Here is a 142,904-nt window from a genome sequence, read left to right on the forward strand (position 1 = left end):
CGTCCATACTTCTCGTAAAGACCGTTTCAGTTTTTGGTATTTCTTTTTACGCTCCAATTTGGTCTACTCTCGGTCTTTCGTTTTTTCCTGTTTTGATTTTTGAGATTTTTTTGATCTGTTTCTGTTTTAACTTTTCGTACTTGTTTTCTTTCCTCTTTCGTTCGTTCCCTTCACACTCTCGAGAATCTTCCTGATATTTGGTCTTTTACACAATCCTCTGCTTTGCAAGCATTAGATAGTGAGTTTTATCTTTTATCCTGGGCATCAGGTTCTCTCTCATTTTGTTTTCTGCTCGTTTTTTCCTATAGCATTCCTGGCCTCTAGGGTGCTGATTGGCAAAATCATAAAACTTGATATCCACTGTTTTCTCCCCACACTCGCTTGAGCTGTCTGAACACTCGTTGTCTGCATCGTTATTTATCTCCAGATGCTCAAAGGAGTTATGAAACTCTTCTTGTTCTGTTGGTTCTACATTCTCATCTCCTCCTCGTATAAGGCTTACCATGTAATAGCGTAGCACATCATAACCATCCTTATCGCAAAATTTTGTCGTTGGGCTATCTGTAATGGTACAGACATCCTATGTTGCTAGTATGTGTTCCCATTCCAGAGGTTCCAAGGCATTTTCAGGAAAAGGTTCCGAAATATAATCCTTGTCCTCATTCGCTCTTTCTAAGACTCATTCCTCTCTTTTTAAGCTCCCACAATGTGAAGCTCCGCACATCCATAGCTCTTTTTGTTGCCCTAACCATGCTAGGAGTTCGGACCCTGCCAATGTAGCTGAATCAAACTCTTCCACTGGTGTTTGGTTTGCATCTTTGTAACTATGGTCTTTTAGGTGTATTTTGGTTGTAGTCTCACCATGTCTGAGGTATATGTGGTCGTAACCCCAATCCTAGACCATCCTTAATTGTCTCATGAATGGTCTTCCCAAGATGATCTTGTAATTGTTCTTTTTGTCGAAATCGACTATTACAAATGTATGCTCATACTTGATCCCGCACGAGGTGACAATTACTTTTTCTATGAGTCCTAGAGGCTTTTCCATGAACCCATCTGCCAATTGCAATTTCATACTGGTAGCTCTCAAAGCCGGTTTTTCCCATTTTTTCTAGATTTCTTTGGTGGCAATAGCGACTCCTGCTCCACTGTCAAGAATAGCTTTGGAAACTACTCCTTGGAATTCTACTAGTAGCGTGGTGTTTCCATCTTCTCCCTCGCAATATTCTCCAACCTTGTTTAAAGGTTCTGGCCTTGTGTTTAGTTGAGGATTGTCCAATTCTCTGATCTCTTCCTGAAGCTTGGAGGTGGGGTTTTTCACTCCAAATTTTTCTAAGCATTTGTCTACGGTGGTCCACATGTTTGGTCGTAACCTCGGGAGTTCGGCTAATGTGATTGTGCATGCCACAGGAATGGACAATAACTCAATCAACCCTTATGAATCCATCACTCTCTTAGAAGAATGTCTTTGAGATGGGATTGCTCTCACCTCAGACTTGGTTTCATACTCTCCTAAGTAAGAGGGTACAGTTTTTAGCGAATCTGGTTGGTTGTGCCCCGAACTAATTGATCCCTGGTCTCTGCCTTGCGAATGTATATCAAAGTTCATTTGTGATCTTGCCTCAAATTCTTCAATAGGAGGTAAGATCTCATTTTTCTCGTGCTATTCATGTGGTAACTCACCCTATTGGCTTCATTGGCATCACGAATTTGCTTCCACAGGTCATCTAGACTGTTACAATCCTTACCCATTTCTACCAATGTTTTAGGCTGGAAACTATCACTTGCCTCATTTGTTGTGTTTGGCACTATGATAGGTTCTCCCCTAGACTCAGAGGCATTCGTGAGTCTCTCTTTCGTTTCTACTTGTTTCTCTAAAGTTGGTTTGATAGGGGTTGGAGATGGTACTTCATGCCAACTTGCATTTTTACCAAGCGGGTTTTCTATCAAAGATTGAGTTGTTTCAATCATCTTTCTACACATTTTCAACCTCTGTTTTTCTATCTCAGCATATGGATAAGTCATCCATCTTTGCTCTTGGGTTTGGTTGTTTTTGAGTCTGGCTTCGTAAGCTTTTAGAAGTGCATCTAACTGCTCATTTAACTTTTTTGCCAGCACTGATCCTGCACTTTTGGGTTCTGCTATTCCCTTGGGTGCTATGGTTGCCGCAGTGTGTGAGCTTAGCCTGGCTAGATCCTCTAACCGCTCTAATCTATCCTTTGTGTGTTTTAACTCCTCGGATAGAGCCGTTTGCTCTCGTTCTTTCCTGGCTTTCATACACGCCTTTCTAGGTTTCCAAGTGCTTCTCTGATGTTTCGTTTCTCTTGGGACATCAATTTTTGGCTCTTCAATTATGGGTTCGTTCGTCATTCTTTGAGCTTGAGCTCGTGTCACTACCTGAATAGGTATTATTGTCTCATTTTCTGACCCTCCACTGGAAGGGACTTCTTTCAGCATGTTCAAGGTAGTTTTTGCTCATTTTCTTGGGTTCTTAGGGCAATCCGGAATCAAATGTGTAACTCCACACTCGGTGCAATATGCGTTGACTCTAATGATTTCATCATGAGGACACTCTCTTAGCCAATGGTCTCCACCACACTTGTAGCAGGGTCCCTTAGGTTGTTGAGGTGCTCCTTGAGCTCCTCTTTGTCCGTATGCATGTCTCTGCCCGCCCATGCCTCCGTTGGCTATGAACAATAATGTTCGTTCATCCAAGCTATATCTTTCTTCTCCTGCTGCCTGTGCAGCTGTTGGTGGTCCTGCACTTCCTATCATGCTCCATGGTTCTGGCGTGGGGGGTTCTTCCGGTGGATAATAGACAGGATTTACAGCATATCCATTGGGATCTTCGTAATATGCGTGCATAGGCACCAAAGCCTTCTCGTCTGGTTCGGTTACTATTGGTGTGTATCTGATGCCAACTGGTCGTAATCCTGGTAGGGGTGGTTGCTGCCGCAACACTGGTTGTGGTCTTTCTACACCTACAGGTCCTGGTAGGATACCTACTTGATATCTAGGCATCGGTGGAAGTTGAGGAGATGCTACCTGAGCTTGGGGAGCATAAGGTCTCTCTCTCACATACCCCTTGTTATAATAACATTCCTCCATCCCATGGTTTGTCCATTTTTGTTCAATAGCACACCACTTTGGCTGTTTAGCCTGAGGTTTGGCATACAAGTTAATCTTTTTTAGCACTTTCTCTACAAGCTGCTCCTGGTTTACAGCTACTTCTCCTTTTGGTGCTGTCTTAGCGGACTTGCTCCCACTTTGTTATAAGGATGAATCATCGTCAGACTCCTTGAACTCACCCTCTTTGTAGACCGCACAATTGTCTACAAGATAAAGAGCCTCTTTAGTTAAATCATTTAACGTCGTGCTCCTCTTCATGTGTAAGTCCTTCTGGAGATCTGCATTCCTTAGTCCTTGGATAAATATAAGCATAAGTGTGGACTGAGTTGGCAGTTCTTCCACAGGGCAGAACTTAACATATCTTTTTAGTCTTAGGGCTGCCTTTCGCACAGATTCCCCGTCTTTGTGTTTGAATTTATGGATTTGTGAGACTGTATTATGAGCTATCCCCCTTTGTGAGAACTCCTCAATAAACTCGTCAAGCACCTCCTCCATAGACTCAAAGTCTCTACGGTCGACAGAGTCAAACCAAGTAGCAGCGTCATCCTCTAGGGTTAGTCCAAACCCTGCAAATTGGGAAGGGAAGTCTAACACCTCTTCAACTCTAATTACACGCACAAAGGCTGCTACATGATGCCTTGGATCTCTGTTTCCCGTATATTTCTTGTTTACCCATTTTTGCACTTGAGAAGGTTTAATTCTACGATGGTCTACAAATCTCATCTTGGATCTCCTAGTCCTAATCGATATACCTCCTCTAGCCTTTGGTAGTAAGCGGGTTCCTCTCCCAGTGGTGCTCCTAAGCCATAATTTCTAACGGTTCTTGCAAGAGCTGGTTCATCTCTTCAAACTCGCTCTATGGGTGGTCTTCGAGGCTCTGTTTACCCTTGAGTTTTTGGCTTACTCTCTCCTTGATACCGTGAATAGAGTGGTGGTTCTTGTAAATCCCTTAACCCTCGTGCGGCTGGATAACCATCTCCGTTTCGGTCTTGTTCTAATATTGCACTCTGTCGAAGCCATGTCTGCAACGATGGTTGGGTTGCTGGTTGGTCTTGGTTGTTGAATGTCTGCTGTCGGGTAGAATATGAGGTCGCGTCATAATCTTCTGAAAAGGGATTTGTCGACTTGCTAGGGGTGTAGGTGGATCTTGGCACTTCTTCGGGGGCATATGTTGATGCTTCTAGAACTGTCGCCTTTTCTACCTCCTCTGGGAGAATACGTTTGTATTCTCGTCCGTGCCTTTCAACAAAAACAATATCCTTCCCCATAGCAATTTCATAAGAGAATAAGTAAAGAACCTTGTCTTTGCTTAATTCGTTTGGGTATGGGTCTTTGCAACGGAAGTAAGAGACTATTCCCTCACTCTCATGCTTGTAAATCCCCACATCTTCATTATAAGTTGAGACCCTGGTTGTTTTCTTATCATACATAAAAAGCGCTCCAGGTCGATCAATGTTTGATGGCGGTTCTTGAGTTTCTAAAACCATTTTTCCTTTCGCCACGTTATCTCCATATCTATTGTAATCCTCAGGGTTACTAACTATCAGATAGTGGTTCCCCTTTTTGTCTCGGAATCTATTTCCATCATCATAGACTCGAATTATCTCCAGTCTCTGAGCCGCCTTTCTTCAATACAAATACACTTGCATCCTCGATAGTCAGAATAAACTAAGGCTCCCCTCGAGTTTGTTCCTTCTAAGAAGATTATAGTGAACTTGGGATCGTTCAAAGGATTTAGGGAGGTGCTTCCTCCTGGCATTGGTCCATCATAGAAGAAACCTCCTGGCTGTTGACTACCCATCATGAAGAAGGACCTATCGGATGAAGTGTTAGTATCACTATCCTCCTCTATAATCGGTGCTAGTGAATCTAGCCTTGCTTGAGTTACACTCTCTTCGGTGGACACTAAGCTACCCTAATCACCTGTTACCTTTTGGTCTCTAAAAATGTGTCTTCCTTATCTTAAATTCATCAAACTTAGCAATGCAACTTAACACAAATCCAACCACTGACCTGCCAAAGGATCAATTTCCGCACACTTCTTGCTTTGCCACTGAATATACCTGTACACAAGCGTTTAATTTCGGCAATCGAATCAAAGCATTTAACCGCTAGAGGTGGTCTTAGTAATGATTGGTATAACTGGAGAGTTAACCTCAACCACTACTGTATTTTATACACTTTTGATGTTCTCGACTAGGTCTACTAATCTGGAACTGTACTTCCCTCGGATGTTGGTCAATTTACATGAAAAGTTTGAATTCAGTCTTTGCTCCATCAAAAGGTCAAACAAGGTCCAAATTCACTTCTGAACGAAGTTCTGGAACTCTCAAGTCAAATGGAACATCACTGTGTGTCCTCAATCAAATTTTCTCTTTCTTAAGCCCCAGTAGACATCCTACGTGTAGGATGTCTCCTGCTCTGTTTTGCCTGGATTTTGCACTATAGACTCCCCTTGGATGTGCTAAGTCCACAGTTGTTTTTACTTTTTCATTTGGACACCTACAAGCTGGTCAATGGATCAGAAATCTGTGCCGACAGCTTGATGTTGGCCTGACCAGTCAAATCAACTTCAATTTGGACCAAAATTGACTACGATGCTTGTCTCATGCTATACAACACCCTACTATGCCTACAGTCAATTTCTGGCTCCAATTTCATGCATTAGACATTCTACGTGTAGCATGTCTAACTGATCAAAATAGCTTCACATGCAAAGCATAGACTCTCCTTAAGGTGCTGATCACTTTGGTATGCTCAAATCTGGATTTGGAGTGCAAAATCACACAGATGACATCCTACGCGTAGGATGTCTTTTTGACCTGTCTAACCCCAGACTTGAGCCACAGCTTCTCCTTGATGTCAGCAACCCAGTGCTATGCTTAGATTTTGGTTTGGATTTCAAAAGACCCCAATTTTAGCTGTTCTAGCCTTTTTCAGTCAAAAATGCTAAAGTCTGCTTAGAACTCAATTTTCTCACCCAATTGAGATGAAAACTTTCTCAGTCACTCAATAAATCATGCAGATCATGCTTATGCAGCCATCCTATGGTTTTGGTCTTAAAATAATGCCTTGGCACAATTTGGGTAGGATGTCTTGCAATTTCTATCTATCTGGCCTTATTTTTTCAAGATATGGTCAAATTTCCACTTTCCAGGTGAAAATAAGGTAAAACCTACCTTCTGAAACTCAAAATTCCAAAATTCCCACCATATTAGCCTGTAGACATCCTACGCGTAGGATGTCTGCTGGCTTAAAATGTGATTTTTTCCTAACAGAAATGCTCCTCATGCTCTGCAGCTCTATCAGAAACACTCACAGCAACTTTTGAACTTCATTTCAGCTTTCAAACACTCTTTTGCGTCTTTTACAACCTTGTGATGAACCTATCAGCAAGTATAACATGCATGAAGTGCTCTAGATCATAAATCGTGATGTCCTACTTACTCTACTCCTACTTATCATGTGAAATGGTGAGAATGGTGTTTTGGTTGCTTCCTGGCCTCTCCGGACTCTCAAGCTCTCCTTTCACCGCTTCTACCACTCCAACTCAACTAATACCTAAAACTACCTAAGTCCACCTAAGTCTACCTAAGTCGAAGGATCTAGGCCAGACACACACTCCCTAGACTCCCTCTAAGACCTAGAGAGTCCTCCACCCTCTGATCCTATCTAAATGTAAAGGAGACTCCGGCAAGCCAAAGAATCCCTATCCTCAAGGACTAGTCTCGGTCACCTACCTAGGGTTTTCGTCCCCGGCAGCAGCGCCAATGTTGGACGGATACACCGTGACGGACGTCAGCACAACGAGAACTCACCTAACAAGATTTGTCAGCTAAGAACGAAGCTCGACCCACAGGCGTGTGGAAGCAAACATAGGGTGTCAATCTACACTCCACCGACTCTCGACTAATTCCTACAGAGTCTCTACCCAATGTCTAAGCTACAGCCTTCAAGAGTGCTTAAGAGGAGATTTCCTACAACGCTTCCAAGAGCCAAATACCCATCAAATGGTCTGGAAATGCCACAGAACTTGAAGGAGACCCTACTAACACCAATAGGTCACTCTCTCTAAGGTCCATGAACCAAAATCTTAACCCTAAACACCCGGTGCAAAATCACATAGGATGTCTGGCCGAAATTTACAGGTCGTCGTTTCCAAAAACTGAAGTGCCTAATGTGTAGATCTACTCAATGTGAACGCGTGGATATGCTGCAATGCAAAAATAGACATCATATGCTCACCGAATCACCAGATGAAGCTCGTAGATCGAGCTCGCAAAACCGGACCGTACATGCGCAATGTAGGTATTGGCACGTAGCTCTCGTAGGGGGCAACACGCTTCACTTCTCCGCACTCAATTCCGACCACCGGTGCGCGCTTAGCGTCAAGATGAAGCTCTCACTTTTTCTCGTACATAGTACGCTCACTCACAGACTTCAAACTTTTTTAAAATGACAAAAGGTTTTTCATTAAGGCCAAAAAGTGGTATAAATACCTTACAATTTCAAACCCTAATGTTCCAATTTAACCATCTACTCAATCCAAATGTCAAAACTGGGATACAATCTAGAAACTTCTGTAAGCCCCAATATTTACAAAGGTGAAATGTCGAGTTTTCTCAATAAATAAATAATTACAAAAAATAATAATCCTTCGAGCAGTCATTTTCCATAGGGTGTGTCCAGCTTCTAACAATTAGCATAGCTCTCCAAGAAGGTTGATCATAGCTTTGGTGGAGTGTTGTAGCTTGAATGCCTTCAGTAAATAGGGATGGAGATAGGGATAGAGATAGAAGTAGATATAGAGATATAGGTAAGGGTGGGTGTAGAATTAGAAGTAGATAATAGTTAGGTTAGGGAATAGATTTGGAAATAGATATAGAGGTAGCAGTTGGGCTGTAGATGAAAAGCAAAACATCAAGAAACCAACAAAATCACAAATCAAAACACACCTTGATAAAACCTTTGAGATTTATTTGCCGATTTGATGGAGAGAGAAGGAGAAGGAAGACTTCCAACCTTGAATGATGTGTCAAATGCAAATCCTTCTTTGATTAGAGTTGATCTTACAAGGATTGCTTACAAGATTGGCTGGTCTTCCTCAAGAAGAAAGTGTAGGCTTAGGCTTATGTTTATGGCTAAGTACAATTAGGCATTAATCCTCTCCCTCTCTAATGAATGAATTTCAAGGAAGAAGAGGTCCCCTTTATAGGTGAAGCGAACCCCCAAGGGTTACACAAGAAAGAGAAGAGCCAGTGTGAACATGAACTGGCAAAGTTTGCAATGGGCTATCCGTGCATGATGTGGGCAGACTGGGGTCCACAATTTTGATCATATCTCCTCAACCGTGGCTCCAAATAAACAAATAAAAATAGGGGCAAAAAATTCAGCTACGATCCCAAGGTTCCAATTGGATTGGAACCTTGTGTAAAAAACATCAAAATAGGGTACATTGTTTGCAACAAAAGTCTTATTGTGGTCCCCTTAGCCTAGACTTTCATTTTATTCCAATGGACATCTCGTGCAATATTAAAGCATCATTTCTCCTTGACAAATTTTTTTAATCATCCTTGCAACAATTTATTAAAATAGGTGTATCTTTGAAAATCATGCAAGCTAGTGTCCCACTAGGATTTGATTCCTTTCTGGTAGCTATTAAAAAAAATATAAGAAAAATACATAAAATATATATATATTGAAAGTTACCCTGGATATATGATCTAGCTAGGGTGTGAGATGATAATGAGATAGTAGAAATTAAGAACCAATGCTTTTTGCCCCCAAGGTAAAGAGGCGGAGCTATTGACTCTTTTTCCCACAGTACTTTCTAACGATAACGTAAGAATATGTTACCCTTGAGATAAATAATAGGATGAGATAGAAAGCTTATTAGTATACTTAGATATGCATATGTACATTATAGGAAATATACTTATGTATCTAAAAAGTTTTGAGATTATAGCATTTGTTCCCACTATGTACATGTCATAGCATGACAACTTCCAACAACTCCTTACATATGATGATAATGTTACTTTTGAAACTAAGGGTTTTGACCCAAAGACTTGGGACCCTTTTCCATGGCCATTGGCCACTTTACAAGGCTTGTAGGTTTTGAGCGGAAAAATAGAGAATAATAGGCTTTGTGAATACACTTCAAGAATCATTACTTTCTAATTACAAGGCTTCTTTGGAAAAAGATAGAATACAATGAAGTGTGACTTGTAGTCGGTGCTTTGGGTGCCGGTTTGTTGCATCCTCCAAACATACCCCCCTTCCTATTTGTTGCACGGCCTTGTGAAAACTTTCTTTGCATCTTTATCAAACTCTTGTATGGATGTAGGCGCCATCTCAAGCTGTACTAGTAATCTAAGGTTCGCTTGTCAAGTGTGCGGGTGAGTTGCCTGAATTTCTGTGCTCTAGCTTCTATCTTGACCTTGGCTGCCATTTCTGTGAAAGCGTTATTACTTAGATATTTTGATATGCAATGTGTCGTGCAGGCAGTTCCTTCTTCATGGGGTTGAATATTGATGAGTCAGTTTCAAACAATCTTATCATGAATGCCTCTTCAAAATTTTGCATGTAGTGTGAAGGAAAAAACATGACTTGTGCATACAACCCCATGATTATGTTTCTACTTGGAACTTTAGTTTCTATATTCCAACACAACCCTCTAGTTCCTTCCACAAATTCTTGCCAGGGGGGTCAGCTGCTTCAATATCTTCAAACACTATGATGCAGGTAACTAGCATTTTGGAAATATTTACAAGCATCTGACATACAAGATTTGGAACCTCCTTCATTTGATTGATGACTCCATTGAGGTGTGTATCATATGTTTTTGTTAGGGAGGGAAATTATTGGCTGGCTTTGTTAGTACATGGTAGTTGAGCATCATTGGCCTTTTGTTTTTCCATGAATAGAAACTATCCCAGGATCACCTTCTGTTGATGGACAATAGGTTGGGTCAAACCTGAGATGTTGTGGGCATTTTGTTAATAGGTTTCATCGGTTGGGCGTCTCTCAAACCCTTTCTTTCTTCAGAGGGTGTGGTTATCAATGATGGTTTGAACTTGTGTAGTAGTTACAGGAAAATTCTTGTTATCCCCTTTGTGATTGGGACCTAGGGTAGGGAGCATTTTCCTTTTCCATAAGAGAGCTTCCTGTCTCATTAGTGGAAGAGAAATAATTTCATGCCCAAGAATCTTCAGAACTTCATTAGGTGCTACCATGAGGAGAGTAGCTGATTCTAACACCTTGAGTTCGTATTGCAAATATTCTTTCTATGAAGGATCATGCACTTTTGAGATCCACCGTTGAAATTCTTCTCTGATAGTTTTGGGAATTTGTCTACAGCTGGATCTTCAAATTAATGCAATGCTTCTTCTATGCTAGTACTGGGCATCTTGGTAGGTGGAAAATCTAGTGCTATATGTCCTTGTCCCGTTCTTTGAGAGACTTCTACAGGAGCTGGCTGGGCTTGTATCGCCTTACTGTCTAGATCTTTCTATTGTAATGCCGCCTGATGTGCTGGGCTTTGAGCGGCCAGGTCCTCCTTTGTCAAGTATATTTTATAGGTTCTACACTTCTAAAATATTTTCCTTAGAGCTCAATGTGGTTCTCTCTTAGAAAATATTGAGCACACAAGTCATCCATATAAGTTTCTAAGAATATCCATAGGTATTCTTTGAATGTGGACTCATTAATCATTAGAAAGTAGATGGAGCATTGGTTAGGCCAAATGGCATATTTTTGTAATTATATACCCTATTCAAAGGAAAAGGCTATTTTGTATTGGTCCTCAAGTTTGATCGCCAAGTGATGATAGCCTGAAAAAAGGTAAATACTGCTATCAATAGAGACAACTATCCTCTCCCGAGTACCCATAATGGATTGTGTGTTAGAAAGACTAGATGGCAAGAAGGCTTATGGGGATCAAACCCAAGGACCAACACAAAATAGTCTTTTCCTTTGAATAGGGTATATACTTACAGAGTTATGCTATTTGAAACCACGTGTCTAGCTGCATGACTGCTAAAGTGTAAATGAACTAAAAATTAAAATCAAAAGTCCATACGTAAAAAGCTACGACCAGGTCACTCACCACCTAAGGATCACTATCCTCACCAATGGTGCTAATGTTAGCTGGTTAACGTGACAAACGTCTATAGCATAGCTATCTGGCACTAACATAATGTCAATACTCAGGGAAGCGACTCAGATGATGGGGCACAGAGACTCTTTGAGGGTGTTAAACTCAAGAAGCAAGCCTACATAAAGATAATATCTCTAGCACTTGCAAATATATCACTCTTGGATTAGACAATCTGCTTATGTCCTATGTCACCACATTCAGTCATCGACACATTTCGGCACTCAAACAAAGTCCAAATGTTATGAAACTTTGGGAGGAGATCCAAGACACTTAGGGACACTAACTTACCAAGTCTGGTCGCAATCCAATAAGGTATCAATATCACGATCCATCATGATCAAGGTCTTAGAACTGTAAAAAAACATACCAAAAAGGTTGCCCTAGGGTCTAGGAACACTCTCCTATGGTTGGAATGTCAAAACATGGTCATTAACGCACTCAAAATAGCAAATTTAACCTATTAACATGTGGTCATAAACCACTACAGAATCAGCAATGAATATACTTGAATGAAAGAGCAATAGACAGGGAACACATTGCAAGTTCTGAAATCAAAATGTGATTATTACCAGAGCTCAAGACAAGGCGCATGAGAGTAGCTACTCTTAGTCGTACGCTTCAAAACTCAAAACTGTGATAATGATTAGAGTCTTTTTCCCACTTTACCAAATGAGCTTTATACATAGGGCTCTCTTGGCCAGAGGCCAGCTTTAAAAGACTCGGACTCAATTACAAACTTTACAACTAACCTTTGGCATGAACAGACTCAGAGATTGTCCAACTACAATCAGAGACTCTTAATTAATTACAAGGCTTTTTGAGAAAATAATGAAGGTACATCAAAATTTTAGGCTCATGAATGAAGGTGTCGACTCGAAGGTCACCTGTCTGGTTTGACTGCCAACTACTCTTATGTCACTCCACTAGCAAAAAGTGACCACTTGTGGGAGAGGTTGGCAAGATTTGTTGGACTACTATGCCGCTTCATTTTGGTAGCCACTTTTTGAATTGTGGCCTTGGATATCCATATTTTCTTGGTTTTGGTCATATTGATTGATTTATTTACCCATACATGTCTTGTTTATTTTTCATAGAAATGGTGTATATGTGTAGGTGTCATCACTTTGTTGTGGATCAAATTGTCACCTTGTTCACTAGTTACATATCTTGGATGAAGCGTAGAGCGCTATTTTTCTTTGGAACTGTGAACCACATGTTTGAGTATGGAGCACAAGAAGTCTCCAAAATCCCCATTTTGATCTTTTCATTCAACAGCTCTACTAACTTTAGCAAATGAGACTTTGAAACCATAATAGGCTACAGATTCCAAGGCACATGAGGTATTGTAAAAATTACCATAGGAGCTACAATAGAAGGATCAACACATCCTATCTCATGTGGCTCAAATGCAAAATCCTCACCATGCTTTGAAAGAATTTCTTTAAAGCACTTTGTCTCCTTCTGTGTTAGAAACTCCACGCAACCAATCTGCAACTTTTGAAAAGACTCCTTTGTGAAAGTGTGCCCAATCTTTTTAGGATTCCTCAAACTTGGTTGCAAAGAAGCCTGCTTAATCTTTTTCTTGTTGTTGGGTGGTAAGGGTAAAGCTACTGGTTTCACCTTCTTTGCTACACTCTTGTATTTAGTCCACAAAAATCCCACCCACGTTGGTGCAGCCAAAGTGTGTCGACCATGGAAGATGGCATGGGCAGGTATGTGTAGGCTAGCAAAAGCATGGCAAAGGGCTAGAGCAGCTAGAGAGATTATGGGCAGACAGGTAGCAGCGGACATGTATGGCTAATGTGGTTTATAGGACAAGAAAGGCTCCAAGAGGGGCTAAGTTGGGGAAGAGGTGAAGGAGGTGCAAGGTGTTGTCTTTGGGTCTAGCAATGTAGAGCTTGAAGTGCTGAAGGAGCAGGTCCAGATGGCTCATCAAACAGAGCTATGGAGCCAAAGATATTTGAGTTTCAAGGTGTGGTGAGTTCAAGATTCTTACCAGAAGGGTAGCTGGGAACAGGTGGTCCAAGTGGTTGTCAATGTACATGCGCATAGTGCTCAATTTATGGAGCCTACCCATCTTTTCAGATTGCAGATCGGAGCTATGGTTTGCTGGATATGGCCATTTGAAGTTTTGCCAGGGGCCGGGTTGGTTCCTACTGACCGCTTGGGGAGTCATTCCATATGGCGTCTTTTGAGCCTCGACAAGGTTCTACAGCGCGGTATGCATTGCACTAACTAGCAAGAATTGACGGCTCGTAAAGAAGCCCGGAGCGGGAAGTTATTGTAGTCTGAAGGTTGAGTGCAATTGCTCAAGGTTGGTTGCAGATGAAATTTAGAATTTCCGCAACTTCACATGGCGAGCTTAGAAATCTCAAAATGTGGCAAGGAGTAGGTGATGTGAAGTCGGAGAAGTGGGGTTTTAACCGGTCTTTATAGCCGGGCAATTGGAACCTCATGCAAGGAATGGTAGGGGAATGGATTGACATTTTTTTAATTAAAAAATTTGTGTTTTTCCTATGCTAAGGAGGATTTTTTTCAACCCACCCAAAGGGAGGGCACCTCATATGCGTCATGTGGCATGAAGACTAAGCCCATATACATTGACAGGGATGCATGTCATAGGGTATATAGGCCCTGTGTGAGACCTAATGCATGTGTGGATGGGAGAGAGGAGCTCCCCCTTGGCGTGGATATGGCGGGCCCGTTTGGGTGCTGCATTGGTGGCTCTACGCGAGCTGCACCCGGCGTGGTTTGGGCGTTTTTGGCCTCTAGCGGTGGTGCAAAGGGCATGTTGATTGCGGGTGGCACTATCACATAGGTGGATGATGACGTGGCCGGTGCCCAGTATGGGCCGATTCTTGTGCCTCAAAAGGCCCTCCTTTTTTTGAAGGAAACTCCCCCCTCCCCCCACTAGCAATATCGCTAATGCTCGGGTAGGGAGGGGTCCAGCGGCAACAATGGAGCCAGGAGAGAGCGAGAGAGAGAGCCCGAAGGGTTATAAAAAACAAGTGGCCATTCCAAGGGCGGGCCAAAAGGGTGAGTTCAAAGGGTGAGTAGAGTTGGTAGGTGTCCCCCCATGAAAGCAAAGAACTACATAAGCATGCCAAGTGTAAGCAATGCAGCAAATACCAAAGTGAGCTCAAAGTTGAATGCACGAGCAGTTTAGGACCCCTTTTTTTGGGTTAATTCATGCCTATAAAAGAGGCTGCAAGAGAGTTTTTTTGAAGACCTGCAAGCCTGTGTATTGGAAGCTTGCCATTGGAGTTGCAGATTTGGTTGTACTATCTCCATATTCAATACTACTAAGCCTTTTTCCCCCTATTTCTTGTCTCGCTTCTCCCCGTTCCCCTCTTTTTCTTGATCTTTGTGTGCTTGTCGATGCTTGCAAAGGTGTGTGCCTGCAGCGTGAAGTGTGTTACAAAGAGGCTAGAATTGGAGTGTTTTGTGAGTCAGGAAGTGTGAGTTGAGCGATATAGGTGCATTTGAGCTGAGTGGTGTTTCTATTGGGTAGGAGATTGTTGTTCTCTATGCAAAGGTGAGTCTATTAGTGCAAATTAGCCAATTTGAAGGTGTCATTTGAGAGGTTAGGGGTGTTGTGGATACCCTGGGCTATAGTGAGGCTTTGTGTTGTGTGTCGGGTGTGTACCTCGTTGCCCCTCTCCATCTTGTGGTGCCCCCACTGAGGAGTTGTCCGATGCTCTGATTTGCGATTGGAAGCGTTGTTTTTCAGCCGACAAAGTTGTTGGCTGATGATCGAAGTGTCCGATGGTCAAGTTTGAAGTTGGCAGAGATGGTGGAGCCAGGTTTTGGCCCCATATTTACGGGCGTTGAAGAATGACATAGGTACTTCAAAAATATGCAAGCAAAGAAAGAGCACGACATTTTCAAGCACTTTTATTTGGAATACATAGCATAGATGAAGCCTCTACAACGTATACCACTGAATAAATAGTTCAATACCCACATCTTTCATAGCATAGTGTTTCCCCATGCATTTCTTCCATTGGCATGATAGGGCCACACTACATGGCCTTGCATCGACACAGTGTTACCGCCCATGTAGAATGCACAACCGTTTGTCCAGAATGACTCAAAATAAGAAGGGGGGGAGTAGTAGCATATGGCTACTGCAAGATCAAGAAAATTCATGTGTACAATGTATAAAGTGCATTTTTTGCTTAGGTTGTGCTTAAATTTTTCTTTTATTTGGTTTTTTTAATTCTTATAAGGTATATTAATGAGCCATACTAACCAAAGCTTGACAATCATGATGCCTGGTGTGAGCGTATGCATATACAAGTGAGATAAACAATTTTAGCTACATAATAATAAATTCCAGTAAATTTCTTCAATTTTTAGTTAAGAAGGATAAAAATTTGATAAAATCACCCAAGATAAACAAAATCTAGTTTTGAAAGAAAACACCCAATCAGCAAAGCAAAAGCTTCAAGCATAGCAAATTTTGAAAGATTTGGTGCAAATCAATTTTTTGGCTAACTTACAACTCGTCAAATTTGCAAAGGCATACAACGATAGGATACCCGAATTATGAGCCGTTAGAACCACAAGTGATATGACATGAAAAATCTAAGTAAAGAAGGTAAATGTACACTTGGGGTTCTAGGTAAGTCAGATACTTATATCCAAAGTAGGTCAATTTGGACCTCATTTGTCATTGTGAGAGTGAGAGAGAGAGAGCTAGAGCTTTGAGTGACCTAGAGCACACTCCACATTTTCACTGACTACATGCCATTGGGGCCACCACTAAACACCAAATTCTACAAGTACCATCTATATACCTTACCCAACATCTCTATATGGTCTGCATAGCATAGAAAACACCAAAATGACCACACAAATAAAAATCAAATCACATTTTTTGCAAGATGTTCAGTGCTAATAGGAGGATCAAAAGTAATTTAAACTCAAATAGTTGGGAAAAATAGCCACCAAGATGTGTACTTCAATACCATATCATCCAAGATGGTGAGTAAACATGGATCGCGATCCAAGCCCCCCCCCCCCCCCCCCCCCCCCCCCCCCCCCCCCAAATTGCTCTACCACAAAAGTAGCAAAAAATGTTGTCCAAATATGGATCGCGACCCATGCCCTCAACTGTGCAAAATTGGATTAGATTTTAGACCACAACTTAGGAAGACTTCTCCTAAAATTTGGTTGCATTTGGATATATTTTGACCTAGAAAACCCAAATTTTCCATAGCTCAGAGTTCAAATGGTCATTTTGACCCAGAGCAGGTGAAATTGGTGCAAACCCAAAAGTTGATGCACGATAACTATAGAAACATGCTAAGGAGATATCCTAAAAATTTCATAACATTTGGTTCAAGAACATGGCTTGCAATCCATGACTCCCAACTGTCATTTTAGACAAGATTTGGTCCACAGATAGCTTAGTGTATCTATAGGCCAAGGACATCAAGAGTGTTAGAGAAATCTATAAGTTTAACTAAGATTCAGGAAATTGTACCTTTAAATTCTCCAAGTAAACAAAATTAGGGTTTTATGAGAAAAAATCTTGAGTTAGAACATTGGAAGTTCTTTATATGACTTAAGGAGTCATAATGTATCTAGAAAATGATTGATAGGAACATAAAACTTAGTATCGTTGGCAGAAGGTCCAGTCAGAGTTGAATTGTGGTGAGAATTGACAAACATGCTTATATACATGTGTTTTCCATCATCAAGGCATCAGATCAAGGAAAACTAACACCTTAGTAACCATAGTATTACAACAAAGAAGACCTTAAAAATTAGCTTTGGTCAAAGTTGAGGAAATATGGCCAAAAAATTTGTGCTAACTCAGTGAATTTTGATCAGAATTTGAAAAGATTTCATCAATGTGCTAGGATTGGCTATTAGGACATACTCCCAAAATATTAGCCCATTCTATGACCAAACATGGATTGCAATCCATTTCCCCCTCCCAGACTTCAGAACTAGCACCTACCCATCTTGACCTTCATGCTATTTATAGACCAACCCCAAATTTTCAAGTCATTTGGATACAAAAATCCTTGTAAAAATTGAAAAAAAAAATGAAGTTTGTGGAAAGAGTGTAAAAATTGACTTAATTGGCAAATCAAAGTCCAAACCCACCAAATTTTCTATCATAGCATCTACTAGCCATCCAGAACCTAAATATTACAACCAAATTTTTGGCACTAAAGTGATGTACTTTGTTAATAGAATGCCTCAAAGACGTTGGAGAGGGGGAATGGGAACACACCCAGCACACACATGAATGCCCCGATATAGCTCAGGGTATTCACAACACCCCTATCCTCTTGAATACACCTTCAACACAAAGCACACCCATCTAATATTGCTAGCATAGTCCACAAACTCACACACCCTATGTAGCACCACACTTAAGCCAGTTCATCATGCAATGCTCATTCCACAACCCGTTGCACACACAACACTTCTCTTTCACCCTCTTTGCAACACAAACACCGTCGGTTTGACATATATCCATACATTCACATGACATCGTGGATTGCATAAGAGAGGTGGAAAAAGAAGCGGGGAAGAGGATATGACACCAAATTGCGACAATGATGGCTTCTATTACTCCGCAAACCAATTACACAGCATGTACGACTGGCACCATGGCCTTTTTCCTCTTTTCCTCGGCTCCACTAGTCTACCAACTATCGAGAAACATCCTCTTGGCTTCGCTTCTTCTCTCCCACACAAAGCTCCAGTAGGCTTATTCCAAAAACCCCTTTAAATTAATTTTTGAGTCTTTTATAGAGTCTCCCCCAATCCTTTGAAAAATCTTTTTCATCGGCTCATTTCAGCACCCACATTTAGAATTTTTTGGATACGATGCCTTTACCTCTATCCCCCTTTAGTACACATGAACCTCATCTCTTACTCATGGGGAAGCAATGACGGTGTTGTCATTCCTCTCGATGAGCACTTGTCTTCAAAAATAATTTTGTGGAGGAGGGGCCTATGCCCTTTGTGTGAATGCATCTGCACGGACAACCCTACCATGTCATCACCCTACTTATGAGCCACCGCCACCAAAATCGACCAACTATCGCCCGTAGGTACCGCCCAGCGCACCACCAAAATAGTGCCCTGCACAGACCACCATAGCTCCACGAGCTCCCAAGAGCCCTCTCCTCATTTGATACCCCCAATAAGGGTGCTCTCCAACTCAAGTACCCCATCCCTTTGGGGTTCGCCATGGCTTATGGGTTTTTGTACACGAGCTGGAAAGAAGACGGGTTGGAAATTCACTTTACCGATTGCAAGCTTCCCGATCCTTTCCTCTTTTTGAGTTTCTTGGGCCCGCAGATCCAAGCCACCAAAATTGGCAAAAAATATATCTGATACCTTATCCCAAGTAGATGCCCCAAATTTCAACCTGGCATAATTTACCACCTAGGACCCTGATTGATGGGCTCCTTATCAACTCCATGTGATGTGCACTACCCTTGGGAATTCTGACGTGGCCCAAAAACCTGTAGATGTCACGCTTTCTAATGCAATCTACTCGGCCCATAATTGGCCCCTGATAAGCTTTTGACTCGCCATATCTTGCCCGCTTGAGCTTCGATTGAGGATTCGGAAAGACTAGAATGACCCACAACATAACCACTTTCACCGAATGGCAAAGCTTAAAGCTCTCTCCCTATGAATCCATTCACAAATATGTAGACAAGTTTTGGGACTTACAACTCAAAGCCATTGTCTTCAAGAAGTTGGATTTTGGAGAGCAAAAGCAACAATTTTGTACAGGCTTAACTGAAGATATGGCGGAGTATGTCAACTCTCAAAGGCCACGCACCATATCGGCGCTTATACACCATACTATGGTGGCTTCTTGAATCAATTTCCAAATGGGGGCTAAAAGAAAATTTAAGCCACGAAAAACAAGGATTCCAATGAGCCTAAGGGGAAGGACAATGTCCACAAGTCTCCTAAGGGCAATTCCAACAAAGCTAAAGAGAAGGGAGTTTATAAAGGCAAAAATAAACTCTCTCTTGAAGAGCTTGAGGGTTATCGCAAGGATAACCGCTGTTTCAAGTGCAGCGAGCAAGGGCATGTGTACCGCGCTTGTCCCTAAAAGAACGCCCGCCATGAGCCTCCAAGAGCTACTTTGGTCGAAATCCAAGAGGAGGAAACTCACCACAAAGGATCTCCTCTATGCCATGCGTGGGGAAAGGTAAGAGAACATGATTCTTTTATTCTCTTTGACCGTGGTTCTACTCACAATTTCATATCCACAGAGTTGGCCACGAAGCTAGGCATACAAGCTTATGAGATCGGAGATGTCCTACCCACACACGGTGCTTTCAAGGGGCAAGAAGCTTCAGTCACTCCCTTAATTGGGAAATTGAGGCTCCATGTCCAAAGCTATGTGGACAAAGAGGGCTTTTTTATCTCTCCTCTCAAGCATGAGGATGTAATCCTAGGGGCACCATGGTTTGATCGCATGGCTGCCAATGTTAAATTCCCTGAAAGAAGAATCTCCTTTAGGTCCAATGAAAAAGCGATGTACATAGATGCTAAGGAAATGGGTAACACCATACCAATTTTACATACACAAGATTTCAATAATTCAATAAAGAGCTCTGTTTTCGTGTACATGATTTTTGTTAAAGATTCTCAAAATGAACCTAATGTTTTAGCAAAAGAAAATATACACAATCGAAAGGAATTAGAGTTATCCAATTTTCTCAACGGTTTTCAACATGTCTTTATTGACGGCATCCCTTGTGAGCTACCTTCTAAACAAGGTAATGGTGACCATGCAATTGAACTTCTTCCAGGAAGTTCACCGCCTAACAAACCTCCTTATAGAGTTTCTCAAGCTCAACAAGAGGAGATTATGCAGCAAGACCACGAGTCAGTTGAGAAGGGCATGGTTAGGCCTAGCTCATCTCCATTTTGTTCTCCTATGCTACTAGTGCAAAAGAAAGACGGCACATATCGTATGTGTGTCTACTATAGAGCACTAAATAGGATCACTATCAAGAATAGGTTTCCCGTTCCACGGGTAGAAGACCTATTTGATAAGCTACAAGGGTCCACCTACTTCAGTAGGATTGACCTAAAAAGTGGCTATCATCAAATAAGGATAGTTGATCAAGACATTGTAAAGACCGCATTTCGCACTACGTTTGGTCTTTACGAATACATTGTCATGCCTTTTGGCTTGACCAATGCACCAGCCACGTTCAATCGCTTGATGGAGAAGATATTCAAGCCTCACCGAACCTTTACTGGAGTGTTCTTTGATGATATCATCATCTACTCTAATTCATTAGACAAACACAAGCAACACCTCCAGGTAATATTTCAAGTTCTAAGAGAGAATAAACTTTATGTTAATCGAAAGAAAAGTGAATTTTTCTTACAAGAGATTCAGTATTTAGGTCACATTATCTCTCAAGATGGCATCCAAATGGATCCATCAAAGTTAGAGGTAATAAAAGGATGGCCTAAACCAAGGAATCTTCATGAGCTAAGAAGCTTTATAGGTATGTGTACATACTATAGACGCTTCATAGAAAAGTTCTCACTAATAGCAAGACCATTACATGATCTAACAAAGAAAAACGTTAGGTACACATGGTCTACCAAGGAGAACAATGCTTTCGAAAAGCTTATCTCTCAACCTATGCTTACACTACCGGATCTCTCAAAGCCATTTGAGGTCCAATGTGATGTTTGTGGTGATTGCCTTGGAGTTGTTTTGCTTTGAGAAGGGCACGCCATAGGCTATGAAAGTCGAAGGCTCGACCCTGTTGAGCAAGCTCTAGGCATATATGAAAAGGAACTCCTCGCAGTTCTACATGCCTTAGACTCATGGAAGCACTATTTACTGGGGACTCCTTTCATTCTGCGAACGGATCACCAAAGTCTTAAGTACTTCATGACGCAAACCAAGCTCTCCGACAAACAAATGAGGTGGGCAAATTTTCTTTTGCAATTTCATTTTCATATTGCTCACATTGCTGGCAAGCATAATCAAGTAGCCGATGCACTCTCAAGACGGCCGAGAGTGAATGCGGGTTCCATAGCAACTCACAATGATCTATCTTCTATGATAGATGAGTATGCTATTGATCTTGATTTTAGAGATGTGATTTCAGCCCTCGCACTAGGGAAGAAAGAGGAACCATTTACTTTACAAGATGGTTGGGCAGGAGGGTCAGATACAAATGCAGTTTTTTCATATGTTGATGTGCAAGATGGAGTTGCGGCTGAAGGCAGCTGGAGAGAGCAAGTTGGCGGTTTGGTGAAGCACTATGGAAAGTTGTTGCAGGTGGATGGATGTGATCAGTGCCAGGTATTTGATCCAGGTGAAAACTATGCTATGAAGCAGGGGATTAGGCAACCCACTTGAGCAAAGATGGAGGGGTAGCATGAGTCAGATTTTGTATATATCATAGCAAGTTTGGTGTGTACGAAGGTTTTGTCTATGATGGGAAGTGTGCTATGCAATGCCATTGGTGGATACAGGTGTAGGGCAAAGGGATAAAGCAGGTGTGCTCAACCAAGAGAACATAAATTGGACTACCCCATTAGATTTTCAAGTCGTCAATTAAATGATGCTGAGAGGAACTACACCACTACTAGAGCGGGAAGGTTTAGCTATGAAAGAAATTTTGCTGCTACCTTCTTGCAAAGTTTGTTTTCTATGTTGATCATCAAGCATTGTTGTATCTAGTAAATAAACCTTGTTCCACGGGAGGAATTACATGATGGTTGTTAATTCTTCTTGAGTTTGATTTTATCGTTGTGGTGAGACCCAGTAAAAGACATGTCATGGGAGATCATTTGTCTCACATACCCAATGGTGAAGCCCCTACTGGAATTCATAATGAGTTGCCCGATACTTCCCTATTCCTAGTCGAGATCGTGCCTGAATAGATTGAGAAGATTGTGAGCTTTTTAATTAACGGATTTCCACCCAAAGAGCTTCATAAGGATATAGCTCGAAAATTGTTAAAGGAATGTGAACCTTATTCTCTAACTGCAAGAACTCTCTACAAACTAGGAAAGGACGATGTTCTTAGATGTGCTCATGAGGATGAGTATTTATACATGGTGCAAGAAGCCCACATAGGTATAGCCGAAGGACATTTTTCAGGGGAACTAACTGCTAGAAAGGTGTTGCAATCAGGCTACTAGTGGCCTACCTTATTCAAGGATGCATCACTTTTTGCAAAAGGGTGTGATGAATGCCAACGTTACAAGATCAAACAACAAAAGAATAAGATGCCCTCACATCCTGGTAAAGTGACTCAACCATTTGAAAGATGGGGTTTAGACTTTGTAGGCCCACTTAGTCCGGCAGCTCGTAACACTCAGTTTCGATATATTATCGTTGCCACTGACTATGTGACAAAGTGGACAGAAGCCAAGGCGACATGCAAGGCTGATGCAAGGTCAACTGCCAAGTTTCTCTTTGAGAACGTTATTACAAGATTTGGTTCCCTTTGAAACTGTGAGTGAAAATGGTACTCATTTTAGAAATGGAGTGATAAAGGAACTCACTACCAACTTCATGATAGCCCACCATAATTCTACACTTATTATCCACAAGGAAATGGCCAAGCTGAGAGCACTAACAAGACTTTAATTTCTATCTTGACCAAAATAGTGGAATCTCATCGCACAGATTGGGATTTGAAGCTGACATCAGCTCTATGGGCTTATCGTACTTCTTACAAAGTGGCTATTAATTGTACACCATTCAAAATGGTATATGGCCAAGAAGCAGTTATTCCATGGGAGTTTGTAATTCCTAGTCTACACGTAGCTTTATAAGAAGGTTGGGACGGTAACCCTTTAGTTGAGCGTTTATATATCCTTCAGAGGTTAGACGAAGAAAGGCAATTGGTTGTGCAAAATGCACTTGTGGAGAAAGATACTTAGATAGGAGAAAGAAATGGTTTGACTGTTATCTAAAGAACAAAGATATCAAGGTTGGGGATAAAGTCCTTATGTATGGAGTGCGAAACGAAAAGAAAAAATTGAAATATGTGGAAAAAGGACCATATAGAGTATGCGAAATCACCCCAAGGTACCACTCGTGTGGAGACTCTTAATGGAGTTGAAACCATTGGATCCCTCAATGGGAGCAAATTTAAAAGATAATATGATCCTTTAAGAGAAGAGGAGCTACGTGCCATCCATCGAAAAAAGGCAGCCAAGGCACAAGTAGAATTGAAGAAGATACAAGCTCAAGCTGAGGCTAAGGAGCGACAACAACGCATGAGACGCCAAAAAGAGGCCAACCTTGGAGTTACACATACATTTCACGTTGAAACAAAGGATGATTGATTGGACTCTGACACACCTTTATGATACCCTATTGAGCTAAATAGCACCTATGGGAAAGTTATATATAACACCTTATTGGACACGGGTGCTAAATATAATATGTTGTCATATGGAGTGTGGTGTCAGTTGGGAAAGCCTCTCTATCTGAGATTACTATCCAAGTCAAGGGTATCAACAAGAAAAAAACTATGGTTTTTGGAATCTGGCACACTTCTGTCAGCTATGACAACAGGGTTGTAGCTCAAGACTCTTTGGTCATGCTTGCTGGAACTATGGAAGGTAATATAAACCTAGGACACACGTGGATGATAGCGACCAAATGCACTATTTATTGGGGGACTCGGAGTGTCACACCGCAAAAACCAACTCTTAGCCCTGCCATTCAAGCCATAGTCCTTGAGATATTACCTCCTGAGGAAATAGAACCCAAACCATTGCATGTCCAGGAGGTTGAACCATATGTACCTATAGCCCAACTCTCTAGAGCTTCAACTTTAGTAGTTGAAACAAAAAATGAGACACACAAGACCCATCGCAATATAACTAAGAAAGCATACAAATGGGTCCCTAAAGCTTCTTTAGCAACAATTTTTTATGCTAAAAAACAGGAGCCTTTTAAGAAACGCCCCACTCGCTCCAAGAAATGTAAGAAAATGTTGCGTTGGATTCTTAAACGACTATTGGAAGCCCAAGGCTACTATCAAGGAAATGATCAAATCTAGGTGTCAAAACGTAAATTGTGTTCTTACCTGTCAGCTAACCCATATGAGTCAAATCCTGTAATGATAAAGTCGATTGGAGATCGTGGGAAAGGAAAGATCACAGAACACTATACACCTAATTCGGAGCTAGTTTGGGTACCCAAGCGAGAAAGGCTTGTTTTGCTCAGCTTAAAAATAGAAAAAACAAATGAAGCTTCTCGCTCTTCGTGTACTTTATATACGGAAATAGAAGCTTCGACAAAACCTCCACCTACCATTGTACACATCCATACAAACAAGAAAGAATTTACACCTACCGTTGTAACTTCACCACCTACAACAGCATTGCAAATAAAATCAGGGGAGAGTACCTTACCACCCTTGCAACTAGATGAAAAGCCTAGGGTGGTAGAAAACTATTGGTCAAAGTCTTCACCCATAACAACTTGGAACAATTGGTTTCAAAAGGTGACGGCATCGATTCAAAAGGTATGATCTACCCAAGGAAGGGGGGAGCTTTTGTTGACATCCATCATTCACTTGCTCCCCTCTTAAACTTCCTCCTAACCTCTCAATCTTTCAATCTTAGGGAATGTATATATATAGCCCTATGCTCAAGAAAACAAAAATTCAAAAAGTAAAGAGCAAGATCCCCCAAACAGAAAGTTGAAAACCTACAAGTTCTAGCACATGACCCAAAATCATAAAAACACATCACACACAAGGACACAACCGTCTAACATGACCCTTATAATATTTGCACACTAACCATCATCTATCAGTATGTACAGAAATGGCTAGTACGCTAGAGTCATCCACTCCTACCTTGGGTGAGAGGTATCCTCTTTACTTTTTGCAAGTGTTTCACATAGTCTACCCGATGCTTGCCTTTGAATGGGATTTGGTAGATAGCTAGCATGTTAGAGGAATTTTGAGGAATTAGAATGGCTGATACGTCTCTTGATCACAACTGATCCATACTTAGTAGAGGAAGTCTCTCCGATTGCACAAGCTTACCCTCTTGACGAAGAGGACTATAGATGTCTAGTGACGTTCTTAGTGAACATTTGTGCCTATAATGATGAGGAAGAGTTACATGATTACACGGATGGCACATATGGCCCCACGGATGATGACTTTGTTTTTCTCGATGATGACGATGATAGGGGTTTAGAACTAGGGCTACTCGCCCATCTATTCAATATCTTGTTCCCTTGACTCTCTAGGGGGTGCAAATAATTAAGCTAGGGTTCCTTATGTTGTTTGATTGTGTTCAATAAAGGTTGGTGCTTCTTCCCACTGATGTGCCTCCTAGAGGTATTCCTTGTGTTTTCTAGTATGTACAGGAACGTGTTGTCGTTGTTAGGATTTTGAACTTCATGGAATCTTTCTCTCATTCACTCTTTGAATTGAGCACAATCAACACGAACAGGTGTTTCTTGTCCATTAGCATTTCCCCTTGTCTTCTTTTTAGCATCAATGTTTGTCTGCTTTAACTAGGATTGGTAGCATGATATTCAATACATTTTCTTAGTATTAAACATTAGATTCAATATAATTTTCTGTCATAATCCCTTGTCTAGGTTTAAGAATCAAGCAATCTGACTAAGCTAGTTTGACCAAGTTAGGTGTTAGAGATATTCTCTTAATACCATGGGGAATGCCTTCCTAATAATCAATGGTTACTTTAGTTTCTTAATCCGATTTAGGCAGCATTGTGTGCAATGTATTAAGGCTTTCTAGTGGGCTTAGTCCCTATTGACCTTTAGCTTAAGTATTAAAGGTAGTTTACTAGTGTGATGAGCCTAGGGAGGGTAACAGTGTCATATGACCCCCCAAAGTTACAAGATTGAAATGGTAAAAACGAACAAACAAAAAAACCGAAAGTGCCACAATGTAAAATCTTAAGCTGGAAGAGAAATCCCAGCTTGATTTGGTACTTCACTCACATGTATTGCCTATGGTACTAGATCCCTAGAGGTTCCCTATTAACCACTGGCGTCCACTTCTAGTAGTCATGGGCCGGGCTTGTCGATCCAATAGGAAAAGGGTAAGAGTGATCGCCGATGAGAGGCGCACTCTAACAAGAACATTCAAGGGTTAGTTGGCTAAGTATGGGCGTCCATTTCTACAGGTGAAGTCATTTCAGACAATTCCCTTGTGCACACTGTTCTTTATGCCTTACCAGATTCTTACAAGACTTTTGCTAGTACTTGGAGACTTATGACCCAAGAAAATCCAGAAGTTGTCAAGTTTGATGTATTATGCACATTGTTGTTGCAAGAGTCACTTTCCAGAAAAAATAGGACTAGACAGCGTGCAGTTGAACAGGCTTTTATTGCTTCTCAAAGAAAGGGTGCTAACAACAATGCAGCCACTTCTTATGGTTCTGCTGCGAGTGGCAAAACTTATGTTCCTAATGCTTCTGCTGGCAACACTTCGTCTGGCAATTCTGGTGATAAGGGCAAAAAGAAGATGCGTTGCCATTATTGTAAAGCTAATGATCACTCAATCAAGTCGTGTCCTAAGTTGAAGGCCAAAGAGGATAAGAAGAAAGAGGGTGGTTCCACTGCAAATGCTGGTTCCACTACAAATGCAGCCATTGTTGAGTCTTCTGTGAAAGGAGACTATAATGCTGAGGTTGATGCAGAATGGGCTTTTAGTGCAGTGCACTTACAATCCTGTTGTCCATGATGCATGCTTGTCAGTTGTTGCTGCAGATTCACATGTGTGGTATTTCGACAGTGATGCTACAAAGCACATTACCTCACATCGTGAATTGTTTACCTCTCTCGAGTCTTTCCCTCATGGGAATTCAGTCACTTGTGCCAACAATGCCTCTTATCCGGTTCAGGGAGTTGGAAAGATTGTGCTTACTGCTGCAAATGGCGGTTCCTTCACACTTGTTGATGCACTTTATATACCTCGGATCAAGAAGAATCTCTTGTCTGTATCCGCACTTGCTAGACTTGGACTTGTAGTCAAATTTGTGGATGACAGATGTACAGTTCATGATCTCAGTTTTGGTGATGAAATTGTTGCATCTTGCCTTTTGTGCCGTGGGCTGTATAAGCTCACTTTGTATGACAAGTGTGGACAAAATTTTGCAAATCTTGTTGTAGATTCAAGGGCTATTTCAGATGCAAAACTTTGGCATGCACGTTTTGGTCCTCTGAATTTTGCCAGATTGCTGCATTTACAGAAATCTAATATGGTTGCTTCTTTGCCGCCTCTTGAAGCACCTGTCAAACATGTTTGTGAAGGCTATATTTTGGGTAAGATGCAGCGTTCTAAGTTTCCAAAGGATGGTTCAGTTCGGGCCACATGTAGGTTGCAGCTTGTACATAGTGATGTTTGTGGGTCCATGCAAACTTCGTCCTTGGGCAATTACCTGTACTTCATGACTTTCATTGATGATTACTCCAGGCATGCATGGGTATTTCCGCTTAAGGTGAAGTCCGAAGTTTTTATGTGCTTCAAACAATTTCTGGCTATGGCTGAAAATGTCTCGAAATGTATATGGGCACCCTCCGCTCCGATCGAGGGGGGGAGTATATGTCTCATGAATTTAATGCATTTCTAGCTAGTCGTGGGATGTAACACCAATGTACAGTGCCTTATACACCTCAGCAAAATGGTATTGCTGAGAGGAAAAATAGGTCACTGACGGAAATGGCACGATGTATGGTTAAAAGTCAAGCTTTGCCGCATTCTTTTTGGCTTGAGGCCATCATGTGTGCCACTTATGTACTTAACATGTGTCCTACGAAAGCTTTGCAGTCTATTACTCCATATGAAGCATGGCATGATAGAAAGCCTTCTATTGAGCACATGCGTGTTTTTGGCTGTTTGGCATATGCTTTGGTGCCACAAACACAACGCAGAAAATTGGATGATAAGGCTGTCAAATGTATTTTTGTTGGTTATAGTGCTGAAAGCAAAGGTTACAGGTTGTATCATTCACAAACAAAGCGTATTCTGGTTTCACGGGATGTAGTGTTTGTGGAAGATTCTGTTCAGCCCTTGCTGTCATGTACTAGAGAGAGTAATGTAAGCTCACAGGACATTTATGACACTTTGTTTCCTCTTTTCAGTGGTGGAAATGGGGTTTCTGAAAATGTTACGGATCAGCCTATTACTGATGCAGATGTACATGATGTACTTGATGAGGAAAGGGCTGAAAATGAGCAGGCTAGAGGTATGCCAAAATGGCTGGTGCACACTTTGCATGACAATAAATTGGATGCACCTTTGTCTAGTCGTACTCGTTCAGGCTCTCGCCATGCATCTTATGCATCAGATTGTTATGTTTGGCTGTGTCTAGCTTACATGATGTTGAGGAACCTCTGTCTTTTGATGAAGCACATAATTCAGAAAATTGGATGGCTGCCATGCAATTAAAATATGATGCACTTATAGAAAATGACACATGGACTTTATGTGATTTGCCTCCTGGCAAAAAGGCCATTGGTACGAAGTGGGTTTACAAGTTGAAACGCAAGCCGGATGGTGCGATCGATCGCCATAAGGCTCAACTTGTTGCAAAGGGTTATGCACAGCAAAAAGGCATAGATTATGAAGAGACTTTTGCTCCCACTTGTCGTATGACTACTGTGCATTTTCTATGTGCATTGGCAGCTCATTTTGGTTGGGATGTACATCCATCAGACATTGTTACTGCTTTCTTGAATGGTGACATATTTGAGGAAGTTTATGTAATGCAGCCTCGCGGTTTTGTCATAAAAGGACAAGAGGACAAAGTGTGCAGATGTAAGAAGGCTTTCTATGGGTTGAAGCAATCTCCTCGTGCTTGGTATGAGAAAGCTGACACTCATTTGGTTAAACGAGGCTTTCGTAACAGCCCAACAGAAATCACATTGTATGTTAAACGTGAAGATGATGTATTTCTCATTGTGGTTCTTTATGTCGATGATTTGCTGATCACTGGACCAAATAAGAGACATATTGCTGAATTTAAGGCTGATTTGAATGCTACTTTCAAGATGAAAGATTTGGGGTTGTTGGATCATTATTTGGGCATACAGTTTAAGCAGTGTGATGGTGGTGTTGCCTTGTGTTAGAAAAGTTACATAGAGACATTGCTATGTAAGTTTGGACTTGAGGATTGCAAACCTATTGCCACTCCCATGGAAACAGGTTTGAAGTTGAGTCTACATGATGCTGGCGATCCTGCTGATGTCACTCTTTACCAAACTGTTGTTGGTTGCCTCATTTATGTATGCAACACGAGGCCGGATATTCAGTTTGCAGTCTCGCAGGTCAGCAGATTTATGCATAGCCCAAGGTCTAAGCATTGGCAGGCTGTCAAGAGGATTTTCCGCTACCTTAGTGGCACTTTACATCTTGGCTTGTTTTATCCCAAGGGGGGATAATTGCCGCCATACTTACATGCTTTTTCGGACTCAGATTGGGCTGGTTGTTTTGACACACGAGTGTCCAGAAGTGGTTTTTGTTTCATGCTTGGAAGTTCATGTATATCATGGTTGAGCAAGAAGCAACCTATGTGGCCACTTCGAGTTGTGAGGCTGAGTACAAGGCATTCTTCACAGCTACGGTTGAGTGTGTATGGCTCAGATGCCTTATGGCTGATTTGGGTGTTGGACAGGACACTGCCAACACTATCTACACTGACAGTCAGAGCGCATTGGCAATTGTGAGGAACCCAGTTTTTCATGCTCGCACAAAGCACATTGAGGTGCATTACCACTATGTCAGGGAGAGGCTCTCAGCAGGAGAGATCAGCTTGGCTTATGTGCCAACACAGGACAACCTTGCAGATATTTTCACAAAGGCATTGTCTCGTGAGAAGCTTGAAGCTTTCCGCAAAGCTTTGGGCTTACTCCCCTTTGTGGACTGATCATGTCCTCAGGGCATGGCACTTCCCTTTACTCATGTGCCAGCTCTCATTCACCGCATCACTCCAGGGGGGATTTGTTACCATATACATGAGGTAGTGATGTGTGGGAACACACTAGGACCGTCGGGGCATTTTTTCCCTCTTTAGGAGGTTTTTTCCCCCGAGCATTGTATATACGCCCATCACTCTAGGGCTATCTATCTTTCCATTGCACACTAAGTAATACACTCTCTATTGTGTGCCTTGAGCTTCCTTCGTCTTCTCCAAGCTGTGTGTGTGTTTCTCTGCAACCCTAATTCCAACACGTCATGTTGCATACTTATAAGATAAGCTACAAGCCAAGCATAAGATGCGTAAAAGCACGCAGATTGGATACACACTCCAACAACTTAAGGAAAGTTCCTCATCCCAGCATGCTCTCTTTCTTCTTTCTCTCGAAGAATAATGAAAACTTTCTAAGAAGCTTTTGATACATGTTTTGCTCGTGAGTCAGCCTGAGCCAAGGTGCTCTAACTCTCAGCTAGATAGTGGCCAAGATGTCACCTTAAGTAGTCTTCATCAGCTTGTCAATTGAACACTAATTTGTTATTGGCATAAGGGTTGAACAGATCTACCAAGTGGAGTTCCCATCAATGTTAATGACCCAGCAAGATTCTTGCCATTACAAATGTTTTGGATGTTCTGTTAGCACTACATGTTTTTTTTAGTGTCAAAATCAAGTTGAGTTTCTGATCCTCTTCAACTCACATCGATTGATCTATACCATAGAGTCTAGAGGCAACAAACAGTTGAGACAGAATGGCTGTTCATAAGAGCTAGACATCTCACTTGTGTGGATCTCTTCCTATAGCACTACGAGTGTCTATGGAAGCACAGTTTTGGGGTAAGACCCAACGGGTGATTACTAAATCCCCCATTGGCATTGAGGATCACAGTTTGATCTATTTCAGTTATACTTTCAAGGAAAGAAGTCCGCAATCTACCACGGGATAGTGGACAAATTCAACTTTGATGTTTAAGCTAGAAGTCTTTCATCTAGCTTGCTCTTTAGCCACGTGACAAGGTCATGTAAGAGCATAGCCTTTTGAGAAAGTGTCACTTTCGCTCTTCACTATTCATCAGGATATCATGATAGGTTTGATTCTTGTTGAAACAGTTACATAACTACATGGTAGGGTTATGTCTGACACATGTTGTCACATGGGATAGAACATGGTCTAGGAACTCAAGGAGTTTGGTTTAGCCAGTGTGGAGCAATTCTATGAGGGTCCCTCTCACTCACGTCACAGAGTGTTTACAATTACCTCCACACACAAGTACATCTTGTACTTGATGGATGTCACTTTTTCCATTTGAGACATATTCCACATGTGGAGAATATGAGTCTCTGGGACTGACACTGGCGCCCAATTCCTAATGATGTGTTGCGATGACGTCCCTAGGTGTTGGTCGCATCCGTTTGTTAGACCATTTGGAGCACACAGTATCAGGAACAATTTCAGTGGCCAGAAATTGTCGGCTACTAAGTACAGACTTGTTGAGATTACAAATGCTATAAAACAACCAAGTAACGGATGGTTGTTTCTACATATAGCCAAGTATGCTATGTTAATGAAAATGTCTCACGGTTGGTACCTAAGCGTGACTGTGTTTTCACATTCTATTATGGCCCAACTTATGTTGCACGGCTTTCATGTCGATACCGTGGAAAGTCTCATCATGAAATTGCGGTTCGAATTTGTTTGTGTTAAATGCATGCACACTAGGTGTTATGGGCCCTAGTGTTTAACACAGATTTTTTCAAGAGGCATGCAAATTCATGGAATTTATTGTTTCTGCAAGTGTTTGCACTTCCAGTGCAACCTCTCTAGCGGATTTAGTATGAGTTCACACCCGGCCATATACGATAATGGTTTAGTATGGGTGTCTGGGATTGGATGATCTAAACTCTATGACTTTACTTCGCTCAAATTCACATCACGTATCCAACTGGAACCTCACTTGGTTAGTCGTAGGTTATCGTCAGTCACGAAAGACTGTCTTTAATTGACAAGAGAAAGCACCTCACTCTTATTCTATGCTATTCATCCCACGTTGGGTGGACAGTTTACAAGAATTCTATTTAGTAGTAAAGGATATGCTAAGCGCATATGTTAGTAAACCACGCTAAAGATATGTTAAGTGCATACGTTAGCACGAAGCGACACAACTGGATCGATTACCTTTCTGGTATGGAGTTTGCTTCATATGATGAAAGGCATATGGAGACTAGTTTTAGTCTCTGCCTGTTATTCTCAAGTTCTCAACCTTCATCATCAGTTTTGATGAGGTTGGCTACTGGCAAGAAACAACAGCAAGTCAAGGACTTGGTTGCCGCCTTTGATGGGTATGTCAACATATTACTTTCATGGAAAGTTGAGCAGAGGTTTTATTGCACGTTCCAATATCTTCAGAAAGTCTGAAACCTGGGTTTGTATTTAGACACCTCTTAGTTGTGATAACTCGTTTAGCATTCTCAAGTGAGTTCTACATGGAGTCTTCACACTATGTTGGTTATAGTCGGTTAACCAAGACGGTTGCACAGGGACAACAATGTGGAAAATCAAGATGTTATTCTTGATTTCATTGAACCTCCTATTGGACCGGGTTCCGCTCCAACACACCGTTGGATCCATGAGGGATGTCACAATGGAAAACATTAGTGTTCTTGTGAAGATATCATCACTTATGTTTTCGAGGACGAAAAAGCTTCTCCAAGGGGGGAGTAATGTCAGGCCAATGGTAGGACCGGGCAGCAGGCCAAGGGCCAGAAGTCTGATCTGGAGGAAAAGTCAGAGGAATACACTATGACCTTGAGTCAATAAAGCATTAATGGAGCATCTAAGAAGCCAGGATGACAATGAGGAAACAGAGCAGGGAAAGGAGGATGGGACTAGAACAAGTAATCACAAAGACGACAATGATGACGATGATCAACCTCCTCCTCTTTCACCATGCTTGACTACTGGTGGAAAACAACCGGTGATACACAAGGAGCAAATGGAACATGTGGACAAGCTGCACATCAGACTCAAGACCAAACGGATCGGGCTCACTCTGATCAGACTTAGTAGGAACAGACACAGCAAGGGTCCAAGGGGTAACAACAAGCTCAAGATGTTCAAAGGATAAGCAAAGGAAAGTCAATCCTAGTAGATCTTGATTCAGACATTGATATGGACTACTCTACCAAACGTCTAAGTCTGAACAACCGGTTAAGGAAGGAGAAGGCTCTTCAGATACAAGAATATTTGAATGATGATGATGCCTATTCAGATTTAAAAAGATTCCATATGTTGTATGTGGGAGCTAGACGTATGGTAGAACAATAGAAGATGGTTAGCTATCATGAGCAGGCCACTTGCCAGCTATCTCCTCATCCTTATACAATTCACCTATTGGAAAGAGTGTTGGAATATATACTCAATTGATGATGTTTTGGCAAATCCTCAAGTGTAACATCTATCTACCATGAACATTTAGATTTTGTGCCTCCAATTGGAAATACTAATGGGAAATCGACCATTGTATACATGTATGAAAGACATCATGTTAGAAATGCAAGCCTTGCTTACCAAGATGCAAATTGGAAGGGGAGTCTTGGATTAGAAAAAAAGATTTTGTTGGACAACAATGCTTGCAACAACAGAGGGCCAAAGATAATAATGAGATTAAGAGAGCAGGAGATGGCTTTGAAGAGTATTTTTCATATGGTTAGGATTTTCAGAAAGATGTTGATGCAAGAGAACCAGGTGGTGATGAACTTTGTAAAAATTGGTTTCCCGATTCTCCAATCCTTATGTATGTGTTACCCATGAAAGATGATGATCAGTTGCCAAGATGTTGATGCAAGAGAACCAGGTGGTGATGAACTTCATAAAAATTGGTTCTTGATTCTCCAATCCTTATGTATGTGTTACCCATGAAAGATGATGATCAATTGCCAAGATTCTATCCAACTCTGTATCCAAAGTATAATGAGCCAGCTGATCAATAGAAGTATCTAAAGATAGTTGATTAGTTGAGAGAATGGTATGAGCACAGTAAAGCAGAGTGGGTAGCTTGGAAGAATGTTTTGAATGTACTGAAAGAAAACCACTATATCAGAGTTGAAGGAGGATTTGCATAGCTTTCAAGGGATGATGAATCAGTGGAGGGATTAGATCCACACATTGATTCTATGTACTAATGAACTTCAATTTTCAGTAGAAACCTTCAAGCTTCCAAATCAGCATTTGGCAAACAAAGTAGCATCAAAGCCATAGTTCTGGGAAATGGTTGAGGTGTTGTTTGAAGCTCATATCAAGGCCAACCAGCCATTACCAAAGGGTTGGTAGATACACACCACATCACTCTGTCACAAGCTAGCCAGAGCCAGACTCACCAAGGAATGACGTACTTTATATGATGCTAAAACAAAGACCTGGAATTCCCTGATGCCATACAAAGTCGAGATGATGACTAGTTGCAAGAAGTAGAGCTGGAGCAAGAAGCCATTTATTAGCTCATCAGTGCTTAAGGAATGGGTCAACCTATGGCAATTCAGGTTCCACCTTAGGCTATTCCAAAGCCCGCAAGGAAGAAGGCTCCAGATAAGAGGAAACTGTGACACCCCAGCAATTGTGTACAGAAAACCCAAGAACCAGAGTGTGACAAGACAGCAGTTTCAGAGAAGTCTGAGACCCGTTGTAGAAGAGAGAGTTGGAAGGAAAATGGGCCGATTCAAACCACCTATCCCTGAGGATATTAGTCATTTTTAGAAGCATACTTGAAATTTTGGAGTACGCCAAAATTCAAAGAAAGGGAAGGAGGAATGTAGATGGTGGGAATAGTCAAATACTACTACAATCATTAGGAACTAGCAGTTACCGGATAGGTTTACTACAATAATTGCACAATGTATAGTTAGTCAGAGCCTAATTCGAGTACATATAAACAAGACCCATTACTTCATTTTGGGACTAGTCATTCCGGAGCCTAGTGCTACCCATTTGTACATATTAAGCATTTTCTATGAGCATAATCTGGCTCTCTTGTGGCTGTATCTGATGCCAATAGTACATTTTTTAGTATCTGAATACATATCAGCTCCAATTTGAGTCTCTTGTCTTTTGTTTCCATTTCAGTCTTTGTCTGGTTATTTGCTATCTGAAGTCTTAACCTGAATTCTGTATGTTTGATCTGATATGACTAACTCTAAGTCTCCAACCTGGAATAGGTGTCAGAAGTGACCAACTCATTCCATTGAACATCTTGCAAGTATAAGCCAATTCTTGCGCAAATGATTCTCTCTATCTCTTATTTTCTCCAATTGATAGATTTGGGTGTGTGCATAAGAGTGTGTTTCTTGTTTTGTGTGTCTTTGTTGTGTCTCCTTTTGGTAAAAAAGGAAACTCTTTTGCATCCTAGTTCGCATCTATAACTAGGTGGTGTCCTTTTTTTCTTGTTGTTTTTGTGTTGTACCCTAGCCCCATTGAGCAGCACAAGAGCCCTGAAGGGTGTTTAGAGGCCGCTCTTCTTGTTGCTCATCTCGGACGTAGGTCCATCAGATTCTAGAACTATATTTTTCTTGGGATCGCGTTCAATTTGGTATAATCGCTCCACAGTGGCTGTTCTTCATTTCATGCAAACAGGAGCGGCTTTGGGACTTACTCCAGATGTGGAGAGTAAATGTGTACGAGGGACTTATACACAATGTGCCACACATTTTAATGTGTCATAGGCAAGTCCAAGTACCAATCGCTTGCTTGACTGATTTGCATACATTTGTAAGCATTCCAAGCATGAGAAGGACTTTCTTTAGAAATAGGAATAATAAGTTTTGCTTTGCTCAAATAGGACACCTTGAACGAGGCTCGACGGTAGGCTCTTTTATTGGTTTGAAATCCCTTTTGGCCAAAGGAACAATCTCTTTAGAGGTTATAATGGTCATTCTGATTACAACTATACAGTTTTACGATGTTCAACTTTGCTATGAGTAAATAGATACACCTGATGTAGGCTAATTAGGAAAAAAATGCTCTTTAAAAGAGATATTTTATTGGTGTTTTCAAGGAAAGAACTGTCATTTAAGGGGGGAGTAAGGCTAGGAGCCTAAGCTAGCTACAAGCCTATTGAAATAGGGACTAGAGAGTTCTCTATCCAGGAGTTGTTTCTAAGTATAGGGATTCTTAATATAGAGGCACACCAATCCATTTAAGGGTGGTCGAGTGGAGATACCAGGTGTGATTCCAAAGGTCAAGGTCATGGACAAGGTCCTTGTGTCTTACATCACCAATAATGTAGTAGCACAAATGAGACCATAAGTTGACTCAAATCAACATAGGCTGGTTGTTTGTGCCACACCTTGAGCGCATAAATTGGTATCAATCCACAATAGTCAGCTCACCAAACACAAGTCACAACCATAAGCCATAAACAAGCACAACTACATCAATTGCCATAGACATGCACAATCACAATAAACTAGCATCAAAAGAGTCATCCAAAGCTTAGTTCTCACATTAAAAGAGTATCCATATTTCTTGTATAATGGCCTACGATCGAATTTTATGTGATGCAAAGGGTACAAGCCCCACGTTCTCTCTCTCTCTCTCTCTCTCTCTCTCTCTCTCTCTCTCTCTCACTCACACACACACACACACACACACACACACACACACACACACACACACACACACACACACACACGCCCGAAGAGACAAACTCCGAAATGGTTAAGCCGGGGGACTAACCTTGAGGCTTTAGAGCTACATAATGACTATCGATGCTTGAATGCAACTCAAAACTTCCAATAACTTGCAGCAAGGTGAGACTCATGTGAGTGCCATTAGTCTAGGTGGCTTTTGGGAGCAATTGCATGAGCCATGGCCCAATGTTGGTTCAAAATTATGGAAGATGATTTGGGTAGCATGCATGGAGCTGTTAAGAAGGAGAATACTCTCTCACATTTGTCAAATCTGTTATAAAAATTAGCTTCTCTGATTTCCACGCCAGTGCTCTTTTTTCAATAGCCTTTTCGTCAATTTCATGAATTTCCTCGTGGAAAAATGTGCCACCGGCATGCTCTATTTATAAAAATCACGGTTAGGGTATGTTGCATGGAGGTGTTATGAGGGAGAATATTCTCTCACATACGGCCAAAAAATAGCCACTCTGAGACCTCTAGCGAGTGAGCCACATTTAATAGCAACTAGTATGGCCGACAACTCTTCCACCTCTCTCTCTTTTTCTCTCTATGTGCGCAGGGCTACAGAGCACACCATCGAAGCTAGCCGGAGCAAGGAAAATATGCCATGTGTTAGGGGGAGAAGGTCGGAATCCCTCCTCCCATTATAGATAGTATGAGGGAGAATATTCTCTCACATACAGCCACAAAATAGCTTCTCTGAGACCTCTAGCTAGTGAGCCGCTTTTAATAGCAACTAGTATGGCCAGCGGCTCCGTCGCCTCTCTCTCTTTTTCTCTCTTTGAGCGCACTGACACCACCGGAGCTGGACGGAGCAAGGAGAATACGCCATGTGTGAGGGGGAGGGAGCCACAATCCCTCCTCCCATTATATATATATAATATAATATAATATATATATATATATATATATATTATAGTTAGATATAGAATATAGAATATAGATATAGATAGATTTCCACGTGGAAATACTTGCTGGCAACATTTCCACGGTGTTTCATGATGCATTTTTGTCATTCCCACCGCGTGCTCTGTAACTGCGAAGAGGTATCTCTCTCTCTCTCAATGTCTCGCACATGCTTTATGCTACACACGCACACGCACGCGTGCACAACATACACGAGCGAGAGAGAGAGAGAGAGAGAGAGAGAGAGAGAGAGAATCTTCCTCTCTCTGCTGCCATGATCTCTTTCTCTTTTTTTTTCTTTCCTCGTGCCCGCTCAATAAAAAAACTCAAGGCTGTTAGGTTGGAATCTGGAGCGTTTGTAGCCATTAGTAAGAGAGACTGTATGTACTACTCTCTTATCTGATGCTGAAGAACAGCCGGACCATCTCCTGTATTTGTGGTTATGAATGGGTTTTGCTTGTAGGGTTGGCCACTTGCTTTTTTTACTCAGATTGTATTCATAAAACTTCAGCCCATGTCTCCATGTTCTTTTTGGTTAAGATGGGTCTGCTTGAGGCTTGAGCACATACTATGATAGCAAGGTCCTCCCTTTTACGGTAAGTAGTTGATTGATTTTGTTATCCGATACTCAGTAAGTCCATTTTATGAGGGTGACTAGCATACTTGTGTCAATTGCCTATGGCTATGCCCTCACATAAGACCTTCAAGGTAACATTCTTGTGTTTGATGTGTCCAATCCCCTAAGAATTGCATACCAAGAAGGTGAAAAACTGTTGGGAGAGTATTACATTTATGTCATAGGTGCACAATTTATCAAGCTTAGCCTTATCCCAATATAAAGATACCATAATCACTTTACCAAAGTGGTAGAGAAAGATGCACTCGATTAACATAAAAACAGTGGTGTAAACCCTACTCAGAAAGAGCAGTTGTAACTTGGGTACTTGCAGACGCAAGTGTAGCAGATTTTCCAAATCCATAAACTTATGTATTTGAAGATACAAGGGGTAGCTTCCGCCATCTCCCTCAAGATAGAGCAACTTACAATTGGGGCATAGGTGGTACACACAAAGAGAGTAGAGGCAGAGAGAGAGAGAGAGAGAGAGAGAGAGAGAGTTATATTAATAATCTATAGAGGCGAATGTTGAATGCTGGCTTTGCAAAAATGGGTGCCCAATACAAAAGTGGGGGGGTCACAAATACATGCCCATAAAAAACTAGTTGACTATCTCTTTGTAAAAAGCCATGAAAAGTTGTACACAGGGTGCACTATTGCTTGGCCATCAAAAGTTGACAATCAGTCTTGTTACGATCTTGCAAGATTTGCAGAAGCCTTTTGAGGTCTATTGTGATCCTTGTGGTAGTTGTCTGGGAGTGGTCTTAATGGAGGAGGGCCATGTTGTAGCTTATGAGAGTCGCACGTTTTTTAGACCTTAGAGGTTGCATAAATTTATGAAAAGGATCTCTTAGACGTTATTCATGCTTTGACTTAGTGGAGGCATTATTTGCGTGGAGCTGATTTTACATTGTTTACGAGCCATTCGAGTTTGAAGTATTTTTTGTCCTAGAAACAACTTCTAGAGAAGGAGATGAGATGAGCAAACATACTGTCGTGGTTTCATTCCTAGATCGTATATCTTACGAAAGAAGAATACAATGGTTGATGCGTTGTCTTGCAAGCCACGGATTTCCGCTGTCATTGCAAGACATTGCAGGAGATGCTCAAGGAATATGCTGTAGATACAGATTTTGCAGACATCTTTCATTGGGTACAGAGTGGTGAGGATATTCTATCAAGATAGGCTACTTTGATGTGAAAAACTATATTGTGTGTGACGTGTGGTTCGAGACAAAGCCTGACTATACCTGGCGTAGACGTACTTTCTCGTCGATGCATTCCACGGTGTTGCACATCCGGTAGGTTGACATGGAGTGGGATCCCTGCTCCTAGGGTTTCCCGGGGTTAGAGTCTGTATTTTGCATTTTGCTTCGTCTAAAAATGTGGGCAGTATGTCACTTTAGTGACTTTGCACATTTATTAGCAACTAGGTATATATTTCTCAGTCGTTGGATTTTCCAGATGTAGGTAGGGTATTTTTTGGCCATTCCCTATGTAGGGACCCCCCGGTTGTATTTGACATATCAGTTGTATGTAGAGTTTCCAGCATTTGGGCACTCTCTCTCTAGCGTTTTTGTGTACAATTCTCTCTCTTTCTACTGTTTTCTCTGGCACCAACGTTTTACTCTCACTTGTAGTTCTCCATTTATCTCTTCTCCCCTTGCTAGCACTAGACTCTCTCTTTTCTTTGACGCTCTACATTGCAGGTTTCATGTGCAGATTGTGTCCTTGTGCCCGTTCGGTGGGAGGTGCGTCCGTACAGTTGCCACATCTTTAGCCCGTTAGCGTGTATTTCGGGTGAGTTGTACAGCAGCCACGTCATGAGCCTGGTTACGCAAAACTTTCAGTGTGTTTGGGTGTAGGTCCTGCTGTATTTTATCCTAGTCACTTGGCCCCATCGGACGGGGTCCCATAAGTTGGTAAAGACTTCTTTTAATGGTTTGACCCCACTCAGCGAGGATCTAAAAGTTGGTGAGAACTTTTGCTGCTGCTTCTTCAACTAGGTTTAGGCCCCTTGGTAGGGATCTGCAAGTTGGCTTTGTGCTCGACGCGTCAGCAGTTTGTGACATCTGTCACAAACCGGTGACGTGGCATGGCCCTGGATACACATTACCAAGTGGGGTAGCAGACCCGGACACACTCACTGGCTGGACAAGCCCGGAAAACGCGGAGGCAATGACACGTAGCAACTGTATGGCAGCCCCGTGATTTGCGGCGGAAAAAGCGGACATGCTGTACGGAATTCTTGCTTTTGCGTGAGAATTGATGACGTGGCAGCGTACAGAAATCTCAGATTTACGTTGGCTGTTTTGGGAGCAGCTTTTGGGCCAATTGCTTTATTTTAGAAGCTTTTGATTACTTGTTTTTGGGGTTTTGCTTTTGGGCATCCCTTGTAACTTATAAATAAGTGGGAAGGGCCCTCACTTCTCAGAGCATCTGGAGGCAGAGTCTGAGAGTGAGAACCCTCCCACTCTCTCTTGTACTTTGAACACAGATTAATACAAAAAGAAATACCGAAAGGGGCGCCAGTCTTTGGGGCCAATATCTCTAGGCACGGAACTCCGTCGGGCCGTGTCGAATCAAGTTTGAATTGTGAACTCTTTTGAAGTGAATCTCTGCTCTGTCGTGGTAGAATCTTGACTTGGGGTGTCCAAGTTTGTTACAGTGTTATCAGAGCGCAGCTGATTTCTCTTCTAACAGGAAATCCGATCGTTTTCTCGCGACACTTATGGATTCCGACAAAGAACAGTCAACTTCCTCTGCACCTGGGGGTGTGAGAAGAGATCACGACGAAGATTCACATGAAGAGTATGGCCCACCTCGACCTACTCAGGCAGAGATTGAAGAGATGGAACGTTGACAATTGGTTGACGACGCGACAAAGATGATAGTCAACATTGCGAAGGATCCGAAATATGCAAAATTTATGACTCAGACATCCTTCTACGAGGTGCACACCCAGTGGCAGAAGGCCACAGAGCCACCCCTCAAACCGGCACTCAAGAAACCTCCTACTGTGAGGATGTTTACAAAGCAAGAATTGGAAGAGGTGCTTGATACACGGATTACTCAGCTTTTTGACGCGAACAACAAAGCCAAAAAGCACGACAAAAACCAGAAGAAAGGAACTGACTTCCCAGGTTATTTGGGTCGTCACTCTACTTTTGCCTCGGCAAGAAAGGCAAAGAAGCGTATGCGATTTGAAGGAGTATCCAATTCTTCTTCTCCTTCTTCTTCTTCTTCTGACAGTTCTTCTAGTTCTTCTGACTCGAGCGACAGGAAAGGGAAAAAGCGAAGCAGAAAGCAAAGCTTCAGAAAGGGAAAGAAAAAGGCAAAGAAGCCTAAGTTTCACACAGTTTCTGACAGTTCTACAGAGGACTCGTCTTCAGATAGTACGCAGTCCGACGATCACAGATTTTACGCAAAGATTTTACGCAAAGAAGAAGCATTTTTATAAAGCCAACCAGTATGACTTCTTCGAAGATAAAAGCAAGAAAGCTCGAGAATTTAAAGAAGGTGGACGGTCAATTAAGTTTGACACTTTTTCTGGATTCCGAGATGCTTCGAGGGCTTTGGCCTTCATACAGCAGTTTGATATAGCTTTCTCTTGAGGGCATTACTCAGAGCACTCCAAGATTCGGAGGGCTACCTCTTTCTTCAAGGGAAATGCTCGAACATGGTGGTCCATCCTTCTATTGAACAAGAAAGCGCCAGTTAAATGGTTGAAATTCAAAAGGATTTTTATTTCTTCTTGGCTGACTCGGGAGTACGAACGAGATATACGCACTGCTTGGAATCATCTTCGGATGACCAAGAGAGATTCTTTGGACACATATTGTGAGAGATTTTGGAGCTCTTTTCTACCAGCTTCTTCATTTAAGAAGATCTCGTTTAAAGAACAGACTGAGCGGTTTTGCTGCGGACTTCCTACAGAGATCCGAGATCACTGTTTAGAACAAAAGTCAGATTATATTCAAGAATTGATGGGTCATGCGAAACGGGGTTTTGCCATACATTCAAGCAACCTAACTTACCCCACAGATGAGATCATGACTCAGAGAACCGAACAAAGTTCTTATAATGAAAGTAGAAGGAAGAAGAGCCCGCAAGAAAAGAAAGATAAGGATTCACGACCCCGGCTCACTCTTCGGGAGAGGGCCAATTACATCAAAGAGGGGAAGTGTTTTGGATGCGGAGAACATGGGCACATCTCCGCGAAGTGCCCTAAAAAGGCACAGAAAGAACAAGATGAAGAAAGGCCAGAGAGTTCGAGAGTAGCTGAGGAACGTGGACGAAAAGGCAAGATGAAAGCAGGACTGGTTCCAGATTGCATGGGTACTGACCCAAACACGATTAATGAAAGTACAGAACTTTGCCGAGTTTGGGGCAAAGTGAAAGATCAAGAAGCCCTGATTTTCTTTGAAGGAGGAGCCAAGGCCAACTTCATTTCACCTGAATTGGCGGCACGGCTCGAGATTACACCCGATCAAATGGGACCACAAGCAGAGGCAGTTCTAGCGGCACCCGACAGGGACGTGGCCATTACACCTGTCATTGGCAAACTTCGGTTGCATTGCCAAGGGTATTGGGGGCACGAGGACTTCTACATAATGCCCTTGGAAGTTTGTGATGTCCTCCTGGGAGTCCCTTGGTACCATAAGAACAATACCGTGTTATCGGGCGAAGAAGGCGACATTGACTACTGAAAAGGTTCGAAACATTGTACTTGATGTGAAACTAAAGGGCGAGTCTGTCCCTATTGTATCGGCTTCGACCGTTTCGAAATTAATGAAATCCAGTATGTTTGTTTACTCGATCTTTATAATATGTCTGAACTTGATAAAGAACGCAAAGATTTTCTCCACACTCATGCCGATTGCTTTTCTGAGGGCTTGCCAAGTGAGTTGCCACTAGCTTGTCCTGAGGATCATACCATTGATCTGATACCTGGAAGCACACCACCGAACCGGCCACCTTACCGTGTGAGCCGAGCCCAGAATGAAGAGATTATGAACCAAGTGAAAGACCTCTTGGAAAAGGGTCTTATCTAGCCGAGTACTTCACCTTACTGCTCTCCGGTGTTGTTGGTTTTGAAGAAAGACGGATCTTGGAGAATGTGCATTGATTATAAAGCTCTCAACAAAATCACCATCAAGAACAAATTTCCGATTCCTAGGATTGATGATATTCTAGGCTGACTACAGGGATCCTCTTGTTTCAGCAGGATCGAATTGAAGAGCGGATATCATCAGATCCGAATCGCACTGGGAGATGTCTACAAGACAACTTTTCGGACGACCTTCGGTTTATTTGAATTTTTGGTGATGCCTTTTGGCCTTACCAATGCTCTAGCGACCTTTAACCGAATGATGGACATGATTTTCAGAGGGTACAGATCTTTTGTTGGCACTTTCTTTGATGACATTATTGTCTTCTGCAAGGATGAGGCAGAACACAGAGAACATCTGCTACATGTCTTTTAGGCATTGCGATATCACGAGTTGGTGATTAATGCAAAGAAGAGTGAATTTTTCCTACCAGAGATACACTTTTTCGGACATCATCTCAGCAGCAGAGTGCAGATGGACCCGACCAAGATTGAGACTATTCGTGATTGGCCCGATTTGAAGAATGTCCATGAAGTTAGAAGCTTCTTGGGCTTGTGTTCTTACTACCGGCGGTTCATTAGAAAGTTTGTAGAGGTTGCTTTCCCTTTGCATATCTTGACACAAAAAGGAGTCCCTTTCTTGTGGGGACCCGCAGAGGTGACTTTCTTTCAGACATTGAAAGAGAAATTGACTACAGGACCAGTTTTGACTTTTCCGGATTTGTAGAAATCATTCAAAGTTTATTGTGATGCTTGTGGTCGTAGTCTAGGTGCGGTCTTAATGCAAGAAGGCCATGTCATTGCCTATGAGAGCCGATTGTTTTCAAGGCCGGAATTGACATCACAGATATATGAGAAAGAGCTTTTGGCAGTTATCCATGCCCAAGTGGGGCAGCAGACCCGGACACACTCACTGGCTGGATAGGCCCGGAAAACGCGGAGGCAGTGACACATGGCAGTTGTACGGCAGCTCCGTGATTTGCGGCGGAAAAAGCAGACAGGTTGTACAGAATTCCTGCTTTTGCGTGAGAATTGATGACGTGGCAGCGTACGGAAATCTCAGATTTACTTTGGCTGTTTTTGGGGGCAGCTTTTGGGCCAATTGCTTTATTTTAAAAGCTTTTGATTACCTGCTTTTGGGCATCCCTTGTAACTTATAAATAAGTGGGTAGGGCCCTCACTTCTCAGATCATTTGGATGTAGAGTCTGAGAGTGAGAACCCTCCCACTCTCTCTTGTACTTTGAACACAGATTAATACAAAAAGAAATACCGAAAGGGGCGCCAGTCTTTGGGGCCAATATCTCTAGGCACGGGACTCCGCCGGGCTGTGTAGAAGCAAGTGTGAATTGTGAACTGTTTTGAAATGAATCTCTGCTGTGTCGCGGTAGAATCTTGACTTGGGGTGTCCAAGTTTGTTACAACATCCCCCATCGTCTGCAATTACAGTAGACCTGCAAAACAACTCAAGTTAGCTCAAAAATTCCGAGTGACATTTCGAGGGACAATCAATTTTCTCATTCCAGATTGGAGGTCTTGATATTCTGGCGTAACAAAATTAGCCATCACATCCAGACCGCGTTGATCTTGAACGGGTGTTTTGATGCATGAAAATTACATAGCTAGGCAATCTCACAATAAGGAATATTCAGTGGTTGGCACATCACAATGCAACACAAATGCTGACATATGCATGTTACAAGACGCAACAAACAACGCTGCTAAGTACTCCCCGACATAGAGGGTGTGCAGTATGAAGCTACTCATCGACTACTTCGTCACTCCCCTTGCAAATAACCTAAAAAGGTCCGGGACATGAGCTCAAAGGACTGATACAACCAAACGCTCCCTAGACCGCAACCTGCGTCACTTGGAGGTTTCAAGCATACAACTAAACGCTCCCTTGACATCCCAGCTGCGTCGTTCAGAGGTTTTCCAACGTACAACAAAACACACCCCAGATATCTTGTTTGCGTCGTTCCGTGGTTTCCAAGCATACAACGATACACTCCCCAGATATCTCATATGCGTCGTTCCGAGGTTCAGACATTAGCGAACATCATTTCTCACTACTCTACCCGATAGTAAATCACCAATAATTAAAACTAGTATTAAAACCAAAGTCAAACAATTCAAATCAGCACAAGACAGATTCAAAACAGATATCATCCATTTCAAATAAATTCCGAACAGTTTCTCCAAACAATTTTTCAAACAGATTCTCAAAGTATCGTAATCAAACTCAAAGAACATTCTCAATGTCAATCGAGCTCGAAAGACGATCGGCTTTCTGTCTTGCAACAAAATTAGGTACAAGGGTTAGTTTCCTTCTAGAAAGTTGTAGCCGACCACAACATGGTCGATAAGCTCTTGAATGGTCGAAACTGGCTTGGACAGATAATGTTCTTGTAGCGGTGATGGTAGTCCAATGATATAGCAATTGTACTTGGCCTCCAAGGTTATCGGTTTGAGAAGTGACACCTGCTGAGAGATGTCGAGAAAATTTCAAGTTGTAGTCCTCTAGGATTCTCGTGGCAAGCATTTCAGGATACCCCACTCTACCAGAAGCTGCTCTGCGAAGAAAGATATCGAATGTCATGTAACTTGGGGCAAAAGTTTTTTTGAAAGCTTGCCAAGTCCTTAGGTGCGGCTTGGTAGCTATAGACATCCACCATTGCATGGCATTGCCTCTGAGAAAGGCGGTGGCTCGAAAAGTCTTTGATCTTTCTGAGTAATTCCCCATGGCATAGATTGTGTCAAACTGTTGCAGAAATTGTAAAGCTTTCCTTGGATCTTTCTCTCCCGAAAAACGAGAAAAATTTCGTGTGAAATTTGGAAGCGCCATCTTGACTTTGTCTACTTTGATACCACTGTAATGCGAGGGCACCATGTGCCAATGGAAAAGAACAGACGAGACAAACTTTTAAGCACTTCAAACAACTGAATTGAAAGAGATGCACGACACACGAGACGTGGAGTGACGGAGTTCCACTCCGAGTGAGCACTAGCCCCCACTTTGGGGTTCCTTTAAGGATTTCTTTATATTGCTTCAACTTAGTACAGTGCCGGAACCCGTCGCTATGCATTTCCACACGCAAGGCTGCCAGAGAATAGGCCCTAGGCACATATTTGAAGGCCCTAGGCCATGAAGAGCAGTTTACAATGAAAAGCTTCAAGTCAAAAGCAATTTGGTCCTCAAAAAAGCCAGCGCAAACAACAACCTTTCATGGAATTTTGTACTGCCAGGTCAGCAACTTGCAACTCAAAACGCAGACGTCCGTACAACTACAACATCATCAGCTTGTTAGTGGGTTTTCCGGGTTCGTCGTAATACAGCCACGTCATCAACCTGGTTACACAAAACTTTGTGTGTGTGTGGGTGTAGGTATTGCTTTATTTTATCCCTAATCACTTGGGCCCCATTGGATGGGGTCCCATAAGTTGGTAATGACTTCGTTTAATGGGTTGCCCCCACTTGGCGAGGATCTGTAAGCTGGTGAGAACTTGTGCTTTTTCTTTCTTAACTAGGGTTTAAGCCCCTTGGCCGAGAATTGCAATTTGGCTTAGTTCTTTAGTGGCTTAACACGACAGCCCCTCTGCTTGAGAGAAGGGTAATCATTTGCGATTACAGTAAATCTGGAAAACAACTCAAGTTAGCTCAAAAATTTTGAGGGTCATTGTCACAAGACGGGCACCACGTGCCAATAGAAAAGAACAGACTGAACAGACTTTTAGTACTTTAATAACAATTGAACTGAGAGAGAGTGACGACACGCGACACGGAGTGGCGGAATTCCACTCCAGAGAGTATTGGCCCCAAACCTTGGCGCCCCTTTTGGTATTTCTTTATATTGCATCAACACAGTACAAGCCGGTACTTGAGACTCTGCACCTTCTCCAAGAAGCATGCCAAAGAATGAGCCCTTAGCACATATTTAAAGGCCCTAGGCCCCAAAAGCAGTTTATAGTGAAAAGCCTTCAAACTCAAAAGCATCTGGTCCAAAAGCAATGCCAAAAAGCTGCCAGCGTAATTTACGAAAATCCGTACAGCCTGCCACGTCATCATGTCAGTGCAATTTTCAGGTTTTGACCGTACAGCTGCCACGTCATCAGTATTGGCGCAAGTCTTCTCAGCATGTGTGGGTCCTGCTTTATTTTAATCCTTTATGTCTCTTGGGGCGCCATCGGACGGGGTCCCCATAGGTTGGTAGGACTTCTTCTTCTTCTTTTACTTCTTCTTCTTAGGGTTTAGGCCCCTCGGCCGACATCTGCAAGTTGGCTCCCTTCTTCAGAACTTTGACACGTCAGCAGTTTGTGACAGTCATTCCGAGGGACATTAGTTTTTTCATTCCAGATTGGAGCTCTTGATATTCTGGGGTAGCAAAATTAGCCATCACACCCAGACCGCGTTGATCTTGAACGGGTGTCTCGATGAACTAATTGATATTTGCTCAAGATGAGTGCGCCGAACTGTGCTCAAGGGTTCCTTTTACTTACGGAAGGGAGAGCCATCGGTTTCTTTAGAGAGAGTGTGCAATGATCACAAACAAAGTGAATGCTACTGTGAATGAAAGTGCTGAGACTGAGAGAAGAGAGAGAGAAGAATACGACACTAGGTGGTTCTCAAACCTTTCTCCAAGGGCCCCCCCTCTCTATGGCGAGAGAGGTCTATGCTATAGATTGCGCAAATCTGGTACAATGGTTTAGATGCAATGGACTTGTCGACGATGTCGACGACAATGATGACGACGATGAGGACGGGTTGAAAACTGAAAACGCTAGGGCTGAAATACTGAAATTCTGACTTTCTGTTGAATTCTGACACTGTGTCGGGGAGGATGGCGATGACGACTCCTCGACGAGGATGCGCTGAAAACGCAGATGCTGAAGACTGAAAACAGCGGGTTGAATCTGTAAACACTGGCTAACTCGACGGTACGGCGAGGATGTGCTGCGGGTAGGTGAGATCTATGAGGCTAGGGGCTGGATCTGCAAAGGCTAAGTGCTGAAAACTGAAAACGCTGATGTGCTTGGCTTATCTGGCGTCGTGAAACTGCAAAGCGCTAGGCTTGATTTGCTATAGGAAACGCCAGAAAACGTTGGGGCTAATCTGCTACAGAAAACGCCAGGTTGATCTTGTTGGCTGAAAACGCTAGGGCTCTTTGCCGATCTTGCTGAGAAGGTGCACTGCAAGTTGCTAGAACTTCTTCTGCTAAAACTGGGCGCCCCCTGTCTGCTTATATAGCTGCTCGAAGCTGGGTCGAGGAGTCTTCCCAACAGCCCACGACCCTTGAAATTGGTAAATTAAAATAAATAAAATGCCAAACTGCCTGGAAAATGTACTGTCCCAAAACTGGCCCGGAATTGGACCTTCTGCTTGGACAATGCATATGCTGGGTGGTAATGGGTGTGCAATCAGAGGATATACAACTACTCTTAAGTGCTTGGACATCCACGGCCTGCTCACAGGCTCACAAAGGTGCCAGAACACTTCCTAAGCTGACCTGAACCCTAGACCCGAGATAGCTTGTCCACATGCACATAGGGTTAGATGTGCACGTGACATCCCCTCCTTTTCAAAGTGAGGTACTGGTACCAAGCTGCATGGCTTCCTTGTAGTCTGCCAACAACTCTGGATAATCTCTAAAAAACTCTTCATCAACCCACATTGCCTCGTGGATTCCTCGATCCTTGAATTTCAAAAAGTACTGTCTGACTTGCTTCTTTGAGCCATGGCTAAATCGATGCAACAACACTTGCTTCGGCTCCATGACTTCAGCTGCATCGATTATCTCGGGCTCTTCTTCTTTGGAAATGTCCTTTGGAGAAGTACCTTGAAACACTTTCAACCAAGAAACATGGAAAACATTGTGCATTAACCATGAGTCAGGCAATTGTAATTTCATAGAAACCTCATTGATTTTTTTAATGACAGGAAATGGACCATACATTCTGAAAGACAATTTAGGACACTTCTTTCCAACTTGCTTAAGATGTTGCTTCATGATCCTTAAATAAACCCAATCCCCTTCCTTGATAGAAACGTCTCTTATAATTCCTTGTGCAACTTTTTCATATGGGTTAGCTTAGGTTTAGTAGGTGTTTTAGCTTTACCCTTAGATTCAGTTTGAGAGTTCTTTTCCGAAGGATTAGAGGAAGATGGGCTATAGGAGTTACCATTCTTACCATTCTTACCGTTTTGTGAGTTGTGAGGAGTCTGAGAGGTACTGTGAGAAGACTTGTTCTCCTTAGGCTTTCCTTTGTTGTGCTTCATCTCCTGTGCGAGAGGAATCGCTACCGCCTTGTTGAGATCCATGGGGTCGAGTAGTTTGACATCAAACTTGATTTACTCGTCCAAGCCGAAAAGGAACGCCTCTTTGCGCTCTTCATCTGATTTGCGTAATTGGGTGCCGAGCTGCAAAACACGGTTAGAGAAAGACATAACTGGCATACCATTTTGCTTGAGATTGGACCAATCTTCTTTCAACCGCGCTAAGTACTGAGGTGGCATAAACTGCGCCTTGACCTTGTCTTGGAAGTTGGTCCAATTGAAAGAAAGGGGCACGTCTTCTTCGGCTTCCTCTAGATGCGCGGCCAACTGTGCCTCTTGCCACGTGACACAAAAATACGGAAGCTTAAAGTGACTCTTAATTGTACTTCAAATACTCGAGAATTAAAGAGGGAGAGAGAAAGCTTGTCCATGCTGTGATGGGTATCTTACCAGAGGGTGTAGTAGTAGGACTAGAAGATGGGTTGGTCCCCCCCCGTAAAGAGATTATCTTTAGTACTAAGGGAGAATCTTTACAAGCATAGGAACGGTGCAATAGCCCGTCCTTTATTCTTTCTTTTCTGCTTCTGACTGAGAGAGTGGGAAAGCTACTCTTTGAATACTGAGAGGATTTTCCCTCTGCTATGAGATTTAGGGAAGCTCTCGAAAACGAGAGTCTATCTTCCACAAAACTCAACGGAAGCTCTCGAAAATGAGAGTCTACCTTCCGCTAACTGTGTCCCTTTATGCATAATCATTCCTGCAATAAAACAAGGGAGAAACACGCAAAATGCACGCACATATGCTTGCTGTATTTTCTGCACATAACCTGAAAATGTTACCCGAGCACGTTCCAATGCCGAAATAGAGACCTTTTTCGCGATGGAATCGCACCAAACTTAGTGTACGCGTAGTGTAGGTAGAGAAGAACTAGATTCTATGAGTACTTTGCTGAAATTCACCCTAGAAGAGATGATTAGGGGCTGAAAACAGAGAATTTACAGCCATCACACTCTACGGAGAGAGTGCCTCCTGCAACTTCTCGCGACGAATCTTCACCAAGAGTTGGCTATGGCTATGAGAACCCTTGTTCTAGACAATGGGAGCACGAGGCCACCACATATGTCGCAAGGGACTGCTCTCAAGCTTCCATGGAGGGCTCCAATGCATAAGAGCACACTCACAATAGGGGGGGTAGGAGCACTGCCAACCTGAGATGTGGGGGAAGGGATGCAGCCAGCCAGAGAGGGGGGCGCTAGGAGAAGAAAGATGGTGAGAGTGAGAGTGAGAGAGTCAGTTTGCATTGGTAAGTTTGCCAAGTGACACACTTACTTAATAACTTTAAAACCATTCAACTTTCACATTTAAAAGTCCTTAGGCTATTAATGAAATGTGCAAATTAACTCACAACTGCACACATAGATGCAACTAGTGAAATGTTAGCTGTTCCCCAGACAGTGCCGTACTGGCACTGCTCTGGCATTACCTGTTCGCACTTGTCCGGCCATTTTGTCCGGCACAAACAATTTAAATTTGTTTAATTGAGTATCCTAAGGCCTTAAAAATAATTCAGGCCTTAGGGTTACTATTCTAAGGATCCCATCTCATTCATGTGCTCGCACTGACGCGCGTATTTTTTTGAGCTTAAAATCTGAGGCTACTATCTACCCCTTTATTGAAGACCCGATTTCCCAATCACATGGGCTTTAGGGTATTTTCTGCTAGGGTCTCCCTGAGGTGCTCTGGCCCAAACTTGGGCGCACCTGGGCCCCAAAACTGCTAGATCTATTATGATGTGCACACAACTAATTAGATAATTATTTTCTCGTAAATAAATTAATTATTTACAAAATCTGACATTGTTACATCCCTCTTGGTTCTAAACAGTTGACCTCAACTATAGAGCGTCAACATAATTGTGTAAGATGTCTAGGTAGCTTGAGATCGGACTCAGTCATCCACTTTGCATCTAAAGGGGTGTAATTCTTGAACTTGACTAAATACTTTCGATGTAGGCTCCTGAACTTTAGTTGTCTCTCAGAGTGTTGTATTATCTGTTCAGGTAGAAGGATTTCCTCAGGCTCTTCTACTTCTGGAGGATCTTCTTGTACTGGCACCACTGGAGGAGGTCCAAGATATGGTCGGAGGAGACTTGCATGAAAAGCATTATGGATGCGCCAATGAGAAGGAAAATCCAATCTAAAAGTCACTTCATTGACTTTATTTGTAATCTTGAAAGGGCCGTAAAATCTATGGAAAAGTTTAACAACTTTCCCTTTTCCGACCCGCTTTCAATCTAGCTTTGTCAAACTTAAGTAGGATATATTGTCCTTTCTCAAGATTGAGTTTCGTTCTGTGCTTGTCTGCTTTTCTCTTTCGCTGCTCTCGAGTACGAAGAACCGCTTGCTTTACTTGTTAGTAGGCAATATCAATATTGCGCACAAATTCATCAGCAGCAAAGATGTTTTCTTTGGTAACCATAATAGGAAGTAAGAGTTGCTTTTCATAAATAATTTCGAAGAGAGCTTTACCAATTGAGGAATGTATAGTATTATTATACGCAAACTCAACTAACGGTAAGTATTGTTCTCATTCGGATTGTCTTTCCAAAACATAGCACTTGCGGAGGTCTAAAACCGTGGCATTAGCGATTTCGCTTTGACCATCTGTTTGAGGATGATAAGCTGACAAAAAATCAAGCATAGTTCCCAAGTTCTCGAACAATGCTTGCCAAAATAGACTAGTCATGCGAGGATCTCTATCACTGACAATAGTCTTTGGCAATCCGTGGTGTTTAAAAATCTGAGCTAGAAATATTCTAGCCATGTGATCAACTTTGATCGTCTTCTTGATTGGAAGGAAATGTGCTTGCTTACTGAATCTGTCTACTATAGTCCAGATTGTATTATTTCCATTCTTGGATCTAGAAAGATCCGTAATTAAATCCATGGCAATATTGTCCCATGGCGTGCTAGGCATAGGGAGTGGCTGAAGCTTGCCATAAACTTTATGTCTGTCATATTTCACTTTTTGGCATACTAAACACTCGCGTACATATTTTTCAATGTCCGCTCGGAGTGTAGGCCAAAAGAAATATCTTTGGAGGTCACTAGTGGTAGCAGCAATTCCTTGATGCCCGTCATAAGGAGAATTATGTGCTTCATCCATCACCTTCTGTCGTAAGGGCTGAGCTATGTATATTGCTTGTTGACGATATAGTGTACTATCCCTAATGGAATAAGGTGGCCTTGAGTGACCAGCTTGAAGATCTGCCCAAATTGTAGCAAAGTCTGGATCTTGAGGATACATCTCACTGAGAGATTCTAGTTCCTCATGATAAATTGTTGTCATTGCATTGATCTTTGGACGCTTGGAGAGAGCATCTGCAACCGCATTCTTTGTTCCTAAAGTGTGAAAATGTAACATTGAAAGAAAGTTGGTCCATCTCATTTGCTTTTTTTATAACTTTCTCTATGTGAGAAAGTAGCGAAGACTCTGATGATCTGTCTTGATTATAAAATCAGCTCCTAACAGATAATGTTTCCAAATGGAAAGAGCATGAATTACTGCCATTAGCTCTTTCTCATAAATGGAAGCATGCAACTCTATCTTTAAGGCGCCGACTTTCGTAGGCTATGGCGAGACCCTCTTGGTTCAAAACTGCTCCTACACAATCTCCAGATGCATTGCAGTACACCTCGAAAGGTTTGCGAAGATTAGGGACGGTGAGAACAGGTTCATGACTAAGTAGATACTTAAGCTTTTCAAAAGCTTGTTTTTGTCCAGGTCCCAATGGAATGGAATCCGCTTCTTTGTCAGATCATGGAGAGGACCCGCTATGGTGGCAAAGGCTCGAATGAAACGCCGATAATAGGAACAGAGGCCGAGAAAACTTCATAGGTCATGTACTGTAGTTGGCATAGGCCATTCTACAACTGCTTGAATCTTATCAGGGTCCATTCTCACCTAGTTGTGAGATACTATATGGCCCAAGTAGTGAATGTCTTTTAGAAAGAACTCACTCTTCTTAGCATTCACAAATAATTTGTGTTTGCGTACTTCTTCAAACGCTAATTTGAGATGCTTATAGTGTTCTTCTTCCGTCTCTGAGAAGATTAAGACGTCATCAAAGAAAACTCCTTTAAATTTTCTATATGAGTGAAAGATTCTATCCATCATTCTGTTGAATGTGGCTGGTGCATTAGTGAGTCCAAAAGGCATCACTAAGAATTCATACAACCCGAAGGTTGTTCTAAATGAAGTCTTATGCACATCGTGAGGAGCTATGCGGATTTTATGATACCCGCTCTTCAAGTCTATACGACTAAAGACGCTTGCTCCTTGTAACTTATCAAGAATGTCATCAATCCGAGGGATTGGGAATCGATTCTTGATTGTGATCTTATTTAAAGATCTGTAATCTATGCACATGTGAAATGTGCCATCCTTTTTCTGTACTAGCAAGACAGGTGAACAATATGGAGAAGTACTAGGCCTTATTAGACCCTTCTCCAAAAGTTCGTTAACCTGCTTGAGGAAATACCTGCTTGAGGATTTCCTCTTGCTGTATTAAACTAACGCGATAAGGGGGCTGATTTGGAGGAGAACTTCTTGGGATCAAGTCAATTGTATGATCCTCAGGTCGAGAAGGTGGGAGTTCATTTGGAAGTTCATCTGCAAAACAATCTTCAAAACTTTCTAATAACTTAATTCTTTTTTTTTCTAAAGAGGAAGAAAGTTGTGAAGCAAACACATCTCTCTCTCTTGCAAAAATTAAGTACGTTGAAACACACTTTTTCATTACTTTCTTGATTGCAATGTGATTGACGATGGGGATATGCCAATCACCTGCATCCGCAAGTACAAGATATTACTTTCCTTTATGATCAAAGGATAAAGTTTTTTGAACATAGTCAGGAATGGGATGCATCTTGTAGTGCCAAGCCATTCCCAAGATAACACACCCTTCTAGTGAAGCTAGTAAGAAAGACTCTTTATCTTTGTAGTTGTCGACCTTTTAATTCAGCTTCCCTATGATTGGAGTAGAACTAGAGTTTTGCCCTTTGAAAGCAGATTGTGCTTGAATAGAAACTCCAAAACGGTTGGGTTGTAAATTCAGGTCATCAGCTAGCTTTGTAGAGATGAAATTGTCTGTACTGCCAGGATCAAACAGAATAAGAGCCCGTTGGTTGTTGATGCTATCCCATGTTTTGAGAAGAGCTCTTTCTTTTCCATCCTTGGTTGTATTCCCCTGTACATCTGAGACTGCATTGGAAGAAGGTGGTTGCGGGGTTTTGATGGGGCAATCACCCTTGTCCAATTTGTCCACACTTGAAGCATCTTCCTTCGCTAATGTAGGTTCTCAATTCAGCAGGAGAGAGATATTTCCCTTTCTTAGGCTGATTTGGCTTTGCTTCTGCATCAGAGGCGGTTCTTTTCTTCTTTTGAGAAGAAGTAGAGGTAGGCTGTTCATGGAGAGCCTTCTGCTTGGCATGATAGGTGCTTTGCTCCATCTTCTTGGGAGTACCCTTGTCATGTATTCCATCAGCTATGCGAGTTGATTCCATAAGTATCTTCAAGTTACCTCGAGGGCAAAGCTTCGTAGCCTTTTGCAATGCTTCATGCAATCCTACTTCAAACTTGCGCATCTTCTCCGAATCTTCAATCTTTTTGAATGGGGTGACTTTCAAGAACGTCCCAAAACCTATCCACATAGTGTGGAACAGTTTCGTTCTCTAACTGTGAGAGTCGATCCCATTCTTTCTTCACCTCTTCCTCATAGTCTGGAGGAAGGAACTGTGCGTAGAACTCCTTGAAAGCAGTCCAATCTTGGGGTTTACGTTTTTCTAGGATCAAGGTTAACCACCTATTGTTGGCGGTGCCTTTCAGGTACATGCTGACATGGCGAAGCTTGGACCTTTCTTTAAAGTTCCCTTCTGCAAATGCAACTTCAAATTGGCGGATGAAAGCCAAAGCTTTGTCATTATCACACCGTCCGTTGTAGGTGTCAAATTTTACATCTTTGTCATCTGACTTGAATGTTTTTTGCTTCTGGTGCTTCCTCTTATGATGCTCCTTCTTTCTATGCTTAGACTCCTTGTGGACAGGAGTCCTTTTCCTTGAATGCACTTCCTTCTGCGACGGTTCGTCTAGAAACATGTCTTCTGGAGCGACTATGTCATCAAGATCCTTCATGAAAGAAAACTGAGGAGAATCATGAGAATCTTGCTCTTGAACCTTTGGATTAAACCACACATGACGTTCTGGAGGTTTCCTCTACCTCTCGTGCATGCGTGAGGTTCTAATTAAAGGATCTTTCTTTGGTTCTTGCGTCTTTGGTTTCTGCAGGATTTCTCCCGACCCCATCTGTACTTTCTCCTTCCCTTTCTCAAGGGTATGGAAAATCTTCTAGACTTTTGGATGGGAGAGAGCTTTTTGCAACTCTGCCACCTGCTGTTGAAGGATAGAGAACTCTATCTCATGTCCTTTTATTTCTGCAGTCTGCCAAGAGTCGTCAATCCCTTAAGAAAGAGAGAAACGACCTTGCTCTGATACCACTGTCACAAAAATAAAGAAGCATAAACTGACTCTTAATTGTACTTCAAATACTCAAGAGAATTAGAGAGGGAGAGAGAAAGCTTGACACTTCATTGGGGACCTGAAGATGGGCTGGTCCCCACCCATAAAGAGATTATCTTTATTACTAAGGGAGAATCTTTTTTTTTTTTCGAGAAATAGATCCTTCTATTAGTTAATGAAAACTGCCCATAGGGCTACATCCACCTCTGCGAGAGAGGGCTACAACAAGCATGATGGGGAGACTCTCCCAATGAAAAAACAGCATATATACAATGAGGCTAAATCAAGAGATGGGAGGAGGGAAGAGCCACACAGGTGGACAATAGTGCCATCTGAGCACCCCCTGGACTATGGTGAAGAAAGGCCCGGGGCGCCAGAGTCGAAGGAAAGCCTCGCGGCGCTCTCGCATGCGGTCGGAGCTACCTTGTAGTCCCTCAAGCTGTCCTCTGAGGGTATGGATCAGCTCTAGCCAAAAGTCACGAACAGTCTCTGCTGGTGGTACAGGGCGAGCCTCAAAGATGCGAAAGCAGCGGGCCCGCCAGATGAACCAAAGAGTCAGGCCACTGATGAGCTCCCAACACTCATCTCTCTCACTGCACCACTCCTGTGGAGCAAGCTCTGTAGCGGGCTGGAGTGTAGGTCGCCCCCCCTGCATCGCTATCATCCTGCTGGTGGAAGAGAGCTCAAACTGGAGTGCCGGGCCCGTGAGGGTGGACCAAGCCGCTGCCCCCCAAGTGTACTGTCGAGCCGTGGAGAGGGCAGGTATCAGCCGAAGAACTCGTAGCCACACCTGCTGGGCCGAGGGACAGTCCCAAAGACAATGCCGCTGACTCTCCACCAACTGGTCACAGGCTGCACATGTGGCCGAGAGACCACAATGTACAAGCCAGCTCCCTACTGCTGTGGCTCTGTGTGCAACCAGCCACTGAAACAAAGTGACTCGCCTCGGCTGTCTGGAGTCCCACAGCCTCTGCCAAAAGGCTGCCAAGAAATCGACTGTGAGGCCCTCCTCCTGCCAATGACGTGCTGCAGCGGGGCGGGCCTCTCTCTGTGCGGCAAGTATATGACGTCCAAGCCGAACAGTGTACTGAAAGAAAGGGACTCCTGGGCGGTCTTCAGAAGAGAAGGGGTCCCTCCATAGCCACTCACCAGGATCCCACTGGACTCGTGCCAGTGGACAACACTCCCAAGCCCATAGCCTTCAGTGTCCAGTCTCAAGAGCTGCTGGGTCAGGGTCTATCCTCCCACAGATGCCCACAACTCGAATCCTCCTGCAACTCGTTGTAATCGTCCCCCACCCTGGAGCTCAAAGAATAGGGCTGGGACAGTCTCAGCAGGCTCTGACTGAAATGAGAACCTCCAGTCGAGTGAAGGCTCCCATCCACCTGGGTGCTACTGGCTCGAGAGGCGTGAGCCACTCAGCTGGAACTGACTCTGAGATGACTTGACACATGCTCTGCACCCCTCTCATGCCCTGCAGCTGGAGACCCTGCACCTCCTCTGACAAGCCTGTGAACTCTAGCCAGTCACCTAGAGAGCGCGCTGGACTTGTTGCCATGGGACCCCAAGAAACATGAGGCCGACTCCCAACCAAGTGGCCTCTCTGAGTGCTAACCATGGGGTTCCAGACAAGGGGCTGTCGTAGGCGCTCCTCCATGCACGTCGGCTGTCTCTGCTCTAGGCCACGCCGTAGGAACTCCCAAGATCGAAGCAAACTCACAGCGAAGCGGTCCTCTAGTCTCTTGCTCAAACCAACTCGGCGCATCTCTGTAAAGATCCATCTGGTCGAAGGTTGCCAAGGGCCTCCTGACTGAGGCACCCTGGCACAAAGCCTCTATAGCAAGAACTCCTTCCAGGGCTCCTCGCCTGGAAGAAGTCCTCTGACAACGAACTTCCGAAGAAGGGCTCTGCTCTGCTGTGCTGGATCAATGATCCCAAGCCCTCCCTGAGAACAAGGAAGTGTGATGACCGACCAAGCCACCTTGGCTCGGGCAATCTGAGTGTCACGTCCTGACCAAAGGAAGTTTCTGATCAGCCTCTCTACCTGGCTGATACAAGAACTCGAGAAGATCCAACACGAAGTGATGTACCACATAGTCGCCAACAGCACCTGATTGGCAACTACTACTCTGCCAGCCAGCGAAAGGCGTGCTGAGCTCCAATGTAACAGCTTTCTTCTAATGGACAGGAGAAGCGGAGCAATCTGCTGCTCGGGGGACAAGTCCAGGCCAACCTGACAACCCAAGTATCGAACTGCAGTCCCTGGGGGAATCCATCTAAAACCCTCTCCTGGCATCCAATCTGGCACAGGAGCACTGCCAACCGAGAAAGCCACTGTCTTTCTCCAGTTGATCAGTGCGCCCGATGCACAGCAGAAGGTCTCTAGAGCCTGCTCACATCTGTGAAGATTGGCCTCCTGGCCCTCTAAGTACAAGGCTGAGTCGTCGGCAAACTCAACATCCAGAAGCTTATCTCCCCGTATAGGGAGTGCTAAGCCCCTCAGACCAACCTGCTGTGACACCAAAAATCTGCTCATCGCCTCCGCATAGAACAGAAAGAGGAAGGGGGCAAGAGGACAACCCTGTCTGACCGAGCGTGTGAGCATGAAACGCTCACCTCTACCTCCTGCCAAAAGCACCTGACTGTGAGTCTGTCTGTACAAAGCTGACACCCCTCTGATCAAGCATCAGAGAAGCCCATCCTGCGTAAAGTGCCCTCTAGAAAGTCCCAGCCAACTCTGTCGTATGCCTTCTCAAAATCGAGAAGAAGAATCACAAGGTCCTCCCCACGGAGCCGTGCCAAGGCAGAAGCCTCCCAAAAAGTGAAGATGTTGTCAAGGATACTGCGTTCCTTGACAAAACCTGTCTGAGTCCCATGTACAAGGCTCTCCAAAAGTGGTTGAATCCTCAAACTCAGAGCCTTGGCAAGAATTTTGTAGGCTGAGTTGAGGATGGTGATGGGGTGCCACTGTCGAATCTCATCCAAGGAGCCACCCTCCTTAGGAATGAGGTAGATCAGGCCCTCACTCGTGCTATCGGGCATCACTCTTGTGTGCAAAATGTACTCAAAGGCACTGCAAAGATCTGGGCCAAGCAGGTCCCAGTACTCCAAGAAAAAGCTGGGAGTCAACCCATCCTCACCTGGATAGCTACCACGAGGAAGGGCCCTAAGAGCCGTGTGCAGCTCCTCAAGCTGAAGTGGCAGCTCTAGCCTCTGGCGCATCTCCTCTGTCACAAGACAAGGCATCTGTGCCCAAACCTGCTCCCTGCATGAATCGTGCCGCTCTGACTGGGGCTCAGCCGACAGTAACTCACGATAGAAGTCAGTAGCAATTGCACGCATATCCTCGGGCTCACAAACGACTGACTTATCAGGTCTCCTCAACTGATTGACCTTGGCATGCGAGTGCCAAGGTCCCACTGTCTCAAAGAAAGCACTTGTCACTGTGTCACCCACTTGAGTCCACTGAGATGCCTGTCGGTGAAAGGCAAACTCATGACGCCTCTCCTCTGTGCAAGCAAGCTCCTGTCGAGCCTGCTGTAACTGCTCCTCCAACCATGGACTTTCTGGATGCTGCTCTTGCATCCTCTGTAGTGAAGCAATGCCTCGTCTGAGACACTGCTCCTCCTCTCTCGCTGCAGCCCGTCGAGCCAATGACTCCTGGAGAAAAAAATGGCTAAGCTGAGCTAGGCCTGAGGCCACTCTGTCTGCAGGAAGAGCATGGCTGTCCATGCCCTCTGTTCAGAGAGCCTCTACCCGCTCTCTGAGTGCTGAGTCCAACAAGACCCGCTCTGGGATGCAAAGCATCGTGCTCCCACTCCTCTGCCTGTCTGCCACTGTGAGGATCACGGGTGCATGGTCCGAGAAGGATGTCCCTGCTAGGATGCCCACAGATCCCCCCAAGTCACTGAAGTGATCACTAGTGTAGAAGCGATCTATCCGCGATAGATTTACTCCTCCCACTCTGCGGTCCGATCTAGAGAAAGCAAGACTCTCTGGAGGCCTCACAAAGCCAGAGTGCTGCCATGTATCCGAGACCCTCAAAGTCAAACAAAACCTCTCCCAAGCTGCTAACTCCACTCCATGCACAGTAGCATGGCTGCCTCCAATCCTGTCAGAAGGGTCCTCCAACATGTTGAAGTCCCCTCCTACACACCAATGGTTAGCCTGTGGCAAAGACTCAACAATCTGCGACCAAAACTCTGCACGAGCACTCACCGCATTGGGCGCATAGATGTTCAGGAAGCCCACAAGGCCACCCCGAACCTGCATAGTGATCCACTGAGCCCTGCCTGGCACAATAATCCCTCTGCCCACAATGGCCTGCTGCAATGAGTCCGCAATAGTCATACATACCCCACCCTGGATACCTCCAGGTCCAAAAGCAGCTGACCAAAAGGTGTCATATCGTCCATGCAAAATCTGACCACAACGCCGAATGCGGCTCTCAGACAAATGGTGCTCCTGAAGCATGAGGAGATCAATCTCTCCACCCACAAGGCAGCGCTGAAGCTCCTAACGCAATCGGCCCCTCTGTCGCTGAAACTGGGGCCCACCTAGTCCCTGCACGTTCCACGAGACGATCCTCATGGGGAGCGAGAGAGAACAGACGCTGCCGCAGCAGCAAGACGGGATATCTTCGAGGCTGGCTTGGATGGGGAGTAATCCGCATCCGAGCGTCCTCTAGATAGGCGAGACTGCAGTGAGTGCCTAGCCCAAGCCCAGGTAGAGTGAGCCGTGCGTAAAGCAACCTCCTCTGTTCAGGAGTCCTCATGAATGTATACATAGCAAGGCAAACACTGCGTATCAGCAAAAAAGTACACCACAATTTGTCTACATCCTGCTGAGTCTGGGGGTGTCACCGCAAACTTGGCCAGTGGCCACAAAGTCTGCAGCAAATCTGTAACTCCAAGTTCACCCATGTGGTGAGAGAACTCGAGAACCTGTGTATGCAACCATCCCACCACTGAGTCGAGGGACCACTCTGTCTCGGTCCTACCATAGAGGGGGAAGGAGAAACCAACTGCTGAGTCCAAGGCCTCTGCCCCCCTAGCTGCGAGGAACAAAGCGTGGACCCTGAAGCAGGCTGTCTCGTAGTCTGCTGCGGAATCGCCGAGAAAGCGAGTGAACCCGTAGTCGAAGAAATCCCAGCGGCGTCGGAGGTCAATGCTCGTCAGACCACGGGGGATGGCTGTAAGGGAAGAAGTCTGAATCTGCAGAGGGGGCCGCAAGAAGGGCAGACCCTCTCTCGCTAGGCGACTCGTGGTAAAGGCGCTGCCAAGAGATCTCCTAGCCGCCGGCGAGGGACCAATCTCCCGAGTCGACTGTGGAACTGGAGCAGGAGGGGGGGGGAGAAGGAGCAGGGGGGGGCGGAGGGGAAGAGAAGCGGGGTGGGGCGGTAGAAGTAGATGGGCGAAGAGGGGAGTGGGCGGGAGCAGATGGCGGGGGGGAGGATGAGGAGGAGGAGGGGAACTCTGAAGGAGGGGTAGCTGGCGAGGGTGAAGTGGAAGTGGAGGCTGGCGTAGGAGGCTCCTCCTGCTCAAGAGGGCCAAAACGGTTCCTCGTGGGAACCCACTGCTGCTGAGTAGGCACCTGCTGGCCACTCTGCGGGCCAGGCTGTCGTTGTGGCCCCTGGCGTCGACAGCCACGGGCCTGCTGCCACCCCTCCTCCGCTGGAGCCCCAGGCTCGGAGGGTGGCTCTGAATCTGTGCGCTGCGCCGCTGGCTGTGGCTGCGGCCCAGCCTTGGTAGGCTGGGGCTGAGGCTGAGGTGCAGGTCGAGGCCTCCTCCGTGGACATGCCTTCGCTAAGTGGCCCATCTGTCTGCAAATGAAGCACTGGTTCGGGAGACCCGAGTACTCAACACTCTGTCTAAACCAACCCCCACTCACCCGAGGCAGAAGGATGGCCTTCGGGAGCGTGTGGGTATCTCTGACCAAAACTCGAACTGAGGGAATGCCAGCCGCCTTGGCAGCTACTGATGCTGCCGTGCGGGGTGACTCCAGGACAGTCCCGATGGCAGAGCCAATCCTGGAGAGAAGTGGTAGGTACTCCCTCCGTAAACCCGGAAAGCAGACTGAGATGGGGATGTCTGCCTCCTCTACCAGCACGTCCGAAGTCGGGTCAAAACCATGTCGCCACTGTCGAAAGTGGGCGCGTGATGCTCGGATGGCCAGTGGACTCATAGCAATGACCTTGGAAGGCATCTCGGAGGTCTCGAACTCGATCTGGTAATACCCCCGTCCGAGAATCTGGACATCCAAGATCTTGCCCACCTCTGCGAGAAGGCGGGCCTGGAGAAGGTCTCGCAGCTCTCCTCTGCTAGGTCGGGTGCCGAGAACCTTGCAGATGACCGAAGTCGCCTGCAATCTCTCTACCTCTGCGACAAGGCTCGCTTGCTCTGTAGGCGATAGAGCAAGTCGAATGGTGGACTCAGTGGGGTCGGGCGAGGGGGCTTCTGGCGAGTCCCTCTGTGGTGAAGCTGGAGTCTCCATTTGTGTCTACTGCTGTGGCATAAGAAGGTGGCGACGACGGGAGGGCGGTGCAATTCGGTGCGCCAACCACTGCTCCAAAGAAATGAAACAGGTGCCGAAGGTGTCGATTTGCAGAAGTTGTCGATGCGGAGGAACCCCACGGGCGGGCTAGCGGTCCAAGGCCGAGGGGGGGGGGGGGGGTGTGTGTGTGTAACGGGCAGGAGTGGATAAGGGTAGCGCGAGGGGGGGCAGCGGGGGACTGAGGCGGCAGCTGGGCTGGGGGCGAGCGGGCGGGCAGGGATAAAGGCGGCTGCCCGAGGGGGGGCAGCAGGGGACTGAAGGCAGGCGGGGGGGGGGGGGGGGCGGGAGGCAGCCAGTTGAGGAGGGTAGCGTGCGCGGGGGGGGGGGGGGGGGGGGGGGGGGGGGGGGGGGGGTGGGAGTGATGGAGTTAGCAAAGCAACAGCGAGCTGGGCTTCAGGCTTTAGAGTTCTCACATGTGTCCATTGATGTAATCTTGGGAATGCCTCCTAAGGGAGAATCTTTACAAGCACAGGAACGGGCAATAGTCCGTCCTCTATTCTTTCTTTTCTGCTTCTGATTGAGAGAGTGGGAAAGCTAATCGTTGAATACTGAGAGGATTTTCCCTCTGCTATGAGATTTTGGGAAGCTCTCGAAAACGAGAGTCTAACTTCCTTAAAACTCAACGGAAGCTCTCGAGAATGAGAGTCTACCTTCCGCTAACTGTTTCCCTTTATGTATAATCATTCCTACAATAAAAACAAGGGAGAAACATGCAAAATGCACGCACACATGCTTGTTGTATTTTCTGCACATAACCAGACCATGTTACATGAGCATGTTCCAATGCCGAAATAGAGACCTTTTTCGCGATGGATTCGCACCAAACGTAGTGTACGCGAAGTGTAGGTAGAGAAGAACTAGATTCTATGAGTACTTTGCTGAAATTCACCCTAGAAGAGATGATTAGGGGCTGAAAACAGAGAATTTACAGCCACCACAGTCTACGGAGAGAGTGCTTGCTGCAACTTCTTGCGACGAATCTTCACCAAAAGCTAGCTATGGCTATGAGAACCCTTGTTCTAAACATTGGGAGCACGAGGCCACCATATATGTCGCAAAGGGCTGCTCTCAAGCTTCCATGGAGGGCTCCAATGCGTAGAGCACACTCACAATAGGGGGGGGTAGGAGCACTGTCAACCTGAGAAGTGGGGGAGGGGGTGCTCTTTTCAAGCCAGCCAGAGAGGGGGGTGTTAGGAGAAGAGAGAGGGTGAGAATGAGTGAGAGAGTCGGTTTGCATTGGTAAGTGTGTCAAGTGGCACACTTAATAACTTTATAACCATTCAACTTTCACATTTAGAAGTCCCTAGGCTATTAATGAAATGTGCAAATTAACTCACAACTGCACACATAGATGCAACTAGTGAAATGTTAGCTGCTCCCCAGCACAATGCCGTACCAGTACTGCTCTGGCATTACCTGCTCGCACTTGTCCGGCCATTTGGTCCGGCACAAACAATTTAAATAAGTTTAACTGACTTATCCTAAGGCCTTAAAAATAATTCAGGCCTTAGGGTTACTGTTCCAAGGACCCCATCTCATTCCTGTGCTCGCATTGACGCGCATATTTTTCTGAGCCTAAAATCTGAGGCTACTGTCTACCCCTTTATTGAAGACCAGATTTCCCAATCACTAGGGCTTCATGGTATTTTCTGTTAGGGTCTCCCTGAGGTGCTCTGGCCCAAACTTGGGCGCACCTGAGGCCCCAGAACTGCTAGATCTATTATGATGTGCACACAACTAATTAGATAATTATTTTCTCGTAAATAAATTAATTATTTACAAAGTCTGACATTGTTACACCATGCGTGATACCAGTTAATGGCATCACCAACAAGATACATAGCTGCCGTCAAAACTTTGCTATTTCCTGTTTTCTTAGTTATCGCAAAGTAAGCATTAAATTGATGCAGCCAAGAATAAATAACATTAGCATCCATCTTACCGTCATACTTACTGAATGTCAACTTTTCAGTGACTGGATTGTTGGAGTCCACATGCTACTTGAGGAACTGCCCACATCTTTGACCGACTCGGATTTCGAGGTGAGTACCTGTAGGACCAACTCTTGCATGCGTTGGTCTCTCTGTGCCTCACGCTCTAATTCCAAGGCCGTTCGTCTTTCTTCGGCGGCTATGCGTTGGGCTTTGCGGACTTGCTCATGCTCAAGATCCATAGCTGCCTTTCTTTCTTCGGCCGCCAAGCGCGCTTGCTCACGCTCATGCTCCAAGGCTGCCTTTCTTTCTTCAGCCGCCAAGCGTGCTTGCTAATGCTCACACTCCAAGGCTACCTTTCTTTCTTCGTGCTTGCGATCCAAGGCGGCGCGTTGCGCCTCTTGTTGTAGCATCATGTCCATCATCGACTTGACTAAAGCCTCCATAGGATTTGGTGCAACCCGTGGCGTAGATGGGGAAGGGGGAGGATCGGAAAAAATCCTCCTGGTGGCGAAAATTCTTTGTCACCAACTCCACTCTCATCACCTTCACGCAAAGTATCCATTCCGCTTCGGGTGCTGACCATACACTGAGATCTTGGGTACTTTAAGTTCTAGAGGAACTTGGGGTCTTGAGGTTCTTGGGTTCTTGGGTTCTTGAGGTTCTTGGGTTCTTGAGGCTCTTGAGTTTTGGAGGTTCTTCAGGTCTTGAGGTTCTTTAGCTTGCAATCGGTGTTTGAGAAGGCTTTTCTCTTACCTGAGCTCGACTCTTCCCTACGGGCGCACGCTTTGGCGGCCTTGCGCTGACTGGCTTCAATTTTCAATCTTGCCTGAGGAGGTTCCGAGCATACAGTTACGAGGCATGAGGGGGGCGCAGAGCATGCGTCAGGATATTACAGAGGCTATACCATCTGAGTGGCTTACCCCTCTAGAGACAGCAGCTCCCAAATGGATGGGAGCCTTCACAAGGTCGGAGGTCCTCATTACAGTTTGAGCTTGCTCGGAGTCAGTACCCACACGTTCTTTGAGGTTCAAGGAGAGGGTCGCCTTCACAAGGTCTCAGTAGAGGCTTCATAGGTTGCAGAGTGTTGTTTTCAGAGGATCCATGTTGTGGGCATCGATGGGAGGAGTTGTGTCATAGATCCTAACCTAGCAGATCTTGAGATAGGACACTGGCGACTTAGGACATAGGAGAGCCTCCCTTTGAAATGAGTACAATGGGACCCAGAGAGTGGTTCTGGCGGGATCCTTTCTCTTCAACAGATCACCTATTACACTGCTCGCTTGGGGTGTCACATACTGGTAGCACAGAGAGGCTCGCCTTGCTACAACACTTCACTGGCAGGAGGAGGGTCTCGCAACCGAGTTCTTGTCAGGTTTCTGGGAGCGGTTGTGGGACAACAGGCAGCCGAGAAGAGCCACCATCTTCTAGTGGCTAGTTGCACACCGAGCTACTGCAGAGCTGGGAGTTGGTTGGTACATAGCGGCTTCTCACTAGCATGCACGGCTTGTGACCACCCTCTAGAGACTCAACGACATTGTTTGTGGGGATGCCCCATGGCACAGCAGATTTGGCTTCGGATCCTACGATTGATGCATGCTCTTTCTTCAGCCAGACAATACACTTGGAGTGTTGCTATCTGGTCCACACTCACAAGCCCAACACTTCGTATTGAGATGGGCTCCAATCAGCAGGATGATTGTGATACAGGAGGGTAGGCCTACACTTCAACCTGCCACAGAGCTCGTCCCCCTCAGGAGTGGAGTAGTGATAGAGTATTGTTGGGAGCTCATATGTTGCCTGACATTGTGGTTCATTTGGAGAGCCCGTTGCTTTCGCATCTTCAAGGCTCGACCTGTCCCACATATGGAGACTATTCGCGACATCTGGCTGGAGCTGGTCCACACTCTAAGGGGCTAGTTTGAGTGCCTTCAGGGTACCTCTGAGCGCATGCGGGAGTACCGTGAGGCTTTCTTGAGACTGCGGCAGCGTGGACCCTTCTTCACCATGGTTCACGGTGCTGTCCGATGGCAGTACTGACCACCAGTGTGTTTATTTCCCCCACCTATCTCTTGATTTATCCCTCTTGTATATATCCTATTTTTTCATCGTCTCCCCCCATTCTGATGTAGCCCTCTCTTGCAGGGGCAGTTTTATTAACTAATGGAAGGATCTTTTAAAGATATAACCATTAGCAAGGCTTCAAGTCAGGCCAATCGCGGATAGTCTCAATTTTGGCCGGATCCATTTGTACTCCTGCTGCTGAGACAATGTGTCTGCAAATCTGCTAACGCCATGAGTCTTCTGCTTCTTGCTGTCGCCAAGTTGTTGCCAACGCAAACACGCTGGCTGATCTGGTCCAAAAACGCCAGCCTTCTGCTGTGATGCAAAAACGCTAGGCCACTTGGGGGTTCTGTTGAGAAGTTGCCTGTTGAGCGTGTGCTCCTGCTGCCTCTTCTGCCAGAAAGTGCTAGCGCTAGGTTTGCTTATATACAAACTTAGTAAAATTGCCCTACCTACTTTCCAACAAAAGTCACTTAAAAATAATAAGTGAAAAATGTCAAAAATAGGGAAAATAGGTCTATGCATTGTAAAAATGCTACTGATGGGTTCTGACTGTAATATGATGGTCATGTTGTGTGCAACCAGAGTATATGCATCTAATCTAAGTGTCTGGACATGCACGGTCTGCGAACAGACTCACAAAAGTGCCAGATCACTTTCTATTTTAGACTGACTTGACTGAATTGAACCCTGGTCATGCTGTAGCTTGTCCACGGACACATAGGGTTGGATGTGTCACGTGACATCCCCTCCTTTTCAAAGTGAGGTACTGGTACCGAACTGTATGGCGTCGAGGGAGATCGCCAACAGCGTCTGGAATCCTGGAAAGGACTGTTCGCCAGCCCACTCTGATGCGTGGGTCATGCGATACTTGAACTTCATAAAGGTCTGCAACGCTTGCTTCTTTGGGCCGCGCCGAAAGCGACACAAAGTCATCTGTGGCTCCTTCAATGCTTCAACTTCGTCTATAGTCATGCGTCTACCTTCTTCAAGAATCTCCATGGCTGAAAATTCTTGAAACCACTTCCAACACAAAACCATGAACATACCTATTCCATGTAAATTGATTGAAAAAAATCTTATCTTTCTCAAAGACTGTGCATGCAATGCAGATGAACATAGAAACGGAGTGTCAAACCGTTCATCAAACATATGCAAAACATGGAATCCAAACTCGTCTTTCTGATCTAAATCAATCAACTATGGCAAATCACAATGGAATTGCCCATGCTTGGTGCTCATACTTTCTTGTGCTCTTTCTACGAATGTGTCGTGCCAAGGAAGAGACATGGAATGTGACTTCCTTGAATACAAACATTTCATCTTTTCATGAGAAATCCGCATACATCCGTGCTCATTCATGAGTGAAACATGCTCAACGTACAATATGTCATGCCTAGGAAAAGGGATCACATAAAGACGCTGATTAAAATACAGGAAACGATCACGAATGAAAAAGTCGAACAATGCGTGCTGACTAATCATGCGAACACATAGTATTTCCTGTGAGGTTTCTTTGGACCTAGGCTCGAGAGCCAAGATCGGTTCTTGGTGAGGGGGTTCTTTTGACCTAGGCTCGAGAGCCAAGATTGGTTCTTCCTGAAGGGGTTCTTTGGACCTCGACTCGAGAGCCAAGATCGGTGCTTCATGATTGATCGTCTCTACAATGAGGTTAGCTTCACTAGACAAAGAATCAACTAACACATCATCCTTGTGAATAATCACATCATCTTCATGCAAATCATTATGCTTATCATTGTCATTCAAATCATCATGCTTATCATTATCATGCAATTCCTGTGTGTCATGCTTGGGAGAAGAAGAGACTGAGAGAGTCTCCTTTTCCCGAATCTCTTGCATTTGTGCCTGTACTTGAGAAAAGAATTGGAACAAGGCGGCTTTCCTTTCGTTGTGCTCATGCTCTATGGCTGCCATTCTTTCTTCGTGTTCACGCTCTTTTTTTGCTTTTCTTTCTACATTTCTTGCTTCGCGTTCTAACTTCTTGTCCATAAACATCTGTTCCAAAGCCTCCATAGAAGTTAGGGCAATCCTTGTCGTAGATGGGGAAGGGAAAGGGCCGGAAAAACCTCCTGGTGGGAAAAATTCTCCTTCGCCTCTCTCATGCTCATCACCTCCAAGCGAAGTATCCATTCCGCTTCAAGTGATGACCATCCACTGAAGTCTTGGGTTCTTGTGGTCTTGGGTTCTTAAGTTCACGAGGAACTTGGGTTCTTGGGGATCTTGAGTTCTTGAGGTTCTTGCGGGTCTTGAGGTTTTTCTTTAGCTTGCAATTTGTGTTAGAGAAGGATCTTCTCTTCACCCGAGTTCTGCTCTTTTCCGTGGGCACACCCCTTGGTGGCCTTGCGCTCACACCAAGGTTTCTTTTTCCCACCTCACGCCGACTGGCCAGCCGCTAAGTGCACAGTCCGCTCTCAATGAGTGAAAAGAGGCACAAGGGGAGGCTGAACAAGCCCTTCTTTCTTGGGTTTCTTGTCACTCTTCTCTCTCTCTCTCTCAGTCTCAGTACCTTCATTCACAGTGTTCATCACTTTGTTTGTGTCCATTGCACTCTCTCACTAAAGTAACGGAAGGCTCTCCCTTCCAAAAGTAAAAGAAACCCTTGAGCACAGTTCGAAGCACTCATCTTGAGCAAAGTTCAACATTCATTCCACTGCACCTTACATTGGTATCAGAGCTTTGGCAGTGTTCTGTATCACTCAAGGAAAGAACCACATAATTTTTTTTTGCTTGTTGCGATCGCATGTAACCCAAGACCTCTTGGGCGTGTCGATTAGGACACAAATCTCTACAATGCTTGGACTTGCCGACGATGTCGATGACGATGAGGACGACGATGAGACAAGCTGAAATCTGAAAATGCTAATGGCTGAAATCTGCAAATCTTTATCTATTGAATTCTGACTCTATGTTGGTGACGATGTCAATGGCGACGATGCGACAATGACGCGCTGAAAACGCAGATGCTGAAATCTGCGTTTTCCGGGCTGAATCTGCAAACTATGCGGGATCTGACCGTGCGACGAGGATCTGCTGCGGGAAGGTGAGATCTACGAGGTTTGGGACTTGTACTGCGATGAGTCTATGCTGAAAACTGAAAACGTTGGTGTTCTTCTGAGTTCTGTCGCGGTAGAACTGCAAAACGCGAGGGGCTAATTTGCAATTTAAAACGCTGGCTGAAATCTATCTTGCGGTGGAAATCTGCTAACTCTAGGGCTGATCTGCTGTCGCTGTGCAAATCTGCTAACTCTAGGAGTCTTCTGCTTCTTGCTGTTGCGAAGTTGTTGCCAATGTAAAAACGCTGGCCAATCTGGTCCAAAAACGCGAGCCTTCTGCTGTGATGCAAAAACGCTAGGCCTCTTGGAGGTTCTGCTGAGAAGTTGCGTGTTGAGCGTGTGCTCCTGCTGCCTCTTCTGCTAGAAAGTGCTAGCGCTAGGTTTGCTTATATACAAACTTAGTAAAATTGCCCTACCTACTTTCCAACAAAAGTCACTTAAAAATAATAAGTGAAAAATGTCAAAAATAGGGAAAATAGGTCTATGCATTGTAAAAATGCTACTGATGGGTTCTGACTGTAATATGATGGTCATGGTGTGTGCAACTAGAGGATATGCATCTAATCTAAGTGTCTGGATATGCACGGTCTACGAACAGACTCACATAGTGCCATATTACTTCCTATTCTAGACTGACTTGACTGAACTGAACCCTGGTCATGTTGTAGCTCGTCCACGGACACATAGGGTTGGATGTGTCAAGTGACAATCGGTCTGCAGCCTGTCATCTGGAATCTCTCCAGGATGGCCTTCGTATACTTCCGTTGAGAAAATAAGATGCCATTTGTGTCAGAAAAATTTCGAATCCAAGAAAATAGTGAAGAAGCCCAAGATCAGTCATCTCGAAATGTGTCTCCATAGCTTTCATGATCGACTTGATCCTCCTGGTCCATGAGCTTGTGAAAATGGGATCGCCCATATAGACTATCACTATCACAACCAAAGAGCCATCAAAGACAACATAACAGTTGGAATCTGATGAGGTATGCCGTAACCCCAGCTTCACGAGAAACTGGTCAAGTGTGAGGTATCACTATCGTCCAGCCTGCTTGAGTCCACACAATGCTTTTCACAACTGGTATATCCAATCCTCCTTGCCTGGTATCGAAACCCAGGAGGTTGCTCCACATAAACTTCTTTATTTAAATTTCCATTCAAAAACGTACTTTTGACATCCATCTGGAAGATAGGCCAACCAAAGTTGGCTGCGAGAGCAAGCAATGTGCGTATGGTAGTCATGTGAGCGGTGGGAGCAAAGGTCTCGTCAAAGTCCACGTTTGGTCGTTGTGTGAAACCCCGAGCGACAAGTCTCGCCTTGTGTTTGTCGAGGGAACCATTGGCCTTGTACTTTGTCTTGAAAATCCATTTCGTAGAAACCACCTTCCGCTTGTTGGACGTGGGAACCAAAGTCCAGGTTTTATTCCGCTCGATAGCGTCCATCTCTGTCTGCATGACATGCTTCTAGCAATCATGCTGGAGTGCTTCCTCCATGGAGGAAGGCTCAACTGGTGAAGCCTGAATCTGAGACATGAGTGCAAAGTTCACGAACTCTGCGTCGTCATAAACTTGCCTCTCCTTGAGGCGTGCAGAATGTTGAGGTTGTCCAGGGTTTGGCGAGTCTGGTAACTTCGTCACTCCAAAGGAAGAAACCGTAGAGTAGAGCCAACCAGGAACTAACTTCTCCTTGCAAGGTGGGACCGCCTCCACCGAAGGAGAACCATCATCCACATCAGAATCGGAATTTGTCATGGCGTGATCGGGTGAAGTCACTGGTTGCGGTGTACAGGAATAGGGATAGGGGTAGGATCAGGTGTAGGAGGTGGACGAGGAGGAGTGGAGAAGGTATAGGCTTGTTGGATGCTGCCCCCTGTGCAGGTGTGTTGAAAAGCTCCATGAAAGTCACATCATAGCTAACTGTGGTGGTCTTGGCGTTAGGATCATAAAGCCGGTATCCATCAGACTCTCGTGAATAGCCCAGGAAGATGAGCTTCTTCGCCTTGAAGTCTAACTTCTGTCGCTTCTCCTTTGGCACATGGACAAAGGCCGCACACCCAAAAACTCGAAAGTGTTAGACCGAGGGCTTACGCCCGTAGTAAGCTTGATAAAGAGTCATGTCCTGCAAAGCATGGGTAGAAGAATGGTTTTGGATGTAAACCGCCGTGTTGCACGCCTCTGCCCAGTAAACCTAGGGCAGAGAAGCATGCGCAAGCATCGTACGAGCCATCTCCATGAGAGTCCGATTCTTCCGCTCAACAACTCCGTTCTGGGAAGGAGTGTAAGGAGTAATCAGCTGGCGCTGGATGCCCTCTGACTTGCACCACTGTGCAAAGTCCTTCGAGGTGAATTCACCCCCTCTGTCTGAGCGAATACATTTGACATGCAAGTCCTTCTCCTTTTCGACCAACATCTTCCCATTTCGAGTGAAACTGAAAGCCTCAATTTGAGCTTTAAGAACAAAGCCCAAGTGTACCTGCTAAAATCATCCACAAGCACAAGCAAAAACTGTGAGCGAGAAAATGAAGGAGTGCTCATCGGGCCACATAGATCAATGTGAACTAGTGCGAGCGGTGCCGAAGCTCTGTTGGATGCGTGCTTCGGAAAGGCAACCTTGTGTTGCTTGCCATCTGGCAATGCACGGCCTGCGAATAGACTCACAAAGGTGGCAGAACACTTCCTAAGCTGACTTGAACCCTGGACATGACGTAGCTTGTCCACATGCACATAGGGTTAGATGTGCACGTGACAGAAAAGAGGTACGTCCAGAGGTGAGCAAACTCTGAAAGTAGGGATCAAAGCGTGGGGGAAGCTTGAATAGTAAGAGGCCAATCATGCGTGCCGAGGTGATGTCGCCTCCGGCAGAGACAAGGTCGTCTCAGAGTTCCCGCATGCGGCAGGTCAACCCATCGAGTGAGTTGAAATCCTTGAACTCGAGGTTATACAACTCCCGTTCAAGTGTGATCTGTCTGGCAAACGAGGTCTCCTCAAACTGGTCAAGAATCTGTCTCCACAATGGATGTGCATGCTCCTCTTTGAAAACTTCCTTCGTGATGCGGTCCGAGAGGTTCATCATAAGAAAGGTGAAAACTCGTATGTCCCGATCCACCCACTCGTTGATCTGGGCCTGAGTGGCGGTGGGAAGGGAAGGCTGTGTAATGGGTGAAATCATTCTACCATTCTCAGAGTCGATGGTAGGCAATGATTGCGCGGACTCGTGTCCTCCACACAGAATAGTTGTGTAAATCCAACTTCTTCTCCTCAGCAAACTGGGTGAGGGCATAATTGTTGGATGTAGCGTTGGTAGATGCTGACGTAGGCGCAAAAGTGGAAGTGGCCGTAGTCGCCAGAGACGTAGTGGCCCCCTTCTAGGACTGTTGTTGTTGTCCCTTCGGCTTCGGAGTCGACATGTCACGTGCTTAAAGAGTAGTCCGAGAGGTAGATCAATAAGATCAAAAGTCGCCGACGAAGGTACCGTCTCCAATGCTGTAGCAGTCCAAAATAACCGCTCAGACAACCACCGGATGGTGTCCTGACGAGCAAGGGAGTGATCAACCACACAAAGGGTAAAAATTCAGCGTGCTGTCCGCCCTAGAAACGCTGCAAAGGGTGCTGAAAACGCTGCTGTAATAGAGATTTCAGCATGCCTGTACGCCACCAATCGGTACGGGAGCGTCGCAGAGTGTCAGAGGAGGGGGTTCTTGCACTTCTCAGCCGTCGAGGGGCTGAAAACAGAGAAAAAACAGCAAGTAATAAGTACCAAAATGGTGCCGATTTGGTGTATATACCTGTCCAAGGTGTAGATCTGCAAGTGCCTGGCAGTAGGAGGCTCTCTAGGCGAGTGTAGGCCGCTAACACGTGTGCGTATGGGCAGCGTTGTGTAGAAAGTGCAGCAGGTCTTCAATAAACGCTGGCAACTCCAAAAACGCAAGCAGGTCCAAAACCGCAAGCAGTTGCAAAAACGCAGGGCTGATATGTTGTGATTTTCGGCTAGGGGGGTAGCGCTACTTGTAAGGGATGCAGATCAAGGCTCGCAATGCAAAAACGCTAGGCTGATTTTGCAGTTTTTTGCGATGGAAACGGTTAGAGTGCAAGCTCCAGGCCTTAGTGATGAGATCGATGAAGATCCTCCACAAGACTCTAAGCATTCTATTTATAGAACCTTAGGTTGAGGTAGGGCAAAATGTGTAACTGGTGCAAAAAACATAAAAGCCCAATAATGGCTAAAAATGTGTGCACCCAGCCAGACCCTGAAAATGACCGGCGGGACACATGCTAAAGTGTCCGCCCATGCAATCTACATGATGTGCTATGGGTGGCCAACCCGGGATAATCACTAGCCGTACAAAATGGCGAAGCAACGGTGGTGTAACTCTAACAAGTAGTGCCCGCCGGAGAAGGCTATATCAAACTGCTGAATGAAAGCCAAAGCCTTCGGAGCATCTCGGAATCCGGAAAAGGATTCAAATTTCACTGACTATCCACCCTCTTTAAATTCTTTTGTCTTTTTGTTCTTGTCTTTGAGGAAATCATATTGGTTGGCTTTGTAAAAGTGTTTCTTCTTTGCATAAAACATGTGATCGTCGGAGTCCAAACTGTCATAGGATGACTCCTCCGTAGAACTGTCAGAAACTGGTCGTAATCTGATCTTCTTTGCCTTTTTCTTGTTCTTTCCAAAACTTTGTTTTTTGCTTCGCTTCTTACCCTTTCGGTCCTCCTCGCTCGATTCAGAAGAGGAAGAGCTAGAAGAACTATCGGAAGAAGAACCGGGTAGTCCTTCGAAACGCACATGCTTCTTCTATTTTCGTGCAGTTGCAAAAGAAGATTGACGGCCCAAGTAACCGGGGTAGTCAGTCCCCTTCTTGCGCTTCTTCAATTGCTTCTTCGATGGCTTCTTTGTGTCTAGAAGTTGATTGATTCGGGTCTCGACAACATCATTGAGTTCTTCTTCAGTGAACATCCTCGGAGTAGGAGGTTTCTTGATTGCCGGTTTGATTGGTGTCTCAATGGCTTTCTGCCAATGAGTATGCACTTCATCCATCAGGTGCCGGGTTGGCATACTGAGGATCCTTGGCAAACTGAAGTACCCGCTGTTGATGTTTCATCTCCATGAGTTTATACTGTGAGTGCCGAGGTGGCCCGTACTCATTCTCAGCTAATCTGCTTGAATTTTCTGTACTGCCTCCCGCTTTAGAGGTGGCAAATGGAGTTGTTTGAATCCATAGATGCCGGGAGAAGAAGGATCGGATTTCTCGGTAGGAGAGAAATCATCCGTGCTCTGATACCACTGTAACAAACTTGGACACCCCAAGTCTAGATTCTGTCGTGACACGAGAGATTCACTTAAAATACTTCACAATTTAATTGAGTCGACATGGTCCGGCGTAGTTCCGTACCAAGAGAGATTGGCCCCAAAGATTGGCGCCCCTTTCGGTATTTCTTTTTGTTTTAATCTTTGAGCAAAGTACAACTCCCGCAGGTCCTCAGCTCTCAGACTCTGCGTCTAGATGCCTTGAGAAGTGAGGCCCTTGGGCTTCTTTTATTTTTACAAAGGGATATCAAAAGCAGAGCTCCCAAAAGCAATAAACTCAAAAAACAGTAAGTCCTTAAAGCAACTGGTGCTAAAATCTGCCAAAAGCAGCCAGCGTATAAAGCGGAAATGTGTACATTGTGCCCCGTCAGCCTGTCAGTGTGATTTTTAGGAATCCGTACAGCGTGCCACGTCAGCCTGTCCGTATGCTATGCCACGTCAGTAGCCGTACTGTCGGCATGTCCGTACTGTCCGCGGGTGGTCATGCCACGTCATCAATTTGTGACAAGAATCCCTTATCCCTCTGCAAATCGTGTCCTCGTGCCCATTCGGTGGGTGGTACATGATAGGAGGTTGATTCTGAGGAGATGTGTCGCGATAGATCTAATAACCATTGGTTGCCGGGTCCCAAGAGGAGGTTTGCTTGTGGTTGCAGAAGAGATCATCACCCGATTCACCCTTTTCCACTGCACCTTTGACATTCAAGGGAGGGGACTTCGTCCTCTTCTAACAGTTCAGAGGGTGATTCCCATTCCTTCGGGACGATCTATGGAAGGAAGCAGAACCTCCTTATGCAACCGACTTAGTATGACTACCTTGAGAAGAAGAAAAAGAAGACTAAAGAGTTCAAGGATGGGGTCAAGCATCAAAGTTTGAAACTTTTTCAGGCTTCAAGGATGCCCATCGAGCTCTTGCATTCATAGAGCAGTTTGACATCGCTTTTTCTAGGGGTCGATGTTCAAAAGCCTCCAAGGTACAAAAGGTGGGGTCTTTTAAGGTAATGTGCAGAAATGGTGGTCGACCTTGCTTTTACACAAGAAAGCACCAAAGAAGTGGGTAAAGTTCAAAAGACTCTTCACTTCGGCATGGTTGATGGAGGAATATGAAGATGACGTCATCACGGCTTGGAACCATCTGAGGATGATGAAAGACGATACTTTGGGAAACGTATTGTCAATGGTTTTGGAATACCTTTTACCAATTGGTTCTTTTCGGAAGATTCCTTTTCTGGAGCATATGGAGCGGTTTGGTTGCGGCTTACCAAAAGAGATCTGGCGGTCCTATTTGAAGCAAAAGTCCAAGAGCATTCAAAAGCTCAATGGATGGATTTTCCATGCATTCAAGTTCCTTGATTTACTCGACGGACAAGCCAGTGTCCAAGTCAACAAGAAAAGAGTCTTCCAAAGGCAAGAAGCAGAAGATGAAATCCACAGGGCCCAAATTGACAGAAGAGCAGCGTGCTAAGTACTTCAAAGAGGGCAAGTGTTATGGTTGTGGTGAACAAGGGCACGTCTTCTCGAAGTGTCCTCTTGAAGTGTCCAAAGAAAGAACCAAAGGAAACAACTGATGGTTCATTAGATAGTTTCAAAGATTCATAATGATGTGTTGGTGGATAGGGGGCCATAGCAATAACCATCAGGTCCCTGGGCACAAGAAAGAGAATAGGAGGGTCCACCGATAATTTGGTTAAGGGTAGGAACTTTGCAGGTCTCGATGGAAGTGGATGGAGGACTTCGCAAATTTTGAGTTGTACCTTGAGGCTTTTGGAATTTTAGTAGTGTCTATTTCTTAAGTGCACGTCGAATCAGCGGGTGCGTGCTACACAAGAGGCTCCACCAGAGGCAGCTCAGGATGGACTTGAGGTGCCCCAAGATAGGCCAGTTCAGCAGCCTTGTGACTCTTTGGAGATCTAGCCGCAGGTGGCTCTTACAACAGGCACTATTGGGGGTTAGCAGCATAGTGAGTGTACTCTGTCAGCTGAGGGGTTTGATTAGTCAGCAGGTTTTGCATCACTGACAGAGTCTCCAATATCCATGTCTTTACCTGCTTATTTCTTTGCATGTGGTCCATGGAGATTTCCAAAGACATCTTTGAGGGATGGGCTACCACGTGTCGATATGTTTTCTGATGCCAGGTTTTTCTTGGTCCAGAGAGTTCACCTATGATTAGATTCAAATTGCTGACATTGCATGATAACTCTTGGGCGAGCGAGATTGTTGATATCTTACAGGGGAGGCTAGATATTACATGTAAATTAGACAGACTTTACATTAGCTGCTTTTTGAGGATAGATGTCAAGTCTCAAAGTATCCTTTAAAAATTGCTCTCCTAGAGCTTCTTGCACAGTATTGGTTGCTTGACATGTTGAGGTAGATGGGTTCTATTTTTGGCATTACCTTTCACGTGCTCAATTCAGACCTAGACATCTAGACATCTGTACCATCTATTAAGGTGGCCTATACAGAGTTCCTTGGTACAATCACTTTTGAATGGAAAGGGGTTTTTCTGGTATCCTGGTTGGGGGTGTGTGTCTGTGTGGTGTTTGCCATTTTGTTTGTTGTTTTGTCCCGGGGGGTGGCTGCAGTGGTTTCTTCAATGAGGCGTTTCCCTCCCAATGATGGCATCTTGATGGGTTTGGACGGGATGAGAGCCTCCCCTCTTCCTCTTGCCTTTGAACTGATGGTTTCTTCACATTGTCGCTGTTGCTCCTTCACCCATCCTTGCTATTCCCCCCGATTTTGCTGGTGTTTGCCGGCTGGCTTTCGATGCCGACCTTACTGGCTCCCTCTTTTGGTGATGCTTTCAGCAGCTACGTGGTGGTTGAACCACGGGGCACGATCCTCCATGATTTCCTTCATGGCACTTCATTGGTGGTTTTTATCTTCCTCCTAGGTTCGGCACCTCACAGTGGCAATAGTTTTGGTCATCCTCTTCAGCCTCTTCCCTCCCATTCTTCACCCTCTGATGCAGTGATTGCCTCTCAATGCTGTCTTGGGCTTCTCAGTTATGCTCCATACCTTCATTGGGTGATTTTGCTAGGGCACTTTTTACCCTCACTAGGAGGGTTTTTTTCCCTTGGCGTAATTCCAGTTTTTTATGTTTTGTTCTTTGGCCTAAAATCGCCTACGGGCGTATCTAGTTTTTACTTCCCCTTGGGGTGGGCATCATTTTGCACTCCAAGGGGGCTCAAATTATAGAGGGTGATCTTCTCTTCACGGCAGTTTGGAGGTACCTATCATTCAGAATGTTTTGGCCTTTGGCCTTGTAGGCTGGCACCATGTTGCGCTCCAAGGAGGCTCAAGTAATAGAATGTCAGCTTTGCTTTCAGAGGCTGCTGTCATCCTCTCTACACTTGCCTGTCAGGGCACTTTTTACTCTCTTTAGGAGAGATGTTTACCTTGGCTTTCAGTTTTACAGGTACCATGTGGCTAGTTATTTCCAGTTTTTACAGTTTACAGATTATTGCCTTCGGGCTTGCTTTGTAATCAGTGATGTACTTGCCCTCAGTATTGGCACCATTTGGGCGTTCTGAGGGACTTTTCAACTTAAAGAAATCAGCCTGTCAAAAAAATAAATCAACAATGTCAGCTTTGCTTGTGTGTGTGTGTGTGTGTGTGTGTGTGTGTGTGAGAGAGAGAGAGAGAGAGAGAGAGAGAGAGAGAGAGAGAGAGAGAGAGAGAGACGCACACACATACACGCGATAGGAAGAGGATGGCAGTAATCTAATCTCCATTGAAACGACAGTTACATTTTTCGAATGTGCAATTCATTTCTGACTGGAAATATGCTTCTCCTGAATACTGCCTTCCAGCATGCTAGTTGAAAGAATGCCCCCTCCGCCCCTCCCTATCTCTCTCTCTCTGGTTGGATGCCCTGCTCGATGGCCTAGTATGTGCTTGGACATATTTCTATAGTGCAGGAAAAGCAAGAGAGAAGACAGAGACAGGGGATAGAGATGGGGAAGAAGATGCATCTGCTGCGCATATTCCCAAGGGAAGCTTTTCCACATGTGCAATTAAAGCCTCGAAGGTCAAAACATGGTGGTAGGCATGTATTGCAAGTGGAATGCAAGGTGGCAGGCGCTGTCCTTGTCCAATCAGAGCTTAGAGACACTCGCCTCCTTGTTGGTGGCACTTACAGGACACTTACAATGGCCTGCATGGTTAGCTTTCCTCTCTCTCTCTCTCTCTCTCTCTCTCTCTCTCTCTCTCTCTCTCTGCTCTTTTTTTTTTTTGGTTTAATTTTGGTTTTCGAAGGCCAATACTTTGTCAGTAGCACCAAAGGTGCCATCATAGGTGAGAAAAGAGATACTCTTTCCTCCCTCTTTGAACTTCTTGAGCTTTTGGGGGTGCCCAAGAGTAAAATCAACACACACACACACACACACACACACACATGATGCCTCCACACTGAAGAATAAATTTGATCCTCATCCTCCAAGGTAGGGCAACCTTTACTCCTTTTGAGAAATTGTGGTTGATGATTCCTTCGAAGTTAGAACTAAAGTTGCTAACATGAAATGTGATTCATATACTAGCGATGAAACTCAATGAATGGCAGGCAAGCAATTTCACAAATCGTCTGATGAGGGAGGTGAGGAAGGAAGTGAAGTATCGGCTGAGGGAAGAACCAGACAAGCTCCAACATCTACGGGACGTAAAGGATCATGAGTATATTCGGGTGCCACACATCAATAACTCAGCCATGGATCCCTTTGACTGGTATCAAGCTCTTTTACAAATAATAAATCCCCTTTTTTTTTTTGTTTGAGTGCAAGAGAATTGTCATAACATAATTTATACAAGAAAGTACAAACTGTGGACTTCACTTTCGCCGAAATGGGCTTTTTGGCTTCATGAGGTATACAAGCTTGATTTCAGAGCTAAATGCAAGTCACAGGTTTGCTTAAACTTTCACAAGAAGTTCTCACAATAATTCCCACATTGTGACTTACCTCAACATCATGAGCTTCTGTGAGGGAGGCACTGCATACCTAGCTAGGTACAATTGGGGGCAGGGCAGGGCGGGCGGTCTCCCAATCGTACCTAGCTAGGTATGCGGTGCCTCTCGAGCAGAAGCTCATGATGTTGCATTGTATGAAAAACACTGAAAAAGACTCCGTTTTCCTACATGAGAAAATTTCTTAATCTTCTTGTGTTTGACCTTGACAATGAAGGTCCATTGATATATCAAAAAATATCTCAAAACATATTTGTCAAAATATTTCTAGAAGCATATTTCTATATATATATATATATATATATATAAAATGAAAAAAATATTTTTTCTTAAATATTGCAACAAATATCTCTCAAAAAAAAATTCGAACACTTAAACCGGGATATGCAAATACAGGTGCAAAGTACGCTTTTACTCCAAAAACCCAAATAATTTTGACTATTGGGTGAAGGATGTAGTGGGAAAACTCCTAAATAATAAGCGTACCCATAGGGAGGCAAATGCTAAAATCTCTGAACAAGCCAATAAATATGCGGAGCAAATAATTATTCTTACTAGCGGGAAACGCGAGAGAGATCCCGAGAAGCCTGAAAACGAATACCAAGACCCTGATCATTGGCGGAACAAAATCAATGACTATCTTGCTAGTGGTAAGTCAATTTCAGGCTGCTTTTATTTTCTGGATACAAGATAATCAAAATATTTATTCAAGAGTATTAGAAATGTTACAATGTCCAAAGGTCTTGTCGTCAGTGCCATTTAGAAAAAATAGGAACTCCATGGACTTGCTAGTGAAAGGGTAGTTGTTGAAACGAGGTCTGGTAGGCTCTTCCAAGCTTCTTGCTTTTGATTTTGTTTTCTTTTTTTCCTTTAATTTGAAAATTCTGGAATGTAATTACGGTTAACCACCAAAATTCTTTCTTAAAACTTGAAAATGAGGGCTGGCTCAGAGAACAGCCCTTAGGGTCATGCGCAGTTTGCGCTTCTACCGGTCATTCGAGGGGGTGAGGCTGCCTAATTTTTGGGCAGAAACTGGAAACTAACGATCCAATGGATGGCTGCCAATGTTGTGGGCACATGCCTCTTCATTCACCTTTTGCTCGACCTCGGTTGAACCCAGGGGACTATTCGTGTTGCCTAAACCGAGCTTTTAAAAAAAAAACAATGCAGCCTCCTCTTCTTCCTCACTTCTTTACATATGATGGCTGTGTACACAAATGAATGGAACTAAGGATTGTTTAGAATAACTGACAAGCTTACCTGTATCCATACAACCAAACAGAACATCGTGAAGTGTATGGCAAGTGTAAATAGACATGTCCCTTCCGCTCGGAGTAAGTGCACAATTTCCCTTAGGTTTACAGTGCTCATGTTTTCTTGGTGGTAGCCGCGAATATGCTGTAACCACCTGGAGAAGCATTTGAGACCATTAGTTTTTATAGAGGAAAACCAAATGCAATAGACAGAACAAGTGAAGTTTTCATTATGCATCTATTGGATTACACCAATGTTGAAAATGTAATTCGAGCAAGACAATAAACACAGCATATTCAATCACAAGAAAGACAGAACTTGAGCATTAGGGAATGTAACCATATAGCGTACACGTCTTTTCATAGCATCGCATGCAATCAATGATAACTATCTAACCTACATCCATATAGCTGTACACATGCACACATGGATAAACTCATACGCTTGATCGCTCACTTCATGTGCATTTGCATGCATCTCTCTTAAATTAGAAGTGATTGATTGAAAGCAACTATTAAGATGAATTTGCAAAAAAAAAAAAAAGGCTCACTAACCAAATGTTTTGTGCTTTACAAACACAGCTCAATTCAATGTGCATGATCCCATGGGAAAGCCACAAGCCAAAAATCTCAAAAACGTGCAAATTAATTATCTGTATGCACCACGTATCACTGCTGTCGGAGGGGGCCCAAACATGATGCCCTTGGTTTATCACCTACATATTGATGGCCCTGCACTAGGCTCACCTTGCTTCTTCAATAAAAACTTTACAGTATGTTCTAAGAGAGTCAAGTCTCTTGATAGGAGTAAAGCCCAAGGCCATTTTTCCAAATTGGAGAAGAACTTCTTTTTAGGAAATGATATTCTAACACTTCCTAGGATTCACATAAGTACTTATAAGGATCACAATTACTTTGGTGGGACATTTTTGGAGGATTATGTTAAAGATGTAGGTCTCAAAGTGCTTCCATGGTCTAATCATCAACATAAGGAGCATACATTCCCACAAGATCCTCTTAGTGAGGATGCAATCAAGAAGCTCGATTTTAATCAAGGAACTACTCCAGATCCTCTACAACCAAAGCAATCAAGTAATGAAAATGACAGAATGGGCAGGGGCGGTATTGACAATGTTGAACAGGGGGATACACAAGAGGATGTAGAGATGAATGATAATGACGCACATGCCGAAGATGAGAAAGGTTATGGAAGCGATAGTGGTAGTAGCGGTAGTGATAGTGATAGTGAGAGTGACGGTGATAATAGTACTGATAATGAAGTTATGCCAAACATTTAGGAGGATTACTTCCTATTGCATACCTAGTATGCCTCGAGACTCTCAAGGGCCTTGTGGCAAAAAGTCACCTTTTACATATGGAAGTGCCACCTTGTTTGTTCCCCTTTGTATGAGCTTGTTGGCTCGATAGCAAGTGTGATCTCTCTCTCTCTCTCTCTCTCTCTCTCTCTCTCTCTCTCTCTCTCTCTCCATTACAAGGTGTGAATCATTGTCCACTTTCAACTTTGAAATCAAGAGGAAATTGATGTGTGTGTGTGTGTGTGTGTGTGTGTGTGTGTGTGTGTGTGTGTGTGTGTGTGTGAGTGAGAGAGAGAGAGAGAGAGAGAGAGAGCTATCCAACTATCTACCTCTCTCAAATTATCTATCACTTTGTCTGTCTTATGCTCTTTCTACTTACCACTACCATTTCTCATAGCAATTTTCTCACATGGGTGGTATTTGTCATGGTGATTTTGTGCCTTTTTTTAAAAAAAAAGTGCTTATCTAATATGACAATCATCCCAGGCATATCCTTTGCAGAGGGTTCTCGGGAAAAACATACATCAAAGGAGGTCACATCTCCCCGACTACTTTTCCTTAAGAAGCTTGGAATTCTGATTCCATCTACTAAGGAGCTGCCACTAGCATGTTTCTAGAACTAGATTTGTGTCCATAGGTTCATACTTTGTCTGAAAAAGCATTGCACTTTTAGATTTCCAAACGGATCTCAACATTATAGCTCTAATTATGCATATGTCAGTCAGGGGATCTTCATTGTTGATGCATCTTGAGCCCATTGCAAGGCCCCTCTGAAGAACGGAGTGTTCAAATGAGTGTACACCCACCTGCAGACTCTTCCTGTGAAGATTCTGATTTCTGGACAACCCCAGAACATGTGCATGAGGGTCTCATTCGGGTGTTTGCATTTGACACAAGAGCCTTCACCTAAGCCTCTTGATTTAGCCTTATCTCCGGTTGGCATGAAACCAAAAAGAATTTTCCCAAATAAGTCAATGTACCCATCTCCTTATTAGCGTTTGTGTATTTCTATGAAAAAGTGAAGACCTTTCATTTAGCAAACAAATTTGCCAATACATTTTTCAAACAAACCATCTCTCTCTCTCTCTCTCTCTCTCTCTCTCTCTCTCTCTCTCTCTCATATATGTGGCATAGCTTCATTTGTCCACTAATCTATTTGTTCATTGCTTCAAAAAATTTTCAATTTGAGTTTCACATTCACCTTAGAGACAAAAAACTTATCTTTTTTTTTTTTAAAGCTATACTCCCAATTGTGAGCAGGCATGTTATATTAACTCAGCAAAAAAGTACAATGAACCTCAAGCACTGCATGTGCCTTGAGGAGAAAACATTTTCAAAATGGCATGTGCAATCCATAAGTAAAAGACTCTGTTTTATCAATCCAAAAGCTCCAGCCGACGATCAACGATCTGCTTTCTCCCCAAAGGGCACCACCTGAGCATCTGATGCAACTTAGTGCACGTTGTCATGTTTTCATTCTTGTGCTCACGTTACTATCCCTACTATTGACCCTATTAAATATATAAGCTCAGTGGTTCCACACACAATAATAATACACCTCTGTGCATTTATTATTTCAAATATTGAAAACAATACAAATAATACGATTCATGAATATCGATTGATACACAATTCTTATAAAAAGGGGCTCTTTTTGGCACAAACTCAATCTCATCACATCCAATCCGTCCTGTCGATGCGGGAAAGCATCTAAAAATCCAGATTAAAAAGAAAACCTTTTATTTTCAACTAAGATCACCCACATAGATGCTGAAAAGGCCCACAACTACTTATCAAAATTAATGGCTAAATTAAGTTGGTATAAGTTATGCTAAGTAAAATGGCAAGGGACTCGAGGGGATAGAGGTGGGGTTAAGTGACTATGATGCATTTTCATGAGTTGAGGGTTAGCATTGAGTGCCATAAGAGGTATATTTTCAAAAGCCAAATATAAAAAATTCATGGTGTTCAAAGCCAAGGGAAGTTAGAGCTAACAAGGCCCAAGTACTTGGAAAGTCATGGCTATAAGTTATATCACGTAGATACTAAGAAAGGCCCAACTTTTAAATAGTTTAGATTGTGGTTAAAAGAAATAATAATCGGAAAGTCCTTTATGAGAAAGATTAGAAGGATAATGGTGGTAGAAAAATAGTCATAAAATGAATATTGCGGCATTGGCATAAAGCCTTGCTAATGGTTATTTATTTACTTATTTTGGCAGAAAAAAGATCCTTCCATTAGTTAATAAAATTGCCCAATGGGCTACAAACAACCCCTGCAAGAGAGGGCTACATCAGAATGGGGGAAGACTCTCCCAATGAAAAAATAGGATATATACAAGAGGGCTAAACCAGGATATATACACTAGTGGTCAGTACTGCCATCGGGGGCGCACCATGAACATGGTGAAGAAGGGTCCAACTGCCACAGTCTCAAGAAAGCCTCACGGCACTCCCTCATGCGGTCAGAGCTACCTTGAAGGCTCTTGAACTGGCCCCTGAGAGTGTGGACCAGCTCCAGCCAGATGTCACGAACAATCTCCATATGTGGGATAGGTTGAGCCTTGAAGATGTGAAAGCAGTGGGCTCACCAAATGAACCACAATGTCAGGCAATAGATGAGCTCCTGAGGGACCAGCTCTGTGGCAGGCTGAAGTGTAGGCCTAGCCTCCTGTATCACAATCATCCTGCTAACTGGAGCCATCTCAAAACGAAGTGTTGGGCCCGTGAGTGTGGACCAGGGAGCAACACTCCAAGTGTATCGTCTGGCTGGAGAAAGAGCATGCATCAATCATAGAATCCGAAGCCAAACCTATTGTGCCATGGGGCGGCCCCACAGACAATGTCGTTGAGTCTCTAGAGGGTGGTCACAAGCCATGCATGCTAGTGAGAAGCCGCTATGTACCAACCAACTCCCAGCTCTGTTGTAGCTCGGTGTGCAACTACCCACTGGAACATGGTGGCTCTCCTCGACTGCCTGTTGTCCCACAACCGCTCCCAAAAACCTGACAAGAACTCGGCTGTGAGACCCTTCTCCTGCCAGCGAAGTGCTGCAGCAAGGCGAGCCTCTCTCCGTGCTGCCAGTATGTGACACCCCAAGCGAGCAGTGTGATAGGTGATCGGTTGAAGAGAAAGGATCCCGCCGGAACCACTCTTTGGGGTCCCATTGTACTCATTTCAGAGGGCGGCTCTCCCATGTCCAAAGCCAACCTCCCATTGTACTCATTTCAGAGGGCGGCTCTCCCATGTCGCAACAAATCGACCCTCCAACCTCCTCCTACTCAGACCAATGTACATCTCTGTTAAAATCCACCTGGTGGACAACCTCCAAGGGTTGCTCGTGTAAGGAACTCGAGCTCAAATCTGGTGAAGCAACAGATCCTCTCCTCGATACTACCATTATCTGTTTTCTTCTCTTAGTGAGACATTTATGAATGTTCCTACGCACACAAAGTGAGTGTATCCTATTTCGATGTGTACCCTATGTAACTTATCTATGTAGGACTAAAAAAAATCTCCTTTGTTTAACTTGTACATTTGTGCCAAGAGGTTAGTCCTTTATTTTTTATGATTCATACGTAAGAAGTGTTACATGGTCCAGTGTTTTCCATCATTGCCCTTCCTACTGGCTCTACCCCATGTCACAGTGCATTCAGCTCCACTTTGGCTGTGCTTCCCACCTCTTTCGTCACTCTGACATCCCCCCACCTTAGTATACTCCTCTTTTCTCTCTCTCTACAGTCATCCTTTATGTCTCTACTCTCTCCCCTCTGCACCCTATTTTCCTCCATCGCTTCCCTGCTTCATCGTGCTCTGGACGCGTTGCCCACTGCTAGGCCCTTTCTCTTTTGCGTACCCCTCCATCAATGTCATCTACCCTTCCCTCAGCCTCGCCATACCTGTGGGGATGACCAATCACGAGAAGAAAGAGATGAGAGCATCTTTTGAGATTCTCGCTAAACAAATCAGTTCAGAATTGTAGCAAACATGCTGGCTCCGGTTTTCTTTCCCTCAAAAGTTGGAAGCTCCGTGGATTGTTGCAATAGGCACCTTCTTGATTCTTGAAGCTTGGTGGTGACTTAGGTGAGTGTACAATCCAAAAGCAATTTGCACTCACACAATGTAGCCCTCCAGTATGCTATTGTGACAAGACGAATCTCACAAAAAAGGGTGTTACTTTAGCCAAATGGGCATAGGGCCTGAAGTCAAAAGGGAGTGAAATTCACTTGAACAAGGAAAAATTAACTAAAGTCATTGTATTTCTCATCAGCTTCAAGTCACAATACCATTATCTCTATGTCTGCTCAATGTCACACACACTAGAGGCCAAAACCTTAGTTGTTGCAATTTGCTCTTCTTGCTTGTAATATTGATATTTTTGCCTTTAAACTCCATTTTACATCCAAAGTAGAGAGAGAAAAGTACACATGAAGGAGATTTGATACCCAAGTTATCCCAAAACTAATCTTTCATTGATTAAAACTTGTTTACAACCCATCTCATCCAAGGAGTCTCCTTATTGCAGTTGCGTGCATTTTGGGTGCCTTGTTTGTTGTAAATTTGTACATATGCACATGATGCCATGTGTCAAAAGGGTGTGTGGGATTTTTTTTCGCTTGCTTTAGCAAACATATGTACATGCAGTGCAAGGGGCTAGTGTAGTGCCAATTTTCGGGTTGCGTTAAGTGTATGTTAGTGAGCTTTTTGAACTATGATTTGTATATAGCTTAAACTCATGTATATGCATAATTTTTTTTTGTTGTTTCTAAGTCGATATCTATTTTTCCTGTAGGTTCTGATTTCATTCCATATTTTAGTAAGTAATATGATAATCTTGTATTGGTTACTTTTTGAATATTCATATGGGCTTGTCACATCAGTTAGGGGATCTTCATTGTCGATGCATCTTGAGCCCATTGCAAGGCCCCTCTGAAGAACGGAGTGTCCAAATGAGTGTACACCCACCTGCAGACTCTTCCTGTGAAGATTCTGATTTCTGGACAACCCCAGAACATGTGCATGAGGGTCTCATTCGGGTGTTTGCATTTGACACAAGAGCCTCAACTAGCCACTGGAACATGGTGGCTCTCCTCGACTGCCTGTTGTCCCACAACCGCTCCCAAAAACCTGACAAGAACTCGGCTGTGAGACCCTTCTCCTGCCAGCGAAGTGTTGCAGCAAGGCGAGCCTCTCTCCGTGCTGCCAGTATGTGACACCCCAAGCGAGCAGTGTGATAGGTGATCGGTTGAAGAGAAAGGATCCCGCCGGAACCACTCTTTGGGGTCCCATTGTACTCATTTCAGAGGGCGGCTCTCCCATGTCCAAAGCCAACCTCCCATTGTACTCATTTCAGAGGGCGGCTCTCCCATGTCGCAACAAATCGATCCTCCAACCTCCTCCTACTCAGACCAACTATGTACATCTCTGTAAAAATCCACCTGGTGGACAACCTCCAAGGGTTGCTCGTGTAAGGAACTCGAGCTCAAATCTGGTGAAGCAACAGATCCTCCCCTCGATACTACCATTATCTGTTTTCTTCTCTTAGTGAGACATTTATGAATGTTCCTACGCACACAACGTGAGTGTATCCTATTTCGATGTGTACCCTATGTAACTTATCTATGTAGGACTAAAAAAAATCTCCTTTGTTTAACTTGTACATTTGTGCCAAGAGGTTAGTCCTTTATTTTTTATGATTCATAGGTAAGAAGTGTTACATGGTCCAGTGTTTTCCATCATTGCCCTTACTACTGGCTCTACCCCATGTCACAGTGCATTCAGCTCCACTTTGGCTGTGCTTCCCACCTCTTTCGTCACTCTGACATCCCCCCACCTTAGTATACTCCTCTTTTCTCTCTCTCTACAGTCATCCTTTATGTCTCTACTCTCTCCCCTCTGCACCCTATTTTCCTCCATCGCTTCCCTGCTTCATCGTGCTCTGGACGCGTTGCCCACCGCTAGGCCCTTTCTCTTTTGCGTACCCCTCCATCAATGTCATCTACCCTTCCCTCAGCCTCGCCATACCTGTGGGGATGACCAATCACGAGAAGAAAGAGATGAGAGCATCTTTTGAGATTCTCGCTAAACAAATCAGTTCAGAATTGTAGCAAACATGCTGGCTCCGGTTTTCTTTCCCTCAAAAGTTGGAAGCTCTGTGGATTGTTACAATAGGCACCTTCTTGATTCTTGAAGCTTGGTGGTGACTTAGGTGAGTGTACAATCCAAAAGCAATTTGCACTCACACAATGTAGCCCTCCAGTATGCTATTGTGACAAGACGAATCTCACAAAAAAGGGTGTTACTTTAGCCAAATGGGCATAGGGCCTGAAGTCAAAAGGGAGTGAAATTCACTTGAACAAGGAAAAATTAACTAAAGTCATTGTATTTCTCATCAGCTTCAAGTCACAATACCATTATCTCTATGTCTGCTCAATGTCACACACACTAGAGGCCAAAACCTTAGTTGTTGCAATTTGCTCTTCTTGCTTGTAATATTGATATTTTTGCCTTTAAACTCCATTTTACATCCAAAGTAGAGAGAGAAAAGTACACATGAAGGAGATTTGATACCCAAGTTATCCCAAAACTAATCTTTCATTGATTAAAACTTGTTTACAACCCATCTCATCCAAGGAGTCTCCTTATTGCAGTTGCGTGCATTTTGGGTGCCTTGTTTGTTGTAAATTTGTACATATGCACATGATGCCATGTGTCAAAAGGGTGTGTGGGATTTTTTTTCGCTTGCTTTAGCAAATATATCTACATGCAGTGCAAGGCGCCAGTGTAGTGCCAATTTTCGGGTTGCGTTAAGTGTCTGTTAGTGAACTTTTTGAACTATGATTTGTATATAGCTTAAACTCATGTATATGCATAATTTTTTTTGCTGTTTCTAAGTCGATATCTATTTTTCCTGTAGGTTCTGATTTCATTCCATATTTTAGTAAGTAATATGATAATCTTGTATTGGTTACTTTTTGAATATTCATATGGGCTTGCCATAACAATAATATTCATGCATGATAAGGGACCACATTTCTATGTTCTGGTGTTGGTTTATAATAAAGCCATCGTTGAGTTTGTTCATGAATAATTTGTTTAGGATTACTTTGGATGTCATATGGAATTCCATATTTATATTTAAATGTTTTATTTTATAATTCTATTTTACAAGATTCTCTACAATTATGTATTTGTTTTTTGATAACTAAGTCATGTAATTTATATTCAATTGAGGTTGGATCAAGTTTATTTATTGTATGTAAATAAGGTATATGGCTATCTATCTCTAAAAGATATTCGATCGATATCGTTTGAATCTACCCATGGCATTATATGTGCATGTGGTGAAACTCCATTTTGTATCTCATATCGTATTACATAGTGATTGATGGTACCTAATGATCCACTAAGAATAAATATATATTTATTTAAAAATGTATGTAATTTTTGTGAAAAATCATCATGCACTCGGTTGGACAATTTGTACAATTAGGTTTTAAGTCTATCTTTTGGATAATTTTTTTCTAAATCTTCTATTTCTACCTATATACTAAAGAATACTTCATCACAAGTTAGGGTTAAGAAGAAGTTAGGTAAACCAAATGACTCTACCATGCATAATAAATCTTTTAAATTATTATGATACCGTGACGGAGAGGCTGGAATTGAATAAGAGAGATTGTGTTTTATGATATAACGTATGCTATCTAGATTAGATGCATGTGGATTTTCAAGTTTGAATTTATCTATATCTGATTGTAGCATTGTTAAATTTGTTGAATTTTCCATTATCAAAGCTTGGCGTAATTGGTACATCATCAATAATATGGCTTGTATAAAGTGAATATTGAGAAGAATGAGTCTATTCTCATTTTTAGATATGTATGAAATTTTAAAGCTCCATCATGAGCTCCATATCCTATTGGAAATAGAAATGGAAATAGGGCTTTCTCTATTGTAATCTTCTAACTTAGATACTCCGTCTAAACTTACATATAAGTTAATGATTTTTTTTAAATTTAATCTTTCATACATAGCCCCACCATGAGATAACTTACCTATTTTGTATTGTGATTTTAGTTGTGTATTGTTTACTTGATCTAAGATACCTAAATAGTTTATATTGTGTGCTACTATCATTAACTCATAAGGAGAAGATGATGCATGTTTGTTTAGTAAAGTAATAATTGTGTTAGAAATAATTATAGGAATTGCTAAAGTTCTTTTTGGTTGTTCATATATAGTATATATATTTTTTACTAATGGATTATTTTTTAATTAAAAGAGCAGTAGTGTGTTTATATCATGTGAATTTTTAGTTAGATTATTTAATAAATCATTATTATTTTGATATGAAAATAGAGGATTATCTAATAATGATCTTTGTTCTATATTACCTATGGCTATCAATGTTATCTTTTTACCGATATTTAAAGAGATATCTAAAGTAGATAGCATTTGTACTTCATGTACATTCATCGTTAATATATTTTCATATAAATCGGGTCATAAATTACCCAATATTTTTCTCTAATATTATTTTGAAAACATTTGGAGTAGTTATAAATTTCTATATTGTCTTGTTTGTTATTTTGAAATGATGTTAGATAGGGATTAGATAATTCACATCCTCGTAAATAGGTATTCTTTTTTCTATATATTTTATGTTTCTTTTTCATACTTAAAAAATAAGTTTCCACAATTCGAACAATATTTATATGATCTGATCAAATTAAAACAAATATTTATCCATGAATCAAAATCTAAATTAGAAATGTCAAAAGTTGGAAGTAAGTTTGTTTTTCTACGTAGATGTCTTATTATCTTAGTATGCTTTGCTTTTTGTTTTAATTTGAATGCTTTGTTTGTAGGTAATAGTTTATTTGTTTTCATCTTCAATTACACATTGTTTATTATTATTTTGTATATTTGGTGACCTTAAGATTTCGTTATATTTATATTGATATGTATATTATTTCTATTGAGCTTAGACTAATACTCTAATTTGGAAAGAAATTCTCTTTGATCTAATTGTGGTTATCAAAACATTAATATTAAAATCTATTTTTTTATAGGTCTTTAAAATATTCTTAAATATGACATACCTTGTGTTATCATCAAATGTTAAGTTGATTTGCAAATGTTGAAGAGCTTCTTGTAAACCTAGAAAATGGTAAAACTTAAGAAGTTAGAATACAGAGTTATATATAACTTGATGCTAATTACCAAAGAAATTATAATTATCACCCTGGCATACGCTTGTAAATGCCCATAGCTCTGCTTTTCCCTCTTCCTAGCATGAACTCACTTTAGCTGCACCATCGTCTCTCTGCAACAATAGAGTAGACTATCATGTCTGTGTGTTTCCTTTCAAATAAGACGTCACCCTTTGTACCTTGTAGTGTTCTAAGAAATTATCTCTTCCAAGAAGGTGATGTCAAATTGTTGTATGAATTCAAGGGCTTAGCGGATGTCTTGTAAAAATGTGTCAAACTTGACTGCTTGACGCCCATGCTTAAACTCCTTGGTCTTCTTTCTCTTTTTCTCATTGTCTAAACTGTGAGAAGAGGATGAGATCTTTTCCTCTAAGTTGCTAGATTGCTTCCTGTGCTTTCTAGCCTTTTTCAAGGATTTGGTTTTCTTGCTTGACACCCATCCTTGAACTGGACTTCTTGTTATTTTTCTCACTGTTTGAACTGTCATAAGAGGATGAGGTCTCCTCCTTTGAATTGCTAGACGGCTTCGTGTGCCTTCTTGATTTTTTCAAGAATCTCCTTTCTTGCTTTTTCTTCGTTTCTTTTCTTTTTCTCATCTTCTCTAGAACTAGAGGAAGAAAAAATGGTAAAACTCTTTGAAGAAGAAGAAAATTTTGGGTCATCCATAAAACGAACACACTTCTCAGATGTATTTACCACCTTGAAAGTCAATTTTTGGCCCAAATAACCAGAGAAATCCACTAATTTCCTCTTCTTTTGAGAGTGCTTTAAGATTTTCATCAATTGGTTTGTGTTCTTTTCAATAGCTTTGTCAAACGCTTTCTATGAGTATAGTTTCTACTTTCTTGCACTCGGCTTTGCTTTCTGTGTCATTGCCTACTAGAGGGAATTTCATCAAGCGGGTTTTTCTTCAGGTGATCACATATTTCAAGTCCTTGGAGTGTAAGACTTGCAATTAATGTGGAAAATAGTTAGTTGCGTTCATAACTACACGCTAATTAAAAATAACGCAAGCAAGCCAAATACAAAATACATAAGTTGATTAGGTACATTATTTGTACAATGCTTCTCCATTTATAGATGGACTAATACATGCAACTTAGTGGAGGTGGTAGATGCTAATGCATCCACATAGGTAGCTACGTAATGTGGCATGCTAGGTGTAGGCATATTTCCCACTAAAGTGTGAGAGTAGCACCATAAGGCGTAGTTCACATAGGCATAAGATAGAAGTAGGTTAAATCCTAACAATCACCCCCTTAAACCTGATTTCATCCTAGGATTGCCTAAGATTCATCATGCCTGCTCTCAATGGATTCAATAAGTCATGGTTCATACAAGGCGTCCTTAGGTAAGTGCATGGGTTTACATTTGGATTCATAAACATGGTTCTCATATTGGATACATCATGTTTTGCTCACATTGGATACATCATGCAAGTGTAGAGGGTAGTGTAGTAGTTAGGGATTCATCATTCATCCTTAGCATAATGTGCTCCTCATTTATTATGGTGTAGACGTCATGTTGAGATGTTGTTCTTTTCTATTAGTCCCGTTTGTTGAGGATGCAACCTTCATGGCTTAGCGGCAAAAAATACACATGCATACGAAATTTGGTGCTCTTGTGTGCGCTCTTCATGATGCGCGGTCTTACCATATACATGTCATATAGGTAGTGTCTAAACCCATGTGCACGGTGGTTTTGATCACAAGTATGACATACATAGCGTTTAGTGCCATTTGGTGTGCTTATGTTTGTGCTTTTGTGCATAGGTATTGCATACCTATCAAGGCGCTTACACTTTGTCAAAACTTGACCTTGTGATGTGGCTCTTTGGAGATCAAAGGTTTCAACTCTTGATAGCAGTAATTGATGCTTGGTCTTAAAGCCTACAAGCTTGTAAGCAGTAAGACACTCCCCCCTTGACTTAGGGCTCGACATCTCAAGATGGCTCGGCCGCAAGACCTCTTATAGGACCTTATCGAAATTACAATTTTCCTTGAACTAAAAAATGCATCAAGAACTCTCGGAGCTATCGTGTCGATGGTGTTGCAGCCGAGGGAATGAGTTTCAGGTGCTTAGCTTGCAGGCGACGAGGAGTGGATTGCAAATTGCGTGGGTTTGAGTAGGAGAACTGCTGAGCAGCGTGCTAGTGGATTTACCATGTGCCAAGGGTAGCGAGTGAGGATGTGTCGGCTATTGGAGGAGCCGGGGCAAGGGTAGCTAGCCACATGCAGGGTCACAAGGTCGCTTCAATGATGTAGGTGCAGGTAATCCAGCGAACGACGGGTAGTAGTAGTGGTTTGCAGCCAGTATGTGTGTGTGTGTGTGCGCGCGCGCGCGCGTGATGGTGTCTTGGACACTGAGCGGGTGATGAGAAACTATACAAAAACACCTTTGGAACTCGTATTTGCAAGGGTTTTGATTGCGGGTTTGTGTGTGGCCAAGGAGAAAATGTGGCTATAAGGGGTATGAGCCTCCGGAAGACCGGCCACGGGAGGGGACCCCCCACCTAAACACTGTAGCCTCACTCCACGCACTCGCGCACCGTGGGGACTCCACGCAAGGTTCCCCGGGGCACGCTATGACCCGTCGGCGGTGCGGCGGAGCCTGAGGCTACGTGGGGCTAGGGACCCGAAACGCAAGACCCGCGAAACGCAAACGGCCGTCGACCCATGGAACGCAACCACGCCCGAGCCGGTCCCGTCCGAGCCGGGCCCTCCTGAGCCGGTGCCGTCCGTGCCAGGACCCCTTGAAGCAACACCTTGGTCCCTCGGCCGCGCGCGGGTATAAATCCCCGCCGGGCCCCTTGAAGACAGAAGTTACCTCGGCCGCGTGCGGGTATGAATCCCCGCCGGGCCCCCTCCCCGACGCGCCCAGAAACTGGGGCGTCACACTTGGTATCAGAGCTCCAGAACGAGCTCCTGGAAGACGAGCCGAAGACTAACGTGCCTGACGCGCACGATACTCACGACGACTCCAACCGCAATGGCCCGGGTCGTCAAAATCCTGGTGAAGAGAGCTCCAGAAAGCAACCACACGCCCTCCGCACCGTGACGCGTTCCCTGAACACCGGGCCGTCACCCGTGACCCGCGCCGGCCCCGATCCGAGCCGGGCACCTCCATGAGGAAAAGGAATGATGCGAGCCAGACAGGGCTCTTCGTGACGCGTCCAAACAACGGGCCGTCACCCGTGACCCGCGCCGGCCCCGATCCGAGCCGGGCACCTCCATGACACAAAAAGCAAAGATACGAGCCAGACAGGGCTCTCCACATGAAGAAAAGGCAGATGCGAGCCAGACAGGGCTCTTTATGACAAAAACAGAGAATCACCAAAAACGCGACGAACCAAGCCAACGGTGTTCGTCGCGCCCCGGCCACGTTTTGTGGCCCATGCTGAGCTGAAGACCCATTCAAGTCTACAAAGAGACCACAGGGCCCCGAGCTATGCCTTCCAAACGACGTCCAAACAGGGACCAACTCGCAAGTGCTGCATTGCGACGGAACGCTATTTCAGATTCGGCTTTCAAGAAGCCTCCGCGCGGACCAACGCAGCAGGTGGCTCCGCGCACACTGGGTTACCTATTCGGGGAACGCTCAAGTACGGGGAATTCTACTTGGGTGTTCAAAGCATATCTTTTCAGCCTTCTGCCAAAACCCCAAAAATACTCACACACTCATTTTCAAAAATGACAAAAACAAAGCATGCCTACTTACTTGCATTTGGGCACAGTTTTTGATCACTTGCACTTATATGCACCCCTTTGTCCCCACGGCCTCATGCATAGCCGAGCACTCTTTTTCCACGTTCGACGCGGTCGTCGAACTCTCTTCAAACGGGGGTGTATATAAGGGGTATGAGCCTCCGGAAGACCGGCCACGGGAGGGGACCCCCCACCTAGACACTGTAGCCTCACTCCACGCACTCGCGCACCGTGGGGACTCCACGCAAGGTTCCCCGGGGCACGCTATGACCCGTCGGCGGTGCGGCGGAGCCTGAGGCTACGTGGGGCTAGGGACCCGAAACGCAAGACCCGCGAAGACCCGCGAAGACCCGCGAAACGCAAACGGCCGTCGACCCATGGAACGCAACCACGCCCGAGCCGGTCCCGTCCGAGCCGGGCCCTCCTGAGCCGGTGCCGTCCGTGCCAGGACCCCTTGAAGCAACACCTTGGTCCCTCGGCCGCGCGCGGGTATAAATCCCCGCCGGGCCCCTTGAAGACAGAAGTTACCTCGGCCGCGTGCGGGTATGAATCCCCGCCGGGCCCCCTCCCCGACGCGCCCAGAAACTGGGGCGTCACACTGGCGAGGATAGGGCTCTTCAGCGTAATGATTGCAGGATTGGGCAGATCATTAGATGGCAATGATCACAACAATTGTGGCAGTAATTAGTCGTAAGGTGAGTAGCCAATGCATCAGGCACTCTGGATGAAGCATCTAAGGTCGACACAAGGTGGAGGCTTCATGGCTCTAGATAGCACAAATCTAAAGAGATGACGAGGGAGCTTGATCACGACAGAGGAGCTAGCGAGGTAGCGTCAGGTTGTTGAGTTGATAAGGCCTGGTGTCACTTTCCATCCTCCACCACTTGCCCCAATTTTTTATTACCCTAAAACTTTCAAAAACAAATATGGTTCCTACACAACTATTTACACACCTAATATAAGGATGATTTACAATAAAAGATAACGCTAATAATTATGCTAATAATACGATAAGTCTCACAATTATGTTCTGATACCACTTGTAAGACTTGCAATTAAGGCGGAAAATGGTTAGTTGCGTTCATAACTAAGACGTTAAGTTAACACGCTGATAGACCACTTTTGGCGTGTACAAAGTAGCGTGTGTATGCATGGTTATATGTACAAAGAGATGTAAATACATGCATTTGGAACCTTTGCAAAGTGGTTTCAAGCTTTTAAAAAGATGCAACGTGTACGCATTGTGAATATTCAGGTTCGTGTGCCAGCAGACGGGCACATGTAAATGTTTGGATAGGGTATCCAGGTCTTGGATATGGTTCTTGGTGGTTTCCTTAAGCTCTAGGCAATGTAATTGAGATTTCTAGAATGTGAATAATGCAAGTGGGAAGTGTGAGCACTCTCATCCCGCCCGAGAAGTTTGGCACATGCAGTAACTGTCTATTTACGATGCCTGACCTGCGGTGATCCGTGCACCTCCCTAGAAGTGGTCAAAAATGGAATGTGAAGATGTGGCAAAGTGCTTTGGGTATCAAGGATCAAGCGTACAAAATTTGGTGAATTTTGGAGTTCATTTGGGGTTTTTTCCGCGAAAAATGCCCGCCGAGGGTCAAAATTGCCCAAAATTGGACCAAAAAAGGTGTGAAAAGGCTTCGAAAAGCCACATCACTCACAATGCCGTGATGGTCCAGGCTGAGGGAGAATTTTTGAAGCCAAGTCTTGGCACTTTCACCTCTGTGTGTGTGGGAGAAACCAGGGTTCCTACAGGTGGTCTAGTGCAGTCCAGTCGCGTTCGCGTCCTGTTTTCGAGTGTGTGGAGGAGTAAATGAGAGCTTTCTCTCTTCAATTTTGCACTTGGAAGAGTCTATGGAAGTTATGAGGTTTCCATGGATGTGTGTGTGCGAGGAATTGAGGGAAGAAGGTACGGCTTTCTGCAAGACATGTGACCCTGTATAGGGTTGGCACTACTCCAAAAAGTCCAACAGAGTGGAGTTTGGTGAAGGCTTTGCAATGGTTTCAGAGAGGCCTTTTGTGGCTGGAGTTTATGAGTTTTTGATGGTTTTTCTTGTATATTTTGATCACCATCAAGTGTGATTTCAAGTGTTGACCAACTCGACTCACCTTGTAAGTGTCTGCGAGCAGGCAAGGGCTTGTAGGTCGAGGTGTTTGGAGTTTGAATTGAGCTTGTGGGTAGTATTTTTATTGATTTCTTGAGTGGTGGTGTGTGTGGGTTGGAATTTAAGTGAATTTCTTGTGTGGTGTTGAGTTGTCTGGGTGTGTGAGTGTGTGCACGGTGTCTTTTGCTCCATCATCCTTTGGCGATCCCACTGGGAGCAGAAATTTTCCGGTTGTTCACCCAGGTGAAGCAGTTTTGCTATGAAGTTTGAGCTTCATTGAAGAAAAGTGGTGGTTTGGTTGAGGTGCAAGACTTCAATTTTTGTGGAGTTACGCAAGGGAGAAGCGACTTCGAAGGGATGTCGTATAGTCGGCCAACGTTCACAGGGAAGGAGAATGTGAAGGATTGGATTGCGGACTTCGAGTGGCATACGCTTGGTATGCATATTGTGAATGATGAAGCAAAGCTTCATGTATTTCCTCTTACACTCAAAGGATAATCTCACGAGTGGTTTGAAGGTTTAGAGGAAGACAAAAAGCAAACATGGGAGCAGGTGAAGCAGGCAATTTTTGACACGTTTGGAAAGAAGCTAACCGCAACAGAGCAACGAAAAAATTGAGAGGTTTGCAACAAGATGTTCATGCTAACTTTCAAGAGTTTTTGCAACACTTCAAAGGACTTTGGGTTCGATTAGAGGTGGCATCCCACGTACCTCCAGGGGATTTCTTTAAAGTGCCTCAGTTTATGGATTGTCTCCATCCAAGTGTAAGGGAGAAGGTCGATCAAGAGGAGCCTGCGCTACATTTGAAAGAGCTGTGGAAATTGCCAAGGCCAAGAGCAAGAAGATCAAGAGAAGGTGGGAGCAAGGCATGACACATGCTGAGCCAATTGTGGTGCAACCAATGGTTCCAGTGGTAGTGGATGATATAGTGGAGCGAGTGGTTCAAGGTCCGAATCCCGTTATGGCCCAGGTTTTGCATGATCTTGCTGGTCAGTTGCAAAAATCAAGAATTAACATAATGAATAGGAACCAAAAAAAAAGAGCGGCCAGCTAGGAGAGGTAGGGGACGAAGACTACAAGGCAGATGCTACAATTGTGATGAAGAGGGTCACTACACCCCTGATTGTCCTTAACCACCAAGAGAGAGAGGAGGGATACACCCCTTATATGGACGTGGTCAAGGGAGAATAGAAGAAAATCATCAAGACTAGAAGCACCACCGCCACAACAACAACCACAACCGTTGCCTGAAAATGGAGAAGGCAGAACTATCAACATCATTACCCTTGAGCATCAAGATGTGGATATTTTGGCCATAAGAGAGTTAGGCATGATAGGAGAAAGAGACAAAAGAAGAGAGGGAAACAAGAGCAAGGAAAGGAAAGGTTAAGGTAGAAGACAAACCAGAGAGTAGCAAGAGGCGACGAAGAAGGAAAATATGTCCAAATGACTACCCCCTTGGCCAAGGTGTTGAAGACTATGATATTGTCGATGAAATACAAAATCAAAAGGCCAATATATCGTTTGGTCAGTTGGGGGGTTTGAACGCTAAATTGAGGAGGCAGTGGACAAAGTGTGTAAGTAGTGACTTCCTTCCAAAAAGGAAAAGCATCAAAGCATGGTGTCTTCCTTGAGGGTTGGTCACCCGGTGGATATGGTGCCAATAGTTGAAGCTATGTTGGGAAAGAAGACGGAAGTGCAAGATGGTGGTGCCCATGTATGTGTCATGATCGAGGCTATCATGAAGGAAGCAGGCGTCAAGATGTTAGTGTGAATGCTTCGATCCGTATGAGGATGGCCAACCACAAAAAGTCAAGGTGTATTGGGATAGCTGAAGATGTGAAGATAAAAGTCTTGGGGATTGAGTGCTTGGTTGATTGCTATGTGATGCAAGTGGGTGAGAATGCTTATCCGATCATTTTAGGGAGGCCATGGCTTATAACCCTTGGTGCTAAGCAGGATTGGGGCACGAGCTTGATCACCATCCCCGACCAAGAGAAAGGAAGGATCATTGTATACAACATGAAGACACTCGAGATCCGTACACAACCCCTATTGGAGATGCAAGATACAGACTCGATAGAAACTATGTCATACAATAGTGATGCTTCGCCTACATCATCAAAAGAAAGTGTAGAGGAAGGCTTGATGCAATTATGTTCTGATCTGTTTGGGATAAGTTTCGAAAAGGAAGCATCAATGCATGATGTGAAGGTCAAGGAGGAGAAGGATAGTCCAAAAGCAATTGTAGACCTGCCAAAGTGAATGTAAGGAGAATGTTAGGAGAGGACTTGACAGAAAAAGAAAAGAAGGAGTATGAAGACATGTTTACAGAGTTTCCAAATCTATTCGCCACTCAATATACAGAGTTGCAAGGAGCTAAAGGGGTCTAGCATAGAATCAATCTGAAAGAAGGTCCAAGCCAAAGGTTCAAAAGCTTAGAAGGTTGGGGGTCATTCATGAGAGGGCACTTCATGAAGAGGTGACGAAGCTTTTGGAAGCAGATTTCATCTTTCGGGTGGAGGAGTCCGAATGGTCTCTCCAGTAGTTATTGTGCCCAAGAAGAATGGAAGATTTAGGATATGTGTCAATTTCAAACCTTTAAATGCTGCCACAAAAAGAAATTATTATCTACTACCCTTCCTAGATGAAATCCTCAATCAGGTTGCAGGTCATGAACGTTACTCAATCATGGATGAGTTTTTTTGGCTACTTTCAGATCTTGATAGCGATTTAAGATCGATTGAAGGTGACTTTCATTACTCCTTGGGGTTGTTTTGCCTACAAAAGAATGCCTTTTGGGTTAATTAATGCATATGGTACCTTTCAAGGATGAATGAGTAGAGTGTTTGGTCCCTACTTGGGTAAGTTCATTCGAGTTTTCATGGATGACATTGGATGTTATAGCTCTAGGGTCACACATTTGGAGAAGTTGAGGTTGAGTTTTGAAAGGCTTCGACAAGAGGGTGGGCAACTCAAACCAAAGAAGTGTCAGTTTGCTCATGCCAGAGTCCATTTGCTAGGACATGTGGTTTCCCAAAATGGAATAGAAGCTGACCAAGAGAAAGTTAAGGCTTTGTTGCTTATGGATCTACCCAACAACACAAAGGATTTGGCATCACTTGTGCATAAGCTCAGGTACTTGTCACATTTTTTCTGGATGCTATGTCAATATGTGTTTCTTCTCCAGAAATTGAGCCAAAGAGTTCAAGGGTTTGAGTGGAATGAGGACATGCAACATGCTTTTGATGGTATCAAGGAGGTATTGTGTGCTTTACCAACAGTGATATCCTCCTGACTTGCAATTGATTTTCTATGTATCTATTAGTGTGGGGTTAGTAGCTTTTGCGTCAGTTCTCTTACAAAAGCAGGGAAGGAACTTCAAGCCAGTTTATTTTGAGAGAAAGATGAAGAATGTAAGCAAATTCTCCTACACAGAAATGGAACAGTGGGTATTCTCCTTGGTTCTTTTTTGCACAGGTTCAAAACCTATTTGTTGCCCCAAAAGTTCTATGTGCTTGCCACATCATACCTATTGTCGGATGTAGTAGTACAACTTTTGAAGCCTAGCAAGCGCATCCTAAAGTGGACTTTGGAGCTTCAAGAGTATGAGTTTGAGTTTAAAGTGGATCATTCTATTAAAGCTCACTTGGAGAATATAGTGGTACACAAGGGAGGGGAGCTTCCATCTTACCCAAGGGTTGACAAGGATGATCATGAAGAGGAAGTACAAATGCGTATACAATGATGTTTGATGGTGTATACAGGAAAGTTCTTTAAAAGGGAAGTGGTGGGGTAGTCATTAAGAACCCAAAAGGCACTGTAATATTTTCTAGAGCTTACAATCTTGATGAAGCCGAAAGCAACAATGAGGCCGAGTATCTCACGCTTTTCCTTGGGTTGAAGCAGAGTGTTGATTTTGGATTGAAGAGGGTCATTGCAAAAGGGGATGCGCGCTAGTCATGAATCAGTTGCTTGGTTTGTGGAATGTTAAGAAAGATGATTTGAAGAAGTGGTTCTATGGCATCAAGAAGCTTTTGCATGAGTTTCAGAAGATACAGTTTAAGCATGTTCCTCCTGAGCAGAATAAAGAAGCTGACGAGTTGGCTAGGGACAAGTTGGATGCCTTGGTAGCTCCTTTAAAGATCAAGGAAGCCTTTTATGTAGGAAGGGAATCATTGCAAGATGTAGAATTATTTCTCGGTAAAGGGAAATGTCTAGAGGACATGTCAAAGGTTTGGCGTAAGAGAATAGTTCCAAAAGCAAGACACTACACATTGGTAGGTGAGGATCTCATGCTTTATAGCAAGGATAGCATTTTGAGAAAAGTGTCATACAAAGAAGAGATAGGCTTGATTTTGGAGCACTACCATGAAGAAACAGGCCATCAAGGCATGGATAAGGTTGTCTTTCATATTTTGAGAGCGAGTTACTGTTGGCCCTCTATGATGAGAGATGCGTATTTTTTGTGCAAGTCATGCCATGAATGTCAAGTGTTTGCAAATCGAAAGCTTTTGGGTGAGCCTCAAAAGGCTATAATGTCTTTTGATACATATGCAAAATGGGGCTTGGATGCTGTAGGTCCAATGCCAAGAACCAACAATGGCAAAAGGTATGTCCTTGTGGTTGTGGACTATTTGACAAAATGGGTGGAGGCAAGAGCGGTAAAAGATGTAACAGCGGGAAGAGTGGCCTCTTTTTTGTATGAACAGGTGTGTTGCAGGTTTGAATCTCCTATGGTTATCATTTCTAATCGTGGACCACGATTTATGGGAAAACTTGTTGCTGCTCTCATGGAGAAATTGAAAATTCAGCATAGGCATTCTTCTCCTTGCTACCCACAATGCAATGAGCTGGTTGAAAATTGCAATGGTCAAATTGTGAAGATGTTATCAAAGTATGCTAGAGAGCATCCTAAAGAGTGGGACTTGGACTTGGAAAAGTGTTTGTGGGCTTATAGAACTGCGTATAGAGTGTCGACACAGCTTACACCATATGAGCTTGTTTATGGAAAGGAAGCTCTTATGCCCATACATGTGCAGTTGGATGCCTTGAAGTTGTCGTGCAGAATGCAAGGTGCGCATAATGACAAGCTACAGGAAAGAATTATTTCTCTAGAGTTGTTGCGAATGAATAGAGAAAAAGCCAGTGATTACTATCTTCAACAAGCAGAGATAAGGATGGAGAAAATGAATAAGAGGTTGCCTACGTGAAGAAATGGCTGAGTATGTCAACTCCCAATGGCCTAGTTCTATCACCGAAGTAATCCACCATACCACAGTTGCTTCCCGCATCAGTTTCCAAAAAGGGGCTAGACGGAATGTCAAACCCATGCAAAACAAAGACAAAAATGATGCAAAGGGGAAAACCAATGCCCAAAATTCTTCCCAAGTCACTTCCTACAACAAAAACAATAGGTCCAAGGAGAAGGGAGTTTACAAAGGTAAAAACAAACTCTCTCATGAAGAGCTTGAAGCTTTTCGCAAACAAGGACCATAAGTGTTTTAAGTTTGGGGAGCAAGGACATGGCTATCGTTCTTGCCCCAAGAAAAATGCTCACAATGAGACTCCTAGGGCTTCTACCATCGAAGCTTCAAAAGAGGATGCTCATTGCAAAGGATCATCTCTCTCCTATGCTTGAGGAAAGGTAAGGGAGCATGATGCCTTCATCTTGTTTGACCTTGGCTCTACTCACAACTTCATATCAACGGAGTTCGCCACCAAGTTGGGCATTCAAGCTTTTGAAATGGGAGATATCAAGGGATAGCAACCCTCCGTTACTCCCTTGATTTGGAAGTTGAGGCTTCATGTCCAAAGCTATGTTGACAAAGAATACTTTTTCATCTCTCCTCTCCAACATGAGGATGCTATCCTATTGATCTCATGGCTGCCAACGTGAAGTTCCTTAAAAGGAGAATCTACTTCCCCTAGAGGGGAAAGAACATGTATATAGATGCTAATGAGTCTGGTTGTACTATACCACTTGCAAATTCACCATCTTTTGATAAGTCAATGGAAAGCTCAATTTTTGTGTACATGATTTTTCTCAAAGAATCCACTAATGACGCTAATGGTTTATCAAATGAAAATGGTAGAATCAAGAAGAGTTAGATTTGTCTACTTTTCTAAATGGATTCCAAGATGTTTTCATCAATGATATCCCTATGGACTTACCTCCAAAACGAGGGGATGATGACCATCGAATTGAGCTCCTACAAGAAAGCTCACCGCCTAACAAGCCTCCTTATCGAGTTTCCCAAGCTCAACAAGAGGAGATCATGAGGCAAGTACAAGGATTGGTAGACAAAGGGATGGTGAGGCCTAGCTCCTCTCCCTTTTGTTCTCCAGTCCTTTTAGTGCAAAAGAAAGATGGTACATATTGTATGTGTGTGGACTATCGAGCACTAAACCATATCACTATCGACATTTTCATGCTTGATTGACTAAGTCCTTTGAGGCCACCCCCAAATCCTTGTCTAATCGAGACTTTCCCTAGAGTCAATCTCAACCTTCTACTTGTAAGTTGTTGTCATGAATTCTCTAAGGTTTACAGGTGAAGATTCAAGAAGGTTCCTGATACATGTACAATTGTAATATTTACTGACACGGAATGATTGAAGAATAATGGTTGGTATGTTTCCTCTCTTGCTTGAGGATGATGCATATGTGTGGTATAAGAGATTGAATGATGACGACAAGAGTTTTTGGTCACTCTTGGGAAGCATTCTTTCTTCAAAGATTTGTAGTAATACCAACTCCAAATGAGGCTTGGTCAAAGGTGAAGACTTTAACTATGCATGAAGATGAGTTTGTTTCTTGCTTTTGGAAGAGGTTCATAGATGTATGGATGCAGTGGAAAAAGTGTGTAAATCATGCTAAATGTGTCTATGAAGGGGTTATTTGGTACACACATGCAATTTAAGAGGTTGGAAATGTTAATAAGCAACTTGAAACATACCTTGCATTCACATGTGGAATTGAAGAATGTAAAAATCATGAAAGAAGCATTACAAGTTGCCTACAATAAAGAGAGAAAGATAAGGCTTATGGAAGGTTTGGATGCACCACCACAGATAGAGGATAAGCACTTGGTTGATTTATTGTATGAAATTATTGAAAATGGTCGTGCACTGGAGAAGCCATTAAGGTTGTTAGTTTTCTTTGTTAATGGAGTTTTCAAAGGTACTGTGTTTATTCTCTGTGTATTAAGGTTGTTAGTTTTCTATGTAATGTAATGTACAGTAAGTAGGAAGTAGATCTGTGAGAGCTAATAGAGTGTATTAGTGTGTAACAGTAGGTGTATTAGTTAGAAGTAGGTAGATAGAGTGTGTGTGTGTGTGCTCTCGCGCAAGCCGCGGTGACCTTATCCCTTTTTAAAAACAGGCTCCAAAAACAGCAAAAACACAGTTGCGGTTGTTCCTCCTCTTCTCTCCATGTTTTTTCTGGTCTTCTCTCTGGTTTTTCAGTTCCCACACTTAGCTTTATTACTTGGGCACCCTTGGCCTTTTACTTGACCTCAAACGGACCCCGAACAGGCCAAAAACTGACCTCGCAGTGCATAGTTGTCACCCTTTTGCATCATCCGCACACCTGACACTCAGCTTTTTTCAATAATGCATCCCTCCACCACGTGAAGTGACCCCAAAAGATGGTCTCATGATGACCTTTTTGCATAATTATCACAAGAAAACACCCACGTTGTGTCCTTGCTTACCCACGTGCAAGTCTTGACCCCATTCGACCTCCTAATGCCACTAGATGCCATCTGACGCACCTGCTTACCTCATGTCGTCGGTCCACGGATAGCTTTCTTGAGAAGTTTTACGCACCACCAACTCCTCATTATTATAGAAAAAGCACACTGGTACTGGTAATGGTGAAAATCGATGCACTATGTACATGTTGTCCTACCTGTACACATGTGGGCCCCACGTAACCACCTGGCTATGGAAAATGGGCAATCCTTTATTCGATGCACCATGCATGTGTATGTACATATGCGCAATCCCTTGCTCCAAAAAACTCCTGACAACGTAGCTAAAAATTAATTTTTTGAGGACCAACGGAACTTCAGATGCCCGAAAATTGTGTTGTAAAGCACACAGCGACCCTCTAAGTGATACGCTTGTTTCGAGCTATCACACACTTTAATATAAAAAAATCAAACATTAAAAACTTAAAAAAACACGAGTGGAAACGGACGCTTAAAAAAGGTAAGCGGTTAACCTTCGAGGTTATTCGCCAACGCTTGTAGGGTGTCAAAGGCACATGCATCTGCGCTCTGGTCGTGTGCTAGAGACGGAGCAACTAGAAAGAATTTTGACTTACGCGAGTTCTCAATATCCACCTACTTTAGGTTTCGGGCCCTCGGCGGGGACCCAAGGTAGTACAAACCAAGACCCGAACATAGCGGCTAGTGACTCTTCCTCTTACTACGATATCATGGAGGGTTTCCCAATGCCTAATCCCGATAGCTCAAGCCAAGACATGCATGCCATGGGCCTGCGGTCCGGGCCGAGCATGCTTAGCCGCCTGAAGGAAACCTTTAGTATAGCCACTCGCTCCGAACATGGAGCTAATGATGTAAATGAGGGGGGTGGGGAAGAAAATTCTCCATTTGTGACCAACGTAGACCCTATATCTTTAGAGAATGTGTACGTGAATACTTCATTCACTGCACCTTCTGACTCTTCAGAGTTATTTCCCTCAGAGGTCATATTACCCAATGGTAGAAGCCTTGCCGAAGTGCAAGAGGTTGAGCGATATATCCTTGCAGCAAGGGAAAAGGAAATTGAGAGCTTACGCAAGGCAGAGCAACGAAGAGAGTTAAAAGCGAAAGCCCCTATGTCAATATCCTTGCTAAGAGAGCAATCGAGTGCTTCTGACTTAGCAACTGCTAAGGGCCAACCCCTAGAAAGCAACATTGCATCTAGCTCAAAGGAAACCCCTAGCACCTCAATCCTAAATGGAGTGTTCTTAAATGAGAGCTGGGAGTACGAACTACAAACGAAAACTCTGACCGACCTATACACAGGTCACACCTATCAAGAGGGTTGGTTAGATGTCCTACAATCCACAATGGGTGCTACTAGTGTGGATGATCAACAACAAAGAGTTTGTGAGGTCATCCATAGGGTTATTGAGTTAGAGAGACAGAACAAGGGGATCAACATGCCTTCAACAGGTCTGATGAGATTCTTAGATACAGGAAAGTCTAAACAACCAACCTTATCGCAAATGGAGACTCCCTCAGTAAGTCCGATGGAGTCAAGAAAGGCTAAACAACCAACCTTATCGCAAATGGAGACTCCCTCGGTAAGTCCGATGGATCCTCCATATGTTGTTTCTCCAGGTGCAATCTGAGCCCACAAGTGATAGCTTCACCTTTCCAAGTCTAGCTCATCTTTCCCTTGATGACATCACGGCTACCATGCCTACCCCAATGATGGGCATGCCAAGAAACACGCCATGGACCTCATTTGTTAGTAAAGCACCGCTACATGGTAGCTCAATGCCTGCAACATTACCTACAAGTGTGTACCAATCGTATACACCCATGGGTCATCGTACTAATGTAGTCCCTACCCCTCCCATTGTTTCAACTACCTATGCTCCACAACCACAACACCCAAGTTCTTATTTCCATGGGACTATACCAGCTAGCATTAGCATGTCACATCCGACGTCTGCTATGCCTAGGGCCACACATATGAAATTTGGACCACCACATGGCACAACATTGTACCCAACATGGAACCCAAGGGCTTCCTATGCGCCAAGCACGATGCCGATACCTACTTCACATGTAGTCTCTGGAGCACCTCCACCCACGGTGCCTGCTCACTTAGGTGACTTGGCAACATTTGCTCAAGCTATCGATCGATCTATTGCTGAGAATATGCGTAACAAGCCTGATAGAGAGCGTAGAAGTAAGGCAGTACAAATAGCCAAGCTCACACAAAAATTTAGTGGAGACAGGGATGTGAGAAATCATATCGAATTGTTTGAACAAATATGCAATTCTCTAGGAGAACACAATGATCTACATAAGAGCAATGCTTTAAGCCTAACCTTAAGTGGAAAGGCAGGGGATTGGTATAGAACCCTAAGGGTGGAAGAAAAGACGATTTACCCTACTCTTAGGAGACTGTTCTTGAAAGAATATATACGAGAGGGAGTGCTTTGGGGTGTAGCCTCTCAGCTCCAGAAAGCCCAACAAGAGGAAGGAGAGTCGGTGAGAGACTTTATTAGTTGCTTGAAGCATTTGAATTCTCGTTGTAATCCAAGTGAGCGCTTCAATAATAATCAATTGCTTGATAGATTCATTAGGGGGTTACGACATGAGGATATCTACAATGGCCTAGTCATTAGAGGTATCACCACTTGGGAAGCAGTCACCACCAATGCGATCCAATTGGAGGATAATTTAATGATACAAGGAGAAAGAGTGTCTGTTGAGCCTAAATCTATTAGCTCTCAAGCATCAGGGCATCAACCAATGACCCTAAAGCCTATTGCTAAGGAGCCAAAGATATCTGAGATGACTTTAGCAGATCTCACCAAGGCTATTCAAGAGAGTCTTAGAGACAATCGTGCTCCGCAGAACAATCATATGTATCCAAGAAGGGAGCAACAATGGTGCTCAATATGCTATGGACCGCATAGTACCAGTGAATGCCCTACTTTTAGAGTAAAATTCAATGGGAATTGCAATGCATGTGGAAGGTATGGTCATCAAGCTAAGGATTGCATAGTATTTAAGCGCGATATGGCCAATAGAACAACCTTAGCATGGACAGACACACCTCGAGTGCCTGCATTGATGCGAGCCCCACCTCTTGAACAAACAGCACAACACATGGTCCCTAGGGCCCAAAATGTTATTCAAACAACACCTTTACCACCTCCAGTGCTAGGACCGCAACCACCACATCCGAGAATCACTTCTGTGAATCAAGTGGGTTGTGAGTCATCTATTTCTTGTTTGGAAGGCTGTGAGGAAGATATAGATCCTAATATTGCCTATGGGATGGATGTGCTTGAAGAAAGTCCACAATACTACATGGAGGACTATTGGGGACAAGTCAAACCTGTATATCAAGTAGCTGCTCTTGCGGCAAGAGGCCAAAACATCAATTACACTGCTAAGAGACCACCTCTTCAATGCTATGAGTGTGGAGGTCCACATCGTGTAGCCGAGTTTCCTATTAGGCTACAAAAGAACGCCACACAAATGCAAACCAATCAAGCGAGAACGTCTACAATGCCGATACTCATGTGTGATCGATGTGGCATAGATCATTTGATTTCCCAATGTCCAAATAATCCAAATGCACCAAAGATCATGCCATTAAACTTGATTGAAGTTACCGAGGAGCCATCACAAAGTACACCTGTGGTACCAGTAAACGTACTCACACAATCGATGCTCCAAAAACAAAATTATATTCTTGAGGAAAGAGACACGGCATCAATTGCCCAATCTCAGAAAAAGAAGAAAACATGAAGGAAGAGATCGAAAAAAGCAGCAAAGTCAGACCCCAGTTCAAAGACCAACATAGGGACTGGTGACGACCCCATATATATGAACGACGCTGAAGAAGATTCTGATTCAGGAGAAACCATGGAGACCAAAGCAACCGCTAAGATAGAAACCAACAAGGAAGATCTTTATGAGCCACAATGGCCAAGCTCCAAGAAGAAGATAGGAACTTACCCAAACCCTACATAGGAGATTGAGCGAGTCAAGCAATTAAGGAGTTTGGTAGAAGATACCCAAAGGGATCTAGAACCAGCACCTAGGAAGATCCAGATTACAGACACGTGTTCCCTACGCAACATCAACCTCACCAACTCCATAGACCCTTAGCCATACCTAGTGTCATCCAAGAAGAAAGTGACTTAAAGTCATGGGAAAGTGGACGTACTCACTTCTTGATGGAAAGAATGTTTCTCGGGGGGTGCACCATGTAATCATGTTAATGTATAACGTGAGTTCGGAAGGAGGGGTTTTAAAATACAAATTTTTAAGGCAATTTAACAGAGATACATTAAAATAAGGGGTTTTTATATTCAATTTTGGAAAAAAATCCTAAAATAAGGGGTCATTTTAAACCCCACGAACGCACGTTATATAGGGGGGTGAACCCCCCGAGAGAATGTTTACAGAGGGGCTACTTGATCCTATTGAAGAAATGGAGATCCTATCTTCCCCACGTCAAGGGACTGAAGTCCAAAAGGTGCCATTAAACATTGCCAAATTGATAGATTTCATGTCCTCAAAAGTTAGAACCACCATCATGTCCAAACTATATAAAGACCCTGAGCTAGTCTCAGGTCTTCGAGCCTTCCTCAATGGAGAATTGAAGTTTGGGATACCACAATTTGCATAGATGGATGGAGCTGGGGAGATGCCAATAGAGGAGGAACACTTAGATCCATAACCCAACCTAGATGAGAACCTTGTTATAGAAATACCTATTAACAAGTTGGGACAATACTTTGAGGGTGATGAATCCAATGCGACCATACCAATCACTACTAAGGGATTAACTGTGAAGGGAATCCTTGATAGTAGCGCTGGGGTTAGCATTGTGACTAAAAATTGCTGGAAAACTATGGGAAAACCTCACCTTGCAACCACAACCATAGTAGTGAAGATGGCCAATGGGTCTATTGTTAAACCTATTGGGATGCTAGAAGATCTCAAGATCAACGTCTTTGGACATAAAATAAGGATTACCTTTATTGTTATGGATTTCTCCAAACACACTATGGCATCGGAGATGATCTTAGGACGTCCTTTCATGAGGGAAGCAAAAATGGTGCATGACTGGTCTAAAAACCATGTCTACTTGCAGTTCCAAGATTCTGTCATTCGAGTAGATCTTGTGACGGGTCGAGCACATCCTCTAGGAAACAGGTTTATAATTGATCATAGATCTGACACCACAATTCACTCGGCCCCATTGCAGTATTGTTACACGTGTAAAGCGGACACTGATGTTGGGGAAGATTCTCCTTATATTGATGTACTACCTGGGATGACTGAGTCGGACAATGTGGATTGGCTCCACCTAGCAGCAACCATAGACACTTGGGGAAACAGGGGGATGACCTGGGTAACACCTGAGGGGGATGAAATGCCCGTACCCTTAAATATGCTACAAGCAATGCATATAGCTTTTGACAATACTCATCCTAATGTAACGAAGAAAACATACAAGTGGGTCCCTAAAGCTTCTTTAGCAACCATAGCTAGTTCTAAAAAATAGAAGCCTTGAAAGAAATGTCCCACTTGCTCCAAGAAATGTAAGGAAACGTGGCAGTGGATTCCTAAGCGACTATTGGAAGCCCAAGGCTACTATCAAGGAAATGATCAAATCTGGGTGCCAAAACGTAGATTGTGTTCTTACCTGTCACCTGACCCATGTGAGCCCAATCCCGTAGCTCCAAAACAAATCAACGATCGTGGAAAGAAAAAAATCACAGAATGCTACACACCCGCTCCATAGCTAGTTTGGGTACCGAAGAAAGAACGATTTGTTCCACCTAGCTCAGGAAGGGGGGAGTCCCATGAAGCTTCTAGCTCCTCATGTAATGCATCCATAGAGGTAAAAGCTTTGCCACAGTCTCCACCTACAATAGTGGACCTCCATGAAGCTACAAAGGAATCCACACCTCCCAATGTTCAAGAATCACCTTATGAACCACTTCAAGTTTGATCTTGGGAGAGTACCTTACCACCCTTGCAACTCGACGAGGCACCTAAGGTAATAGAGAACTAATGGAAAAAATCCCCACCTATTACCAATCGAAACAATTGGTTTCAAAGAGTGACGAGCACATTTCAAATGGTATGATCTACCCAAGGAAGGGGGGAGTGTTGGCTGGCAATCATTAATCACTCACTCCCCTCTCAACCTTCCTCCCTGACCTCTTAATCCCAATCTTAGGGAATGCATATATAAAGCCTTATACTCACAAAAAACAAAAATAATAAAGAGCAAGAGCAATTAGCAAACGAGTATGCACAATAAAAGTCAAAACATTGACCCAGACCTACACATTCACATCTGATACACTGAGACAGAAATCTATGTCATAAAACACCTTTGATCCTCATCACTCGAGTGATGGAGGGTAGGTAGAATTAGTACGATAGGAGTGTTTCTGTTTTAGAAGTTGAGTGATTAGCAAAGTTCTTTTTTCCCATTGATGTGCCTCCTAGAGGTATTCTTTGTGTTTCCTCGTGTGTACAGGAACATGTTGCTGTTGTTAGGATTTGGACCTTCATAGTATCTTTCTCTCATCCACTTTTCAAATCAAGCGCGACCATCAACACAAACAGGTGTTTCTTGTCCATTAGCATTGCCCCTTATCTTTTTTGCATCCATGTTTATCTACTTTGATTGTGATTGGTAGCATAATATTCATCGCATTTGCTTAGTATCAAACATTTAATTCAATGTAATTTTTTGTCATAATCACTTGTTTAGGTTTAAAAATTAAGTAGTTCGACTAAGTTAGTTTGACCAAGCTAGGCGTTAGAGATCTTCTCTTAATACCATGAGGAATGCCTTCCTAATAATCAATGGTTACTTAGGTTCTTAATCCGATTTAGGCAGCAATGTGTGAAATGTACTAGGGCTTTCTAGTGGGCTTAGTCCCTATTGACCTTTAGCTTAAGTATTATAAAGGGAGTTTACTAGTGTGATGAGCCTGGGGAGGGTAACAATGTGATATGACCCCCCAAAGTTACAAAATTAAAATGTTGAAAACGAACAAATAACAAATCAAAGTGCCACAATGTAAAATCTTAAGCTGGAAGAGAAATCTCAGCTTGATTTGGTACTTCACTCACATGTATCGCCTATGGTACTAGAGCCCTAGAGGTTCCCAGTGGGGACGCTTTTCCTTGAAAAGCAAAAAACCCAAGGCATACAAAATAAGCACACACATCAAAATTGAATCACTGTGAAAAGACTTTGGGGAGCAAAGAAAAGGTAATCAGTCAGGCGATGATTTCATGAGAAATTTCTTTTATCGTAGCTTAACTACAATGTCTTCTAGGTATAGCCTCTAGTCATCCCTCGAACATGAAATATTTGGCTCTCACGATTAAACAACTTAATTGACCAGAGAAAATTAAGAAGCTTACTCATGGTATTAATAGTCGATCTTTAGTGCCTTTCGATCGTTAAATTAGCGACCCCAAACTTGTTTAATTTTTTACCTTTACAAGTGTTTATGCGTTTGATAATATTGCAATTTAATGTTTATTGCTGACAAAAGGTTTAAAATTCTGTTACCAATCAAATTGTCTGCCTACAACTACATATGCTTTTAAGTTGCTTATGAGAATGCAATTACTATGCCAATGTTGTTTGATTTTGTAGTGACTGAAGGAGGCTATGGACATTCATCTCAAAAGCTCTTCCACCTCGACGAACGAGCTTCAACTCAATAGCTTCCGAGGATGAAATCTACATCAGGAAGGGGGGCATGTTAACCCTCACGTACATTCCTATCACCTACGACGGACATTGTATTATTTATTTGGTAGAGTCAGGTACCGGGCTTGTCGGTCCAATAGGAAAAGGGTAAGAGTGATCGCCGATGAGAGATGCACTCTAACTAGGACATTCAAGGGATCAGTTGGCTAAGCATGGGCGCCCAAGTGTGAATGGGGTGAGCTCATATAAAAGTCAACTAAACCTAAAATTCACTCATTCTCTCATTTGTGCAATTGAAGAGTGCTCTTGCTCCATTTCCATCTTCTTCTTCTTCATCTCCTTGTGTGTGTGTGTGTGTGTGTGTGTGTGTGTGTGTGTGTGTGTGTGTGTGTATGAGTGAGAGAGAGAGAGAGAGAGAGAGTGTGCGATCGAGCATTACGGCGGCACAACGGCGGCGAGGCGGTTGAGCATTGCGGCGGCACGGCGACGACCACGAAGCAAGCGTAGAGCGGTGAGTGACACACCATCGTCATCTTTGAGCTTACTAGTTTAGGCTTGTTGTGTGCTTGGAGCCATTTGTGGCTCGCACGCGGTGTATCGGCAAGTTCCTTGCATTGACACGTGCGACATACGTGCATAGCTACCTACTGACATTTGTTCTAACCATTAGTCTGTACTTTCCCTATCTATCGAGGATCTGCAAAGCCTTCCACATTTGGACCACCATATCTTTCACCCCGTAGCTCTGTTTGAAGAGTTGTACCTGATTTTGCAAAATTCTTGTGGAGTTCGAAGAGATTTGATGTTTTGGATGTTTTTCTTGCTAAAGTTACAGACTTTGATGAGTGGAATGGTTGAGTTCCAAAGAGGAGACTATTTTGAGTCTAATTTGCTAAGAATGATGGATGTTGAAGAGGATATGTCTATGGAGCATTTGGATCATATTTTACATGGTTCTTGGAAGCAATTTGTTTATTTGAGAAGATGTTTGATGAAATTTAAGATTTGCAAAGAGATACAGTTTGCAAGAATGCAGTTTTTTGTCATGTAGATTTCAGGAGTACAGATTTCAAGGATGGAGAGGATCATGAAGTTGAATTAAAAGAGAGCTGATAACCTTAGCTTAATCTTTGCTTACCACGGGATCATCTCACTAACCGCGGGATCATCTCACTAATCGTAAGGAATCTTGCTAACTGCAAGGCATCTCACTAACCACAAGGAAGCTGATAGCCTCAATTTATTCTACTCTAATCGTGGGATCACCTCGCGCACCACGAGTTCCATTTAGAAACAATATATTCCTTCAGCGATTGTTTCTTTAAATGATTCTTCAAACATGATCAATCAACTCTTAATATCAAACAACTTACTCTTAATATCAAAGAACTAACTCCTAATATCAAACAATAACAACTTATCAAACAAATCTTTCACTACTCTACAAAATCATATACTTGTTTCTTGTGATGCAATCATGTTTCTTGGACGGTTTAAGGAGATTCATAGGCTTGACTTACCAGGTCAGTACGTATAATAATGCAAAATTATACATTTGTGTTGTTGGATTAGCAACATGTTCGACTACCTTCCATGTTGGAGGTTGGGTGGCTTTAACTTATTCCGCATTTGATACCTCCATTTGATACATTGGAGTAGTTGATACATTTCTTTTTACTTTCCTTGGAAGCGGAACAAGCATCTTTAGAGCTCCATGTCACTCGCTTTGGGGCCATAGTATCAAGATAGAGAAGAGGGAAGAGAGAAAAAGAGAGCTCTAGAATCCGAATGATAGCACAACAACGGTAGAGATGGAGATAGAGATGGAGATGGAGATGGAGATGGAGATGGAGATGGATTGAGGGTGAGAGGCTAGAGCTTGAGGGAGAGAGGTTGAGGGAGAGAAGATACCTGTGACATCAAAGCAAGAGAGCTTCTACTTCTGAGAACTTTTGTGTGTGTCTTGAAACTGAGGGAAGAGGGGCCATTATTTAGGCTCAAGGCCAAGAAAAGGTGCTAAGAATAGTGAAAAGGAAGAAAAAAAATTCGTCGTTCATGGTTATAAATTTATTTTACTTTTATTTTTAAAAAATTGTGCTCATGTATCTTGATGCGCGATTTGGAGACTCTAATTTTATAAGAATCTTGTGTAAAAAGAAGAAAAGAAGCTCTAATCTTGACTTACCTCTTTCTTTTACTAAAACTACTCCTCCTTTCCTAAAAAACACTCTTTCTTCCCCAAAAGTACTCTCTCTTTCCTAAAACTTAGCCAAAAGTTTCTCCTTCTTTCTTAAGGGTCGACTCTTATCTTTGAAGATAGTCTTAAGGCTTAAATTTTCAATAGCAACCATTTGTTTTCAAGTGAGTAAAGAGCAATAATTAATAGTTCATAAGTCCAATTTTTGATCCGATTGTTCCGTTAAAACTCTCCATGACTTAATAAAATGTGAACCTCAAATATTTTCGCAAAGTAATTGAAATAATTTTTATTGATAAATTTTGGGTATGTTACAAATGGCAAGTTGGTACGTTGATGTGAAAGATGGTTTAGAGACTGATGTAAGAAAGAATGTGGCTACAAAAAATACATGTGCACAGTTGCAAGTTTTGAGTGGGCCACAAGGGTCATCTAGTATAAGTATGGTGAGAAGACATGGCGTGAATCCTACTAACTCTTCAAATGTATCAAGAACAGGGAAGAAAATTGTTGATGATGCCCCTAAGTTGCCAAAATTGATGATGATGGTGATAGCGATGGTTATGAGCAAAGTTAGATGAGGAGTTTGGCATACCCTCTCTCAAGACTCCGAGTGCAAGAAGGATGCAAGCAGGGAACAAGGCACTTGGAACTGATCGTGGACCAGTTGGGTCTAAAAGAGTAAGAAATTCTATGCAAAGATTGACTTATGACAGTTATGTGGCTTATGGTAAAGATTAAATAGGAGGTAGAATCCACGTGTTTTGAGGATGCTACTAAAAATGAAAAATGGCGAGAAGCTATGGATGAAGAGATGGCTGGCCTTGATGCAAATGGAGCTTGGGAGTTGGTGCCATTACCAAAGGGAAAGAAGGAAATTGGATGTAAGTGGGTTTACAAAATAAACCATAATGTTGATGGTAGTGTGAGCACGTACAAGGCCAAGCTTTTGGCTAAAGGCTATGCACAAAATTATGGGATTGACTATGAGGAGACATTCATCCTCATAGCCAAGATGGCTATTGTTCATGTCTTTATTGTGGTGGTTGTAGCTTTAGGATGCATGTTGAAACAAATGGATGTAAATATTGCTTTCTTGGCTGGAGACTGGGAGGAAGTTGTGTATATGGAGCAGCCACAAGGTTATGAGAATATGAGTCTATGTGACCTTGTATGCAGGTTAAAGAAAGCATTGTATGGGCTGAAGCAAGCACCTAGATCCTGGCATGAGAGGATTGTGGCATTCCTCATTTTTTGGGCTTTGAGATGTTTGATGCAAATCATTCATTGTATGTGCGAAAGAATGAGGCAGAAATTGTGGTGATATGCCTCAATGTGGATGACTTGATTGTTTGAGGTGATAATGTGGCTGAAGTAGAGTGTGTACAGGATCTACTTATGCAAGAGTTTGAGATGAAAGACTTAGTACACTTGTGGTACTTTTGATAGGAGAGTAGCTATGGAGGACGTAGCCTTTGGAGCATGGCGTGCAGGTGTGGTGCAGCAGACGAGGAAGAGGGAGGGAGAGAGATTCGATTGCAATAAAAACTATTGTATTCATTAACTTAAAAAACCTTACATATAAAAGAGGAGTTGCCATGCAACACTCAACTCTAATTGAGGCTAACTTGCATGCTATAAGGGACAGTGCCCACGGGTGGCAACTGATCACCACCGAGGGCTTGCATACCCAACAACCCCCCCCTCAAGCCCAAACCACTGACAATGGCCTCAAGACAGATAGACCATGGTAGAGTTCATTCACCTAAAACCATGAGTAGAAGCCCCCCCATTGACTATAACATAGGTGTGTGTGTGTACTTCCCTCAAACAACCATCAGTGTGAGACATAACAAAACTCAACCAAACAACAAAGGGTGGTCTTACCACTTTATTTTTGTGGCAGTGTCTATAATCCGTACAATTATTGATAAAGGACCAACATAAAGGAAACATAAAGACAAAGTGGAAAAGAAACTATAGGACATCACTTTCTACAAAAAGCATTGGTGCTACACCATCTTCATCACCTTCAACCATATTAATATGTCACTTATTCTTCTTAAAGCATTTGTCCGAAGGATGATTAGTCTTTCCACAATGGGTGCAAGGATTTTTGTTGAAACAATCCTTGGTTTGATGATTGTTGCGTCCACATATCGCACAAGGTCTAGTGCTCGTAGTAGGCCTGGTTAAATTGCAGTTGAAGTGCAACCACGAGCTACATATGCAGTCGGTACTAATTCGTGGTACTCGTTTCTCTTCTTCTTGCAATGAGTTAACAATACCATCCAAAGAAGACAGAGGATCCTTCTCCTTTAAGATAGTGACAATTTGACAAAATTCTGACGGTAGACTATTCAAAAAAACAGCTATAAGATCTTCATCTGGGACATGGGCTTCAACATAAATGAGCTGTGTTTTGATGCTCTTAATCTATTAGCTAAAGCTGCAATGTTTTCATCTTCACGCATGTGAAGAGAATATAATTCCATTTTTAAACTCATTTTTGAATACTTAGCTTTTGCACCAAAAAGCTTCTCTAACTCTATCTAGGCAGCACTTGAAGAGTCAACATCATCCGAATAATGAATAAAGTCGTCTTCTAAGGAAGTTAGAATGATACCAAAAGCTTGTTCATCTTTCCTCTGTTGCTTGGCAGAGGGATCTCGAGTTACTGCAGCTGAAGTGCCTGCTTCGTTGGTTGCGAGAGGCTTGACCACATTCCATAGGTTTTTTCGCATCAGATGGCCTTTCACCTTGATTTGCCAAGTGTGGAAACCGGTCCCATTGAATTTATCAAATTTGGAAGTCATGATCCGATGATGATTTGACCTTTTTGAAAATTTTTGTTGCAGGCTGAAAATTCTGCAATATATGGAAGCCGTACCGCTCCGAAAATTGCAAGTCCAAATTAAACATGCAAAGAGACGCAGTGCATGGAAGCTCACAAAAAGGCTTATGTGTGAGGCAAGTCTTAATTGGAGAGGGTGGACAAGAGTTTGGGTGGCCAAGGGTAAAATTAAAACCTTATGTGTGAACAAAAGGTTAACAAGCTTTAATGGAAAACAAAGAACCAGCGTAAAAACTTCCAGCGCTTCTCTGATGCGCACAAGGCAACCAACGTGAGCCAATTTGGAGGTCAATGAAGAAACAAACAGTGTATGTGAGCCCTGGGCGCTTCCGTAGAGCCCAAAAACTACAGATTTAGAGCATATCCAAATTCGTGAAGAAGGCTAAAGAGGAGGCGGTGCGCACGCTATTTTGGCTTCCTCTCTGCACACACAAGAGCAACAAGAGCCTTGCTCTAATACTAGTTGATAGGGAGAGTAGCTATGGAGGACAGAGCCTTTGGAGCATGGCGTGCAGGTGTGGTGCAGCAGACGAGGAAGAGAGAGAGAGAGAGACAGAGAGAGAGAGAGAGACAGAGAGATGCAATAAAAACTCTTGTATTCATTAACTTAAAAAACCTTACATATAAAAGAGGAGTTGCCATGCAACACTCAACTCTAACTGAGGCTAACGTGCATGCTATAGGGGATAGTGCCCACGGGTTGACAACTGATCACCACCAAACTCGGGCTTGCATACCCAACAATTTCTTGGGCATGGAAATTGTTTGCACAAAAGAGGGTGCATGGTTGTCACAAAGACAATATGCTTTGGATGTTAGGGTGCATGACATATTCCAGACAACTTATGGAGACTCTCTCTAAGTCCACATGCATGACTACATACCCCAAATGATCCCATGTATGTATACATGACCCATGGACCTTTCTACACATAGTACACTTGCATATGAAACCAATAGATAGGTCAAAAATTGTCGCAAAAAGTTGTACACGAGTTTTCCCACTTGATACTCTCCACTTGGGCGGATTAGAATGATCTCTCACACCTCACTGATGATGCAAGCAAGATACCTCTTTCTTCTCCTATATAAGGAGCTCATTTGTACTCATTTGTGAATGAATTAAGAAGATACATTATTTACTTTCTAATCACGAATTTCTCACTTGTGTTTCTACCATAACCTTTCATGTGGTATCAGAGCTCATGCTGTAATTAGCATCTCCTAATTACCTACCTTTGATCCTAGCCTAATCTCTATCCCTATGCTAGATCTAGTGTGCACACACACACACTTTGATTGTCATTCAATTTTCCCTCCTCTCTCCTCTAAGAAAAATCCTAATCACAAGCACCTAGCCAAAGTCATTGGAAAGACCAATTGACCACTACCCTTCTTGTTAATGAGAGTGTGATTAGTGTGAGTAAATTAGGTCTTATTAGTCTCCCTTTTAGCTTCCTTTTCATGGTAATCGATTCAAATTAGGAGCTCTATTTTGATTGAGTGATTTTGTTTACTAATAGCCCTCTATTGTAGCTTCTAGATAAGCCCTTGATCACTGAGAACCGAGCCTATTAGAGCCCTTAATCATTTTCTAAACCTAGGCATGTGTGCAGCCTCTTAGAGCCTGCGGGTTTTAATTCAAATAATCTATTTTAGGGAGAGGTCTCATAAAAAACTGCATGGTCAAGTGGTAGCACTCTATTTATAGAGTGTTTTACTCTCAAAGGTATTGAGTTCAATGCCTCGCGGCGATTTGTTGTGCGTGTACGGAGTGTGTGCAAGAGAGAGGGAAGAAGAGAATGGGGAAGGGGATGATACACAGACAACCTGTGTTGGGTTAGTGGAGAAGAAAGAGAAGAGTCAACACTCTCTCTTTTTCTCCCTATATTGATTAGGTGAAATCAAGTGTACAAGGGTGGTTTCCCACGGCCACCTGGCCTACACCCCAACAACCTCCCACTTGAAGGTCATGGTGGCCAATAGTGGCATTAGTATACTTATTCTATACAAAATTGATGAAGCATTGCCGAGGCTTCATCCTACACCCATAAGTTCTATACAATGTGTAAACCGCTCCGAGGCTAGGCTCTTTGTGAGAGCATCTGCGGGGTTGTCGTCAGTGTGAACCTTGACAAGCTCGATACGCTTGCCAGCCAATGCATCTCGTATGACATGGTATCTGACCTCTATGTGTTTTGACTTTGAGTGAAACACTGGATTCTTTGCCAAAGCAATGGCACTTTGACTATCACAATGTAGTACTGGAACCTCGTGAATGCCCAAATCTCCCACTAGACGAGCCAACCATATGGCTTCCTTGCTGGCGTCAGACGCAGCAACATATTTTGTCTCAGTGGTAGATGAAGACGTGTAATCTTGGAGACACGATCTCCAAGAGATAGCTGCTCCAGCAAACATGAACACATAGCCAGATGTGGATCTTCTACGATCCACGCAACCCGCATAATCCGCATTCGTGTAACCTATAATAGATGCATCACTGTTTCCGAAGCGTAAACACTTGCTAGCTGTACCTTTCAAATATCTGAGGATTTTCTTCACTGCTTCCCAATGCTTCTTGTCAGGGTTTGCCATGTACCTACTAACCACTCCCACTGCAAGTGCAATGTCTGGTCTTGTGGCTACCATAGCGTACATCAAACTGCCAACTGCTGAAGAATATGGATCCTGGTGTTTAGGGGTGTGTGTGTAGTTATTAAACTAAATATATAACACACCAATGAACAAGATGTTCAAAAATACGACTGGCTAAAGATGTCAAGGCAAAGATAAGTACAGAAACAATTCACTCTTTGAATCATAATTGTACAATGTAATAAGAATCAAAAACTATCCCAATTGCATCATTAAATGTTTTCCTAAATGTGTTTTGATGTCGAGCCCTTCAAAGCTAGAAACAACTAGGATTATCATTTGACCAAGCTAGCCCTATCCAAAGACTACGTAAAAACAAGAAGAGTGTATTGTAGATCACTTAACCCGCCAGATTTTAGAAGAATCTATAATAGGAATGTTTACCCAACAACATATACTTAAGTATCAAAACAAAATAATCATCAGTAGCAGTTTAATTCTCCAAGTATTTCCAGCACTATCATATTTCCCATTTGGGTAGCAAAACCAGTAGTGCTACCAAGCTTTCAACATCAGATTAACTAAGGTTATCAAACACCCGAATAAAAACCTGATGTCACTAAGTTAACCAATAATATGCAGTAGGTAATGCAATTTTTTACATTCCTATAGTTAAGTAGTTTTATCCTAAAAATGTGTTTCGATGTCGAGCCCTTCAAAGCTAGAAACAACTAGGATTATCATTTGACCAAGCTAGCCCTATCCAAAGACTACGTAAAAACAAGAAGAGTGTATTGTAGATCACTTAACCCGCCAGATTTTAGAAGAATCTGTAATAGGAATGTTTACCCAACAACATATACTTAAGTATCAAAACAAAATAATCATCAGTAGCAGTTTAATTCTCCAAGTATTTCCAGCACTATCATATTTCCCATTTGGGTAGCAAAACCAGTAGTGCTACCAAGCTTTCAACATCAGATTAACTAAGGTTATCAAACACCCAAATAAAAACCTGATGTCACTAAGTTAACCAATAATATGTAGTAGGTAATGCAATTTTTTACATTCCTATAGTGAGTTTCCTTTGAAACTAGAGTAGGACTTGAACCATCAGTTCAAAGAAGTAAAAGCCAGAGAAGTAACAGCCAGAGCCACAGTAACATTATATCATATAGGTCCGAATCATAGTTTATTCCAAAAACTCAAGTGAGGTTTTTAAGGTAGTATCATCACCAAGCTAGAACTAGATGTTGTATAAGGACCAGAACTTAGTCAGACAACCAGGCAATAAGAAGAAGCTTTTTTATATATAATAAAGTCAAGGCAAATAGTAAAACACTAGAATATATTTTATGCTAGTCATCACTAGGTATTTTGTAAAAAACCAGTTATAAGCCAGATATCCAAGCAAGATTTAGATTTTCTGTAAGTCAGCACTAGATCCCGATCCGGCTAATTTCAACCATACCCAAGAGCAAGCAGAAGGAATAATGTCTGGCTATAATTAGTTATATCAGACCAGATCAATAAAATGGAAAACCAGATCCGGTCAGCCACACCCAAGATCAAGCAAGCCCGACCAGATCATCAAGTACTAACTTCATTTTCTCCAATTTGTAAATTGAATATTTCTAAACATTTGCAACTATCAGAATTTGGCAGCATAACCAGTAATACCACAAAACCTGTAGAAGTATCAATTTTAATGCAAAAAATCATCAGTTCTCCAAGATAAGTTTCCATGAATCTCCTCATTACCCACCAGTATATGAACCATCATAAAATAAATTAGAGTATCATCCAGTGATTAGCATAGTTAGATCAGTTTCCCTATATGACCATGTTTCAGTAACCATAGACTTGATGCCATTTTCATGTCAAGCAACCAAAAAAGACCAGAGTGAGTGTATGTAATCCGTACCACGCAGAAACAATCAACTACTAATGTGTACTTATCAGTGCCGAGGTTTTACCAAACCAAATGCTATTACTACGAAAAATCCCAAATGTATAATTCTGCCATTGTTCCAAAGGTGAAACAACTTAAAAAAACTAGTCAAACCATCAAGCTTTTACTTTACAACCCATCATTGGTATCAAAACCCAGAATAGTATCCATATGTATGTGAGACTTGATGCCATTTTTTTAAAAAAAGACTAAGTATGTAAGCAGTTAGTACCAGACAAGAAGCAAAGAAGCCCTTCATAATGTGTGAAATTCTAAATTCCAAAAGGACCTCTTTCTTAATATTCTTCAAAAAATATGTCTATAATCACCCAACAGAGCAGGGTTTATTTAAGTTTTTAAGAGAAAAAAACCAGTGAGCAGACACCACACCAAGATTATCATCAAAATCCCTGGGGAGACCAAGCCTAAGTGAAGGGAAGAACCCCTCACCTTTATGTAGTGGAAGAGGCAGGGAGGATTTCCAAAATATGTACTCGGTTGTGGAGGTGTTGTTGCAGCCTAGTGTTGATCACAAACAATGAGTGCAAGAGGTAGTGCAGCTAAGACAAAATCCATGAGTGAGAGGCAGAGAATCCGCACCAAGCCACCCCTCATAACTCGAGGTCGTGACTCAGTATGAGTGCCGCAACAATGTTAAAAAAACCTAATATAAACAGTCAAGTCTGAAGCTCCTCGGTTAAGAGGCCAAAGGATGGGCACTTAGTAAGAGAGATGTTAGGGGTTGTATCCACAAGCTAGCCCAAAATCCACTATAGTTGTTAATATTAATCCCAAGTAAACCAAGCGAGGTTTAATTCACACCCACCATGCTAATTGTCTATGTGGTATTTAATCAGCCATTTGAATGGCATAGTAGGCTAGTGATAAGTACCATTTATTTTTCATGGAAATCTTTAGGCTATGGTCAGGTGTTGTGACAAAGTGTGTGTGTGTGTGTGTGTGTGTGTGTGTGTGTGTGTGTGTGTGTGTGTGTGTGTGTGTGTGTGTGTGTGTGTGTGAGAGAGAGAGAGAGAGAGAGAGAGAGGGAGCACTGACATCAAAATGATCTGGCATCTTGGAACTTGCATTTGCAGCGGAATTGGCCAACACAGGAGGGGGGAGAGAGAGAGAGCGAGAGAGAATTTAAATGCAAAAATTTAAACACCTCCGCTGTGGTATTGGCTACGTCCCATCCTAACTCCCTTCAACGGCGGACCTCTCTCTCTCTCTCTCTCTCTCTCTCTCTCTCTCTCTCTCTCTCTCTCTCTCTCTCTCTCTCTCTCTCTCTCTCTCTCTCTCTCTCTCTCTCTCTCTCTCTCTCTCTCTCGTACTGTGTCATTGGGGTGTAGAGAGCACTTATCGGAGCAAGGAAAATATGCCACGTGGTAGGGAGGGGGGGGCGGAATCCCTCCCCCCATTATGCTTAGTATAGATTGATCAAGAGTCAGCAAGCCTGGAGAACAATGGTGTCATGGATGTGGAGGTATTCGACAAAGAGCTCAACCTTGTGACAGTAGTCACAATAAGAGAGAAATGAAACCTTCTGCAACTTCAACACGACATCGTGGACAAGTCCGCAGAGAACGAGCCCTCACGGTTCTATTTCTTAATTGGTGGACGCAAAGCAATGCAACGATAGGAAAAAGAGATTGTCTGTAGCAAACTAGTTGGCCGAGTCCAAATCGTGCCAATGTAACTTGAATGAATCTATATTGATGACTTCAATTGCAACATTTCTTGCAATTTGTTTATGAGATGATTCCCACAATTTGGTTATATTATTAATTTAATTGTAAGATGAGCTTTATCTCACTATCCTTTGTTAGCTGGTAGTGTGATAATTCTATATTTTGAACAACCTATGCAGAGTTATGTCTCTCTCTCTCTCTCTCTCTCTCTCTCTCTCTCTCTCTCTCTCTCTCTCTCTCTCTCTCTCTCTCTCACTCACACACACACACACACACACACACACACACACACACATTTCCATGGCACCACATTGAGAAGCACAAAGAAACATATTAATCTAGATAGCTGGCATTTTGAAGAGTATTTGTGAGTACAAATTCTAAAACAGTCAATGGGCTGAAATACAAATTCTCGAGATAAGGGATCAAAATGTCCTCTAGATAAAAGTCATGCTCATGACCTTCAAATGAGGGTGGGGAGAGAGTGGTGCATGGTGGATTTAGCAAGCCCTTATGGGGTGTGTCATCTATCAACAAAGTGTTGATATCATCATGTGGGACATGGATTTGGAAAAAAGGTTTGCAGAATAGCAATACATTAGGTTTGGTAGGGTTGTAGTGGCCTTCAATATAAACACACTCCTGCAAATACAAAAAATCAAATTGCGAACATTCGATTCTCGCTATGTTGCAAACCATATTTATAAGGGGATTGAGGTTTCTTTGTAGCATAGAAGACCATATGGCAACCCGGAACCTTGGAAGTAGAAACTGTATAAATTCCTTGGATCCTGGATGCACAATACATCTTCGATCGAATATCCTGAAGTTGCATAGGTGGATAACTTCCGCGTGGGGATCTTACGGCTCTCGAAACACCAACAGTCCGTTGACGTCCAAAATAATCAGTCTCTGCAAACATTTTGTAAAACAAATAAGTAGTTAGACAATAGGTTGACTTTCATATTCTTTAATATAGGTTATTACCGAAACAATCATAGGGATGTCTAGCAAGGGTCCATACTGGGTTTGCCTACCATCAAGGTTGTCTTCTCCAGTGTTCAAATCCTGGACCATCTTCTCTTGTTCTTCTGCTGTTCGAGACTCTTGTGTCTCTTGTGTTGAGGGATCCACTGCACCTAAATTTGCTTCTAATGAGCTATGATCTGTTTGTGTGTCAGCAGGTGGAGGTGTGGCAGAGGTATGCTCTACTGGAGGGTTAGAGTGTTCTTTTTCAGCCCCTTCCTCTGCATAAACTTCATCCTTTTGAAACCCTCCAAGTGCATAGGGGCTTTCCAGATTTATATCTTTCTCAGTGCCTGCATCTGTGTGATCTTGCTCCTGTGTGGGCTTCCCCTCATTTGGACTTTTCTCTACATCAAACTCTCCCTCTGCAGCATTCCCCATCTTGGAAGTCCCTCCCTCCTCTTGCTCCTATCCTTTCTCAGTTGCCACTGTGGAATGTGTTTGTTGCAGTCCATCAGCAGTCATCATCAATTCTACAACGTGGTCATCCAATAGGGTTTGTTCTACGTCCATGCTCACGGTATGTGGAATTGCAAGCAGATGTTGGATTAGGGTGGCATAGTATCGGTGCAAATACTCTATAGTGTACTTCTCCAATGCACTCTGCAAAAGACAAAAAGAAACATAAAGAAACTGAGACACAACTTGGTCCAAACTGTCACAATGTTATAGTAATGCTGTACAAAATGCATACCTTTGACATGAATGGCTTTAATGCAAAAAATCTCTACAGTATGAACTCACCTTGGAGGAGGCATCTCCATCCACACGAGTTTCCATCACTCTATAAGGGCACTGTGGCTTCCTTAATTTTTGACATGTATAGCTCTAAATTCCCGCATAGCTGTCCTTATGCATGCAGCAGTCTTTTTATGCATCTGCAAGAAGAAGGAGTTGGTATGAACCCAACACAACAACTATCTCCATTGTCTATCAAAGAAAGAAAACCAATTTATAGTTATCAATACTCACAGTCTCAGTTCTGGATGCATTCCTCGAATTGAGTTTAGTGTCCAGACAGGTGGCTTGTCAAGTTCAATGCACATGAGGCTCCAGTGGTGGTTGCTCTCATATGGAAAAATTATGGTTGTTACTTGCAGCATTGTGGACAATGAGCAAGCCACTTCTTGAATGTCTTTCATTCTGACTAAGGGAGAAATCTGGGGATCCAATATATATATATTTGCATGGCATTGTGGAGGCAGCTGGCTCTTTATCAAACTACAAGATAGTTTGATGTTGTTAGTCTCTAGCCTCAAGGCTGAATAAAAATATGAAAAAGCTGGTGAAAGCATCTTACTTCATGGAGATGTATACAATTGAATCTGTGATTTGAGCATCTGGATCCCGCAATATATTGATATCCATGGAATCTAATGCAAGTCTTCTTTTACCATCTTCTAATTGTATATCTACTATTAATCCTTCCTCCATAGATGACACAATTTTGTTGTTGTTGACCTCAATTTCCTGTGTTACAATGAGGTAGTTGTTTATCTCTTCTTCTATAGCATGTGCTGCCTTTTCCTTCTCTTTCAGTTTATTTAATTCTTCTACACGCCGATTTTCCTGTTCAGCCCTGGCCTTGGCATTCACAATCGCTGGTGACTTCTACAATCTTCCCCGCCTCTGGCTTTTACGGAGGAATAAGTAAAATTTCCTTCATTTTATTATCTATAAATTCGTTGGGCTGGAGCAGCTTAACATATCTCCACCTTATCCTTTTCAGAGTTTCACTATCTTTGTCCATAATTGTTACCCTGTGTGCATGTGCTGCAACAATTGTAATGTCATTGAAATATTCCATCAAAGAATCCTCTGCTGCCTCTTGTAGTACTAGCAGTGCAACAGGTTTCCACCTCATGGTACCAAAACATGCTTCCTCACACATTGACCTGACTAGTCTTTGGAATGGAAGCTTTGGAACTAGAAGCTCCATACATTTTTGAGCCTTGATTTCCTTGAACAGTTTGATATGTCTTTGAAGCCTATTCATCCTTGGAGCTTTCAAGATTTTCATGGGCTTCCTTGGTCTCTTCTTTTTACTAGCATATCTTCCTCCTACTTTAGCAACCAAACTTGGTCGTTTTCCTGCCTTCCTTGCAGTCACCATTGTTCTTGCCATTTAATTGTAAGCCAATGTCTCTCTCTCTCTCTCTCTCTCTCTCTCTCTCTCTCTCTCTCTCTCTCTCTCTCTCTCTCTCTCTCTCTCTCTCTCTAACAAACTCTCACTCTATATCTCCCTCTAATTGTCTATAAGATTGCACACAATCTCTCTCTCTCTCTCTCTCTCTCTCTCTCTCTCTCTCCCTCTAATTGTCTATAAGATTGCACACAATCTTTCTCTCTAACAATCTCTCTCTCTCTCTCTCTCTCTCTCTCTCTCTCTCTCTCTCTCTCTAAAAATTACTCTCTCTAACTCCCTCTAACTGTCTATATAAATGCACAAAAACAATCTCTCTCTCTCTCTCTCTCTCTCTCTCTCTCTCTCTCTCTCTCTCTAACAATTACTCTCTCTAACTCCCTCTAACTGTCTATATAAATGCACAAAAACAATCTCTCTCTCTCTCTCTCTCTCTCTCTCTCTCTCTCTCTCTCTCTCTCTCTCGCTAAGGTGCTACAATAAGCCTGCCATGAATATTGTGCAAATGTAATTGTGAAAGTGACTCTCAATCAAAAGTATATGGTGCAATAAATGCGCACTATTTAGTTTTAGCCGTTTGCCACGTGTAAAGCATGTAGTTATTCTCCGTGCATGTCGATAACGATAGTATGAATGATATGAGAGAGAGAGAGAGAGAGAGAGAGAGAGAGAGAGAGAGAGAGAATGAGAGGGAGAGGGTGTTGAACATATCACTAGGTTGCGAGAGAGAGAGAGAGAGAGAGAGAGAGAGAGAATCATTTAGGTAGATAGCAAAATTTGTAAGCCTATTTGCACATAGATAAATAGATAGATAGATAGATAGATAGATAGTTCTATTATCATCCTCGGAGGTCAAATATGACCTACGGGACCAAATGAACATGTCACGTGGTGTGAGTGGAGGTCATAAGTGACTCTCGATGCTCAAAAATGGTTGAAATGAACGTCGCAATAGAGAGTTCACATTGTGGTTGGGAGAGGAAGGTATGTAGGGAGAGCTCATGGCTGAATATATGTGTTCAAAAGATGAGCACTCAAGTAGTGTGTGGTACTCACTCTCTCACACTTGACGAGGGCATAAGATGCAAAGTCAATGAGACTCCTCACCAATGCCCCAACGTCATGTCTTGCAGTGTCGAGAATGGGAGCTAAGACGAATGGAGGCAATGGTGCGGATCGCACTCAACGGGATGGGCTTAAGGATGTAGGGATAGCTTCGGTTACCTCGGTCAAAGAAGAGAATAGATTTGTAGCTTGGGCCAATGTGTATGGTGTAATGGCTGAAGCGAGAACCTTTGGATTTCTCCCAAGCCGTGATACATTGGCGTGTAAGAAGGCCTCATTAACTTAGGAGTCGATCGACGCATCCTTGACCAAGTGACATGCATCCCATCTTCCAAACCATTTCTTGATGTCAAGCATCCACCCCAAACTTAGTATTTTGCTCTTGCATGTCTTTTGGACCTTTTGACTTGCTTCATGTGCGATTCTTGGAAGTCATACAAAGGGCTATGTTGTGTCTTAAGCATGTACTCCACAACCCTTTGCATGCCCAAGACCTCAATGGGAAGCGATCCGGACTCAAGAAGTAAGAGCATGTAGGATGTTTGTGTCTTGACTTGGAGAAAGTTGGTGAGAAAACACTTTTGGACATTCTCAAACTCTTTCCAAGTAGACTTCCCCATGCTACCACCCCACACCTCCACTCCATAAAGAAGCACCGGTGTCACCAATGTGTCAAAGAGGTACTTTTTGAGAGCCCAACACGATCTCTCCTGCATTGCACATGTTCTCAAATGCATAATAAGCCCTCTTTCCAGCTTCCTAGCGATGCATTACGCAATCCTTCCATTTATGATTGGATGGAACCTCAAGGCCAAGGTACTTGAAGCTATCTACCACTTCAAGTTGCTCATTGTTGTATACAATGCATGGATTTTTGTCATTAAGGGTCTTTACAAGCATAACCTTGGTTTTGGATCCAGTCACGATCAGCCCGCTGTGTAGGAAAAAGCGTTCCAAGACACTCATAAGCTTTTGTGCATCTTCTAAGGTATGTGCCAAGAGCACTACATCATCGGCATAAAGCAAAAGCATGATCACCACATTTTCGATCTTAACCTCTTCTATGCCTTCTTGTTGCATAAAATCAAAAACCATGCATTCCAATTCATCAATGAGTAGCCCAAAGAGAGTTGGGAAAGTGGAGATCCTTGTTTGACACCGATGGTGCTTGCAAAAAATTCTGAAATTTCATCTCCCATATGTAGTCAACATATCACTTTTTGGTAGATGCGAAAGACTGCATGCATAAATTCTCTTGGAACTTGAAGGCTTTGCATATGTCTCCAAAGATTCCCTCGTGGTACCATATCAAAACCTTTCTTGAAATCCACAAAGCAACAAGACAACTTTTTTCCTTTCAATCGAGACGCTTCCATAAGAACTCGAAGAGTGACAAGGTGATCAATAATGCTATGATGCTTTCAAAAACCTGCTTGGTCAAGCGCACGTTTGCCGTTCTTTTCAGCCCATTCACTTATCTTCATCTCCATGATACATCCAAATAACTTTGCCATCAAAGAGCCAACCATTATAGTGCGATAGTTGTTCACATTGTTTACATCTCCTCCTTTGTGCAAAGTTTTGATCCAATTTGCACTCCAATCATGAGGCATGCCATGTTGAAGTGCAAGGTTAAACATATCGCGTATCGAATATCATGTTTTCTTGCTTGTCCATTTAATCATTTCAGCTTTGACACCTTGAAGGTCCCCTGCCTTGCGAGTAGCAAGTTTCTCAAGCGCGCGACATACATCTTCAATGGTGAAGAATGGAGGCATAAATGAAAGGGAGCTACATCACTCCATCTTTTCAACATTGGGTTGCTCATATAGGTTCTTGCAATGTGTATACATATCCTCAAGAGTCAAGTCACCAAAGCTCTCAACACGCTTACCTTTTAGATTTTACCAAAACTTGCCACAGGCATGTGCTTTCTCTTGCGCTAAAAGAAATTGTTTTTTACTTTCCACCTTCTCCTCTTTTTTTGAACAAGTGCTTTGTATGTGTGTGAACGTTCCAAGTAAACTTCCTTGTCTTTGCTTGCTTCCAACCTTAGCAAGTGTTTTTGGGCTTGACTACATTCCATGTCAAACCATTTCTTATTGGTGCTACCCTTCTTAGACCTTTTGCAAGAGATGTGTTTCACCAAAAAGTATTCCTTTGCACAAGATCAAATTACTTCTTTGAAAAATTCCACTTGCATTCTAATGTTGGAGAGATAGAGTAAGGTAGAGGGGTAGGGTGGTTGAGAGAGAGAGAGAGAGAGAGAGAGAGAGAGAGAGAGAGAGAGGGTAATTGAGAAAGAGAGAGAGAGAGAGAGAGAGAGAGAGACAGAGGCAGAGGGATAGGGTGGTTGAGAGAGAGAGTGAGCGAGACTGGTACGCAGAAATTGCATCGTGAAGGTCACCATGCCAAGCCCAGGAAAAGGTAACCCCTATTATTTTTCTTTTCTTTGAGAGAGAGAGAGAGAGAGAGAGAGAGAGAGAGAGAGATGCAACAATTTAGGAGGACTTTTGGCGCGCGGAGTGGTCTTTTGTGCAAGTCAATAGTCGTCCGCGCATCGTAGCGGACTCACAGAGTGAGACAGAAGCCCCTCCCTCTATTTGTTGTCCTATGGCGCGCATAAGCGTAGAAGTGGTCTTGTAATCGGGCAAGTGAAAAGGGAGATAGAGGATTTGAACTCAAATAAAATGAGGTGCTCTAAGTAACCTCTATAAAATAAAATAAAAAAACTTGTGAGACCAATCTGTGTGTGTGTGTGTGTGTGTGTGTGTGAGAGAGAGAGAGAGAGAGAGAGAGAGAGACAGAGAGAGAGAGAGAGAGTGTGTGTGTGTGTGTGTGTGTGTGTGAGAGAGAGAGAGAGAGTTTAACCAACCAACCTTGGCAATACTTACCTTTTTTCCCTGTATTTTTTTTTTCTTAGGATTAAGATCCCACAGAATGAAGAGCGGATCCAGAAGTTGTCCTGGGTGAACAAGAAGCAGAAGAGAGACCACCTAAGTTGTTGAGAGGCTCTTTAAAGAGATATGTGGACTTTGCTCTTGCTAAAGATACATTTTTTGGAGATGATGTTCCGGGGACAAAGGAACCCCCCAATAACTCAGAAGATTCAGAACAAGAAGAAGTGCCTGTAAGACAGAAGCTTCAAGTGACTAGCACCAAAAAGAGAAACATTGATCTTTCTTTTGTCAGTGAACCAGCTACAAAATATAAGTAAGGGGTTGAAAATCCTACATGTGTGGATGAAAGAATTTTTTATTTTGCAGTATTTGCAGGAGCTGCTGAAATGTTCAACAAGGTCTCTTTTTCAATGCCCCACTCATTCTAGATGACCTTATAGCTCAGCACAACGGTTTCCTCAAGTCTAAAAGAGACAAGTTTGAGCTTGAGGTCTAGAAGGGCAGGGTGGTTCTTGCTGACATGGTTGTGGTGCACTTAAAAGATTGTGATTCCACAAGACGCTTTGGTTTCCTTCAGAGGTAATGGATGAAGAGGATCTACCACCCAATGAACAAGATGATGAGGACTTGGAGTCCAATGAGGTTCCTGAGATTGAGGAGGATATTAATCTTGAGGCAGAGGCTAAAGCAACAAATCAAAATACTTACATTTAAAACATCTGATATCAAACTACCATTAGATGTCTCTGGCTTTAATGAGAAACAAGCCACATTGATGCTTCCTAGACTGCCAGACTTCAAATTTGGTGAGAGATCTTACATTTTCCTCCATGACATTCAAAGTATATTTTCTTTGAGGGAGGACTTTGCACTTGCAACACTCTCCAAATTTCAGTAGGGGAGGAGTGGATTTGTATATGATGATAGCATTGACGACGAGGCAATGGAAACCTCTAGTAACCCGATGGACTGCCTCAAACTTTGCTTTGACAAGGCAGAAAAGTATAGAGACACACTCCCATATGAGGCCACAGTCCAAGCTATTAGAAACAAACTCATGCCATTAACCAGTACTCAGGAAGTAGAGGACTGGTTTACACGTCCCACACAAGGGTCCACGAGGTCAATGGACTCATGGAAGGATGACTTATATATGCAAGATGATAGCTACATGGTAAACCCACAAAAATAGAAAATAAAAAATCTAGCTGTCACTGTCTTTCTCTAACTCATACTTTTATGTACAGTCATGGATTGCTGAAAAGGATGACTTTCTTTGCCATCGGAAAAGACAGTATCATGGAAGGGATGCAGCACTAGTACAATACCTTCCCAGAATCTGTGAGGCACCCATACTTGTATTTCACAATGGAATGTCCCAAGAGGGAAGTACATCAACATTCGCCCTCAAGATGATCTCACGCTTCCTAGGTGGGCCAATGCTACCACAGAATGTAGACAAAGTTATCCTCGTCGATAAAGTTTTTGCTACAAAATGTTTTGGATATTGTCCGGGGTACACTAGTGGTCGTGCAACTTATTATTACACATACACAGCAATGGCACTCACTTTGGGGAAACAAAACCCAAATGAACTATTAGATTATGGCAAACATTTAATGATCCGCAAAATGTCTTCAAGTTGAGATGCTCGTGACTTGTACTGTATCTATTAGCTCATTAGGCATCTCTTGTACATGTTTATCTAAAATCAAAATCTCTTGATCCACCTATGGTTACCCTAATGCATTGTCTCTCTCCACTTTCTCTGACCTTCACGAGCACTGGAATTGTTGAATGCCTGTACTCATTTCTATTTCTTTTGTTGCAAATACCTAATTGCTTGTGCTCTTGCCGAACAGTTTAATACATGTTTTTGTTGCAACTGATGAAGGATTCTGCAATAAAACCACTGGAACAACTCTTTCAAACTATTTGCCTTATCTCAAGAGCCTCAATGACATTTGTGTTTGAAATATGCATTCCTGGCCATGTAATGAGACTTTTCCAACCCTTGGGTGTTCCATATTCCTGGGTTTCCATACTTTTGAATAAAGTATGGTAAGTGATTGAAAATGATGTGCTACAAATAAAACAAGTTGTCAAGAATTTTAAACAACCTTTTAGCCCTTATCATTTAAAAGGGCTCGTTAACAATACCATGTAATGAGTAATCTGAGTTTCAGTCCAAGATGACCTAAATGCTTTCTTTAGTAGTTGAAGGTTCTCCTTAAATTTGTTTAGATCATTTTGTGTCCACTCATCTTTGTCACACATCTAAAAGAGCATATCGATGGAACGCCACACTTCACCCTTGGCATTACGAGTTGTGGGTTCTTGGTCCTTCACTGCCATATGGAGATTTTTCCATTGCTGAAACTCAATTTTACTGACATAAGTGGACTGATATATCCTTCCATGCTTGGTTAGCTTCTTATCTTTGATGCCTGTTGGCTTTGATTAAAAACGACGTGCCTTGACCCCACCAATAGATGGTTTGCAAGGTACATCTTTTATCATTGGTTGACCTCTTCTCGTCCCGCTGGATTTTCACATTGCCCCCATGGAGACCCATCTCTGACAAAACTAGTTCAAGCGCCACCATTGAGACCTTCTGTTCTTTTGAGTTCTTGATTTTCCAAGTAGACCCAATGTACAAATACACCAACTTCTCCATAATTCTGCAAAGAGCATGCATTGTACAAATGTGGACATTGGCAAGTGGAATATCTAGAACTGGGTGGAAATTAGGATCCTCATTGTGGCGAGTAGGTGCCTTTCTCCACCATTTTGGGTCCATCATCTTTGCAGGCTCCATACAATACAAGAATGGAGCCTTCCACAATTATACATACACTTCAGTGTTTTAAGGTCACCTGCAAGATGCCATTGGACCTGAAAGTCTCCCCTTCCATTGACAACCAACACCTTTCCTTGATTCATTTGTTTGTCAATGATATCAGGGATAGGGTTTTGATGGAACACCCAATATAAAATGTCGTGGTCTTCTTTCTTTATCTTCAAGATTAAATCCGCATGAGACTAAAGTACATCTAAATTTTATCTCAAGAGGGCTCACCAAAGCTGAAGAGAAAGTGGAAATGGAATACCTGAAAAGCACCAAGCCACCATATGTTTGTTTTTTATTGAACACTGAAGTATGAAGGATCATCAGTGGGGAATTTTGAAAGATCCTTATTCATCAATGTTATTGTGACTCATTCTAGCTTCTTCTCTTTGAGTAACTCACACTCATCTAGCTTCAAAACAAAATGCAAAACGACACCTGTCTCATCAAATGTTACATTGTAGAACTCAACCATTTTATTTTGTAACAAAGTGAGGTCCATGAAGATATTGTTGTACTCATCGTAGGTTACAGTTAATCTTTGAGATTTGTAAATACCATCAATATAAAAGGGACATCCAATGAAATCTGTCTCTGCATGGTTGAGTTGAAGTCTCTCTTTCCAGACACTTGCTGCTGTTGGTAGAAGTTTAGAATTTATTCCATTCTTCACAAAAATGGAGGAGATAGACTGTTGAATAGCTGAATACCCTCTCTTACTCACACCAAGGGAGTCAAGTGTGCCCTGTATTTCACTTGCAGGCACTGCACTCTTTGTAATAAAATGATCAACAACATCCCTCTGCAAAACCTTATACTTTTTGTCATGCATTATATCCTTTGCAAGACCACTTGTTATCAAAGGCTTCAACTGCTTTCCTACATTCGGTCTTTGGATCTATGTTTTCTTTGTCTGGATATATAGCATGTCTACATAGAAAATATAATAGACATAAGAAAAAACAATGTATAGTTGAAATAAACTAAAAGTTTCACAATCCTAACCTCATTGCTTGTATTCTTTGCTTGAGACCTCTGGGCCCAACCTTCAAGGTTTCAAGATTCCATAGTCTCTTCTTTCGCACACGAGCACCTAAGCTGGTATCTTTCCTTTATAAGTTACACACTTTTTCTTGCAATACATGTATTTCTTGTGTGCATTGCAAAAGGGTTTTTTGGTCCTCACAATGCAAAGTACAAAGTCGTGTAATCTCCTTTGCTTGATGGTAAACCATGCTTTTCTAAATTTTTGAATTCTCAGTTAGAGCTTTGCAGTAGCCAAGTAAATCATTCTGTCTGTCACCTGCAAAGATCAATAAAGTAGTTGGATTTACAAATGCAGGGGAGGCATTGGTCATATGATTCAAAGGATAGAGGGAGCCATTTGTCCATAAATCTATGTGTTTTGCTCCTTCTACTCCGAGTCTTGCTTTCTCCGTTTGTGTTACTGCTGTGTTTTACTTCGCTTGCATAAAGGCTCATATTCAAGACTCGAATCAACGTGTAGATGATATTTATGACATTTAGTGAGAAGGTTTGAGGTGGTGGATTAAGAAGCCATGAATACACAATCAAGAAAATCAAGAAACGGAAGAGTATAGCGCCATTACTCCCTAGACTACCTACTACATACATCGTATGGAAAAGAAATTCCTTCCTATATGATGAGGTGCATTCAATGTAATTGAAAAGGGACATTCCATCAATCATTACGGCTGTTATGACTCTATGAAAAGAATCCACTTCGAAGTACACTTTTTAAACGATTGATGAGGACACCTTTTCTTTTACCACACCAATTCCCTAGAGAGAGAAAGCAAAAAATTGTATTTTCTTAGAAGGTCCTCCAAATGACCTCCCAAATTCCCTAATTAGTATGTGAGAGTGAAAGGTGAGAAATCCCTAGCAAGTTAGTGGAATCACCACTAGATTTGGGAGGATCCATATTAGTGGAAAAAGTCTACAGACTCATAAGGTAGTCTTAGAGGCCTTTTAAGTAGGCTTATGAGCTCACCAAAACTTGGAGAGTTATCCTGATTTGAAATTGAAAATTGTTAAATGGGAAGCTTTCTAGAAAGTGACAAAAATCACACAAGAACTCTGGAAATGCATGAAAGAGGCTCAACTAAGCTACTAGAAATCAAAACACGGATGAGTTATGCCAAAGGAAAAGCTAGCAAAAAGTTTTCATTGGGATGTTGGGAATATACATGCAATTTTGCCAACACACATTCAATGTACGATTGCCTTGAGTGAACTTTTAAGAGTTTTACCATATCTTCGGAAGAACGTCTTGAAAAGTTTAGAAAAGATGGGCATTAAGGAGTTTACTCATGAGAAAATCTTTGAAATGTAGAAGGAACAATCTTCTAAGAAAGGAGTTGAACCTATTCTAGTGAACAAAGTAGGATATTATTACAAGGGAGCAGAAGATATGACAACTTTACTTGTTGAATATGTAGGAGTAGAATCTCTATCTATATTGGATACTGAAGTTGGCATTGCCATAGCCACCAAGCAAGAGTAGGAGTCTCGAGGAAAACATGCTAAACACAAAACACACATGAAACTTCGATTGGTGGACAAACATGTAGAAAGACCTTTCGGCTTTTTGGAAAAGGTGGTGGTCACTTCTCTCTCTCTTTTTCTCTCCCTATGAATAAGGGAAAAGCCCTCTATCCTTGTGAGTCTATTGCAACATGCTATTGTCAAGAGCAAGGAGCCATCTGCAAGCCTACAAGCTTGCACACAATGTTGTTGAGATGCCAAGCTCAACATGTACATCTCCTAGATGACTACCATCATCGATAGTCATCATCACTAGCGTGTCTTGGTGGATACACATATCTTTGCCAGTGATACTACAACTATACTACACCGAGCTGGTCTACCTACTGGAGTGATGGCACACTTGTCTACTCACCTCACTCAATAACGGTTTACACTACACCGTTGTACTAGTTCCCCTTTTATGTTGTATTTTCCCTCATGTTTTGTACACCCCTTATCTTGAGTTTGTGAAGAAGAAGAAGTACAATCTTTTGCCTCCATCTTTGTGTGTGTGTGTGTGTGTGTGTGTGTGTGTGTGCACGCATGCTTGCAAGAGCTCAATCTCTCTCCTTCTCTATCTCTTGACATGGTATAAGAGCCTGGTTGTGTCTGAGGAGATTGGAGCAGCAAGCAAGAGCAACAGAGAAAGCGGTCTCGAGATTCTTGGGAGCCATCGTCCAATGATCTCTGATTGAGTTGCTTCCTTTTGGAGAGTGTGCAACTTAGGTGTTAACCCTCACGGACACCCTATCACCTTTGATGGACGCATATTATTTATTTGATTGAGTCATGGATTGGGCTTGTCCGTCCAATAGGTCTGTAGGTGATCGCCAATAAGAGGCGCACCACTTATCTTATTTTGATAGCAGTTTTGCAATGATCAGCCATTGTGGGTGCCCATGTGTGAACATGCCAAACTCTTATAAAAGGTCCATTTGATCTAAAAATCCTCATTCTCTGAGGTGTAAGCTAAGACGTGCTCTTGCTCCATCTTTGTCTCCTTCTCCTTCATATATGTGTGTGTGTATGCTAAAGAGAGAGAGAGAGAGAGAGAGAGAGAGAGAGTGAGTGATCGAGCATTGCAGCGACATCGGCGATGGCAAGGTGGTAGAGTGCACCATTGGTGGCAGCTCCTTCTTTGCATCGTAGGACCCTTCGCGACAGAAGCATTGAGAGGTGAGTGACACACCATTGTTCTTTGAGCTTGCTAGGACTCTCTAGCTGTGTGTTTACAACCTTTCGAATTTTGCACACAGTGCACAGGCAAGTTCCCAGCCTTCGACACGTACAACAAAGCGTACATTTTTGGTGCCACTGTCGAGGACATCCTTGCGATAAGCTCGAGGAGCACTCAGTGCTACCTCTGGAAGCTCTTCTTCCATTTGTTTTCTGTTTTTTGCTGAGTTCTGTGAGAATTGTTAAGTGATTGTAAAGGGAAAATTAGCAGGTTTTTGTGAGATTTTGTTAGTAACTGTAAGCTCTGTTAGTGCTGCATTGTACTGGTTTTTGTTAGTTTTGTAAGATCTATATTGTGCAAGTGTTAGTAGAGCTAGTATTGAGTGTAGACCGTGAGAAGTAGAGTAGTCAGTGAGCAGCAGAGTTGACTGTGTGTAAGTGTGTAATTATGTGCTAGATAGTTAATTAGCTGTTAATTAGCTGCAAGGAGGCTAGACATAGCTCCTACGACCTGTTGTGTGGACGTGGGAGGTCGGCGTCCACGTGGCCACATTATCCTTTAAAAAAAACTTTTTTTGAAAAAAAATCAAGAAAAAAAACGCTCGGGAATATTGGAATAAAACCTTATCCTAAAAGGAAGGATCGGGATCATTACCCAAGAGCAAGCCCAGGCCTTGGTAGTCCTTAGTTTTATATACACACCACCTTATATATAAAGACTAGGATCTCAAGTGAAGGGAGGGCATGTGGGACAAGTTCCTCAAGTCCTCCACCATCCCCTTCACACTCACCCTGTGGACTTACTAATTCTAGCCCTCTCCCCACCTAAGAAAATACTAGTTTTAAGATTCTAAGGGCCTATACGTAACCGAATCGGGGGCTATAAAGTACGGCATGTCCCCCTAGCCAAGATATCATACACCATATTCCATGGCTCGGTTAAAAAAAGGGACCAAAAATATTTAAAAAATTGGGTTGTAAACACCTAAAAAAACTAGGTGAGCGGCCTTCACATGAACTCACCAACACTTCTAGAGTGTTGAGGTCACATGCACCTACTCTTTGGTCGTGTGCTAGAGGACGAGCACATCAAAAGTGTCTCCATTTATGTGGGCACTCATTATTCCTCTACCATAGGCTCCAGGCCCTCAGCGGGAACCCTAGTCAGTACCACTCAGGACCTGCATATTGCGTCTAGTGACTCTTCCTCTGACTACGACGCCATGGAGGGTTACCCAATGCCTAATCCCGATAGCTCAATCCAAGAAGACATGCATGCCATTGACACACGGTCTGGGCTGAGCGTGCTTAGCCTCTTGAAGGAAACCTTTAGTAGAGCCACTCGCTCCGAACATGGATCTAACGTAGGGGGGTGGGGAAGTAAATTAGTCATTCATGACCAACATAGACCCCATGCTCCTGGAGAGTGTGCACGTGAATACTCCATTCACTGCACCCCCTGACTCTTCAAAGCTATTCCCCTCCGAGGTTATATTACCTGATGGTAGAAGCCTTGTCGTAGTACAAGAGGTTGAGCGGTATATCATTGCGGCTAGGGAAAAGAAAATTGAGAGTTACGCAAGGTAGAGCAACAAAGAGAGTTAAAAGCGAAATCCCCTATGTTAATATCCCTGCTAGGAGAGCAATCGAGTGCTCCTGAATTAGCGACCACTAAGGGTCAACCCATAGAGAGCCACATTGCATCTAGTTCAAAGGACACCTCTAGCACCTCAATCCTAGATGGAGCGTTCCTAAATGAGAACTGGGAGTACAAACTACAAATGAAAACTCTAACCGACCTATACATAGGTCACACCTGTCACGTGGGTTGGTTAGATGTCCTACAATCCACAACGGGTGCTACTAGTGTAGAGGATCAACAACAAAGAGTTTGTGAGGTCATCCATAGGGTTATTGAGCTAGAGAGAAAATAGAACAAGGGGATTCACATGCTTCAACGGGTCTCATGAGATTCGTGGATACAGGGAAGGCTAAACAACAACCTTATTGCAAATGGAGACTCCCTCGGTAATTTCGATGGATCCTCCATATGTTGTTTCGCCAAGGGTCTCAGTGCAATCTGAGCCCACAAGTGATAGCTTTATATTTCCAAGTCTAGCTCATCTTTCCCTTGATGAAACCATGGCTACCATGCCTACCCCAATGATGGGCATGCCAAAAAACACGCCATGGACCTCATTTGCTAGTAAAGCACCGCTACATGGTAGCTCAATGCCTGCAACAATACCTACAAGTGTGTACCAATCGTATACACCTATGGGTCCTCGTACTCATGTAGCTCCTACCCCTCCCATTGTTTCAACAACCTATGCTCCACAACCACAACACCCAAGCTCTTATTTCAATGAGACCATACCGGCTAGCATTTGCATGTCACATCCGATGTCTGCTATGCCCAGAGCCACACATATGAACTTTGGACCGCCACATGGCACAACACAGTACCAAACTTGGAACCTAAGGGCTTCCTATGCGCCAAGGCAAATGCCAAAACCTACTCCACATGTAGTCTCTGGAGCACCTTCACCCACGATGCCTACTCACTTAGGTGACTTGGCAACATTTGCTCAAGCTATCGGTCGATTTATTGTTGAGAATATGCGTAACACGCCTGATAGAGAGCCTAGAAGTAAGGAAGTACAAATAGCCAAGCTCACACAAAAATTTAGTGGAGACGGGGATGTGAGAAAGCATATCGAAGTGTTTGAACAAATATGCAATTCTCTAGGAGAACACAATGACCTGCATAAGAGTAATGCTTTAAGCCTAACCTTAAGTGGGAAGGCTGGGGATTGGTATAGAACCCTAAGGGTGGAAGAAAAAATGATTTACCCTACTCTTAGGAGAGTGTTCTTGAAAGAATACATATGAGAGGGAGTACTTTGGGTGTAGCATCTCAGCTCCAGAAAGCCCAACGAGAGGAAGGAGAGTCGGTGAGAGACTTTATTAGTCGCTTGAAGCATTTGAATTCTCATTGTAATCCAAATGAGCGCTTCAATAATAATCAATTTCTTGATAGATTCATTAGGAGGATTACAACATGAGGATATCTACAATAGCCTAGTCGTTAGAGGTATCACCACTTGGGAAGCATTCACCACCAATGCGATCCAATTGGAGGATAATTTAATGATTCAAGGAGAAAGAGTGTTTGTTGAGCCTAAATCTACTAGCTCGTAAGCATCAAGGCATCAGCCAATGACCCTAAAGCCTATTGCTAAGGAGCCAAAGATATCTGAGATGACTTTAGCAGATCTCACCAAGGCCATTCAAGAGAGTCTTAGAGACAATCGTGCTCCACAAAACAATCATATGTATCCAAGAAGGGAGCAACAATGGTGTTCAATATGCTATGGACCGCACCAGTTAATGCCCTACTTTTAGAGTAAAATTCAATGGTAATTGCAATGCATGTGGGAGGTATGGTCATCAAGCTAAGGATGGCATAGTATTTAAGCGCGCGATGACCAATAGACCAACCTTAGCATCGACAGACCTCGAGCGTCTGCATTGATGCCGGCCCCACCTCTTGAACAAACGTCACAACACATGGTCCCTAGGGCCCAAAATGTTTTTCAAACAACACCCTTATCACCTCCAGTGCTAGGACCACAACCACCACATCCAAGAATCACTTCTGTGAATCAAGTGTGTTGTGAGTCATCTATTGCTTGTTTGGAAGGCTGTGGAGGAAGATATAGACCCTAATATTGCCTACGGGATTGATGCGCTTGAAGAAAGTCCACAATACTACATGGAGGACTATTGGGGACAAGTCAAACCGGTCTATCAAGTAGCTACTCTTGCTGCAAGAGGCCAAAAGATCAATTACACTGCCAAGAGACCACCTCTTCAATGCTATGAGTGTGGAGGTTCACATCGTGTAGCCGAGTGTCCTATTACACTACAAAAGAATGCTACACTAATGCAAACCAATCATGCGAGCATGTCTACAATGCAGATACTCATGTGTAACCGATGTGGCATAGATCATTTGATTGCCCAATGTCCAAATAATCCAATTGCACCGAAGATCATGCCATTAAACTTGATTGAGGTTACTGAGGAGCCATCACAAGGTATACCTTTGGTACCAATAAATGTGCTCACACGATCGATGCTCCAAAAACAAAAGTATATTCTTGAGGAAAGGGAGACGTCATCAATTGCCCAATCTCAGAAGAAGAAGAAAACACGAAGGAAGAGATCACAAAAAGCAGCGAAGTTAGACCTCGGTTCAAAGACCAACATAGGGGCTGGTGACGACCCCGTATATATGAACGACTCTGAAGAGGATTCTGATTCAGGTGAAACCATGGAGGCCAAAACAACGACCACTAGGAAAGAAACCAACAAGGAAGACCATCATGAGCCACAATGGCCAGGACCCAAGAAGAAGACGGGAACTTACCCAAACCCTACAGAGGAGATCGAGCAACCATAGACACTTGGGGAAATAGGGAGACGACCTGGGTAACACCTGAGGGGGATGAAATGCCACAACTCGTGCCTTTAAATATGATAGAAGCAATGCATATAGCTTTTA

General features: G+C 43.2%; 1 protein-coding gene across 1 annotated transcript; it reads left to right on the plus strand.

Moving 5' to 3' along the window:
• The first annotated feature begins 38,089 nt into the window (after positions 1–38,089).
• On the plus strand, positions 38,090–82,916 carry LOC147439504 (uncharacterized). The gene is made up of 5 exons (XM_086484325.1): positions 38,090–38,422; positions 79,068–79,485; positions 79,884–80,044; positions 80,679–80,932; positions 82,118–82,916. The coding sequence occupies exons 2-5, from the start codon at positions 79,279–79,281 to the stop codon at positions 82,831–82,833; spliced, it is 1,338 nt and encodes a 445-aa protein (XP_086340451.1). The 5' UTR covers positions 38,090–38,422; positions 79,068–79,278; the 3' UTR covers positions 82,834–82,916.
• The last annotated feature ends 59,988 nt before the right edge of the window (positions 82,917–142,904 follow it).

Source organism: Adiantum capillus-veneris, chromosome 16 (genome assembly GCF_014529385.1).
Source record: "Adiantum capillus-veneris isolate H3 chromosome 16, ASM1452938v2, whole genome shotgun sequence".
Taxonomy (NCBI): Eukaryota; Viridiplantae; Streptophyta; class Polypodiopsida; order Polypodiales; family Pteridaceae; genus Adiantum; species Adiantum capillus-veneris.

Excerpts from the sequence above, each read along its gene's own strand:
- LOC147439504 (XM_086484325.1), top strand. The coding sequence starts at position 79,279 with ATGGGGAAGAAGATGCATCTGCTGCGCATATTCCCAAGGGAAGCTTTT. Across the intron at positions 79,486-79,883 it reads CACTTACAATGGCCTGCATG|GCAAGCAATTTCACAAATCG; the intron begins GTTAGCTTTCCT and ends AATGAATGGCAG. Across the intron at positions 80,933-82,117 it reads CAATGACTATCTTGCTAGTG|CTCAATTCAATGTGCATGAT; the intron begins GTAAGTCAATTT and ends TTACAAACACAG.